Raw genomic sequence first — 144,179 nt, forward strand, 5'->3', positions numbered from 1 at the left:
AGAGCTGTTCTTCACATGGCCCTGGCTTTGCTAATAGGAAAGCCCTTTGGGCCTTGCTAATAGGAAACCCAGGCAGGACCTGGGTGAGAGAGGAAAGCCCTCCCAGAGGTGTCCCTGACGCTACTATTCGCTGGCAGTGGCCTCGGCGATCACAAATAAACTTCTCTTCTTCTGGCAATTGTGTGTCTTTCTAGGAATTTCTCCTATGTGTTTAGGTTATCTCAATTTAAAATCACAGTTACTGATAACATTCCCTTTGAACGTTCTTATTCCCGTGAAGAATACGACTACGCCCTCAGTTCACCCTGGATTTCAGGTCATTTGGGTCTGTCCACCCGCCACCCTCTGATTTTCGGGCATTATAGTAGGAAACTTCTGGGTTGTCTTGATCTTTTCAAATAAACCACCAGCTTCTATCATCATTGGTTTTTATCTATTGATTTTCTTTCATTTCCATTTCACTAACTTTTCTCTCAGATCATTATTTCCTTTCTTCTGCTTGCTTTGAATTTAGCTTCCTGTCATTTTTCTCCATTTCTTCTTAAAACCCAAAAAATTGGGTTATTGGTTTGGAATCCTGTTTTGAAAAGTAGAGACTCATAGCTATATATTCCATTCTCATTGTATCTTGTTAGTTTGGGTGTTTTGTGTTTTTGTTTTCATTTCTGTCAAAACGTTTTCTCTCTTTTGATTTGTCTTATCCATCTGTTACTAAGGAAGTTGTTCAGTTTTCACACTTGTGGATTTCCAAAATGCCATTCTGTTATTGATTTACAACTTTATTCCATTGTGGTCAGAAAACATAATTTGCATGATTTCAATACCATTGAAGTTGTTTATTTACGCTCATTAGCTGGGCAGGCATATGGCTCATTCTGTGCACACCCTGGAGGTGTGCGTACGCTCTGTGATTGGCAGCTTCTCAGATGCTCACGAGGCCCAGTGGGTGAACAGTGTTGCACATTTCTTCAGACTCCTCACTGATCTTTTATTTAATGGTTTAATCCATGACTACAAGTGAGATACTGCAATATTCATCTGTTTTTGCTAAGTTGTTTATTGCAGCCTTCATATATGTTGGATTTGGTTTCATGAATTGTGAAATCTCATATTATACACATATATATTTAAAACAGCATCTTAGATAAGGTGTTAAATTGCATTCATGATGAAATTCCCTCCTTACAACTTTACTTGAAAAGGTGTTTTCTGTCTCTTATTAATATAACCACACAGCCTTCTAGATCATTTTGTGACATTCTTTGTCATCTTAACTTTGACTTAACTCGTGCACAGAACTGAACTTTCAACGCATTCACATCTTTGAATTTGAAATGATTGCCTTATAATTAGCCTAAATTGAGATGCTTACTACATTGATTTTGCTAATCACTGACTTTTAACTGGAGAATTTAACCCATTTCTATTTAATGGAATGATCTTGCCAGTATGGCAGGATTTATGTTCACCTTGTTCTTTTCTTCTGCTTAACACTCCAACATGGCCTTCATTTGTATTCAGTAATAATTTCTGTCTACTGCATCACTCCTGTGCAGCTCTGTTCTCCAAACCTTCTCTTTCAGTCTTTCATTATTCCAGTCTCTCTTGAAATTATAACATAGATTTATAATCATTGCCTTATGAAATTGTGCTTTAAGGACAAAAAGGAAAGGAAAGCAAAACAAACATACTTGCACTGTGTTACATTTACTTAGCCACATACTATTGTGGATGATTTTTATTTCTGCCTGTGCTTTATTTTTTTCATGATTTGGTCAAGTAGTTTTTCACTTAGCTGGAGGGGACTTATGGGTGATACAGATACACTGCCAAGGAACTCTCTCAGGTTTTCTTAATCTGCTAATCTCTTGCCTTGTTCTTTACTTTTTGAAGGGTAATTCTGTCAGGTATGATGTCTTTATGTCTGCTTATTTTTCTCTAGGAACTTGACATTTGACATTCTGTTGCCTTCCAGCTTCCAGAGTGTCTGTAGAGAAACTCCAAATCCCTCCCGTGTGGTGCCGCTTCCTGGTTCAAGTCTTCCCCTCCCCCAGGATGGAGAAGGTTGAGTAACTGCTTCTCATTATTGCTAGTATCTTAGTGCTTTACAAATTATTCTCTGAAAATTTTGTTGGATAGGTTAATATTACTAATTTTGCCATGATCAAACAATATAATGATCAAATTCGATAGAACTCATGTGCTTAAAGTGTAAGCCAGGGTACTGGAGGCTAGAATAGTTCTATAAAGAGTTTCTATGCATTTTCTCTGACAAAGTAACATTCAATCTTGCTTTCTGATACTCCACTTAAACCCATTTGGCTTTAGAGAAAAGCCATATTAATTTTTCTTTACAAACTACTGGAGATTTTAAAAATAAAGCACACCAAAATTAAAAGAAGACAATATTTATATTTCTGTAGTTTCTGAGAAGAATATTTTCCTTATGTGAGAAGTCTAGAAACACTTGGGGAATGCTAATAATACGTCTTTTCCAAACTTCCTCAAGCTTTCAACCTTTGAGATGCAATGTTTTGATATTACATATTGTCTTATTGTTCTTAATTGAATGTCATTTATGCAAGAAAAACATTTTGTTTGAGGATTTAGGTTGGGTGGAATTAATTATTTTAAAGAGAGGGAGACTCCTAGGTAAACACACTTAAAAGGATTTTTAATTGTTATATTGTGCACAAAAGTTATTATCCAGTGGAACCCTCCTCTCATGGTGCAGAAGAGATACATAATAGCTAATTAAATAAATTATCTAAATAAAATAAATTAATTAAAAAATTAATTAAATTAAATAGCATTAATATTTATAATAATTTGTAATAACTTGAAGTAATTGCGAAGTTTTGGAACAAAAACTCCTGTTTTACCCCACTAGTGGCACTTGATTTTTCTTTATTTTTATTTTTATTCTTCTGTGTTTCCATCTTATGTGTGAACTGTGAGGCCACTTCCTTCGCACTGCCTTACTGTATCATAGCACTGGTTTTTCCTTTTGAAAATACAGATTTCCAGAAAGTTCCAAAAATAGTGAAATGAGGGTCTGTGTGCCTAGTCAACATTTTCTCAAATGTTTATATCTTATATAGTTATAGTTTACGCACTAGAAATTTTATATTGTTACAGTGTTCGCTTATGATTGCAAATGGTTTGTTATAGTGTAGATTTGTGTCTCTGCCACAGAGTTGATATTTGGATGGGTCTTTCACTATAAGCTCCTCCCCATAGCCCATTGCTTCCTTCCCCTTGTGTCTGTACCCCAGGAGTCAGCCCACCATCACCATCTGTATGCCGGGGCTCCGGTTCCTTTTGGATGTTGAGGGGAGGGCAGCCAGGAAGGGGTCAGAGATGAAGGGATGAGATACCAAGTCAGGGCGTGGAAAGGTGTTTTAAGGCATTATCCTTTGCATCCTGCAGCCCCTGGCTTTTACCTGTGATCCTAATTACTTAGAGTTGGAGACATAAGGATCATACTTGAAACCAGCCAGGGCAGGAAAGCCCTTGAGACTCCTGTTTCCAAGTACCAGCAAAACAACTAGAAGTGGAAGCTGTGACTCAAGTAGTAGAGTCCTATCCTTTAGCAGAAGAGCTAAGGGATTTGGGCCAGGACCTGAGTTCAAGAGCCAGGACTGTCCCTGACCCCGGCAAAAAAAGCTTTTCCCTTCTTCCTTCTAAAGAATTCTCTCTCTCTTTTTTTTTTAAATTGTGAGAATACCGTGCAGAGGGGTTACAATTACATGGGCAAGATAACGATTACGTTTCTTATCAAGCATTGTTGTCTCCTCTTTGTTTCCCCTTCCCATCCCTTCCCATAGTCCTCTCCTCCCCCCACCCGACCCTCCCCCCACCACCAAAGTTATAAAGTTCATTTTTCGACATAACGACTTGTATACATTGTTGTAATGGGTCTATGAAGGTGTCTCCCTAAGGCCTAAATAAAAGAGAACAAGAAACACAGACTAGAGATTCAAATAGGCCGAGAGCCTTGAGTAGAACTCCTCCAGCAGCAGTAGTACACCACACATTTACATTCATTTTTTTCCTTTATTCAATGCTAATGCATTTTGTCATGCCTGCTCACAATAGAACTTCTTGCAATTAAAAGATAAATATTTAGAAATGTCTAATGTTTTGAAATAGGGGAAGTATGCTTCCATATTAACTTTTCTGCTCTATAACATTTCTACAATATGAAATCTTGTTTTAATTATGGTACAAGGGGTTGATCCCAGAGCCTTGTTCATGCTAGACAACAGATCTGCATTTGAGCCACAAACCCAGCCCTTCTGTGTTTGAACCCTACGTAGGTTGGCTTTGGTCTCATGATCCAATACCCTGCTGAGTAACCAGGATTATATTATATTACATAGTATGTGCTACCAGTCCCCAACCTTGAGCGTTCCTTCCTACCTTTGTATATGCATTTAAGAGTGTCCTAGAAAGATTTAAATCCAGTATTTTATTCATATACATAGCATCAGATATCCACTATGTTTATAAAACCAGTTATTCTTCATTGAATGCACTTTAGAAATTCTTTTTGAGACTAATTGTCTTAGATGACTCCATTCGAAAATGCTACAGAAGTTCACCCTGTGTGTCTGCACACTCTGCGCACACATACTAGTACTTCTACAAGAATCTTTACCCAGATGTTAATACTGAGCACTTTTATAAAGACAATCAAACTGTTTTCCCAAAGTATGAGAAACAGTCATAAATAAATTTTGCCACCTTGCATGAAATCTATCTGATGAGTAAAATAAACATTTTTCAACATTCCATATTCTTGGTTATTGGTAAGTACTGACTTTATTTTGCTTTGTTATTGGCCAGCGTGATTTAGTGAATTACTTTTTAGTTTATATTAGACAGTTTTTCCTTTGTGATTTTTCTTTCTCTTTGATTATTTCTGTTCATATTTGGTGTGACTACTCTTTAATATGGATACCTAAATTTTCCATATCTCAAGAATTTTTAGAGATTTGATCGACTGCCATTTGTAATTTTATCTCCTTTTCTATTGAAAAAGTGTTTTTAATGTTATGTAAAGTTAGCTATCAATATGATGGTATGTGGAACCTGAACTATATTTTGAATATATATAATTATCCTTAAGTTGCAGATTAAGTCATAGTGTAACAAAATGTTTCTGTAAGAAAATACATTTTAAGTTATAAAGTACACATGTGAAATTAGACATAATTGCTATTCAAGACTCAAAGAGATTTATTCAAAATAAAATAAGCAATTCAGTTTCTCATTTAAAAATAACTTCATTGGCATTATTATTACTTTCAGTTCTAGGCTTTGAATTTAGAAACTCAGGTGTATTAGACATGCACTCTGTCTCTGAGCCATCTATCAGCACTGTGAAATTCCATTGGATTTCTACCTGTATAGGAATGGTTTTGTTTTGTTTGCTTGTATCAGTCATGGGGGTGGGACTCATTACTAAATCTTCACTTACCATACACCCGGCACCTTCCCTCTCCCAGCAGTCTTCCTTGTTTCCTTGATGCACATTTTGTATTGCTGAGAATAATCTATTTGGATGGTATTCAATCTTCTGTATCCTCCCCTGGCACAACCCCCTCCCCTCAGTTCCCACACACCCATGGGGTCTATTTTGCTTTCTTCCCCTATCCTTTTGATCACCAGCTTTTCTGGAGTTTCTCTGGGCTGCTTTCATAGACAAAATTACTTAGCAGGCTAAACATAGAACGTGAATCAAGCTATGAAACCACTCAGCAGGTGAGGGAGAGGGGAGAAGGGAAAAGGGAGGAGGAGGAATAAGTGTTACAACTTTTTATCACCATCTAGTGGCAGAGCATATACCTCTTAATGGGGACCGGGCAGAAGGAGACTGGGAACATTCAAAATAACCACGAAGGCAGGGTTTTCATGGTATTCTGATCTTTCATACTTGAAAAGAATTCCCAAACATCAGACGTACTTACCCTCCGAAGGTGTATTCAAAGATGTTTTATGCTTCTTCCTTGTTTGTTTGTGTTAGAACAGAGTCAAGAGTAGAGAATTATTAAAATGTGATCCTTTGAATGGGCTTTACAGTTATCATCCATGAAGACTTAAACTTCTACATTTTAATGACTTTGTTTATATAAATGTGTCCCAGTGAATAGCTTAAGACTTTGTACCTTCTGGTACTGTGGGATTCTTCTGACAATTATTTTTAAAAGCTTTGTCCCTCCTGAAGAAATCATGCTAATCCAGTGAAATTACCTTCAGCAATTCTTCTGGGAAAACACTAAGGTTACAAGAGTTGGTGAATAAATGCATTTTAAAGCAGGAGGTAAAAGAAAGAAAATGTGTTGTTATATTTATAAAGCAATTTCTAACATACTTTGTGAATGGTAAGAAAAATTAAGCTTTAAATATAGATTTTTCCCCATAAAACAGGAGCTATCTTAAAAGTAATGTGTTTGATGATTGCCTCCTATTTTTTAGGTAATATATGCCATCATTTTCTAATATTGTCTTCTCAGTAGTCTCTCATTAACGTTCCTTATGGTAAATAGGGAAGACTTGCTCAACCTTTTCTTTTGTGTGTGTGGTTTTGGGCTTAAAAAAATAGTCATGCTGTATAGCCCAGTTGATTTTCAACTTGAAACCTTTGAACCTTACTGTCTCCAACTCACAAGTGTCAGGATTACAGGCATGTACTACCACACTCAGAATTTTTTTTAATTTGGGAACTTTATGATAGAACCATTGTTTGTGTCATGGCTTATAGTCTCTTCATTTTGTGGCTCTAGAACATTCTGGTTGAGTGTTCGTGAGATAGCAGCCCAGGGCTGTGTTTTTCCTCAATGGGGCAGATAAATTGCTACCTCAGAACCATGCTGTGGACCACACCCTCTCCAACGCAGGGAGAGGTCTTCTTGATTGATAATCACGCAGTGTTCTAGAATTGGCTGCTAGCAGGGACACCTGTGAGGCTGCAGCACTGTAGCAGGAGACACTGGCAGGAGTGGGACCGAAGCTCCTCGCAATGGCGGAATTGAGGGCGTGGTGTGTGCAGCCATCTGCTGAGGGCTCTTCACTGCGGGACACCACAGGTGAAGCACAGACTGGCCTGCAAAGTGGAGTGGTATTCAGCAGACACAAGCAGCAGTTGTGCTAACATTACAATTATTTTAACTGCTAATTCATTTTCAAATGTAAATACAATATAGCCATCCATCAGAACTATCCCCATAAATCACAGGCCCAGCAGGATTCATAGACAAATGTGTACTTTAATAAGAAAAATGATGCCGTGATTGTAAAATAACCCTCATGGCACAGCCAGGAAAGACATTGCAGGCACATCTGAAGGAAGAGGCCAGTCAGGGGAAATTCATCCCATAGACCTAGGGAAGGATTTGGCATCGTGACTGTCTGATTTGCAAAGAAAATGCAAACATAACGCACAGTTATTGCTTGATTCCATGGAACCTACAGGGAGAACAAGGAAGCCAGACGACTCCCAGGGCACCTTGAACACGCCCCACCACCATGCTGGGATGCGTCAGCTCTCACTGAAGTACTGCATTATTCTACTCACATATCACATTTGAGGATGAGTTGGACAAATAGTATCTAAATATGGGCATAGATGTGTCATGGTATTCGTATGGTCATTGTTTACATGACCAATTCTAATTTTTATCTTTAAAAATAACATTTTCTGTTATTCCTTAAAATTAACACCAGCAACATAAGAATGCCACAGTAGGTGTAGGGTAAACGTATGTGCAGATACATAGGCATATGAATTAAGGTGCTATAAATCTATATGTGTATAAATAAATATATATGTATACCACGTATATATATATATATATCTAAGTATGTATGTATATATATATATATTTATATATATATATATAAGTTAACATGGGTCAGGCCTTTTCTAAGCATAAAATCCAAAACATCCCATACACCAATATTATCACACCAGAGAAAACTACCCCTGACCTCTGCAATGCTGAGTCATGGCACAAGTGCACAGATGCATTATAGATAGCAACCTTCACATTATGTGCACATGGGCTGTAAGAAAGAAATGAATTTCATCTGTAAAGCTCAGCAACGTCATGAAATGATCACAATACATGTGTATACAAATGTTCTCAATGTAAGAATTCCAAAACCTCAAATATTTCTAGCCCCAGCTATTCTGGAATGGTAAGGGGCACTGAACTTGCATGGAATTCCTTCAGATGTTCCTTGAAATCGTGAGGTTACATTTGAAAATGTTATTATCTATACAGAGACACAATCATATGGACTTAGAGCACAGCTACATCCAAGCACTTCACAAAGCTTTGTGTACTGGAAGACAAAGCTTGTTCTAACCAGCAGGGAGACAAAGCCAAAGAGAGCTGAGTTCCTTCCATGGAAGCAATTATGTCTTCCTGTAATTAAATAGATAACTTAGATGAAATAAATGATCCTCAAAATTAAACAGGAAAATGTGATTGCTGAGGGAGAAAAGGAAATATGAAAGAATTATGGACCAATTGTGAGTAACAAAGTGAATGAGCAAGAATGCTGAAGTCTGCACGGTGGCCAGTGTGTTAAGTACACAGCTTCACCAGGTTTATCTCCTTGTTTATTTTTCTGTCCTACATAGATGAATGAACCTAGGAAGAGGAAACTTCCTTTTGGAACTTAATCATGTACGTATAGAATTATAAAAGAAGAGGTGTTTTTACGACAGCCACATTTTTATTTGTATTTGCACATTACACCGAGGGATTTCATTGTGATCGGTCCACACATGCGCACGGTGTTCTGTGATAAAACCCTCACCCCGCTCTGATTGCACTTGCCCCTCCCCACCTTGCTCCCTTTTAAGTTTTGAGTGGAGTTCATTGTGGTACTTTTGTGCATCGTATGATGAGCGCACTCGAACATATTCCATCCCCTCACCCTCCTCTTTCCCCTCTTCCCCTCTAGTGATTCTTCTTCATTCACGTTCACATCGTATGATGCCTCACGCTACCACTATTCACAGCAATCGTGATTATCAATACTGTGTGACTTATTATAGTAATAGTAATGTCTAGATTTCACGTGTGAGAGAAAACATGAGATTTGTCCTGACTTATCTCATTTGATACCATGGCTGCTATTGTTTTCTGCAAACATGTAGCTTCTCTGCTCTTTATGAACAATTTTATATCTTGTAATGTTATGATTGAAAAATGATAGTTCATGTCAACCATAGGGAATAATTTTTTTTTTGGGGGGGGGAGGGAGGTCCTGTCATGGGGCCTGAACTCTGGGCCTGGGCGCTGTCCCTCAGCTCTTCAGCTCAAGGCTAGTGCTCTACCACTTGAGCCACAGCACCACTTCCGGCTTTTTTTCTTTTTGCTTATGTGGTGCTAGGGAATCAAACCCAGGGCCTCACTCATGCAAGGCAAGCGCTCTACCACTAAGCCACCTTCCCCGCCCAGGGAATAACTATTAATCCATTTCTATGAAGCATTCCATAGGAAGGTTGTCATAACTTGCATGGATTATTTTCCCATGGCTAGAGTAAGCTTATTTTGGAGATGAGCCTAACATGGCCATGTCAGGGAAAGCACCGTCACCATGGTGTGTCACCGCCAAGGTCACCGTTGGCAATGACCTTGACACATGGATGTGAACGGCCCTAGGTTTTTCTGCTGCACAGTTCCCTGTCTTATTGTTTTGCACACACCTGAAGATGAGATATATAAGTAAATTATTTGAGATTCTTCTACAAGAGAGATTTGCCACTCCTCTCATACGGCCGTTTATTCAATCATGTATCAATGTAGAGTCAGAAATACTAACTTTTTTAGTGTGGATGCAGATAGCAACACTTGCTTGCCGTGTTGCTCAAATTGTTCTACTTCTGTGGGTTTATTCATTCTTTTCTTCTTTCTCTCTTCCTTCCTCCCTCCCTCCTTTCCTTCCTTCCTTCCTTTCTTCCTTCCTTCCTTCCTTGCTTCCTTCCTTCCTTCCTTCCTTCCTTCCTTCCTTCTTTCCTAGTTTCCTTCCTTCCATTCTCTCTTTCTCTCCTTCTTTTTGGAAATGGGATGGTTCTCTGTTCCTTGAAGTTCCTTGCTTTCCAGGACTAATAAAATATTCCAGGCTCATGCTGTACATTTCCTCCCACTCTAATCAACCCTTTTTTGCATTAGCTTTGTTTGCTCATATTGACAGTGTGTCAGAAACTATGATCGAGCTCAAGACATACTTATTGCTGCTGGGAAATGGTTGTCTGTAGTCTGTTGGCTGAAAAAAGTCAGGAAAACCCCAAAGACATACCTAGCTATGCATATGCATAGCTGTCAGTATTTTATTTCTAACTATGTGTCTCTATGTGAAATGAGCCATATTACCATGTGTCTAGCCTTTCTAGCCTTGTCTGCAAATTAATCATCTAATATGAGAAATTCATCCCCTACCGGCAATAACCCTGCTTCAGACAAACATGCACTTCAGCTTCAGAACCATCAACCCAAACCCGGTCAGGCATAGCTTTATCAACCAGAACACAATGCTTAGGCGCAGTTCTCTTGGCTTTGGACTTACTCATTTCTGAAACAACACAGATCAGCAGCTTTCCCTCCACCTTCTTTGTGGGAAATGCTTTCATGCATGTATGGCACAATTATATGAATCATATCAGAATCTAAATTCCTTTGTGGTAGGCTTTTTAAAAATTGCTTCTGTTATGGTTTACTTTTTTATTGTGAAAATACTGTACAGAGGGGTTACAATTACATGGTAATAAGTACATTTCTTACCAAGCATTGTTGCCTCCTCCTTTGTTTCCCCTTCCCATCCCTTCCCATCTCCCCCCATCCCCCCACCCGCCCTGCTTCCCCCTTCCCCACCCCCCACCCTCCCAGCCAAAGTTGTAAAGTTCATTTTTCGACATAACACCTTGTACATATCATTGTTGCAATGGGTCCACCTGTATCCCTATTTAAACGATTTGTTTTTTCCTTCCCCTCCACAAAGTATACCAACATCAAATACAGTGAAAACAGGGGTTATGCTGTGTGGGAGGGACATATAAAGGAACAAAAAAATACCTTATAAATGTGTTAGAAACAATAGCAAGAAAAAAAAAAACATTTGAATCCTTATCTTGGGGTTCATTTCACCTGACATCAACTTATCTGAATGTTTCTGCTTGTCTCAGACATATACAAGCAATTGCAAATAAGGGAAACCATGGGACCTATGTTTCTTTGGGCCTGGCTTACTTCAGTTAATATGCAGGTTTCCTCAAAAGACTCTACATAGAGCTCCCCTATGACCCAGAAATCCCACTTTTGGGTGTTTACCCAAATGGTTCACTTTTTGTGCCCTGAACATCTATCAGATGATGTGATAATGTCACGTATCTCTAGGGAACACATCTAATTACTTAATTTCTTTGCACCAACACTTCATTTATGTGATTTCTTCGCGCTATGCTTCACCTCTTCTGAGTGCAACAAGCCAGCTACCAAGCCATTAGCACATAGCCTTTACTACAGCAATAAGTAATGTATTTTATTAATTATTGTGCAGTATTCACTCAAATGGATGTATAAGGGGTTTTTCCCCCCTTATTCACTCTAGGTCCCAGAAGAACATGTTGTTTATTTGAAGTTTTCTGAAACAGAGCTGCTAACAGTCTTCAGCTGCAGATTTTGTGTAAACCCAGAAGCCCTCTTCCAGAGTGGCTGGACCCCTGCTCCTTCCTAACGGGAGTGGGGAGTTCCTGTCTCCCGGCCACTGCACCATCCTCCCAACGACAGATTTCTCATCTCCCCGGCCCTCACAGCCATTCTGTACTGTTGGATTTTGTATTTAATTCATTCCACTAGATATATTGGCTTCACTGCATTTCACTTTACAATTTCCTGGTGAAACGTGAAGTTGAGTGCTTTTCCATATAGTTATCTATTTATTTATCTCTTACATTTCAGATGTGTATTGACTCTGCCAAGATTATCTTCATTCCTACTTTGCCAAAAGCTATTTCTAAAACACCATGCATGAATGTTGGATTTTTGTAACATGTCTTTATTTCTTACTGTGATGTTTTATTTACTGGGCTATTGACATCTTGGATGCCTGATTTTTAACATTGAGTCAGACCAGTGTACCATTGATTTGTCAAGTTTGATTTATTTTACAAATAAGGCTGCATTATTTTTTTCTATAAAATCCTTGAGGATTTCTGCATATGGTCCTGAGACATGGTGATTAGTAGTTTTGATTTCTTGTGCTATTATTTATCTAGTTTGGATAGAAAAATGATAATGGCCTCCTAGATGAGTTAGAAAATGTTCCCTTGCTCTTCTCTGTAATACATTGGTACCACTTCTTCCATAATTTATCAAATATGAGGGATTAAAAGTCTCAACATAGCTTACTAGCTCTTCATGCTTGTCACTGCAAAAAATCTCTCATTTCTGATATTCACTATATATATATATATATATATATATATATATATATATATATATACAATACAATACAATATATTGATCTTTTCACTTTTTTTGAGTAGCCTAGCTGCTGGTATTTTTATTTTTAAAAATAACCTTTTGTAATGTTTTTGTTTCCTCTCTTTGTTTAGTTTTAAATTGTTGTGCTTTTCATTCATGATGGAAGTCAAGACTGTTGATATTGGATTTTTTTCTACTCATCTTAAATGCATTTACTAGGGTGAATTCCCCTTCAAACACTGCTTTATCTCACAACTTTTGGTAACCTTTATGTCATTTGTTGGAAACTTTTAGGAATTTTTTTATTAGACACTTCATGGTCTATGTTTCATATATTAACGTCTATTTTACTCTAATGAATTTGTGATCTTTGGGGTAGCTCATGCCTTTTGTACTTCAATTGAATTGACACAATCTCACTGCAGGCTGCCCCCAGCTCTCCTTTATGCTGGAGAGTTTAGAGGTAAGAGTTTCATGGACCTTATTTGACTGCCTTCAAGCCATGATCCATAGGATCTCAGGCTTCTGAGTAGGTAAAATTGCCAGTTTGATCCACCAGTGCCCAGGTAAACATTGGTTTTATATGCTACTAATTTGTCAAAAGTGTTAATCAGGTCAAAGAGTATTTTGGTAGTTTTTAGATTTCTTGAAGAATAGGGCTTATAGCTTCTGCAATGAGGATACTGGATTTTTGTCCTTTCTTATGTGTAGTGTTCTTGTTTCTTTTCTTGCTTTATTGCTATGACTGAGAATTCTAGCCCTAGATAGTGTAGGAATGTGGAGAATGAAAGGGTCTCACTGTTGATTTAGAAATACAGTTTCAGTTTCACTTACTTTAGGAAATATCGCGTATGGATTTTCTGTATCGTTAATAGGTTCAGGTACCTCTACTCCTAGTTTCTTCAAGGGATTTTGAATTTGGTCAAAGGATTTTTCGGTATCTACTGGTCAATCAGATGATTTATTTTGTCCTTTAATCTAATGCATTATAGTAATTGATTTGTGGTGTTGATCATCCTTTCACAGGGAATGAACTTGAGTTGGCCTTTGACATTTAACCTTTTAAATTTTATGTTATACTCAGTTTCTGAGTTTTTAGTTGAAGATGCTTTTATCTATGTTCATCAGAGATATTGGCTATAGTTTTCTCTCTTTGTTTTGATGTGTCCCTACCACTGAACATGGTTTCATATGATGCGTTGTATATCCAGAAAGGCTGGAAGTATTGCTCAAGTGGTAGAGGACCACTTGTCAGCAAGAAAACTTAGTGAGAACACAGGGTCCTGAGTTCAAGCCCTGAGAGTGACATTAAATGAGTAGATAGATGATAGATAGATAGATAGATAGATAGATAGATAGATAGATAGATAGATAGACAGACAGACAGATAGGCAGAAGTGCCTGTGTTTAGTGTGGACTATCTCAGGCTTCAGAAAAAAATATTTCCATGAAAAAATATTTCCTCATGAACCAGTCATGAAGTTTGAAGGTTTCAGCATTGGCAGCTAATACATTCAGAAGAGAATGATCCCGCATCCTGATAATACCAAGAATAGAGTTTAGCAACTTGAAGAAATTGCTTTAAACTTCTTTCAAGTAAAATGAATTGTGAAAAGTTAAATTAGTTTTATTGTTCTTTTATTACCTCTAGTACGATACTTCCGTTGAAATCTTGATGATCATTCCTGGATTTTATTTCTGTGTAACAGACTATAATTATTGCCCACAGGACAAAAAGCTGGATTTTTGGAGGCATGGAAATTGTGTTCATTATTATTTTAAATCCTGTTCTCAACTGCATTATTTTTCCCTTCTCAATATTCACTCAAAATAAAGAGATACCACAATATTAAATCCCTGCTTCCTTGCAGACTTAATTTAATTTTATTTACTTGGCAGACACAGTTTATAAAGCTGATTTCAAATGAAATAATTTGTAAGTAATCAAGTTTGATTAAAATCTGCCTTGTGATTGTGTCTGGCTTCTAAACCAATACACTTATGAGAGCTTCACAAAGCAGTTGTTGTTTTAAATCTCTCCAGTGTCACTTTGTTGCCAATATGCCCCTCATGGAAAGTTGAGCTGCTAATGGCTTATAGCTAACTCATTGGTGCTTTGTAGATTTATCTCAGTGCTTCATCTTTTTTTGAATGGCTTACCTCATTTTAGTAATTTGTTAGACAAGATTTCAAAGACACTGAATGTGTTGGTTTGAGGTCTACCATGCAGGAAATAGTATTCTCTTTTTTACTTTTTTTTTTAGTAAATAGTAGCCACATCCTCTCTCAAGTCAAGACTCTTCTTGAGCTAAAGGTGATGGTGAGCATCTATAATCCCAGCACCCTTCTGTAGAGGGGAAAAGGCTACCAGAGCTATGCAGGTTAAGGCTATACAGCAAGACCCGGGAAAAAGAAGTTCCATGTACTCACCTTATATCGTGCCACAGTTCTTAGACACATGCCTTATATTTGCATGAGGCCAAACCCCACAGGGATGGGCACAAGAACAATGTTGGAATACCTATAGGACCAACCTTCGCCTTTGCCTTGCTGCCATTTGATCTCTGTTCAGTAATAGTACAAACATCAAAATACTATTCCTTTCTTGATTTTTCTCTGTGCCCCAGGCAAAGACATTAATTATTTTGATTTTTCCTTCCTCTGTAAGTTTTCTATGATAGTTGGAATCAATCAGCTAAAAATACGGCATTTGTAGGAAAATGAATGGAGCTGTAAGTTATCATGATAAGTGAAACCAGCCAGACATCAAATGACAAAAATCACATGTTGGCTCTCACAGGCAGAACTTGGACTTTATAAGTGAATGATGAGAATGTTCAAAATGGGGACTGCTTTGTGAGAACAAGGAGCAGGGAAGAGAGTGAAGGTGACAGTATATAATTCAAGTATTGGTACACAAGCATGAAAGCACATTAATAAATTTTCTTTTTTGGGGGGGGAGGTCCAGTTGTGGGGCCTGAACTCTGGGCCTGGGCACTGTCCCTCAGCTCTTCAGCTCAAGGCTAGCGCCCTACCACTTGAGCCACAGCGCCACTTCCGGCTTTTTTCATTTTACTTATGTGGTGCTGAGGAATCGAACCCAGGGCCCCAGGCATGCAAGGCAAGCAGCTCCACCACTGAGCAATCTTCCTAGCCCCCACATTAATAAATTTGTTGAAATTATTTATATAAGAGGAAGAGAATGAGAGAAGGTAACAGATGAGGTGAATTTGATCAAATTACAAAATATAGAACTATTACAATGAAACTCCTAATATATGCTAATAAAGCATTTGTATCTGTGTGTGTGTGTGTGTGAGAGAGAGAGAGAGAGAGAGAGAGAGAGAAGAAGGAGAAGAAGAGAGAGAGAGAGAGAGAGAGAGAGAGAGAGAGAGAGAGAGAGAGATGATAATCCAGTGATGAAAGTCCAGATTAAGTCAGTACCCTGCAGATGGGAAAGAACAGATAGATGGGATGATTTGGGAACACAGGAATTATCAGTAAGTTTGACTGTACACTACAGATGCTGCTCAGGAGTGAATCACAGGTGGTATAATCTCAGCATCAAGTTATACTCGGCAGGACTGTATCTGGCACTGAGTGAAAAGACATAAAAATGATTTCTGTCTTGAAAGTGTAGGAACAAGTTTCCTGTGGGAAAGCTAGGTAAAACTTGATTTGTATCTGTACCTGCCAGTGTGGACTGAGGAGGAAGTATTAGTACTACAGGTAGAGATGATTAGCATCAACACAGAAAATCAGCTCACTATAATGAGAAAATGGGACACATTATAGAGCTCTAATGTTATCAGTGAAATGGTAAGTGTCACTTCCTCTCTGTGTAGGTAAATTTACTGTAGATTGTCTTTTTGGTACAATATTGTTGTTTCAACATTTTAATCATAATAATGTATTTGTTGTTAAAAATAGGCTAACTGCATTCTTGTACTCTGCAGGAACTGGTGAGATATTTTAGATATGCTTCAATAAAAGACTTTTTTCCCACAAAGTACTTAATTTAAAACTCTTTTTAGTCAGAATTGCCAACAAAAATAAAAAACCTCTTTTTCTGTTAGTCCACAGCCTCATTTCGATCTCTATTAAACCACGAGGCGATGAGTATTCTTTCAAAACTAAAAGAACTATTGTGAAGAAGTAACAGAATTGATGTACACTTCCAACATGCAAAATTTATAGTAGGTAAAAGGCAGTATGATCATTTGCAGCAGGAAAGGTCCACCATTTCTAGTAAGTGCAGCTTGGTTATATTTTCAATTCACTTCAAAAGACCACCACTTCATTCTGCAAAGCCTGGGGGAAGAGGTGGGACACAAAAACAGTGGCAGGACTTCATCGAGGGGTAGTGTTCTCACAGCTGTGTTACTGGACCAGAAGCTCAAGAGAAAAGACAACTCAGCTTGGAGTTTACATTACAAAGGCTTCTATTGCTTTGCTTTGCCTATGCTCTAGTCATTATAACACTTTTTAATTGTCATCCAAATTCTGACATACCCTTGCAGTGGTCCCTCCCAAAGCAGCTATCCAAATAATTGTAACGTTTTTGTTTTGTTTTATTATCGAAGCAATATGGAATCAAAATCATTAGTGTTGCTAATGCAAACCAGATATTTGCATGAGCAATCCTAAGAGCATGATTTAATACGACCGTTCACTTCCATGTGGCCATCGTGAAGAAAATAGAATGCCAGATGGATAACTAGGCAGTAACAAATTAAATGTACAAGAATTTCACAATAGTGGAAAGCAAGAAGAAAGAAAAATACACTTATTCAGAATCTCAAAAAGGAATCTGACTTTTATGGTTTGTTAGACCAGCATTCACAGCCCCCAAAAAAATTTCATTTATTATCTGTGACACAATACATTTGTCATGAAGACAAACTTTACCACACTCTGCTCTGCAGGAAATGAGAACAGAGCTAAAATTAGTATATCAATTTTATTAAATATTTACTTTATGCCAAGGATTACCCCGCGATTTGTTCACATTATCTTGTTTAATGGTAATTTTGTGTATTCAATGCTCTGTTTGAATTCAAGCATGAGAACTGTGAAGCGTTGTCCCCGCAGGTGATACCGCGGACATGTAGTGTACCCAGAACTCAAACCCACAGCAGAACTGCCAAGCCGCACTCTCTGCCCAGATATTCCAATACCTTTACAAGCTTTCTTTCTGTCTTTATCATTATTTACTGAATGTAAAACACCATCACAGCTCTATAAGTATAAACCCTCATCTCCTAGCTAGGGCCTTCACCAGCCCCTCCAAATGGTTTTGATGGATTTGGTTTGTGCGTACAATGCATATGTTAACTCCAAAACAAATAATTTTACCAAAAACCTGTAGTCCTAGCTACTCAGTAGGCTGTGATCTGAGGATAACAGTTCAAAGTCAACTTAGGCAAGAAGAGCTGTGAGACTCTTACCTGCAGTCAACTGGCAGAAAGCCAGAAGTGGAACTCTGGCTCAAGTAGTAGAGCACTAAGCTTGGGCAAAGAAGCTTGGGCCTTGATTTAAAGCCAAGGTCTCTCTGTCTCTGTCTTTGTCTCTCTGTCTCTCACTGTGTTTCTCTCTTTCTCTATCTCTCTCTGTCTGTGTGTGTGTGTGTGTGTGTGTGTGTGTGTCTTTCACACCCACACAAATAGAACCTTAAATAAATGAAAGTGTAGAACTCTGTGGTATATAATAAAATTATAATCAGTTTTTAGCTATTTTGACAACTTAATTATTGTCTTGTTGGCAGCTGGCTTAGTGGGTAGGGTCAGTTGATCTGATACCCTCAATAATGCTTCAATATATTGATATACATTTATTCATCTACAAATAATGTGTTCTGTATGTATGTTTGATATGAAGCAAGATTTTATACTTAAGGGTTTTCTTAAGATTGCCTTTAAATAATAATAGAAAACACCAAAAGAACCCCCCGATAGGTCTAAACTGTAGGATATGTTTGTTTATTTGTTTGTTTTAATCACAAGCAAAATGTGACCTTAATAGACAATTATACTGTGTATTTAACTATCGCCTCAAAAATGCCTTCATATGAACAATCCTAAAACTGGAATTATTGTGCTTGGCAGAAAATTTATGAAGTGTAATTGGTTTCTGTCAAACAGTTCTGTGCAGTGTGCTGATTTTTGCAGGGGTCTATGGGGTACCATTTCCCCCTAAGATGGCATGGCAACTTTACTAGAGAACACATTGATCGTCATCAGCTGCTTCATGGGACAATTACTGAGGAATTTTACATCTGTTGTAATAATTTCCCAGGCTTAAGGCTACTCTGTCTTGCTCTATGGTACAAACAACAACATCAACAAACAACCTCCAGACACTTGGGTAAGCAGATGTTTCCTGTCGGAACATAGTCAAGGTTACTACTAAGTGAAGCTCCAGTTATTCCACAACTGGAATTCACACTCTCGGCTGCAAGTTTTTCTGCATTGTGCCATTTATGAAGAAAAATCAACTGACACCTGCATTGCCTACTACCAGTTTTCCCTCTCCTTTGTGATTTCTGTAACAGAAGGGAGCTGAAAAGAATATATGTTCCACCGACGGGCAGGCCTAAAGAGGAGAAAGGAGCGTGAAATTATTTATTATGAATTGCCTCAAACATACTCACCTGTTAGGTTATTCCAGAGGTATACAAAAGGCAGCATTCCTTACATGACAGTTTGTAAATATACATTTAAAGGTGTTTATTGTACCTGCATTTATGATGCTTGTATATTTCAAAATGGACCCTGAAAACATATATCAAAACTGAATATCAGTATTCAGATTCTCTCATAGGAAAAAAATTTCCTTTGAGTGTACTCATTAAATGATAAGCATCTAGAAAATGATTAAATTATAGGCATTAAGCATTTGAAAAATAATGCTTTTGAGTGTTCTCATGAATGATATCATGTATGTAAACATTTTGCTTGTGGGAGCAGGAATACTTAGAGGTCATTGTGTGTGTCAGAGACTGTGGTCAGAAAAGCTGTGAGGTCATGTGTGTCAAAGACTATGGTCAGAAGTGTCAGGGTCTGTGGTCAGAAGAACTGTGATCATTGCGAATGTCAGAGACGGTGGTCAGGAGAGCTGTGAGGTCATTGCGTGTGTCAGAGACTGTGGTCAGGACTGTGAGGTCACTGTGTGTGTCAGGGACAGTGGTCAGGACTATGAGGTCACTGCATGTGTCAGGGACTGTGGTCAGGAGAACTGTGAGGTCAGTGTGCGTGTCAGGGACAGTGGTCAGGACTGTGAGGTCACTGTGTGTGTCAGGGACTGTAGGGTGCTGCCTTCAGGCCTTTATTGTGTTTCAAAGTCTATTCAGGGCTCTCTCTGGAGACAGTTATCAGAGATAGAAAAGTACGAGACTGTTTTTTGTTTGTTTGTTTGTTTGTTTCATTTGTCTATGGGAGGATGCTGGATGAATGGCTACTTTTGTGGTATGATTTGGAGGCTCTTGATTTGTTTAAGGAGAAGCTATAGGATATAAAACATGGTGTTCATGAAGTCAAGGTAATGATACGCACCAAACTGATCCACAACCATTCTCAACAAATAGTACTGGGAGAACGGGTCGGTTTGGTGAGCACGTTTGAAATGGAAACCTACCCTTGCCAGACATGAGGATTAACTAGAAATGAACTGCAAAAATGAATTTAAGGACAAAAACATCATAAAAGTTATGTGGAAAAGTAAAGGCATGGATTCTTATCTCGGAAGATGGCAGAGGAGAAGCTGGAAGCTAAACAAGCTCTCGCATAGAAAGCAGTTTTAGAGTTCCAGTGAACAGTCCTAAGCCAGAGAATCACACCAAGTGTGCCATCACAGGACAGAGAGTTAGGCCAGAGAGGGAAAATCCAGGCAAGGAGACAGATCTGAGCACTTGCCAGCAGCTGCCACCACCGCGGTGGCAGAGGTGGCAGCGGTGGCCGAAGCCACCATACCTGCAAAACGAAGAGTCCAGGATGAAGGAGCCAGACGCGGCCGTGAGAGGATTCTATTCAACACTAGCAAGAACCGACAAGGAGTGGACATCTTCATCCTGCAGTTCGCAGACCAGAGAAGACCCAGGAACCAAGATTCGGCATGAGTAGTAGCCTAAGGTCCTCACTCCTTATCAGGTAGTAGAGGAGGGAAGGCCAACCGCCCCCTAGTACCGGAGATCTCCATCATGGATACTGACAAAGCTCGGCAGAGCTGCTAGCTCCAACTCAGGCCTTGGAAGAAAACTAGAGTCATTTAGCAGGTCACAAGAACCTAACCTAACCTGCCAGACTCAGCTCCACCCAGGGAAAAGTCACCCAGCTCGGGCAGCAACCCCAGGAGTGGCTTTCTTCACTGGGTAATCAGAGCGAGAGGCTGCTCCTCCCTTTAGCAGCCTTGACAATCAATTGAAATTCAGTAAACATAAACCTTGAGAGTGGCTCCAGGCTGGGCTCTGTGAGTTTCTCACAAACTAGTCCCCGAGAAAAGCTACTGTTTGCTGAAAGGCCTCAACTCTACCCAGAACCTAGCCTCATCACAGCATCTCCAAACTTGAGGAAAAAGCCATCTCCCTCTTTTGTGATACTCAAAGCAGATCTCCCTCCCATTGAACTAACCTGGGAAGAGGATCACAAAATCCTGGGTTAAGCAGAGCATTTTTCTGCCTGTTCAAACAAACTGACTTAAGAAACCAACCAAGACACAGGAAAATCAAACATCACAAGCAGGCTGGTTACGGGCACAAGGGAGATATAGGATTTTTCCCACCCCTCCCAAAAAAAGTCAAAAAACTTTTTTTTTCTTTTTTTGTACCTTTTATAAAAAAAAATTTCTTCTAAAACATTTTATTTTTAATTTTTACCTTTTTTGAAAAATACTGTTTTCTAGTAACTTTTTTTTCCTCTTATAATTCTTATTTTGGGGTATATGTGTGTGTGCGTTTTTCTTTCTTTTTTTTCCTTTTTCAAAAAAATTTTTTTTGTTTTTTGTTTAGCTCTACTGAAATTCTGATCTTTTTTTCTTTCTTTCTTATCCCTTTCACCTTTTCTTCACTTTCATTCTTCTTTATGTGACTTGTTTTTTTTTTGTTTTGTTTTGTTTTTCTAATTTTATTTTATTTTATTTGAGAACATACTGTACAGAGGGGTAACAATTACATGGGCAGGTAAATGCATACATTTCTTACCAAGCATTGCAGCCTCCTCCTTTGTTTACCCTTCACCTCCCTTCCCAGCCTCCCCCCTCCCCCCCACCCAATCATACCCCCCCTCCCCCCCCCCACCGACATTGTAAAGCTGGTTTTGACATGGCATTTTGTAATTCTCATTGTTGCAACAGGTCCACCTGAATCCTTAAACGACTTGTTTGTCCCCGTCTCCTCCACATGTTATACTGACATCAAATATAGTGAAAGCGGGGGTTACACTGTGGGGGAGGGACATACAAAGCAACAAAGAAATAATATTATAAATGCATTAGAAACACATGCATGAAAGAAACAAAAACATTAAAATACATATTTGAGGGTTCGTTTTCCTAACATCACATTCTCTGACTTTTTCCGCTTGACTCATACCTATACTAGATATTGCAAATAAGGGAAACCATGGGACCTATGTTTCTTTGGGCCTGGCTTACTTCACTTAATATAATTTTTTCCAAGCCTTTCCATTTCCTAACAAATGGGGCAATGTCATTCTTTCTGATGGAGGCATAGAATTCCATTGTGTATATATACCACATCTTCTTGATCCATTCATCTACTGAGGGGCATCTGGGTTGGTTCCATATCTTAGCTATGGTAAATAATGCTGCAATAAACATAGTTGTGCTGGTAGCTTTAGTGTGGCCTTGTTTGTGATCATTTGGGTAAATGCCCAAAAGTGGGATTGCTGGGTCATAGGGGAGCTCTATGTGGAGTCTTTTGAGGAACCTCCATACTGCTTTCCAAAGTGGTTGAACAAGTTTACATTCCCACCAACAATGAAGTAAGGTTCCTTTCTGTCCACATCCCCTCCAGCATCTGTTGTTGTTAGAGTTCTTGATTTTTGCTGTTCTAACTGGAGTGAGGTGATATCTCAATGTTGTTTTGATTTGCATTTCTTTTATGGCTAGGGATGTTGAACATTTCTTCATGTGTCTATTGGCCATCCTTCTTTCTTCTTCAGAGAAGCTTCTCTTTAAGTCTTTCACCCACTTATTTATTGGGCAGTTGTTTCTTTGAGGATTTGTTGTTGGGTGGTTTAATTTTTTGAGTTCCAAGTATATTTTAGATATGAGACCCTTGTCCGTTGTATGGCTAGTAAAGATCTTCTCCCAATCCGTGGGCTTTCTATTGATCTTGCTAGCTATGTCATTTGCCCTGCAGAAGCTCTGCAACCTTATACAATCCCATTTGTCCAACCTTTCTTTGATTTGTTGTGTTTCCGGGTCTCTATTCAGAAAATTTTGGCCTGAGCCGAGGAGATCCAGGGTTTCTCCTATTCCATCCTGTAATGTTTTCAGAGTGTCTGCTTTGAGTTCAAGGTCTTTGATCCATTTGGAGTTGATTCTGGTGCAGGGTGATATATAAGGATCTAGCTTTAGTTTTCTACATGTAGTTAACCAGTTTTGCCAGCACCATTTACTGAAGAGGCTGTCTGTCTTCCATTCTATTATTTTAGCTCCCTTATCGAAGATTAGATGGCTATAGGTCTGTAGGTTCATTTCTGGGTTTTCAATTCTATTCCATTGGTCCTGAGGTCTGTTCTAATGCCAATACCAAGCTGTTTTGATTACTATGGCTTTATAGTAGAGTTTGAAATTTGGTACTGATATTCCTCCAGCAGTGTTCTTTCCGCTGAGGAGCGTTTTTGCTATTCGGGGTCTTTTATTGTTCCATATGAATTTTTGGATTGCCTCTTCTATTTCCTTGAAGAATGAGGGTGGAATTTTGATAGGTATTGCGTTGAATTTGTAGATAGCCTTGGGAAGTATTGCCATTTTCACAATGTTAATCTTTCCAATCCAGGAGCATGGGAGGTTTTGCCATTTTTTAAGTTCTGTGTTGATTTCCTTTTTCAAGATTTTAAAGTTTTCATCATAGAGGTCCTTCACTTCTTTAGTTAAGTTAATTCCTAGGTATTTTATTTTTTGTGGGGCTATTACAAATGGAGTTGCTTTCCTAATTTCAGCCACACTTTTCTCATTGTTGGCATACAGAAAAGCCATGGATTTTTGGGGGTTAATTTTATAACCTGCTACTTTGCCAAAGTTTTAAATCAGCTTGAGTAATTTGGGAGTGGAGTCTATGGGATTCTTTAAATACAAGATCATGTCATCTGCAAAGAGGGAGAGTTTTATTTCTTCTTTCCCTATTTGGATCCCCTTTATGTTTGCATCTTGTCTTATTGCTGTAGCTAGGCATTCTAATACTAGATTGAAGAGAAGTGGAGAGAATGGGCATCCTTGTCTTGTTCCTGAGTTAAGAGGAAATGGCTTTAGTTTTTCACCATTGAGTATAATGCTGGCTGTAGGTTTGTCATATACAGCCTTTATTGTATTGAGGAATGTTCCATGGATTCCTAATTTTTCCAAAACCTTCATCAGGAAGGGGTGTTGGATCTTGTCGAATGCTTTTTCTGCATCTATTGAGATAACCATGTGGTTCTTATTCTTGCTCCTGTTGATGTGATGAATAATATTAATTGATTTGCGTATATTGAACCAGCTTTGCATCCCTGAAATGAATCCTGTTTGATCGTGGTTTATGATTTTTTGGATGAATTGTTGAAGTCAGTTGGCCAAAATTTTGTTGAGAAGTTTTGCATCAATGTTCATCAAAGAAATGGGTCTATAGTTCTCTTTCTTTGATGAGTCCCTGCCTGGTTTTGGGATGAGGGTTATGATGGCTTTATAGAATGTGTTCGGTAGTGAGCTTTCTCTTTCAATTTCATTGAAGAGTTGGAGGAGAATTGGTGTGAGCTCTGCTTTGAAGGCCTTGTAAAATTCCGCTGTAAAACCATCTGGTCCTGGACTTTTCTTAGCTGGGAGGTCTCTTATTGCTGTTTCTATTTCAATGCTTGAAATGGGCCTGTTAAGATAGTTTAACTCATCTTGGTTTAGTTTTGGCATGTCAATATTTGCTAGGAAGAGGTCCATTTCTGTCAAGTTCTCAAACTTATTAGCATACAGTTTTGAGAAGTATTCCCTTATAATGTTGTGAATCTTGGTTGTTTCCGTGGTGATGTTTCCATTCTCCTCTCTGAGTTTATTAATTTGGGTGTGTTCTCTTCTTTTTCTAATAAGATTTGCTAAGGGTCTGTCAATTTTGTTAAGTTTTTCGAAGAACCAACTCTTTGTTTTGTTGATTCTTTCTATAGTTTTTTTGGATTCTAATTCATTTAATTCTGATTTAATTTTGATTATTTCTTTCCATCTACTGGATTGGGGTTTATCTTGCTACTCTTTTTCAAGGAGGTTTAGATGCGTCATTAAATTGTTAGTTTCAGATCTCTCCAATTTGTTGATGTAGGAGCTCAGAGCTATAAACTTGCCTCTGAGTACTGCCTTTGCTGTGTCCCAGAGGAGCTGGTATTTTGTGTGTTCATTTTTGTTGAATAGCATGAACATTTGAATTTCCTTTCTAATCTCTTCCATGACCCACTCATGATTCAGCAGTGTGTTGTTCAGCCTCCATGTGATACCGGACTTTCTTTGGTGGCTTTTGGTGTTGAGTACTAATTTTATTCCCTGGTGGTCAGAGAGAATGCAAGATATAACTTCAATGTTTCTGAATTTAGACAAGTTTGCTTTGTGGCCTAAAATGTGGTCTATTTTAGAAAACGTTCCATGTGCTGCTGAGAAAAACATGTATTCTGATGCTGCTGGGTGAAATGTTCGGTAAATGTCTGTTAAGTCTAGTTGATCTATGCAGTTGTTTAGATCTGCGGTTTCTCTGTTGAGTTTTTGCCGAGTTGATCTATCTAGTGGGGAGAGTGGTGTGTTAAAATCCCCAACAATTAATGTCTTTGGATCTATATGGGATTTGAGGGAAAGTAGTGTTTCTTTGATAAATTTGGGTGCTCCATTGTTTGGTGAATAGATATTTAGAATTGTAATATCCTCCTGAAGGAGAGATCCTTTAATTAGTATGTAGTGACCTTCTTTATCTCTTTTCACGAATTTTAATTTGAAGTCTATTTTATCTGATATTAGGATTGCAACTCCCGCCTGTTTATGCGGTCCGTTTGCTTGGTAGATTTTGTGCCAGCCTTTAACATTGAAAATGTGTTTGTTTTTACGGGCAAGATGTGACTCCTGCAGGCAGCAGATAGAAGGGTCTTGTTTTTTAATCCAACTAGACAGTCTATGTCGCTTAATTGGAGAGTTCAGTCCGTTAACATTAAGAGATAGGACTGAGAGGTATTTGGGAGTTCCTGCCATGTTATCTACCTTCTTGGGGGCTGCGAAAACTGGGTTCTTCCTATGGTTCTTGGAGTCTCAGTTTGGGTGCAGTTTCTTGGCCTTTATTGCGGTCTTGTTGGTTTTCTATGTGTAGGACATCTTTAAGAATCTTTTGTAGGGCTGGTTTGGTGGAGATGTATTGTTTCAATTTTTCCTTGCTATGGAAGGTTTTTATTTGGCCTTCGGTTATGAAGGAGAGTTTAGCTGGGTACAGTATTCTTGGTTGATAGTTGTTTGTTTTTAGGGCATGGCATACATCATTCCAGGCTCTTCTTGCTTTGATTGTCTCTGCTGAGAAATCTGAGGTGATTCTAATTGGTTTCCCTTTATAAGTGATTACCCTTTTCTCTCTGACAGCTTTAAGGATCTTTTCCTTGTTCTGAGTTGATCCTGTGTGGATTATAATGTGGCGGTGGGATGTCCTATTCTGGTCTGGTCTATTTGGGGTTCTAAAGGCTTCTTGTATCTGGACAGGCCTATCTTTTTGCATGTTTGGGAAGGTCTCTGCTAGGATCCTGTTCAACAAATTTCCTAGACCATTAACTTCTGTTTCTAGGTGCTCCTCTACACCCATTATCCTTAGATTAGGCCTTCTGATGGTGTCTTCCAGGTGTTGGATAGATCTATCATATTTCTTGGACTTGTCTTGGATGTTTGTATGTTCTTTCTCTATAATATCTAGGCTGTCTTCAATCTCTGAGATTCGATCTTCTGCATGGTCTAACCTGCTGTCAAGACTCTCTACTTTGTTTTTTATCTCTTTTCCTTCTAGTTGGTCAGCTTTGATGGCTTCAAGTTCTTTGTTGAAGCTCTGTTTTAGGTCTTGTATGAATTTCTTTACTTCCTTAATTTGGTGTTCAGTGTTTGTCCTCAAATCACTTAGTTGATTGGTTATGGTTTCTTTGGGCTCCCATTCCTTCTGTTGGGTTCCATTCAGCATTCCCTTTGTGGTCTCCCTGACTTCCTTCAGCTCTTTGTTAATGGATTCCATGAATGCCTTTAGTGATCTTTGTGTGTTCTCTACCTGGTCTCTCAATTCCTGTATTACTCCTTGATTAGCTTCCTCCCGTTTGTGGGATTCCTGCAGATCTCTTTGAGTGTTCTCAGCCTGCTCACGCCATTCCTCCCTTTCTCTTTGAGTATTCTCAAGTTGTTCACGCAAATCTTGTATCAGTTTTTTAGTAGCTTCCTCACGCTTATGATATTCCTGTATAAACTTCTGGGATGCCTCCTCTCTCTCCCTGTCACGCTCATACAGAGTCCTTTGTACATTGTCAAACTTTTCATTTATCATGTTTGCCAGCAGTGTTTGTAGAGCTATTTGGGAACTCTCCTCTGGATTATTCATTATCTGTTCTAACCCCTGATTATCAAGATTGGGAATTGAGATACCCGAATTTGCCATTTTTCTTGTGTTTTTCCGGCTTACTCTGCCCATTTGAGATGAAGATAGCACCAGTTTTGTGCTAGAACACTATCTTAAGGCAACCATCAACCAAAGTTTGCATTTGTACAGTCAATAGTCTACAGATACAATCTAGTTCAACAGATACATCTATTCGACATCAAACAACTATATGTTAAAGGGCTTCGAACCACAGAGAAGAATTTGGAAAACCAGAAATTATTAGAGTTAGGGAGAGATGTGGGTAAAAAATAGGAATAGATTGGTGTGGGGAGGCACAGGGAGAGTTAACTATGTCCTAATCACAGTGCAGGAAATAGGTTGGGTAGGATGCAAGTAGAGAGAGAGAGAAAAAGAAGAAAGGGAAAGGGGAATGAAAAGAGACAAGAAAAAAAATAGAAACGTAAAAATTAATGTTATTTTAGAGATTAAAAGACCATCTATTTATAGAGGAATATGAATATGTTGAGAGAAAGGGAGGGACATAGAGGAGATGTGAAAAACTTTAAAAAATGCTTAAAATATTATATAGGTATAAAGAGGTAGTACTGCTATTAATGAATTTAAGTCTCAGAGGTTTTGAATTGAGTAATAAGTTTGTGGATTAAGTGTGTACACAATGGGGGGTAGGGTCTACTGGTTAACTACGGGTTTATCTGAGGATGTGCAGGACAAGAGTTAAGTCACATAAAGAACAAAGAGGAAAAGATGGAAAGGATAGGAAAGTGAGAAGAAAAGATCAGAAGTTCAGTAGAGCTAGACAAAAAACAAAAAGATAATTAAGAATGAAAGAAAAAGAGAAAGAAGACAAGAAAAAGAAAGGAAAACACACATTCACGTATTCCTAAAATAAAAATTATAAGAGGAGAAAAGAAAAAAAAAAGTTAATGGAAAACAATTATTTTTTCAGAAGAGGCAAAAATTAAAGGTTAGTAAAAGTTTTAGAAAAGCAAAAAAAATTTTTTTATATATATAAGGTAACAAAAAACGAAAAAAAAAAACAAAACAAAAAAAAAGAAAAAAAAAGAAGAAGAAGAAAAAGAAAAAAAAAAAAGTTCTTTGTTTTTTTTTGGGGGGGGGGAGGGGTGGGAAGAGTCCTGTATCTCCCTTTTGTCTGTAACCAGAGTCTGGTTGGAGTCTCTGGTCAGCTTGAGGTCCTGTGGCTTGATTGGTTTCTTAAGTCAGTTTGTTGGAACAGGCAGAAAAATGCTCTGCTTTACCCAAGATTTTGAGATCCCCCTCCCAGGTTAGTTTACTGGGAGGGTGATCTGCTTTGAGAATCACAAAAGAGGGGGATGCAGTGATGAGGCTAGGTTCTGGGTAGAGTTGAGGCCTTTCAACAAACAGAAGCTTTTCCCTGGGGCTATTTTGTGAAAAAAACTCACAGCACCCAGCCTGGAGCCATTCTCAGGGTTTCTGTTTTTCAATTGATTGTGGTGGCTGCTAGAGGGAGGGGCAGCCTCTGGCTCTGGTTACCCGGTGAGGAGAGCCACTCCAATGGCTGGCGCCTGAGCTGGGTGACTTTTCCCAGGATGGAACTGAGTCTGTGAGGTCACTTTGCCGTTAAGTTCTTGTGACCTGCTAAATGACTCGTTTTATTCCAAGGCCTGAGCTGGAGCTAGACGCTCCTCCGAGCTTTGTCGGTATCCAAGATGGAGATCACCGGTGCTGGGTGGGGGGAGGGGTGGCCTTCCCTCCTCTGCTCCCTGGGAAGGAGTGAGGAAGTGGGGCTTCTACTCACGCCGAGTCTTGGATCCTGGGTCGTCTCTGGTCTGCAAAGTGCAGGATGAAGTTGTCCGCTCCTTGTCGGTTCTTGCTGGTGTTGAGTAGAATCCGCTCGCCCGCTGCGTCTGGCTCCTTTGTCCCGGACTCTCTGTGTGAGCGCTCAGGTATGGCCGCGGCTGAGGTCGCCGCTGCGACCCTGCCGCCGCAGCAGCAGCTGCTGGCAGGCGCTCAGATATGTCTGCTTGACTTCCCCTCTCTTGACTAATTCTCTGTCCTGTGATGGCACACTTGGTGTGATTCTCTGGCTTGGGACTGTTCACTGGAACTCTGAAACTGTTTTCTATGCAAGAGCTTGTTCAGATTCCAGCTTCTCCTCCGCCATCTTCCCGGAACTCTATGTGACTTAATTGTTGTTCTGCACATCCTCAGATAAACCATAGTCGATTATTAGGCCTTATCCCCCATTGTGTACACACTTAATCCACAAATTTATTCCTCAGTTCAAAACCTCTTAGACTTAAATTCCTTAATAGTAGTACTACCTCTTTATACCTATATAATATTTTAAGTATTTTTATTTTTATTTTTAGGTTTTTCACATCTCCTCTATATCCCTCCCCTTCTCTCACTATATCCACTTTCTTCTCTGAATATTTTGTTTTAGATTCTGCATGATATTTTTAATTATTACTTTTCTATTTTTTCTGGTCATTTTTTCCCCTTTCTCTTCCTTCTTTTTTGCTCTCTCTCTACTTTCATCCTATCCAACCTATTTCCTGCTTTGAGATTAGGGCAAAGTTAACTCTCCCTGTGCCTTCCCACATCACTCAATTCCTATTTTTTACCCACATCTCTCCCTAAACCTAATAATTTCTGGTTTACCAGATTCTTCTTTGCAGTTTGTAGCCCATTAATAATAGTTGTTTGATGTTGAGTAAATGTATATGTTGAACTAGATTGTATCTGCAGACTATTGACTGTGCAAATACAGACTTTGGTTGATGTTTGCCTTAAGTTAGTATTCTAGCACAAAACTGGTGTTATTTTCATCCCAAATGGGCAGAGTAAGCCAGAAAAACACAAGAAAAATGGCAAGTCCAGGTATCTCAACTCCCACTCATGATAATCAGGGGACAGAACAGATAATGAACAATCCAGAGGAGAGTTCCCAAGTAGCTCTACAAACCTTGCTGGCAAACATGATAAATGAAAAGACTGAAAACATACAAAGGACTCTGTATGAGCGTGATAGGGAGAGAGAGGAGGCAATCCAAAGGTTTATACAGGAATATCATGAGTGTGAGGAAGCTACTCAAAAACTGATACAGGATTTGCATGAGCAGCTTGAGAATACTCAAAGAGAAAGGCAGGAATGGCGTGAGCAGGCTGAGAACACTCAAAGAGAACTACAGGAATGGCATGAACGTGAGGAAGCTAAGCAAAGAGTAATACAGGAATTGAGAGAGCAGGATGAGAATACACAAAGATCACTAAAGGCATTCATGGAATCCATTAACAAAGAGCTGAAGGAAGTCAGGGAGACCACAAAGGGAATGCTGAATGGAACCCAACAGAAGGAATGGGAGTCCAAGGAAACCATAACCAATCAACTAAGTGATTTGAGAATAAACACTGAACACCAAATTAAGGAAGTAAAGAAGTTCATACAAGATCTATCAACATAGAATTTGAAGCCATCAAAGCTGACCAATTAGAAGGAAATGAAATAAAAAACAAAGTAGAAAGTCTTGACAGCAGGTTAGACCATGCAGAAGATCGAATCTCGGGGACTGAAGACAGCCTAGATATTATAGAAAAGAACATACAACCATCCAAGACAAGTCCAAGAAATATGATAGATCTATCCAACACCTGGAAGACACCATCAGAAGGCCTAATCTAAGGATAATGGGTGTAGAGGAGCACCTAGAAACAGAAGTTAATGGTCTAGGAAATTTGTTGAACAGGATCCTAGCAGAGAACTTCCCAAACATGTAAAAACATAGGCCTATTCAGATACAAGAAGCTTTTAGAACTCCAAATAGACCAGACCAGATTAGGACATCCCACTGTCACATTATGATCCACATAGGATCAACTCAGACCAAGGAAAAAATCCTTAAAGCTGTCAAGGAGAAAAGATTAATCACCTATAAAGGCAAATCAATTAGAATCACCTCAGATTTCTCAGCAGAGACAATCAAAGCAGGAAGAGCCTGGAATGATGTATGCCATGCCCTAAAAACAAACAACTATCAACCAAGAATATTGTACCCAGCTAAACTCTCCTTCATAACTGAAGGCCAAATAAAAACCTTCCATAGCAAAGAAAAATTGAAACAATACATCTCCACCAAACCAGCCCTACAAAAGATTCTTAAAGATGTCCTACACATAGAAAACCAACAAGACCACAATAAAGGCCAAGAAACTGCACTCAAACTGAGAATCCAAGAACCATAGGAAGAACCCAGTGTTTGCAGCCCCCAAGAAGGTGGATAACATGGCAGGAACTCCCAAATACTTCTCAGTCCTATCTCTCAACATTAACGGACTTAATCTCCAATTAAGAGACACAGACTGTCTAGTTGGATTAAAAAACAAGATCTTTCTATCTGCTGCCTTCAGGAGTCATATCTTGCCCATGAAAATGAACACATTTTCAATGTTAAAGGCTGGCACAAAATCTACCAAGCAAACGGCCCCCATAAACAAGCAGGAGTTGCAATACTAATATCAGATAATATAGTCTTCAAATTAAAATTCGTGAGAAGAGATAAAGAAGGTCGCTACATACTAATTAAGGGATCTCTATTTCAGGAGGATATTACAATTCTAAATATCTATTCACCAAACAACGGAGCACAAAAATTTATCCAAGAAACACTACTTTCCCTCAAATCCCACATAGATCCAAAGACATTAATTGTTGGGGATTTTAACACACCACTCTCCCCACTAGATAGATCAACTCGGCAAAAACTCAACAAAGAAACCGCAGATCTAAACAGCTGCATAGATCAACTAGATTTAACAGACATCTACCGAATATTTCACCCAGCAGCATCAGAATACACGTTCTTCTCAGCAGCACATGGAACATTTTCTAAAATAGACCACATTTTAGGCCACAAAGCAAACTTGTCCAAATTCAGAAACATTCAAGTTATACCTTGCATTCTCTCTCATCACAAGGGAATAAAATTAGAACTCCACACCTAAAGCCACCAAAGAAAGTCCAGTAACACATGGAGGCTGAACAACACACTGTTGAATCACGAGTGGGTCATGGAAGAGATTAGAAAGGAAATTCAAATGTTCATGCTATTCAATAAAAATGAACACACAAATTACCAGCTCCTCTGGGACACAGCAAAGGTAGTGCTCAGAGGCAAGTTTATAGCTCTGAGTTCCTACATCAACAAATTGGAGAGATCTGAAATCAACAATTTAATGAAACATCTGAACCTCCTTGAAAAGAGCAGCAAGATAAACCCCAATCCAGTAGACAGAAAGAAATAATTAAAATTAAATCAGAATTAAATGAATTAGAATCCAAAAAAACTATAGAAAGAATCAACAAAACAAAGAGTTGGTTCTTCGAAAAAATTAGCAAAATTGACAGACCCTTAGCAAATCTTATCAGAAAAAGAAGAGAACACACCCACATAAATAGAGATGAGAATGGAAACATCACTACAGAAACAACCAAGATTCAGAACATTATAAGGGAATACTTCTCAAAACTTAATGCTAATAAGTTTGAGAACTTGGCAGAAATGGACCATTTCCTAGCAAATATTGACATGCCAAAACTAAACCAAGATGAGTTAAACCAGTTTAACAGGCCCATATCAAGCATTGAACTAGAAACAGCAATAAGAGACCTCCCAGCTAAGAAAAGTTCAGGACCAGATGGTTTTACAGCAGAATTCTACAAGACCTTCAAAGCAGAGCTCACACCAATACTCCTCCAACTCTTCAATGAAATTGAAAGAGAAAGTTCACTACCGAACACATTCTATGAAGCCATCATAACCCTCATCCCAAAACCAGGCAGGGACTCATCAAAGAAAGAAAACTATAGACCCATTTCTTTGATGAACATTAATGCAAAACTTCCCAACAAAATTTTGGCCAATCGACTTCAACAATTCATCCAAAAAATCATACACCACAATCAAACAGGATTCATTTCAGGGATGCAAAGCTGATTCAATATATGCAAATCAATTAATATTATTCATCATATTAACAGGAGCAAGGATAAGAACCACATGGTTATCTCAATAGATGCAGAAAAAGCATTGGACAAGATCCAACACCCCTTTATGATGAAGGTTCTAGAAAAATTAGGAATCCATGGAACATTCCTCAATACAATAAAGGCCGTATACAACAAACCTACAGCCAGCATTATACTTAATGGTGAAAAACTAAAGCCATTTCCTCTTAACTCAGGAACAAGACAAGGATGCCCACTCTCTCCACTTCTCTTCAATCTAGTATTAGAATGCCTAGCTACAGCAATAAGACAAGATGCAAACATAAAGGGGATCCAAATAGGGAAAGAAGAAATAAAACTCTCCCTCTTTTCAGATGACAGGATCTTGTATTTAAACAATCCCATAGACTCCACTCTCAAATTACTCAAGCTGATTCAAAACTTTGGCAAAGTAGCAGGGTATAAAATTAACCCACAAAAATCAATGGGTTTTTTGTATGCCAACAATGAGATAAGTGTGGCTGAAATTAGGAAAGCAACTCCATTTGGAATAGCCACACAAAAAATAAAATACCTAGGAATTAACTTAACCAAAGAAGTGAAGGACCTCTATGATGAAAACTTTAAAATCTTGAAAAAGGAAATCTAAACAGAACTTAGAAAATGGCAAAAACTCCCATGCTCCTGGATTGGAAAGATTAACATTGTGAAAATGGCAATACTTCCCAAGGCTATCTACAAATTCAACGCAATACCTATCAAAATTCCAACTTCATTCTTCACGGAAATAGAAGAGGCAATCCAAAAATTCATATGGAACAATAAAAGACCCTGAATAGCAAAAACACTCCTCAATGGAAAGAACACTGCTGGAGGAATATCAATACCAAATTTCAAACTCTACTATAAAGCCATAGTAATCAAATGAGCTTGGTACTGGCACAAGAACAGACCTCAGGACCAATGGAATAGAATTGAAAACCCAGAAATGAACCTACAGACCTATAGCCATTTAATCTTTGATAAGGGAGTTAAAAACAATAGAATGGAAGAAAGACAGCCTCTTCAGTAAATGGTGCTGACAAAATTGGTTAACTACTTGTAGAAAACTAAAGCTAGATCCTTATATATCACCCTGCACCAGAATCAACTCCAAATGGATCAAAGACCTCAGAGCCAAAGCAGACACTCTGAAAACATTACAGGATGGAATAGGCGAAACCCTAGGTCTCCTTGGTGCAGGCCGAAATTTTCTGAATAGAGACCCGGAAACACAACAAATCAAAGAAAGGTTGGACAAATGGGATTGCATGAAGTTGCAGAGCTTCTGCATGGCAAAGGACATAGCTAGCAAGATCAATAGAAAGCCTACGGATTGGGAGAAGAACTTCACTAGCCATACAACGGACAAGGGTCTCATATCTAAAATATACTTGGAACTCAAAAAATTAAATCCCCGACAACAAATCCTCAAAGAAACAACTGCCCAATAAATAAGTGAGCTAAAGACTTAAAGAGAAACTTCTCTGAAGAAGAAAGAAGGATGGCCAATAGACACATGAAGAAATGTTCAACCTCCCTAGCCATAAAAGAAATGCAAATCAAAACAACATTGAGATACCTCCTCACCCCAGTTAGAATGGCAAAAATCAAGAACTCTAACAACAACAGATGCTGGAGGGGATGTGGACAGAAGGGAACCTTACTTCATTGTTGGTGGGAGTGTAAACTTGTTCAACCACTTTGGAAAGTAGTATGGAGGTTCCACAAAAGACTCCACATAGAGCTCCCCTATGACCCAGCAATCCCACTTTTGGGCATTTACCCGAATGTTTACAAACAAGACTACACTAAAGCTACCAGCACAACTATGTTTATTGCAGCATTATTTACCATAGCTAAGATATGGAACCAACCCAGATGCCCCTCAGTAGATGAATGATCAAGAAAATGTGGTATATATACACAATGGAATTCTATGCCTCCATCAGAAAGAATGACACTGCCCCATTTGTTAGAAAATGGAAAGGCTTGGAAAAAATTATATTAAGTGAAGTAAGCCAAGCCCAAAGAAACATAGGTCCCATGGTTTCCCTTATTTGCAATATCTAGTATAAGTATGAGTCAAGTAGAAAAGGTCAGATAAGGTGATGTTAGGAAAATGAACCCTAAGATTTGTATTTAAATGTTTTTTTTCTTTCATGCATTCGTTTCTAATGCATTTATAAGATTATTTCTTTATTGCTTTGTATGTCCCTCCCCCACAGTATAACCCCTGCTTTCACTGTATTTGATGTCGGTATAATTTGTGGAGGGGAAGGGGAAAAACAAATCATTTAAATAAGGATACAGGTGGACCCGTTGCGACAATGAGAAGTACAAGTTGTCATGTCGAAAACGAACTTTACAACTTTGGGGTGGGGGGGTGAGGTTTGGGTAGCGGGGTGGGTGGGGAGGCTGGAAGGGATGTGAAGGGGAAACAAAGGAGGAAGCTACAATGCTTGATAAGAAATGTACTCATTATCTTGCCCATGTAATTGTAACCCCTTTGTACAGTATATTCACAATAAAAAAAGAAAAGTAAAAGCATAAACCTTCATGACTTCCTATAAATATGGCAACATATGTTTATCCACAATATTTATAATATATGGTATATGATGTATGCTGCATAATACATGATATATATCACATATATTATATATTGAATGTGAATATAATGAAGATATTGTGCAATGAGATTAAGCATGTTTGTGTTCCAAAAAATGTTTACAAAATAGGGATTCTCAAATGGCTAAACAGCACAATTATTATTCAGCAATTCCACATCTAGCTACATACTACACAAAAATAAAACCATAACCATGCAAAAATGTATATATCCATCTTGACAGCTATCCTTCATTTCTGACACCAAGAAATACTATCAAATTCCACCCCTCAACAAGTGGAATCTAGTACCTTCCCAAATACGAGTAAAAACACTGTAGTAAATGAATTCTGGTGAGAACACTAGAATTGAAAGCCTGCGTGTATAGTAAATGTACAGAAGGCAAACTTCCAGGAACACAAAGCAGATTTGTGGGTACCAAGGTTTTGGGGTAAAAGGAAAATGGGGAGTGATTATTCACTTACTGGAGCTTTTCTCTTACTTCCTTTTGCTTTTTTACGGGAATGAGAATTTTTAATGGTTACACAAGTCTGTGACTATATTAGAAAGCACCGTGTATAAACTCTATGTTTTGGTAAAATGTTACTAGAAGATCAGAGGCCTTGAGAAAGGAGAGAATGTGTTTCTGAAGATGGAGTAGTACAGGGTAACCAGGTCAACTGACACCCCCGCCCCCGTTCATTTGTGGAGCTCAACACCAATAGAAAATTTTCCAAGCCAGTCTCTTTTTCCACCCTATGTGTGAGTGTGCTGATCTTCAGCTTCACAGCCTCAGGCTGAGGAACAGCTGAGCTGCTACAGCCAGTGGATGCCAGTGTCTCAAACAGTACACACTAGACGCAGTGACACCTTTGTCCTCTGTGTGTCAAAGCCCCGGGTCTCCATTTGACATCAAAGTCATAGAAAATTGTGAGCATCCCTTTCCCCACTAGGAGGAATTAAAGGAAAAAACACCCTTCATTTTTTCCCTTAATGTAAATCTTGTGGGATTCAGATTTGCTATAATGTAATTATAACTTACTTGTAGCATGGGTTAACAACATTTAACTCACAAAATACAAATATTTTTGTTGCTGAATAACTATTAAACATAGAAAGACCATCAATCACCAATGCACAATACTTCTCGGTTTCTATGCAGAAAATAAAAATGGTTGAAAGCAGAGTGAGGTCTGTATCCTCTGATTTTTTTTCACCTGTTATTACCTTTGTCTCCAGCACCTGCATTTCCAGGGTGCACAGGGGTGGAGGAAAATGGCTGTTGAGAATGAAAGACATTTTTTTCCCCAGGGCTGAGGACCAAATGCAGGGCTTCCTCTGGGCTAAGCCCCCAGCCCATGAAGGACATTTTGAATGGGAAGTTCAATTATCATCCCCAGAGCGTGACCCGCCATTACTTTTTCCCAATTTGCTTTTCTAAATGCTTCATGATGATTCTTTGTCAATCAAAGTCATCAAACACAACCTATTATGATTTCCTCTCTTCTTGCAGATTTTTTCATAAAATAGAGAAAAAGACATTAATTTAAACAAATAACTTGTCAGAGCAATACATACTTAAAGTGTGAGTGTAATTTGGGGCGACTTATTCTCTCATTTTAAATAATTGTGATTAAAATCTATTTCTTAGTCAATTGGACTCATGATGAAGACTTCCTAATTAGAAAATGCTCTTGTAGAAGTGCCACCAGATTCCAAACTGTATCTCTCATCCAATATTAACACTATCATTTGACATTCGTGAATGTTCAGCTTGAGTTCTGTGCAGTCTGTGTTCTGCCATATCCACTATGGCATGGTTGCTGTTGTATTTGTAATTACTTATTAAAGTATTCTACTTTATCCTTGAATGTCCAGAAGAAACTGTTCAAGAAAAAGATGTTCCTTTATGAGAAGCTAATGGAACAAAAGTTTATAAGAACAAGTAACAACGTGTGAAAAAAAATAATGTGGAAGTAAAAGCCAAGAACGCAAAGGGAAGTTACTGGGGTACATGTGATGCTGGTGGAGTGACACGCTATGTTCACAGACCCAATCTGTGGACCAATCAGGGCCGCAGCAGGCTCTGCCCCACTCCTGCCGATCAGCACTGTTTATCCATGACCCCAGGTGGGTGATGTCACAAGTGCATCAATAGCAGTAAGAAGAGTCATGGGGGTAACCATGTGCTCGTTGTCTCCAAATTATTATTGATGGCAAAATAATTTACTTTTGTTTCATGAGAACATTAATATCTATAGAATATTTTCAGAAAAACACAACTGAGACTGAAGGGCATTACATCAACTATGCTTCCCGCAGCTGGAGCTGCCTCCGAAGGGCTTCGGGGCTGTAATAGTGCCCACACCTGCTCTGGTCCACCCACACAGATGAAACGTGATGCCGTCCCCCATGATCAACGGAGAACGTATCCGTTGCAGCCATCAAGCATGGAGGATGTTGTGGAGGATGTGGAAGTGTGGAAGATGCCTCACATCCATACCAGACCACATGTGTGCAAAGAAGCAGGGCAGGGTGTGGCGGAGGAACTGTATTCAAGACACGCAGAGAAGCCAGGCTGTGGGACACGCAGGGCTGTTGGAGGATATTGTGGAGACATGAGGGGAGACGGTTGCAAAGGCAACTGTAGATTCTTGTTTGAATTGCTTTTGCTTGTTCAGTGTGAGAGATTAGGTCTTTGTTCTTACTTATATTTGAACCAATAAAATCTTCAGTGTCATGGGGATTCATAGCTATTGAACTTCTATTTATAGTAGAATATATATATACATATATACATGTTATTTATATAAATACTAATATACCAAGTTTATATATGATTATATATTTTATATGTAGATAGTTTCATTTATTCCTTGCAACTCTAACTAAAGGTCTTTGTCATGATGTATGCATGATATAGAATGATAGTACTCTCAAGTGACATGTTGAAACATCATACAGATGATTACAAAAGATCGGTCAAAACCCAGCTTAGTAATAAAACAGGGTTTTTGTTAAGCCTGTTAAGGAAGAAACTAGATATAATAAAACTTATGTTTCCTTTTCTTCTAATTATTTTGTCTTGTGGACATAGGATCCTTTGAGTTCATAAATCAGCTACAATCATTCTATAATCTTCATTCTATGCCAAATTAAAGATGTAGACAGATTCACTAGCATTTATACTTTTCTGTGTAATTTTTATGAAACCCTTGTTTTGAAAATTCATCAGAATAATGACTTTCTTTTCTGTTTGTAAAACTTCTGGTGATTGAACTCTGGATTTCACACACATTGGCAAGGTTTTCTACCTCTGAGCTACATTAGCATCCTGTAAGTGAAAGCAAACATGAAGGTTTGCTTGCTTATGGAATGGGGTCTTACTACACTGCCCAAGCCAGCCCTGGACTCATTTTCCCTGGCCTCAACCCGTTACTAGCTGATATTACAAACTTGACCCACTTGGAGTGCCTCATATACTTATTTTTTTGAATTATGGTACAGCAAACCTTCAGGAAATACTAATAGCTATTTCACTTTAATATCTATTTCACAATATTGAAGTAGTATGAGGACAACTTGCACTTTTATGCAAAACTACATGCTGTAGCATTGAGAAGTTGTAAAGCATTAGCCCTCAATTTAGGATGTGGTCAGGAGAATATTTGTCGTCTTGATAGGTCTGGTGTAGATGTACAGCGCTTGACTATATGACGTAAGAAATGGCTTCCCTCCTGCAGGTGTGGATTTTGAGAAGACCTCTTCGTGCTTTCACTGTAAACACCGTGGCTATCATCGAATCTGTGGATGCATGGTCCAGTTCGGTGCAGCTGTATTGCCAACATTGACTTGAACTGGCCTTTCCCCTCCAAACCTCCAACAACAGGATAGTTTACTGGGTCAAGGCTGGTGTGGCTTGTACTATGTTGGGAATATATTCTTTCTGGAAGGTTGAACCTGGTACTTCAGCCCCTGGTCAACAGTTAAACCTCTCCCTCACCCCTGAAAGGTGTCCCCATGTGATATCTGGGGCACATTCCCCATAGACGGTGGTTCATCCAACTCTCTCCTGGTCACATGGCCGGGTGGCCTGCTGAGCACTTCTGGGCTGTAAGCTGAGAGAGGAAACCTCAGAAACATCCCTGATGTGGCAGAGGAAAGGAAGACTGGGCCTTCTCTCTTAACCGCAGCCAGCTTTGGAAATGGGTGGGGTAGATGGGCCCTCCGGGAGTTCAGAGGTCATTTTGTGGGAACACTTGAGGTTGATCAAGTGAATGAAGTAACCAGATGTGCTATTATTGTGTATGCTTCCGCTATTCTTACTTCTCTTGTTCCATCATAGGACTCAATTTATAGTTTCTCAGGTGAATTACACCAAAGATTTAAACAAAAAATAGCACAAATGGTTTTAAAAAAATCTCTTCTATCTAATAGAAAACACTTCCCAAGTCACCTTGTAATCACGATCTTGATGGTGAAAGGAGTGGCAGGGATCAAGATTAGGTTTACTCACAAACCGACATATTGAAATGGAAGTCTTTTGTACAACTACTTAAAGATAACAAAAAATGCATTGTCATGCATTGTAAAAGCCAGAAAACAGAAAACATGGTAACTAAGGAACCCAGAAAAAATATTCGGAGCAAATTACTTTTAACCTTATATAAAAGAAATTGCATCAAGACAGCCTTGAGTAGAATGTGTCCCAATGATGCTGTGTCTGGATATATACACTTGACTCGAGAAGGTTGGTGGTGGCATGTCCAAGACCTGCGAAAGCTGAAAGAACTTTGAAGAAAGAGAAGGAAGTTGGAATAATGAGTATATTTCTAAGTCTTTCTCTAATGCTACAGTCCTCAAGACAGCTTGATATTGGTAACTGTGGCAACACATAAATCACTAGAACAGTGGAAAGTACGGAGACAGATCCACACAAATAGAGCAGATTGGATTTTGACAAAGAATATGTAGTCAAATGGAGGGAGGAAAGAAAACAAGTCTTTCAACAAATTAATGGCACAGCTGAATGACACATGCAAAGCAAAAACAAAACTAGCATTCCAAAGTGATTACTTTGGAATTAACTTTTATACTTTCTTAGTCTGAGCAGGAATTGAGTCTGTATTGAACTAATCGTGATACTCTTTCCAAGGCTTTATTTCAACTGCAACTTCAAGACGGTTTGGTAGAATGACTTGATCAGTGGAGTCCCAGAGCTGGGGTGGGGGTGAGGATGACAAAATTGCTTTTACCCACAATGCTTTGCATCTCCCTCCAGGTCTCCTATTTCTTCCTACTGTGCTGTTTCCCTTCCCAGTGGACATGTGCTGTTCATCCACTCCACTGCATCTGCAGTGCACATCCATCAGTTTAGGAAAGCCCTGCCCCAATGTAGACTGGGATGAAAATTCTTCCTTCTTTCCCCACCCGGGTGCTGCTGTAGAATGCCTTGGATTTGGGAATCTGACAAGAAGGATGGAACAAGGGCACTTTGGCTCTAAACAGACACTGCCAAGGCAGCTTTCAAGAAAACCAACATGATTTGGAAGCTTTCCTGACATGTTTATGAATTCACAGGATCCTCAGAGGCCAAAGCCACTCTCAGTAAGCTCAACACTGGAGGCTGCCTTATAGGAGAACCCGTGACCAGCGGGTAGAGACTAGTACTGCTCAGCCCTGATAGAAGAAAGCCCTCCAAGGATTGAACAAGAACAAAACCCACGGCCTTCTAAGTCCAGGCTAAGTCCTAATGTGCTTCTCATGCCTAGCCCTGGGAATAATCCCAGGGTGAAGAAAACTCCTGAGGCCTGGCGTGGATGGCTGAAGAGGCGTTCCTTCCACTGTGGAGAAAGTGAGGACCTTCCCGTTTGCCCCACTGAATGCAAACCATCGCAGGGTCTTTTCCTTTCCTTATTTTGAAGTAAGGTTTTGTTCTAAAGCCTGTCACTAGGCCCTTGTAGAAAAGTTACTTGGGATGATGAAGCAGATTGGTTGACCACAGACTTCTGAACCTTGAAGAAAAAGACTCAACAAATGAAAAGGGAAATAATAAGAGTATGTGACTGGATATGTTTTCTAGTGCATGCAATGTTTGTTCCACTGGGTAAATTAACCACAGGTTGATGAGACACAGCTGTACTTGCTCTTGAACAGTAGCGCAAGGCTGGTGGATGAAGCAGATTGATAATATTTGCAGTGATAACTGCACTTGTGGCTCTCACTCCATCCACCAGGGTGGCCGTCCAGGTATAGGGTACACCCACCAGGCAAATGCACACTGCAATTGCGATTCTGGTGTTTTTTGAGCTGCCGACCTCACCCCCATCCGCAAAAGAGACAGAGACCCAATTTTACAAGAACCTTTGCTCCTTAAAAGGACTGGAAGCTGTGATCTTGGACCAGGAGTCTTCTTTCTTCTGCAGTGCAAATGAATTTTCTCCAGAAAATAAAAGAAAAAACTGCAGAGGAGTATCCCCAAGGCTCTTGAACAAACAGCTCCAGGTCTCCTACATTTAACAAGTGTGAAGCTTTCCCTTTCTCTGCTCAGAAATTCTTCGCTGCTCAGAAATTTGAAAATATTCCTTTTGTTTCTTATTATTGTATGGGTCCATCAACAATGGATCCAACTCATGGATTTCTGCATGTGTGGTTAATTCTACTGTGTTGGTTAATATTGATCATCAATTTGATTCAGTTAAGAGACACTGAAGAGATTAGCAATGCACACCTCTAGATGGGGATGTGGTCTTCTACCGCAAATGAATGTAACTCTGGATCCTTCCCTTGATGTGTGCTGCATTACCAAGGACACCAGAAAGCTCAAGGTCATGGGCCATGATCTGCTCCTCCACGATTAACCCTGTAATTCTGTGAAGAGGCCTAGGGTTGGTTATCCTCCAGGAAGGTGTGTGTTGGGAGAGTGAAGAAGGCCCACCCGCATGAGGGCTAAGGCCAGGAGGCCTCCACCCATGTGCATCTTTGTTCCTTCTTTACTAGAAGTTGTCACGGGCAAGGCAGAGACAAAAGACAGTCTCTCCCCACTGATGGCCCAAACTTTGAATGTATTTTGCCATTCCAGTTAGTAAGAGAACTGCCCTGCCCTGGGGAAAGACATTTTCTGGCTTACCTTTTAGTCAAATATAGAATGACTAAGATCTGCCCAGTGGGATTTTGATAGTAGTAGTGAGGGCATGTGTGTTTCTTTCTTTTGATGATTAAAGTATACATGCAATGGTTGGATCTAGAGCAGCCGTCTTGGTCCATGAGGTGACATTGGAATAGAAGTCACAAAAAGACTCGCACAGATAGGGAAGTTGAGTCCCATTATACCACACCAGCACAGCCTCACTCGGTCTCACAACCTTTATGGGAGAGAGGCAGACTTCTATCTTACTCACATCTCCTCTGTTTTAGTCACAGTTTCTGTTATATCCAGATAAGCCTAAACCTAATGTGATACATTATCATTACTTCTTAAAGAAAAACAAATATATACAATAATTTTGCTATTATACATACTATGCCCTATCTCATTGCATACAAATGATATATTGATGTTCAAATTGTATTATTATTATTAATGTATTTTGAAATTCTTCTGGTCAATTGCAGTAAATGTATAAAGCAATAGGCACTTTTCTTAACACTATAACAGATCTGGAACAAGTAGAAGTAACACCCTGTCTGGTAAAATAATCTCCAGTAGGCTCTTCCTACATTTTTTGTGTGTTTTGTTAAAATTATCTCTATGACAAGAAAAAATCTCTGAAATGCTGGGCACCAGTGGCTCACGCCTGTAATCCTAGCTACTCAGGAGGCTGAGATCTGAGGATTGCCATTCAAAGCCAGCCCAGGAAGGAAACTCCGTGAGACTCTTATCTCCAATAAACCACCAAAAACTGGAAGTGGCGCTGTAGCTCAAGTGGTAGAGTGCTCACCTTGAGCTGAAGAGCTGAGGGACAGAGCCCAGGCCCAGAGTTCAAGACCCACCACCAACAAAAAAAAAATCTCTGAAAGGTTTCATGTTGTCTATTTCTCAAATGTGAAAACTGAGGCCCCGGGATTCTAAGTAAATCATCCAGAACATTCATAGAGGTGCCTAAAACCACTAACATATGCTATTGCTATAGGCAATCTCTAAATAAGGCCAGTAAGGGGCTGTGGGGTAGCGCAATGCTGGAGCACCTGCCAGGCATCCTCAAGGCTCTGGTCCCTCTCAGCGATACCAGAACAAACATGCCATGCATAATACTAGAGAGCAGAAATAAATCAGTTTGTGCTGCAAGAAAAGCGGGAGTTGTGTTAGAATTCAAAACAATAAGAAAGATCTAGTTCCAAAAAGCAGCTATTAACGTCTTACCATTCTCTTATTAATTTTCTTCTTTGAAGAAGTTCGACTCATTTTTCACACACAAAGCACTTTCTAGATATTTTGGACTTGCGAAAAATCAATTGAATTACAAAATTTTTTTCTGACAGACAGTTCCCTATTCTTCCAAGAAGACATTTTTAATATTCAAACGTGAATAATAAATATTTTTGTCCTCCATACTAACATTGTATCAGAGGTTGATGTCTAGAAGTTATGGATAAAATATACATGATACATTTCTTAGCTAATTGCCAGTATATTACCAAATCACCATGCTTCATGCAAGGCTAGCCAAATGTCATTAAATCCTGAAATCCTTTACATAATTAATAACACAAGATTGAATGGTTTGTATCTGAGCAATTTCCCATTCCCATTCAAAAGAAGGAACATTAGTCATTGTCCTTTAAGAAACGAATTGCTGTTTGGGCACCTGCATAAGTGCCTGTCCTATTAACAGTGGCATGTAATATATTTGCCTGACTACAGAAAATGAGAAACTACAGTTTCCATTTATATCATGCTTAACAGGCCTAAAACTCCCCACCACCCCGACACGTACCTGAAGAAGTGAATTGCTTACTGCTCTGTGAGTTCCTGAACTCATCCCTGACAGCCACTTAGGGTAGGAAGGATCTCTTACAAGTCTACTGGCACCAAAGTAGTTTCTATTACTCTGGGAACTTTTGGACATGTTTCAACATGTGAATTATGTTTATTCTTCAGTACTCTCCCTTCTCTGAATGAGATTCAATTTTATTTCCTTGATGAGTTTTTAGAAAGTCAATTAAATCTGCGACTGAAACTACCAATCAAAAGAGAATTGGTTTATTTACAGCAGACATATTAACTCTCTTAGAGTACTGCTTGTTAAGTGTGCATTAAAATTATTCACCTTGACAACCAGCAGCAAGGAAACGATCAGTCAAGTCAATCTTAGATGTGGAAACAATGAGCCTAGGAACAGTATAATTGTGGGAATGAACTTTTAAATCTCCAGAGCAGTAGATTATCAAGAAATTGAATTCCACCTAGGAGTAAACACTCTTTCCATTGTAAACATGTTCACACACCCAGTTCTCTTGGATTCTTACAATGTTTCATTAAAAGTTTAAAATGATCAGTTCAACTGGTCACTGACTGGTCAGTAATAAATTGCTCTAAAATTATTAAGCACCAATAAACTATTCCTATTGGATATTTACAGCTATCAACAAAAATGCAGTAGACAGATGTTTAGTATTAGAAATAAGCATTTGAAGAAAAAGCAAACTGACTTTGTGAAAGTTGCTATAACTGGAGGTGTAGCTTAGAACAGAAAAACCACAAATCATAAAGGATTGAGAAAACTCTCTGAGGCTAAAGCGCAGTAAGTCGTGTTGTATATTTCATATCAGATACAATCTCTCTGTGCACTGAAACTTTCTCAGAGCGTGGAGAGGGGAGAGGATTGAACTCAGGACATTGCATTTAGGATGGTGCTCTACCACTGAAGCTATCACTCCAGTCATTTTTGTCTTCGAGTTTTTCAGATAGAATCTCACTGTTTTTCTGGGTGTCTTCGGACAGAAATGCCCATCCTGGGGCTTTAAATCAGGGCCTCTGGCTCCAGGCTGGTCATGTTTTTTTTTGTTTTTATTTTGTTTTGTTTTGTTTTTATTGTTGGTCATGGGGCTTGCACTCAGGGCCTGGGAGCAATCCCTGAGTTCTTTTACTCAAGGCTAGTGCTCTACCACTTTGAGCTACAGCTCCACTTCTGACATAATGATTCTTTTTGTAAGCTCTGGGGCTACTCGAGGCTTCCTCATAGTTTCCATTGCTAAAAGTGACACAAAATTCCCTCTTTTTTTTTTGTTAAACCAACCTCTGCCCTCAAACCACAGAATACAATTTCAGTAAGTGCTCAGCTTCATTATTTTGTGATCACTTAAAAGCTTTACGATTTCCTTGAATCATCCTACCATTATCTGTCTCCATTATCTGTTGCTTTCTAGAAAATTTATTTCTCAAAATACACACTTGATTTCTGGGTTCAATTACTAAATAAGCTGCATATGAACTTTTATACCTTCCACTTTTATACCTTCTGTTGATGAAAAAAAATAGGTTTGTTGACTTGGATAGCAAAACCACTAGAGCAGCAACATGTGCTAGACCTAGGCCGTGCTCAGTGAATGTAATCAATGCCCACTTGATGCTTGTTATAGTGAGATGCCGGTAAGCACAGTGGGACCAATAAGCACGTTTAACTTTAAAGGTAGGCCATGGGGGTGAGCTGCTCAAACCCCACTGGATGAAACATTCTCCTCCAACCAGGGTCAGATATAACCAAAGGGGCAGCACGGCTACAACTGCTGTAATGATGATAGAGCTTACGGAGGTGAGCAAATGCAGTCATTGCATTCCTTTATCTCATGTTAAAATTGAACCCTAGAACTTAAAGGTAGAGATGAGAGGAGGGAAAGAAGGGAGAAGGCTGGAAGAGATGAAATGGTCACAATGCATTGCACTCAGAGCCTGATTGAGGGAATTGAAACATCTGTGCACGCTACTTAACATTAAAATAATAAACAATATGAAGCTTATGGGAATAGATTTCATTGAAGGTTCATAGTTACAAATCTGAAATAAATATGAAACAAATTTGCAAAGTTTAGAAGAGTTTCTTCAATAAACCAGACTTCGATGATTTAGACTTCAATTTGTGCAACGAACAAAACTTACATTGTCAATTGATGTTCAATGATCACGTTGATATTCCATTGCTCTATTTTTTGTCTTGGTCTTTGCTGTCTTATCTTTCTGATGTCTTGATATAGGTGTCTGTCCACGTCTTATCCCAGGAAAAAAGGCAGCAAATGAATCCATGTATTTATTAACTAATCCATGAACTGTTTGGAGTGCCTATCCTATGGTACTTCTTGATTATACAAAAGGGAAATACAATGCAATCTGCCCTTTATTCCTGTCTTATAATGGGGAGTGAGAACTAAGTAACAATCACACTGTACTGCATCAAGTACTTGTATGTCTGATTAAAGATAGTAGAAAGGAAGGAATTTGGATTTATTGTTGTCAAGTTCCTCTTTGAAGTTGCATGGATGTAAGGTTCTTTAAGTAGGTGATACCAATTTTCACAATGAAGTAGGAAAATTATTCACATGCCTTTAAAATCAAAATACTTTGAATTTTTTCTAGCAAAGACTAATGGAGCCATTAAGAACTGAGAAGTATCAAGGCAACTCTTCATAAATAATGATCAGAGCTATTTTTAGAAGTTTGATTAATAAATGGAACAAATGAAGTTAAATAACGTGTTTTCCTGATAAATACAATAAAACGATGTGTATTTCTTTTTCATTTTTGTAAATACTTATACTCCTTTAATTAAGTTGACCTAGGTTTTTGTTTTGTTGTGTTTTTTGTTTGTTTTTTGTTTTGTTGGTCGTGGGCCTTGAACTCTGGGCCTGAGTATTGTCCCTCAGCTCTTCAGCTCCAGGCCAGTACTCTACTATCTCAGACACGAGGCCCCTCCTGATTTTCTAGTGGTTTATTGGAAATAAGAGTCTCACTGGGATTTTCCCGCCCCGCCTGGCTTTGAACCACCATCCTCAGATCTCAGCCTCCTGAGTAGCTAGGATTACAACATGAGCCACCGGCACCCAGCAGGGTTGACCTGTTTTGTAAGGTTAATAGTCACATATAACTAAAAACAAATCGAAGATAACTTTTTAAAGACAACTTCAAGCTAATGAACTTGCCAGGAAATGAAAACTCCTGACGCATTCTGTCTGTTAGCTACTTTCCATACATGGGAAAACAGTTTCCATTTTTTTCTATGTAGTATGATGCTGCTGAGTCTTTCGTTTGCTTTCATCTTTTACTTTTTTAATTTTATTATTAGTTTTTTAATTTTATTGTATTGTAAGGATGCTGTACAGCGGGCTTACAGTTACATGAGTAAGGCAATGAGTGCATTTCTTGTCCGGCACTGTTATTGTGCAAAGGGTTTTCAGCTTAAAGTGCTCATGTGTGTGTCCAGTACTACTTGTTCAGTGTCGCCACGGCCATCATTTTCTCTCTCTCTCTTCTCATCTGTTCCACGCCGGCCATGGCGAGAGGCCCTGAGTGAGGTTGAGGATGTTATCAAATGGAGTCACATGCGTTTGGCTTTTCAAGAATAACTAGAGCTGAGAAGTTAGGCAAAATAGTTCTCAAGCCTGTCTACCTGAGGCTCGCACCTTCCAGCCAGGCAGAGCGTGCACTCCTGCCTATCTGCCTACTTGAGGCCAGCACCTTCCAGCCAGACAGAGCCTGCACTCCTGTCTTGCTTTCCCCCTCAAGTCTATAGATCCGGGTTCTTCCTGACTGGAGTTTGCATGGTTAATGCTTCAACCCAGTTTGCTTCCTTTCATTGGAATGCTTCGAGCTTCAGAGGGTCATAGAAATGGGCCCTTCAGTTTCTGTGCCTTTGACTCCAGTGGAGGCCTTCTGCCAGGTCCTGGAACGGGTTCTGGGATGAGCTCCTCTACCAATGCTTCTAAATCGGCAGCACCTGTGGGAGTGGCCATCATGCCGCCTCCTTGTCCCTGGCACGCTGACCTCTTCAGAGGTCAGGATTATGACACCAATTAGCAGGAAAGTAGCCAGTTAGGAAATTGCAGCCTATACAGGAAGGAAGAACTGATATAACAAAACCTGCCTGGCAATGAAATCAGAGCAGGCAGATACAAAGCAATGAAGAAATAAGAGCAAAAGTGTGAGGAAATAAGAACAGGATACTACCTCTGTGGTTCAATGACCTGACAGGAATTAGAAGGAGACTCCACTATCAGGAAGCCCTCTTCAGCAACCCCAGTTCTCTGTGCTTAAACCAAAGCCAATCTCTGTAACCCTGAAGACTACGCAAGATGGCTGCAGTGGGCTGGAGGGCTGCCTTTCTCCGTCGTATTTCTTTTATAATAAACTTTACAACTAGAAAAGCTCATGCTACACAAAGTAAGCCAGGTTCAGAAGATGGGGTCCTGTATTTTCTCTCAAATGAAGATACTGTACCTAAAACACAACACATCTGTGCAAACGCATACAGAAATACCTGTATAGAATTCTGTAACACTGTCATGTTCAGACCGTAAGGAGGGGTGGAAACATGAAATGTTAGAGAATGAACAGCACTGAGCTACACTGTGTCAATGAAGGAAGGTAGCGAGCAACCTCACTAAAAACTGCTGACTGAGAGGGAGTGGAGGAGAGGAGAAAGAAGAGTAAATGTGAAATTCCTTTAACAATGACCATTTAAAGGAAATGAAAACAGGATTCCTACGCCAGTTACATCCTGGCTGAAACTACTCGGAAGAAGGGCTAAAAAAGAGGGTGGAGGAGGGTGAGCAAAAGACTTCATGTAGATGTGAGAAAAAGGAACCCGTGAGGCTCTTTCTGATTGTTTCAAGAAGAGAGGCGAGGCGGTGAGGGATGGAGAAAAGGGATAATCAAAGTTATTGCGTGCGTGTGTGTGGAGCTAGGTCACAAGAAACATTTTTTGTACAACTAACCCATGCTCATGGGAAAAATGGGATGAAAAGAAGTGACCAACCGGTCTGCCTAATGTCCAGCGTCTGAGCACAGTCCTGAGTTTTCATGGTAACGCCTTACCCTGAATCTCTGCCTGCATTTAGTCGCATGCAATAGGAACACGGCCCTTTGGGCTTCACTAAACACTGGCTGTCTTCTATAATAAGCCAAGGATGGCTTTTGCGGTGACAATCGAGTGTCTCAATGTCAGCACGGCCTCAGGCTCTTTCTCTCATTTTGCTTCTCTCTCCTCAGTTAAAAGCTTTTATCATGCTGTTGGCTTTGCAAAATATTTTCCAGGCCTCTAGCTCTAGACACATCACAGGCAGGCCAAGATGAAGGGGAAGGAAGACAGGCACGAAGGAAGTGTAAAGGAAATGGTGGCTGTGATTGCTTGGCTGCCGTTTGAAACTCCTTTCATATTTTTATGTTAATCAGCGATATGACGCTTCATTTACATATGTATGTTGTACAAAGAGGAAAATTTATCGCACCCTAAAAGGTTCCCATATTAAATATTAGTTCCCAAACAAAATGATGTAAGTGTTTGCCATTCCCCATTTTCTCTCTGTAGAAGCGTATGAAGTGATGTCTAAGTTCGGCTCACTGGAGTGTGGTAAAGGATTTAGTAATGTCTGAAAAATGATGAAAAGATAATTTATGGTACCATTGCAACTGCCAGCATGCTCAGGAAAGTAAATATGAAGATTTTTCAACAAGTACTTCTTAGTTGTGTTAAAAATCATTTTCCATGTGCACTTTGCTTGAATTTAGCTCCAGTTGTTCATGGGCTGTGGAAACTGTACAACTCATCATCATTACATTGTTCTCAGGTCTGTAATCATCATACCCTCTGTTTTGCAGCGAGTGCTGACACATGCTTGCTTATTCAAGGCTGGCCTCAGCTGAAGAAATGAGCAAAAATAATTGACTAATATAAACATTGGCACAGCCTGTCTCAATAACAATTGGATGCGGATGTTTCACCTGAGAAGTATATGAAGTTCTTCTTAATACTCAGAAAACTTTCTGCCTGGAAGTTAAATATAGGAAAATCTCTTAGACATTTGAGGGAAAAATGACAATTTAGTGGTATGTTTGTGATGTGCCTTAATATTCTTGAGAGCATTTTGCATTAGTAAATTCTTAAATAGTGATCTACATCTCAATTAGCTCTTGTATCCTTACATGCTTATTTGAGTATCTTTGGGAAGATGGAATAAAACCTATAATCTCAACATACATGACCTTTGTATAATTCAAGTTTCTGGGCTTGATGTGTTAGCATATTCTTTTGTTGCCCACCCCAAAAAAAATACCTTCCAGGAAATAGTCTATATTCTAGGTGGGAATATTCTTAGTTAGGAAGCTACCAAAATATAAATCAGCATTAAGAGCTGTTATATTCTATACTATCTATAAAATTTGTATTAAATATAGTAGAAATACCTTTAGTTTCTGGATTAAAAAAATACTCATTGACATAGTTAAGCAACTCACCCCTGTTCAAATTTTCTGTAAATGAACATGTCTCAGGCTGCTCTCAGGAAGGAAGGAAAGAAGGAAGGAAGGAAGGAAAAAGGAAGGAAGGAAGAAGGAAGGAAAAAGGAAGGAAGAAGGAAGGAAGGTGAAAATCTATGTATCTTTGATGGATGACAATTTTTAGTGTTTTCAAAGGGTCTAGAAACATCCCACCTTCTTCATGAATTCTTCCTGGTTAATTTAAGTTTATGATCATGTCTTCTTCAAGTCCTTCGTCGCAGAGATCACATTCACAGAGATTTTAGCACTTAATTACACTCTCTGTTGTATTCTTTTAAAAATATTTTACAGGCATTAATTCTGTCTCATTAAACACATAATAAGCTTTCCAGAGAGAAAGATCATTTTTTTAAATTTCTTTCCTGTATTAGCCATGGTGGAGGTGGAGGTAGTAAAAATTTCTGACAGACTAATTGTTCTTTACAAAGAACAGCAATTAAGAAATAATTTAAGAGGGTATGTATGTATTTGCAATGCTTATTACTTCATGGATTTTTTCTTTAGAAAGAGGGTTGTGATCTTTCATTAGAAGGAATATTAATCCTTGTGCCTCATCAAGTGGATATTCCGCACAGAGCACTGGATTTCTCGGCAGGGCCTACGTGACTGGTAACTGCGGTTCTGGCTCTGGGAACTTTGTTAGCCACATAATTATGTCCTGTAATGAAGGCACGCATTTATGAGCAAGTTAAATGTTCAGAAGAATATTGAAGGCTGATTTTCATCCAGAATAATTTAAAACAAATACTGCATTAATTTTTTCCCAACATAAGATTGTTTCAGTTCTACCCCAAAGCTGCCCACTGCCCAGGAAACAGAGAGGCACCGACCCTGGTGCACAGCTCCCTTCCATGTCCACCTGTAGACAGACACAGTCCTTGGTGTCCAAGGAGAGGAGGAGGATGAGAGGTGGGTGAATTTGGAAAGAAGGTTCTGTTCTTAAAATGACTTTCCTATTATTGTAACTCCTGCCTCACACAAGTGCACAAGTAAACTTTATTCCCATTTAACGTCTTTCAGAAGCACCCTGCCTGACATGGACACAGACTCCTTCGATTGCTGCTCAAGGCCCTTCATAAACACCACCGTGCCCTCTCCTCCCGCCTCTGTCCTCCGCACCCCCAGCCCCAAGCCTACAGCACTGCTTAGCAGACTTTCTCTACATTCATACTACCATCTCCATCCTTTTGCTCTGATACCTTGCACATATTTCTGCCTTGCACAGAAAGGCGATTTAATCACACTTTGTACCTTTAATCATCTGTTGCCACTTCCTGTTGGAATCTGAGCCCAGTAATATTTCCTCTAATAAAACGATGGCAAGTTCTTCCAAACAAAACTCTCTAGCACGCACGCACACACACACACACACACACACACTTCATAGTGCACTCCACCAATACCTACAGTCTATCAGAATAGCAATTAAACTATGTTGTTAGCATTTGTTGCCCACACATCCTATGCTGACCTCCTTTCAACAGAAAGTCTTTTCTTTCATAACTTAATTTGCAAGGTCCCACCTCTCTGTCAGACACAGTGACCGTTGAGTGCAGGCTCTCCCAGACTCAGTTAAATAGCTTTGCATACAAGTGTTGGCTTTTGTGGAGTATGAAGAGATTATTGGATAATGCAGTGTGCTTTTGTCCCCTTGTTTTACCCCAAACTGTTAACAAAACAAAACAAAACACATTTCAATAGAGGACATAGTACACTGGCCTTTGGACCCTTAACAAAAAGGAATAAGTGCCTAAGGTCATGTCAGTAAGAAATGGACACCCACAGGAGCTCCACTAGAGCAACTGGCCTCTGTGTGTCTGTGATACTCAGATTTCTTAAATACCAATATCCTGCTTCAGTATATTTATCAATAATTTCTGAAGGTAAATGCAGAAAGTGTATAAAACTACATGAGTTTTGTGCACCAAACCCACTGAAAAAAGTATAAGCAGTCCTATGTTAAATACCCCAAACCTACAAAAGGATAGACAAGATACAATTTTATCACCACACTATTGCTGTCTGCTGATAATAATTTCTAACATTAGTCAATAGTACATCTGAGTTTCTTAACTCAGATAGATAGATATACATGAGAGATATAGTCTGACCTAAGATATAGGTATATATATGTATATATATATATATATATATATATACACACGTGTACATATGTATATATACATGTGTGTAATTTTACTTTTGAGAACTTGTAACTTATACCGTGCATTTAAAATTACCATACATTCTAGTAATTTTTTCTGTGCTTTTGTGACTTTCAATACTCTTTTATATTCTGTTCTTTACATAGGTACTGAGTTTCGATGACAATTTCTGTGTCAGGAGAGATGAAGAAAGTAATGTTTATCTAAGGTAAAGTATGTAGCAATCAGAAGAGTAATGGCTAGAGGAAAAGGATGATGGGAAGCTCAATACTTCAATCATCAAAGGGGATTTGTACCCTCAGTTACTTTTCCTCCATAATAATCTGTACAATTTTCACCGGATTGTCTCTTTGTGCCAGAACAGATTGTCTGCTGTGCGTTTTCTTATAGGAATAATACAGCCAGAAACACAGCACACCTTCAGAGCCACTCATACGATCTTAAAAATGGATAAGACGTTATTATCTGGAATGTGGATTTACATGCAGACTATGATATTAACATCTTGTTGGTTTTTTATCTTCTTGAATGAGTGCTGCTCAATCATGGTTTCTGTTCATTCTGTGTCAGAACATGAGCACTTCTGACAGAAAGGGTCATGGGCTGTGGGGAAGGGGACCACATTGCTCAGTTCTGGTGTCTAGGTAATGCAGCCATTGTCTTTGTTGTGGTGAGCATCGATATAAAGGAATTTTGTATTAAAATATATTTCTGCAAGAATGGCATGTTTATTTTTCATATAAAATATCCTTCAGTCTTTTTCTGACAAGATCTATGATGCATAAATATTATTTTTCTTAATTTTTTTCATAAATATATGAGACTTCTCTGTCTTCTACACTAATATTTTTTTTACAGAATGCTTCTGCACATAAAATAACTGCCATGTGGAGCACCGAAGGCTCCAAATGTAAGGCTTGAACCCCCAAATAGGTACTTATAAATGGTAGAAATGGCAGCATAAGAGACCAGCATGCCTTTAAAATGTCAAACAACATATACCTTAGCATAGCACTGGTAGACAGGAGATTTGACAATTGCACTAAATATTAAGTCAGAATTAAAAATTTGAATTTTATGATGCACAAGGGTCTTCATATATGGTTGAGGAAATGTAAAAACAATAACTTAAGGAGAACAGATTCTCATAGACAAGTAAAATGCGAAGCGTAGAGAATTTGTTCTCAGTACAAAATATTTTGACCTGTACTAAAGAAAATATTTTCCTGTCATCTTATTCTTTTGTGACTTCATCCAATGATATATATTTATCTACTATATTTTATTTAAACTGAATATCACTTCCCTTTCTCTCTGAAAGTTATCATCTGTTGACTGCAGCATATTTTGAAGGATATAAAACCATGTAGCCACCATCTGGCTATTTGAATTTTTCAGCACAGATATTTTGGGCTATGAATTATTTTACTGTTGAGATTGTCCCGGTTCATGAATAAATATCACCAAGGATTTTTGTCTGCTGAGAAAAGTGACCTCTGTCTATTATATGATGTCAATGACAGAGTTTGACCTTCCTAAATCCTTCACATCAAACACAGGATGGATGTAAATGAGTCTGGGATTTCCAAAATAACTTCCTGCCAGGACACCCTCTGTCACATTTCTAAAATCCAGCTAAAGAGAAGCAATTCAAAATATTCCATATAGTGAATTGAATTCCATTCCATCTCCAGCTGAGCACAAATTCAGGGGCTAAATAGAACAGTTCAGAAGCAGAAGGGTGAGGCAGGAACAGTGGGGAAGGAGAAAGGGCAGGGGCGGGGGAGAGAGGGAGATGTAACTGAGGAATAGGCATGGACATATGGTCAGACTGTGAAGACAAACTCTGCACATGAGCATGCCTTGCTTTCTGAGACATGAAAACGGGGTTTAAGGCCCTCAGCAATACTAAAATGAGTCAAATGTAGACTCAAAATAATGCAAATACGTCTTTGCAATAGCCAGTACATGGCCAATAAGCACATGGATTGTGTGAATCTTTGAAGCACAGAGGCAAAAATTTTAAATGTCCCCTGTTTAGATGGAGATTATGGAGACTGATAGGGTTCCGGCTGCAAAGTCTTCGTGAAGGTGTAGATTCTGCCTCTGAGGAACAAGCATGACTGAAGGTATCTGGAGAACCATCCGAAGAAACATTGTCATTTTTCTAGGAAGCCATTGTGAAATGCTAGTAAGCAGAACCTCCGCTACACTAGAAATTAAAAACAGCCAGCATTCAAGGAAGCATAGGTGAAAGAGATAAAGGAAGTTAAACAGGACATGCAGTCTTCACGACTTACACCAAATCGAGCTTGTGTTTCCTTTACTAAAGCAAATCTCTATGGATACAGGTGGACCTGTTGCAACAATGAGAAGTACAAGTTGTCATGCCGAAAACGAGCTTTACAATGTTGGTGGGGGGGGGGGGGAGGAGAAGGCGGGGAGGATTGGGGGTGGGGAGGCTGGGAAGGGATGTGAAGGGTAAACAAAGGAGGAGGCTGCAATGCTTGGTAAGAAATGTACGCATTAACCTGCCCATGTAATTGTAACCTCTCTGTACAGTGTGTTCACAAAAAATAAAAAAATTTAAAAAAGGAAAAAAAAATAAAGCAAATCTCTGAAACACCCCGTGGGCTGACAGAGCCACAGCGTTTCCCTCATCTCCGCTGCACTGAGTCTGTGTGACAAGCTCTCCAGGGCCCTCACACCCCATGTTACCCATGTCAAAAGCGCCTGACTAGATCGCTAGACAACAGGGCAAGATTCTTTGGGTTAAGAGGTATTTTTAAGCTAATGGATGTTTGCAACATAAATTATTTTCATCGTTTTAGGAAAAAATGGAATTTTATTACACCATTTTATTTACTCTTATTGTTAATGCTCTTTAGAGTCAACTTCCTTTTTTCAGTATTACTATTAGAACCCATTGTCTTACATGAGGTAGGCTGCACACCACCACCGGACCGCACCCTCAGCCTGTTGTTTGTTTTCTTTCTTTGTAGGGAGACTCTTGATAACTTTGTCTGAGCCCTCATTCAACTCACCATCTCCCCGACTCAGTCTCTCACGTAGTTACAATTACAAGTCTTTGCCACCACACCAAGCTGAAAACTCCTTAGTAACTTAGTCTGCAATGAACTCTCTTGACATTATTATAAAAATACAGGGAGATATTATTTTCTTTGAAAGAAAGGCGGAGAAGCACCCATTAAAGGCAGTTGTATTTGTCTCGAAAGTAATCAGAACACATCACACCATAGGAAACATAGGACTGTCAGTATTATCCTTAAAAGAAAAAAAATATAGGCTTATTTTCTTAATTACCCGTAATACTGAAAGGGCGCAGTTCATCCAATAAAACAGCAATCACCAAATAACTTTAGTATACTTACATCTAATGATTTGTGAAGGTCATGTTGTAAAGAAAAATGATATAGTTGTACTATCAATATTAACTCAAGAGGAACCAGAAAACCATTTATCTTGATCACATTATTTGGCATTTTTAAGTGTCTCCCTGTTAACGGCAGCTCAGCATGCATGGACACGGTGTCTATCACAGCTTCTACCCCATTGGATCTATCCTGGAGCTGGAAAATTGAAAAAGCTTTGCAATTAATGGGCTTGTCACCAAACCCAAGACCCTCACACAGGCTTTCTCCTTGCTGTTCTGTTCCTCCCCTCCTTTCACCCTACTCCTGGATACCATAATTAAGCACAGAAGACAAAATCTTGGTATCACAGATTATGGCCAATAGGCAAGATTCTGGTAGGAGCAGAATGATGAAACAAATCTCAACAAACATGCTTCTAGTCTCTAAGTTAGGTCATCTTGTATCAGTTAGAACCCATCTGTGCAATCAGTTTTACTTCTGCTGATTAACATTACACTCTACTGGATTTTTTACCCTAGTAGGCAGAGCAAAGGCCTCTCCAAATGCCCAAGGTTTAATTTCCATGTGCTGGGATGGACTGGAATGCAGTGATAAAAGTAAAAGAGCCGAACCTCCTCCCTGTGCTAGAGGGAGGGACAAACGGGAGAAACTAAAGCATTGGATCACTGAAAATCATTGCATATGTAGAGCACGTACTACAAAATTCTGATACAAAGTAGCTCAGGTCAGAAGAGCACTTCAAGGAATGGGATTTAGACAGACAGATGACAGAGAGAAAGAGACGGAGGGAGGAAGGGAGATAGAAAAAGAAAGGTATATATTGAAGTAGATAACCATAAATCTAAAATCTGTAAGTTTTTATTAAATAAATTTGCTGTATTTCAAGTGAAAATGTTTAAATAGTATGTTTTACTTTTATTTTCTGGAATTAGTATGTCAGCATAAATAACTCACACAAATTCCTTCAAAAGTTTTCCTTTTATTACAGGTTTACATTGCCATTGATGTCTCCACGGCCCACCAGTTGCTGATCTATGCAGACATTTTATTCATAATGGTACCATGTCAACAGATACTTTAGGCATTCCAGATGTGCATACTTAGTGTGCTGTGCAAACTGTGCTCACATACACACATGCACACATGAGCATGTGAAAACATTATAACGAACTAGAGTATTCACCAAGAAAAATGTTACCAATGTATTGCATTGGTCAGACATTTGCAAACCACAGGAGTACAGTCATCAACAAAAACTTTCTTGGGATAAAATAATAGCTTTCCAAATTATGTGTGAAGCTGAAGCTGGAAACACTGATGTATTGCTATGAATTTGAAACTCCCTTCAAGAGTGAAATAATACTCTTTCTTCCCACTTCCTTCCTTCCCTCCTTCCCTCCCTCCCTTCCTCTCTTTTCCTCTCCCCCTCCCCCCACCTCTCTCTCTCTCTGTCTCTGTCTCATCTTCCTCTTCCTCCTCCTCCTTCCTCTTTCTCAAACAAAAATCTTACTCTGGATCCCAGACTGGCCTGAAACTCATCATGTTCTTTCAATTCCAGCTTTCCAGATTCTGGGGTTACAATTATGGGCTACCAACGTCAGTGTCAGGTCCTTTTGACTCTGTTAGTGATATTAAGGTACATCATAGTAGGAGAAAGATAAATGATGAATATTTTGCAAAATAAAACCTCTATGAAGGCTCTAGGATTCCAGTTGATCAAGTTGGGTTGACTTAACTGTCTATATGCTGCGCAGGCATAGTCACATAAAAGCTTTCTGGAGACATCTCTTTCTAGGGATTTAAGAGACATTATTGCAGCAGAGATACTTTTAGTTACTGTTGTCTGAAGGTGAGCGTATGAAGATATTTGGCTACTGTGGCCCTGGGTTCCCTGGGCTTACAGTCCAATTTATGGTAAAAGATGCGGAAGCTGTCCTTTTCACCACAGTGCTGCTGGACAGTCACAGTATTTGCTCATGGTTCTTTCACATTCTCTGCTCTGTTACTCACAACTGCATCATGAAAAATCCAGTGTCCTGTTTTGACCTAGGACACGAATGAGAGCTAATTGAACAATCAAGATTTGTCAGATGGACCACATCAAGTACTTGACAGAATCAAGTATGTGAAAGAGAAAATTCACTGAAATAAGCTAAGTCTTCACAGGGAAGCATGTAGCTATCAGCAAAAATCATTGAAGTAGAAATGTGAACAAAAGAATTCTTAGGTATAACTAATTCTGGAGAAAGGAATTACATTTCTTAGCACATCATTTGTGATAAAGGCTGATGATTATGCTCAAGATAGTAGAATAGTTAATATGAATTATAAAACATAAAGTCTATTCTAAACTTGGGACAAAAATAATCTGATTACTGCTCTACTGAGTCACTAAAACTCCTGTCCAATGAGCAAGCGTTGTTGATTTGCCCCTTAATAATTCAACCCAAAGTTAGACAAAAGCTTACTGTATATTTCCAAATAATGGTAAACTGAAGACAACTGAAAAACAGAGAAGATGTTTAAAAAGTGAAATGATTGAAGGCCTCAAGGAGATCATGACATCATTGGAGTCACTGGGCGATGATGCAGAAGGCACAGGACATGCAGATGAGAAGCCTTTTGAGGGAGAGAAGTTTTCTACTAATAGCACTTTCCAATGTGGAAAGATGACTGTGAAGTCCTTTAGCATACTTCCACGCCTACATGCAGGTAAAGGCTGGGCCCTGGAGCATCACACTGTGCTTCCTTAGCTCAAAAGAGGGAGCAGAACAGACACAGGACCCCTCTGCTGTCAGCCTCAGTCCATTCGTGTGGCCCTACTCACTTCATTGACCTCCTTGTCTTCAAATTGCCTCTTGAATTGAGTAGTTTGTGCATGCCGATCCTGGACAAACAGGTATCACATAGATAAGGCTGAAACTGGATTCCTGTTTCTGGCTCTACATTAGAACCAATCCAATGTGGATCAACGATCCACAGGTCGGGACACTACTGTAGGAAAGAAAAGGGGAAACGCTAGAACATATCGGCATAGTCAATAATTTGTTGACTAGAACTCCAATAGCTCAGCAACAAGAGCAGGAATTCACAAATATGACTGCATGAAATTAAAAATCTACAAAGCATAGGAAACAGACACTGGGCAAGAGAGAGAGAGGAAAGAGAGAGACAGAGGAAAGAGAGAAAGAGAGAGAGAGCGAGAGAAAGGATGTACAGAATGGGAAAAATGCAATGTTTATGTGTGACTGGGGATTAATACTCAGAATACCAAGGGAGCTCAAAAATCGAAGCATGTTTTCTAGCTCAGAAATTTCTTTTCCTGTATGTTGAAAAATAATGTTGGGGACATTTCCAGTGGGGTGGAACTGATTTAACTACCAGCAGTTGTGCATAATAGTCACTTTCGCTCACTTAAAATACCCGTGGGGATTACCCCTATACTTATTTTAACACACAGCATTTGGGTTAATAGAAGGCTGCTGGCTTCTCCTTCTGCGGCACTGTGACCTGCGGGGGCACAGAGCTGCCCCCTTGTCCCACCTGGTGAGCTATCATTACCACTGTTAGATGAGGAACATTACCACCCACCCTGGACCAGAGACCATCATTACTCACAGAGATAAGTGCTCCTTACCCAGTAATTACAACTTAGTCCCTTTACTAACCCCAGCACCCATCAGATGGAAAATGCACATAAAATATATTTTTAAGATAATAGTCTTTTCCACTTCTGGGGGGAACAAAGCTACATCTCGGTCTTCATTGTGTGACATTCATAAATACATTATCATCAGTCGACAATACAGTTGGTCAAAGCTACATAAAAACAGAGGTCAGAAAGATCCATAGACATGATCAGAATCTTTGGTTTATTTCTGAGGATCTCTATTCCGCTAAAAGTTTTATTAGGATTACTTGAAGGTGACTTGAGGAAGACAGGAACGAATCCTACACTTTCTTAGTAAAATTCCAACATACCCACCACAACTTCCACTATGCAAAGGAGATGTCTATTCAGATAAGCACTATGCATATGTGAAACCAGCTAGGTGTATATATGCACAGGATGGCGTCTCCATCCTCTCTTGATCCCTTCACACTTGTCAGCCTATTACTCAACACTGTCACTTGAGCTCCACAGTTTCAGTCCCCTGCACTTCTCCTCACAGCCCCCTCCTTGGTCAAAGCAGTCATCTATCCGGCAAGTGTCACAAAGACGCCTTTGGCCTGTGCACTGCTTGCAATGCAGTCAGAGTAACCACGGTTAGTCTGTCCATCATCGCCTACCTGCCCGCAGTAGCTCCTGTCTCACTGGGGTCCCAGGGCCTCCATGGCCTGGTGTCTAACCATCTGACCTTTGCTCTGTGAACTCCATGCAACCTTCTGCTATGTTACAACAAAGTTCATGCGCTCCATTACACCCACAGTCATTCCTCCCTGTGTTTAAGATGTTCTTACAATTACCATTCACCAAGTCATTACTGACATTTTAGTCCTCCTGACATTTCACTGGATGCCACCTTCTAAAAGAGTCTCTCCTGCCTTCCTGTCTTGTTATTCACCCAGCCACTGGCTGAGCACGCCTTTCCGTCCTACTCCACACAGCACGAACTACCCTCTCATGTCTGCTTGTTTGCTATCACTTTTACAGAACACATGCTCTGGAGCCGGGCGCCGGTGGCTCATGCCTGTAATCCTAGCTACTCAGGAGGCTGAGATCTGAGGATCGCGGTTCAAAGCCAGCCCGGGCAGGAGAGACCGTGAGACTCCTATCTCCAAAAAACCACCAGAAAACCGAAAGTGGCGCTGTAGCTCAAGTGGTAGAGCGCTCACCTTGAGCTGAAGAGCTGAGGGACAGCGCCCAGGCCCAGAGTTCAAGCCCCACGACCGACAAAAAAAAACAAACACATGCTCTGGAATGTGGGGATTGCTTGCACCCTGCTGACCTTTGTCTTTGTAGTGCCTGTAACTCCCTCCCTAGCTTAGGGACAACTCAACTGACCTGGTGAAAATCAGAGTGCAAGAATATTTGAATGGATGGAATGTCTCAGACATTCAGTCATAAAGACAATAAAGTCATCCTATTTCTTTTTTTCCTATTGAAAAAGAAGTATTGAGGGAAGAGAGGAATTTGAAGGCTGCCATTCAGAGACTCCCCTGAAATTTGGTTAAAATTAGCATCATAAAATTCTTCAGCATTAATATCTGAAACTAAAGTTTCAAACTTGGCCTTTCAAAGGTGTTAGCATTGTTTTTTCTTCTTATTTAAAGATGATCCTAAACAACATTATATAAAATTCAAATTTTAGTAGCTCTTCGTACATTGTTTCTGCATACTTCATCAATTGATCTGAACAGAGAAAACAATCCAAATGGAGACACTGCTGTTTCTTGGCACATTTTGTTGAGCCGAGGGTTCCAAACTTGCTCAGTGGTATTACAGGGACATTTGATAGGCACTCCATGAGCCTGACATTAGGCAAATAGGTGGCCAGTGAATTTTCCAGAACGTGAGGGAGGAAGCATTGAGGAAGTACAGTTTTAGAGGTGACCTTGTGGAAAGCTACTGAGAGGTTGCGTTGAGGGTTGGAAGGTGGCTGTGTCCTCTTACTCAGACCCAAGAGCAGCCTGTGTTCACATGTGCCAGGGAGCAGCATGGGCAATGCGCACCGTGGGCACAGCTTTAAGTCTTTCCAGAATTGTTACCCTCGAAATTATCTTCTGCCTGAGGTACCACAGGATTTATTTACACAGCATATTTCAAAGTTAAAAGTTATTCGATTATTGCAAGGAAAATCTAGGACAAATTCAATTTAATATTGACCAATTCCAGTACTTTTCCTGATCCGCTAGCCTCCTTTGCTGTCATCATTGTTAAAGAAACCACAGTATTCACTATAGTTTTGAAGAAGAAGGCCCTGAGGTACTGGAGCATATGATTTACAACTCTTCACATTTTAAAATACCCAAGGGAGCAACTTAAAGACAGGAAAAGTGTATTTCTCTCATGTTATTTTATTCTTAAATATATATTTTTTTATTGGAAAGATCCTGTACAGAGAGGTTACAGTTACATGAGTAAGGTAATGAGTACATTTCCTAACGAGCATTGTTACCCCCTCCTTTGTTTTTCCCCTACCAACCCTTCCATCACCACCTCCTCACCTCCTCCCTCCCATCCTCCACAAGTTGTAAAGTTCATTTTCAGCGTAGTGTCTTATGCATTTCATTACAATGGGTCAGCTTGTATCCTTATTTCAGCATTTTGTTATTTCCCTTCCCTTCCCCAATTTAGAAAAATGTATTTACAAGATGCAGGGCACTAGAATCAAATACACTGAAAACAGGGGTCCTACCATGGGGGAAGAACATATAAAAGAAACAAAAAAAAGATCACATACTAGATTATAAGTACATTTACAAACAACAACATAAAAGATAAAACCTCCTGTGTCCCTAATGTTTCAGTCCAGGATCCTGTGAGCAATTTAGTGTGGTTTGACTACATGGCATGCTGGGTAAGACTCCAGAAGAGCCCTCATTTGTCTCAAGACATCTCTCAGGATCCCTTAAAAAGGGCAGGAAACATGGCCATGCTTTGATGGAGCTGTCCTTGCTGCAGGCTCCAGCTGGAAGTCCTCCTCAGACAGCCATGTTTTGCACACGTACTGGCACACATTACCTGCCGTCAACCACACAGCAGGCACAGGGAATGCATCCCGTGAATGCATCCAGGGAAAGCCCTGCCCACAATTTTCACTGCATAAGGCTTGAGCCTTGGTAAGTAGAAAATATCATCTCAAGATCATAGCACTACCTGGCTTTCCTGATAAATAATGAATCCTCTTACACACATTAATCCGTCTCTCATGGAAGCCTGAGAGAATGGCGTCACCCATCCCTACAAGTGATTGATTCATTCAACCACTTACTTCCTACCTTTTGTATTCTGGGGTCATGGCTCTGTGTTAAAGGTATAGCAGTGGCCAAACTTAAAATAAATCCTCCTTTCTTGTGGTCCACTATGGGAGCCTACCCAGAGGGAAGACAATAAACATTTGTGAGTAAAGTGCTAAAAAGGAAGACAGAGCAGGAGAGTTAGAAAGTAGAAAGGAAGACGTGTTTAACAGTCAAGTGAAGTAATTCCTCACTAGGAAGTGTCAACTGGATAAAATTCTAAACAAAAGAACTTATTCATTTGCAGGTACTGGAAAGAACATTTCAACCATTTGAGCATCTCAAAATAGAGAAGCTGTGAGACAAAGAACTCCCTGTGATGTTCAGGAAAACAACAGAACCAGCAGGGTGGAGTCAAGAGCACAGAAGGCAAGAACAACACACAACGTGGCACTAACGGGAGAGGCGAGGGTGAGACCACGCCTCTGGGCTAGGGCTGCTGTACCGGGGTCCTGGCCAGGGACTGAGCGATCTTACATTAATTTAAAGCATTTACCTGGCTGTTCTCAGCAGAACCACAAGCACCTCACACGTAGGGGGGAAACAATTATTCAACTAGCTAGCATGGTAATAAGAGTTCTGTTCAGATCCCGGCTATGATGCTGGACTAGTGACTTCACATCTGCCACACTCAGCATCCACAAGTAAAGCTGTGGCACGAGTCTGCATTGTTACAGGTTCAAAATGATTCCATGACATTGTACTGATATACAGGCGATTTCCAATGTAATTATACAGGCTTGCAGTAGACACAAAAAGGTGAATGAATAAAAGTAAGAGTAGCAATGGAGAAATGCTGAAGGAAAGCTACTAGGAACCAAAAAGAAAAGAAAAAAACCATATCATGTTAACTTTATCTTATGAAATAGTCTAAAACCAAAACATGATAGCTCATTCTTTTTTCATTCAAAGAGAAAAGCTCAGCAGAGAGAGGGAAAGAGGCTGAGGCAGAGAGAGAAGAGAGAGGCAGATACAGGGAGAGAAAACAGAACATAAAGAGAATGACACTGTGGGCAGAAATGTGTGATATGGACACCGGTAAACAGCACTGAGGATCTATGCATGGCTAATGTATATTCAATAGGTTTTAGCATATTAGATGCTAAAATTGTGCAATAAAATAAAGGAGACATTAGCAAGCAAAATGGGTAGGCTAGCCCTCTTCAATTTTAGAGAAATTCTGTTCATGGGACAGCCTTTGATGAAAGTCACAGCACCGGACTGCACTCAGTGAAGACATGCTTAGGATCTTCTAGGTGACTTGAGGTCTGAGCATGACATCTGAACTGTATGTGCAGCGACACTGTAGAGACTGGACAGCCACGGTGTTGGTATGTCCAGGATCTGTCAGTGTGGCTCCATGCTCAGTCCCTGGGTTGGGACACGGTCTGTATTTAGAGGAAGTACACTGTGCACTGTCTGTATTTATAGGGAGTGAGTTGTGCACTGTGTGTAGTTATAGGAAAAGGGTGGTGTGCACTGTCGGTAGTTAGAGGAAAAGGGTGGTGTGCACTGTCTGTATGTATAGGAAAAGGGTGGTGTGCACTGTCTGTATGTATAGGAAGGGCACTTTGTGCACTGACTGAGATTGTCCAGTGACAGCACATTTCCATCCTCCCCCCCTTGATTTTCTTGTAATCTTTAAGCAATCACATCTTGAAGATTATTAGTCTGTTTGAAAAAATATTGAAGTTTTATAACCATAAACAGAAATAATCTATAGTCAACGGTTTAGATTACTGTATCTATTAACATCCAAGTGTGGACTGACGCATGGAGCACAATATAATAAGTCTATCAGGAAAAACTCCCTGGACCCCCTCATTTCATGGTTCCTTCTGGAGAGGACCAGAAAATTCTAAAGCTCTGTTGATCTAGTATCCCTGGCAGGCTTAATAAAGGCACGTTCAACCCTGCTCTTACTCTGCAATGTCTCCCTTTGCTGATGTAGAAGTCATCCAGACAGGCTTCCTTGGAGGCTACTTGACAGCTTGTTCAAGGTGTGACATTTCTCTGACCTTGGCGTTTATTTTTCCACTTTGGACTCACGGGGGAGGCCACCGTGCGACATTTTAATTTGGGCTCTAAGTGCTCTCATTCTGTCTCGACCCCACCCCCTTGCACAGCCATACTGCTGGATGACCTCACTTCCAGGGCAATCTTCTTAAGGAGAAGTCGAAAGGCTTGCGTTCGCAGCTAATCTGTCTGTCAATAACAGAGAAGTCACATTATATTTCTTAAATTATATTTTCAGCAAAACTCCAACCGGTATTTATTTTATTTTTTCATCTGATTGAAGTTGTGAGTCTAGATGAGTGAATTGCTTTGCTGTGTGGCAATCTAACAATATTATGAATGTCAGTCTCCTTAGAAGAAGGACTTCATCTTGTTCACAGCTCGAACCCTGACCCATCAATAGTGCTCTCATGCCCACACGCCAGCTCAGTGCTCCTTGCCTGGGTGAATTGTCTGTCCTTCATCACGAAAGCCGGGATTGTAAAATGCCACATGGAACCATAAGTCAGAAGATAACTCAATAAGAGATCATGTACATTAAACTACTTTGTAAACTCCATTACTAAGATTATGTTTTAGCAAACATAAACATCCAATAAAGCTCAGCATTTCAAACTACCAACTACCGTGGTCTGCTAAAGAATTCTGGTGAACACACTATATTCTGTTAAATATCTCCCTTCTTTTTATTGTTTTTTTTTCACTCATCAGTGCTATCTTTCATTTTGTTTTGAGAGAGTGTCTTGTTATTCGGCCCAGGTTGGCTGATTTAGATCTGGAGACTCCCCTGCCTCAACTCCCAAGTCATGGGCCTACAGACACACGACACACACTGGGTAAACCGAGTTAAGTTCATCTGCACTACTGCAATGGAGGGGAATGGTTGCCTGACAGTCCCAGCAGCTTCCCAGAACAAGGAAAGCGGAGAGGAGTCCTTACAGTGGGGTGAGAGATTTCCCACAGAGGCTTGAGTATGGAGTTACGGCTCCCGGCTCTGGAACCAGAGCCAACAGCTGGTCCGGAGGGAAATCTTGATGAATAAACTCATGGACTCAGGATGTTGTCATTGTTCACAGTCTTAGGAGAAATATTTCTTTTTTTGGGGGGGGGAGGGTCCGGTCGTGGGGCCTGAACTCTGGGCCTGGGCTCTGTCCCTCAGCTCTTCAGCTCAAGGCTAGCGCTCTACCATTTGAGCCACAGCGCCACTTCCGGCTTTTTTCTTATGTGGTGCTGAGGAATCAAACCCAGGGCCTCAGGCATGCAAGGCAAGTGCTCTACCACTGAGCCACCTTCCCAGCCTGCCTTAACAGAAATATTTCTGAGGAGAGTAGCTAATGCTCTTAAGTTTATTTTATCTTCTTTTGCATATGCCTTAAGACATGTAGAAACATACTTTAATAATTCAATCAGAAGCACCTTAGCTTTGAGTCTTGCTTGGTAGCACAGGACTGTAACCCCAGAACTCAGGAAGCTGAGGTAGAAAGATCAAGAATTACAAACCGTCCTGTGCCACAGAGCCAATCCCTTGCAGAACTTGAACAAGGCAACAAAACATAGACAATTTAGCTTTGAATTTTTGTCTTAAACAGTCAACTGTCATAGCGTATTAAGTAGATGCGAGTCCAGTTGAGTTTATGACTTTAATACACTTGTGACAATTTCCTTAGAAAAACAACCATTTTAATTTCCTGAAGTCCACATTCATGGTGAAAGACTGCTGGATCGAATATTGTTTTGACAATTTTCATGTTCATTCACCTTAGCAAAAGCTAAAAAGAAACCTTACATTTTTACAAGTTTCCTATTTAAGAACAAAGGATGGAAAAATGCTTCATTCAAGAAGCCTTCTGCATTTTCTAATGAGAACACAAGGTTTCATTCACCTTTCAAAGATTTAAGATAGGATTGTTTTGGCAGACAAAAGTGATTTGACTTTGGCATTCAAACAACCCCATATCTCACTTCAGCATGGTGCAAATGCAATGTTAGCCCAACATGAAAAATGTTGATTTTCTTTTTTTTTAAGTACAGCTTCTTGCTTGTCCTGTAGACACACAGGTTTGAAGGCATTTGGCTAAGGAGGCCCATGCTGAACACAATGGAAGCAGCAGTTGGTGGTGGTGAGGATACAGCCAAAGAGCAGTCACTACCAAGGAGGGAGAAAGATGTCTTTGCACAGATTGAACTAGGAATGTCTCCCTTTGTCCTCAGTGACACGAAGAGAAGAGGGCTTTTCCGGCCCTGAAAGGTGGCACCAGCTAAGTGTTTCCTGAGAAGAAGACAGGTGAGCATGAGCTTCTGGAGTCGCCAGCCCTTTGCTCGAGTGTGGAGAACACTCAGTGTGTTCACGCGCATCTCCACAGCCCCTCTCTTGTGACCCTGCTGAACTTCAGCTGAAGTGCTGCACTGTGTGCCTAGCGTAGGCAAACCCAGTCCCAGTACTGCAAAAATACACATGTGGCTACAGCAGTAAAAGAACATATAGCTACGGGCTGTGGAATGGCTGAGGTAGAAGCAGCATTCTTAAAATTATTGAAAAATCAAACTATAAGCAGAAATATACTTCATATAAAAAGTCACTGTTGTCAGGCATCGGTGCTCACACCTGCAACCCTGGCTACGCAGGAGGCTGATATCTGAGGATCAGGATCCAACATCAGCCTAAGAAGGAAATGTCGATGAGACTTTTATGTCCAATTATCCACCAAAAAGTTGGAAATCCATCTGTGGACCAAGTGGTAGAGTGCCAGCTTTCATTCAGCAAAAATCCTGAGGGACACTGTCCAAACCCTGAGTTCAAGCCCAGGTACTGGCACACACAGAGACACATGCACACACAAAGACACTACTGGATGCAGAAAGTACCACAGACAAAGCCAGAGGCCCACTGACAGTGAGAGGAAAGGATGTATAGAGAGCAAACAACAGCCACGGGACAGAAGTACAGCAGGTGAATCCGGGTAGATGTATATGAAATTTTTGTGGTATTGTTGCACTTTTGTGTTCACGAGGAATGCCAAAGCAAAAGGTAAATAAAAGTGTTTGGCCATGCAAATATCCAGTTCTCATAATAAGACTGCATATATAGACTCCCAGAATCCACAGGGAGATCCTAATGATCTATTTGATGACTGAGTATTAAGAATTTATTCTCTTAAAATAATGCTTTGGTGGGGGGATTATGCTGTTGTTTTCTCCTCTGTTCAGACTATTGAAATACTAATGAGGCAAAAAAGAAAATTCCCTTTGAAGATGGAAATGAGAGGACTCTTTATGTTTTTTAATATTCCCAGTCAAATATCTTAATGAAAAATGTTTTAATCACCGCTATTTTGTGTGCCCAAAAGTAGACATGAATGCCACTAGACACTGGGACAGAGACGGAAGGAAAAAGGGAAGAACAGAGAGGAGACAATCAAGTGTGAACACTACCCAAGAAGAAGTTGTACCGGGATGTTCAAACAAGCTTGGAGACCATTGTCATGGAGGGAAATAGACTAGTCTCCATCTGAGCTCAGTTTTGTGACATTTACCGGATTTACTACTTCACTTCCTCCTTAGGAAGGAAAAAATATTTTTACAATATTACATTGCAACTTGCTAGTGTTATTTTCAAAGTGAAAACTACAATTCAATTCTATAAGGCTAAAGATACTAAGATGTCCTCTATGGAATAAAATATATATTCTGTGTGTCCGTGATCTAAAAGTATTTATATGTTCAAAGATAAGTTATTTCAAAGACAATAATGAAATCAGAAGTGTTAATAACTTCGTTGTAATGCATTTTTAGATAGTTGTTACATTCTTGACATGTAAATTTCCCATTAGGAATAACTGTATTTAATTTGATAAATGTCAAGGTGAATCTTTTTTAAAAAAAATTTTAAATGCACTTTCTAATGAGTAGATAAGCTTTTATGTAATTCATTTTACTTTGCAAAATAGCTGTTGCCTGCAGAACTAGCTAGGATAAACTGTTGTGGCATGTGATCGTATTTTTTTCTGTGAAATAAATAATAGATTTCAAAAATGAAACAGAAAAGGAGCAGTACATTTTCCCCTCATTACTTAGGAAATGTAAAGAGCTCAAAATACAATGCAAAGACAGACTCAATGTATTTTGAACAGCTTCTATACTGTAGAAAATATATCATAATTTTATAAATTACCTACAGAAATGTTTAAATGGTGAAAATTATACAATAAAATTGAAAATATTCTAGAACATATTAAGTTCAATCATCTGATAGGTATGAGATTTTGTATCTTCAAAGTAAAAAATAGAATTAATACAAATAAAATGTTGAATGTGTATATATGAATATATGTATTAGTATATATGTATATATATGTGTGTGTATATATATATATATATATATAGAGAGAGAGAGAGAGAGAGGAAGGAGAAGGTACTGGGGTTTTGGGGTTTGAACTTATGACACACTTGATAGATGCTCTACCACTTGATGCATGCTTCTAAATTTTTTCTCGCTGTAGTTATAATTTACAAAAGATCTCCTGCATTGCTGGAAGCTACTCTCAGATGGCAATCTTCCTACATACACCTTCAATACAGCTGGAATTACAGACAGGTAATCTTGTTTGCTAAGAAAAAGTCACACCTGTCTTAGTAAGGATTCAATCAATATTAGCCATTATTTACAACATGATCATTAGCAATTAAAATCTGAACTTGCCATGGTATTTACAGTTGAAGAAATTCAGTAACGTCATGATCATCTGACTGTAAGTCCACGACATAGAAAGTGTCTCATGTAACTTTTCGTGTGGCTTGCTCCCGTTCCCTGATCCATGCACACGGTTCAGTTGCTAGAGACCCGTGTTTACAACAGTAACACTAGCACAGCTAAGCAAAGCCTGCAGCCAGCTGGACCACTCCTTCCTTTTACAGTCAAGGTAAGTCACTCTGTGACAAGACATTTTATAGTTTTTTTGTTTTTGTTTCTGTCATTTGTGGGGCTTGAACTGTAGGCCTGGGTGCTGTCCCTCAGCTCTTCAGCTCAAGGCTAGGGCTCTACCACTTGAGCCACAGCGCCACTTCCAGCTTATTTTGCTTATGTGGTGCTGAGGAATCGAACCCAAGGCCTCATGCATGCAAGGCAAGCACTCTACATTTTAAGAGACATGCATGGCTGTGGAAATTCCCCACTCCTTTCTGAAGTACATAACATCCAATCCCCTATGTTCTACTCCATTTTAACCAAGCAGAAGCCCTGTGTATGTTGTGTTCCAGTAAGAGTCATGTGCTGCGTGCGTGTGTTTCATGCGCTCATTTCCACAAGACAACAACAGGCGATCACTTTGGCCATGTGATCACCATGACCCTTTTCAGCATGCAGGATGCCTCTGCCACTGTACCTCCCACAGTGCCTGTCTCTGAAATACAACTGACTTTCAACACAGGTATCTCGACGAAGAGAAGTAAATCAGCCATTAATGAAGTTCCGTTGTCACACCTATGTGCGGTGTTGCCACTTGGGCTGGGCTTCCTAAGTCGGAGGAAGGATAAAGTAGCTTTTGGATACTGGATATAGGAAGTTGTTATCAACACCAGGCCATAAAGGATGTGCACGAAGTGGACACTTAAGGAAGGTGTGCACAGGAAAGTGGAGATAAATGTTACAATCCACTTGTGCACTCAGTTGGAAAATGTGCTCCAAATTCTGGCAGTCTTTCTGAGGCACTTTATTGTTTTTGTTCTCATTAAACTTTGTTCAGAGAATCTTAAGTAAAAGCATGGCTGAGAAAGAAACAAAAGCTATTTTTACATGGAACCCTTCTGAAGCTGACAAAGGTAGAATGAGTCATTCTGAGGGAACTTAGAAAAGACAAGGTACTAACTTGCCTTTCAGAAGGAGACGTGAAACCGCTCTGAGGGGGACAGCCACCCTTGCCCCCACCCCAACCCCCCCACCCCCACCCCTCCACCACTGAGCCTCCCTGAGGACCACTGCAGTCATGTGTCTCCTATTCCAAGGCCCCTGGACCTGGGACCGCACTCCCCCCACGCTCCCAGGCTGAACCAGTCATCCCAGAAAGTGCATCGGACATCGGCATGAGACATGGCATCCTGGAGAGAGGAGAACTGGAGCAGAGGATTCTGGAACTGCTAGTTTGTAAGGGATGCTTTATCGATTGTTGGCTGCTCAGGGAGAAACATATAGAACCACAAACGCCAATGGGCAGCTTTACATCACTCTGAGGGATCTGGAAGACAATAAATCCAGTCATTAGGAGTGGGGAGAGGGAGAGGGAGAGGGAGAGGGAGAGGGAGAGGGAGAGGGAGAGAAACACACTGAGAGAAACAAAGAAAAACAGGGAGAAAGAAAAAAACAGGAGAAAGAAACAGAGAAAGTGAAACACACAGAAAAAAACAGACACAGACAGAGAGGGAGAGATGATAGGATAGACAGATGAGAGATGGATAGGTAGATAGATGATAGATATACAGATAGATGATAAGTAGATAGATAGGGTAGATAGATGATAGATGGGACAGGCAGACAGACGGACAATATACTGACCTGTGGCCAGGCAAAAAGAAGGAAGGAATGTGGGAGGTGGGAGAGAACAAGATGTATCTTTCAAATCAAGCTAACGTGATCCACGTCCTCCATAGATCCCCCTTTGGAATAGCAGAGTGTGAGCTCAGTGTTGCTGCTCACCATTGATGAAGTTACCGCTCTGTGGTCTCCTCACCTCCCTAGAAGCCACCTGCTGGGCGCTAAGCCCAGCACAAGAGGCTTTTCACAGGCCTTCCTGTCCAGACCACTGTACATCTGACCCTGTTTTATTGGACTTTTCTCCCACTCACTGGCTGTAGTCCCTGTAGATAATTGAATCACACTATTTCCTCCCACACTGACTGCAGAAGCACACATTCACACACTTTATTCACGAGTCCATGTTAAACTGTTAGAGGAATGAATACTAATTCCTCTATTTTCCTTCATATTAATGACTCGACCCACACTCTATAGAATATGAACACAAAAGCACAAACACAGTTTTAAAATAAATCATAGCTAGAAAATGTACTGTGAACCTCATCAGAGAAGAATAAATGCAATCAATTGTTAAAAGACTAGAAGGAACAGATTAGAGATGGCCAGAAAGTATCCAATGGAAAAGCAGTGAGAAGAGAATTTATGTGTGTGTGTGTGAGAGAGAGAGACAGACAGACAGATGGAGACAGAGACAGAGAGACAGAATACAAGAAGAAAGAAACTGCAGTCAACCTACTGTGATTTACAAAATGAGCAGAAAATAAGGTTATGTAGTCATAAGTTACAGAGCATCTGTGGATCACTTTGTGTGTCAAAATACTGGGAACATTTGAAATTTATGAAATTAAAGGTAACATGGAATGTATGAGAAAAGGAAACCACACTAAGACCTCTCAGGACTTTTGAAACATTCAGCACTGGACATGACACCAAATGACACTGTGTGGCACACTAAGGCTAGAACGTCTCAGAAAAGTCTCACAAGTCTTCTTGTCTTGAAAGCACTCTTTCCAAGGTTTATACACGGTTTGAAATTTGAATTAAAAAAATTATACTGACTTTAGGCTTACTAAGAATTTCATGTTAGAAGGACATGAGTGGTTTTCATTGACAATACAGATATTGAGGGAAAAGCAAGATGTTAGTTTTCCAGTGGCAGATTTTTCTCAACACCTGCACAAAGATAATCATTAGAGAAGAGGCACAGGAAATCAGAAAATGGAAAGAGAGCCACGTGGAGAAGCCAGTAAGGAGGAAGATGAGGCCCTGGTCACTCTGTTGTCAGAGTCAAGTTGTATATGATGAGAAAATTATTGAGCCAGCAGGGACGCAGTCTTCACAGCCCATGGGTGAACGAATCCCACAATTGGATACCACAGCAGATCACTCGTCAATCAGCTAACTCCAGGAAGTGTGAGAAATGAAGCCCACACGTCTGAACAGGGGAAACAGCGCTACAAATGAAGCTCTGGGATCGAGAACCCTTCAGAGGGAGGAGAAAAAAAAGACGTAATCAGTGTGCAATTTTCAAGGGTGAAGAGACTCTACTTTCACTGGGGTGAAAATTGTAATTGGACATCGGTATGCTTTTCACGACATGCTAGAGACCAAGGAGCAGCCAATAATCCTTTAAGGAATTGATAACGTGACACTTTGGGCATACGAAGTATTACAGCCACGCTGCCTTTTCGATAGGAGGTATTCACCCGCCAATCTGGAGCCATCTTACAAGGCAATTGCCTGTCTGGAGATATTTCTTATATAGTAGCACGGTGACGCAGTCATCACTCAAAAATGCATAACTGCTGACAGCTCAGCGAGCATCTGGATTTTAATATTTGCATCTCAAATCAGTGATACACTGTTGATACAAATGTCTTGAGTTTATCTTAAACATTACTTATGCCAACATGGCCAGTGTGGGACCTACAAATCCTTCTAAGCTACAGCACAGTTAATAAAAATAGATAGTATCCAAATAAACATTTAACCTGTCATTCAAAAGCATTTCTGCACTTTATATGGATATGACTCAAGAGAATACACTTGAAACTCATATCACAAATTTTAAGAAATGAGTAGCTTTCACTGCCTTTTTTGCATTTGTAATATTTATAACATAGTGATTACAAACCATTATTAAATGAGGCACCTCAGTCACTTTGATAATTAAATCAACATCTCCTGCCTTTAGAAAAAGTAATTGAGACGGTCAAAATATAGAAACAGAAGTACAATAAAAAATTCTTGAGCACTTTACCAGCCATTATCTATAACCAGGAAACAAAAAGTGATAATTAAGACATAGGTGATAAGATGGCCAAATTGTAATTAAATTTTGTGCATTTCCTAACCTCGGCTGTAGCTATCTGCATAGAGAAAGAAAATTGGTAGTATAACGGAAGGAAACCTGAGATAAGCTAGCGCTGATAGTATCAGATAAGCCCAGATGTTCCAGCAAAAAACACACCCCTCAATATTAGTGATATTGACTTAGATATCCATTACAGAAAGCAATCACTTTAAATAAAACATCCCTGTAAATATCTCTCTCCCCATCAGTGAGCAGACACATTACTCCTTGTGCCGTGTTCTCTAGCAGCCAAGAGAATTCAATTGACTGTGTCACAAGAGAGCATAAGCAAGGTCTGGTCATAATCATATCCTTAGGATTTTATTATTTAGAATTTTGCCTAGATATTTTATCACTTTCAAAGATATTATGAATGGAATTATTCTTCTGATTGTTTCTCCATCTGCTTATTGTTCTTGCATACTGATTTCTGTATTGTATTGATATTTTTGTCCTGATACATTACTGAAAGTGTTTATTACCTCTCTGTGATTTGTAAGTATAGGATCATATCTACAAAGAGGGATAATTTGACTTCTTCCTTCTCTGGACAAGTTCCTTTGTTTCTTTCTCTTGACTTATTCCAAAATAATGATTAAGAAAGAGAGATAGAGAGGGAAGGAAGGAAGGAAGGAAGGAAGGAAGGAAGGAAGGAAGGAAGGAAGGAAGGAAGGAAGGAAGGAAGGGAGGGAGGGAGGGAGGGAGGGAGGGAGGGAGGGAGGGAGGAAGGAAGGAAGGAAGGAAGGAAGGAAGGAAGGAAGGAAGGAAGGAAGGAAGGAAGGAAAGAAGGAAGGAAGGAAAGAAGGAAGGAAGGAAGTCTACCTGCAGTCTAGACATTGTGCTGCTTGCCATTTATTCCATATTTTTTTAATGTAAGGTTCAGACACAGTGAAATTATTCAACAAAATATTTAGTGGCCCAGTACTGTATAGATGTAGTCAAGACTCAGAAGAACGTATTGCACCTGATATGAAATCTGCAAATCATTTCACAGAAGTAACTCAGATGTAAAATACAACATTAAGTTACAAGTGACTTATCAGACATAACATTTTATGCCTTGTTGAAGAATTGTCTTTGCTGTGTCCATGTCTGGAAGCATCTAGTGTCTTCAGAATCGTTACAAGATGACTTTAAATGAAGACTTGCATGCAACAGGAAGATTTCAATTATGAACGTACCTTGCAAGTTGTCCACCATAATAAAAGCTCAATCAGCAAACTAACATGAACACAAACTGGGAGTAAAGCATTTAGGTGCTCTCAGTCCCTTAAGTGAAACAAAAATGTATATAATGGCAGCTCATAGCTAATATTGACAACCACTTACCCTATGTCAGTCACTGGGTTGTGTACAGATACCATATTCATGAGGCTTACTCCAATGTGATAGCTAGTGACCAGTTGGGATTTGAAAGTCAAGTTACACAGTCAGCATTATCATACACACACATGCATCCATGTGTACATGCATCTCTCTATATGAAGATGATGATAACTTCTTTACCATGCTTAGCAGCCTGCCAATGCTGCTATCCGAAGCAGTGTCACCACGTGCTCAGTTTCTTCTCTTAAGTGAGCTTCGCCTGCCATCAGTGACACGGCCACAGGCTGGAAAACGGAAGACACTTTTCAAAAAATCAAGAGGAAAAAGTTCCCACAACTGTTTTAGCCAAACCAGCAAAATTTACACACACACACACACACACACACACACACACACACACAGTGTTTTAGTATTCTTTACTATGTTTTTACAACCACAGACCTATGAGGAATAGTCTAGCCGGGTGCTGGTGGCTCACATCCCTAATCTTAGCTACTCAGCTGCTGAAATCTGAGGGTCGTTAAAGTCACCCTGGGCAGGAAAGTCTGTGAGACTCTTATCTTCAAGTAATCACAGTAAAAGCCAGAAGTGGCACTGTGGCTCAAGTGGTTGAACACTCTAGCCTTGAGCAAAAGAAGCTCAGGGAGAGTGACCAGGCCCAGAGTTCAAGCCCCAGGACCCCAAGAATAGTCTAAAATTTTCCAAAATAAAAAGAGAATGCAAAGAGGTAAGAGGCAACCAGTCATACAATTAATTAGCAAAATGTAATAGTAAAAAAGAAAACAACATTCTGAAAACATAATGGAATAAAGTAGACCACTGGCAGCCGTGGAAGAACTGTTACTGCCTCAAGAATAGCAAAAGAAAGTCACCAACTATGATAAAATGTTAATTTATTGAGTATTCTTATTGGCAGGAAACAGTCTATAGTAAAACAACCTACAAAACCATAAAACAATCCGTTTAAATAAAAAGTAAATGGTAAACAAACTTTAAAGCAGAACTTCTACTTGGAACTCCTAGAATGATTCTAGCAATGATCTCTTAATGGTTTTTAGCACTCCGTGAGATAACAATTTCCAAAATGTGGGCTTTCTTTGGCTAGGGAGTATCCAGTTAATTTGTTTTTTGTGGAAGAAAAAAGTAAATAACAAAGGACAAAATATCCAAGATACTTTTAGCAATATGGAGAAATTTTTTTCCCTATGGCATTTTATTTGGGAAAAAAAAAAGGTCATTTTAAAAGACTAATTTCTACAAAGGGGTAACATGTAGCTCAGTGAGACAGCAGAATGACTGAAGTTAAAAAAGATCACATACAGAAATCATCCCACTAGCTATCACCACAGAACACACTATTTCAAAATTCAAAATGGCAGAAATGGGCCTCAGACTCAGGGGTTCCGGCAGGAAGGATTCAAGCCTAGGATTTTCTCCAGGAGCTCTAACCTGTCTGTTCCCTGGAATGAGAGAACTCGAGCTTATTTGTGTGCTGTGGAACCCCTCAGTCTTCTCAGCATTTCTTAATTCATTTGTAACCTCGCCTGCTTTATTCTCTGTGCACCTATCTGAACTTGTCTGTCTAGAACACGGCCAGGCAGGCTGAAGAGTCAGCCAAGGCAGAAAGAAGCTCCACAGTTGCTATGGCCCTGCTGAAGAAATCACAGCCCCTCAATTCTGCTGCTGCCACATGAAGGAGCCACACTGGAGGCAAAGGTTGGTCCAAGGTCAAAGTCACAGAGAAGGAGGTTCACAGAGCAGGGGCATACACTGACATGCGAGGTCTTCAAATACCTTTTCCCCAATCTGTCCTGTTCTATTCGACTGTTCATACTTGTATAGAAAATATGGCTAACTATAATAAATAACAGTGAATTTAATTGGTATTTTGTGTTAAATTTTTACAACTGTCATTAGCATCTGAGGTAAATCAATGCAATAAGAACAAATGTTTAAATTGGCTCCTGGTTCCAGAGTCTTTGGTTCATGGAAGGCTGTTCCTGCTGATTTGGAGCCTGAGGTAATGTTTACATCCAAAATAAATGTGGCTGATGAAATGGACTTGTTGATTAATTTAAACATTTGGATGTATAGAAACATCAAACTGTGCTCCATAAATACATGCAATTACTGACAATTAAAACATGCTTTTGAATAAATGAAAATAGAAGTCTTAGATGAAAATAAAGAAAAGTGAGTATTCAATTGATGATTCTGGTCACATGATAAAACAAAAGTCTTCATTTATTTAAAAAAAGATAAACAAGATAACACAAATTAAATCAGAATAATAGTGATATCATGGAAATATTTAAAACAAAATAAAATGAACCTCTTAAAATGCCAGAAGAAACTTGGATAAATTAATTTTAGTGACTGGAATATCAATGAATTCTCCAGAAAAAAATATAACATTATCTCCATAGAAGTTAAATCTTATGTAGAAAAACACTTACAATAACACAAAATAAAAGAAGACTTAGGGAAGTCTGACAAATCTAAGACAAGGAATTTATACACTTTATATTATTTGTGAAGAAATCATATAAAGTAAGTATGAAAGCATATTTAATAAAGAAATAAATATGGTGAGCAATAACTTTATGGACAATAGGAAATGGAAATTTCTCAAAAGTTTAGGGAAAGTATAAACATTTATTTTAAAATACATATCAAAATCAGGCTGTATTTTTTTTCCAGGGACATTTTCTGAATATATTCACCTATTATTTAAAGAGTAGAAACAATTTGATGCCTAATATCTGTGGTCTTATTTGTATTTTATTTCATATTTTGTCTCAGTTAATTTTTATGTCACAGTGAAAGGAAACTGAATACTGACATGGTATTAATGTACACATACAAGGCTTATTTCACTACACAAAAAGGCAATTATTAATATGGATGAAGTATAACGAAATTAAACAATTATGGTGTCAATCTAAGCAGTATTTGTGTATCTCAGTGCAAAGTGTTCAGACCAATTAGAGTTGAGTTGCTTTGGAAAACCAAGACTCTGATGAGACCAGATGAAAGTTTTACTTCCTGTGGCAATATGTGAAAAAGAGAAGAGCAATAAAGTTTCTCCCTAGGTTAAATATCAATAGCATACCTGGAATAATGGGAAGATCAGATTCTACTTTCTCCCTTTTAAATAAGTTTAACAGCATTCATTATATTATTAATTGCCCCAACAGATGGCAAAATGTAAGTCTTATTATTCATCTCTGGTGTTTATGCTATTAGGCTTAATAACAAAGAAAAGTGCTAGGTCATGTGTAGATGGATGAATACATGGGTGAATGGCCATATGCATGGATACATGCATGCATGCATGCATAGTTACAATGCAGGTTGCATGGCTCACTAAGTGGATGCATGGATATATTCCTGTATGTATGGACAGAAGGGAGCAAGCATCCTTGCTGGATGAATGGGTGCAGAGATATATGCACGGACAGTTGCATGGATGATGGATGGAAGCAGGTATGAAAGCAAAGATGGATGGATTCTTGGGTGAATGTTGGAAAATACGGAAATACAAAACACAGCGCAGGCTTACACATCCCTATGACAGCCAAAGCAATCGGGAACCATAATTGGGCCAGTTCTTCCTACTCTCCAACCAGGAAAAAACACCATGTAGACCAAAAATATAATGATTAATAAGCGATCAGCCATGTTTCACCATTGTGAATTAGCCTAATGAAAAAGAGGAAAATTTTCAAAGAGGAAGACATATCATTTCCTGCTCCTTTTCTGCCAGTGGAACTGACGATATGGCAAGAAGTTCAACTGAGTCTTCCATCTTAGTCATGCAAAAATCAATTAAGCTATCTAACAGGTCCCAGAGTCGAGCTCGCTGTGTTCAGTGCCTTCTTAGCAGCTGTACTTTTCATTTATGATTTACTTATCAATCCATAAACATAAAATTCTCTACTTTAAAAATATTTATTATTTCCACAATGACAGTTAAGCCTGCGTTTATCAATTATTATGCATCTAGAGTAATAAACATCCTTAATAGGAAATTTTAAAAGCATTACTGGTTTTGTGGTATTGTTATGGCTTTTTGGCTCTAATTTGTGAGAAAAAAAAAGAACTTGAGCTCCTTATCTCGTACATGAGTAGAAAAAATATTTCCATGTGAATCTCAATTAATCCAAGTCACTCAAATCACAGAAATCCAGGGCACAGGTAAAGCTCATCTATTAAAACGCTTTAATGCAATTTCAGATCAAATGCCTTCTGTCAAATGTGCACTCCCCGGAAGGTTCCTGGAAAACACATTAATCAAGCAAAACTGAGTCTATTAGATTTAGTGCAGTAACTGAGAACACTGCCTTCGCAGAATCTTAATTGTGTATCACGTTGGGGAAAATTCACAAGCATTTAGAACCAGTCTGGGCAAATTTAAGGCAAGTCTTTCAAGCCTGGCATCTGTTGGAGTTTAGACAGTTTGCTGCACATCTTGAATTTCCATCTTATTTCCAACTTGACCCATGAAAGATTTGAAAGAGTGGTTTCCTTCGGCTGTTCCATTGCTGTCTTTTACTAGTTGTATGGTGATAGAATCACTGATCTGAATGATACTCATTCTTTAAAGTTTGTTCATACTTACTATGATCTCTTAGGTGTGCAATTTTTAAAATTTCCTGTTTTAGAGTAACTTATGTTTCCTAATTGGTCAATAAACATTTCTATATATGTTTACTCAGTGCAATAATTGTATGTTATTTAAATTGCTTTAAGTTAAAAAAAAGTTTTGTACATTTAAAAATCTCCTTTTGGGGTTGGTATGATGTCCATGTCTGTAATGCCCGACGCTTAGGATGCAGGAATCTGGAGGATGGTCGCTGCAGCCATTCCAGGCAAACAGTGACACCTCCATCTCCACAGAAAGAAAATATGGGGCTAACCATAGCTACGGAGCAGTCTGAGAGCAGGAGGATCACAGTTAAGGCTGGCCCTGGGAAATGCTCATGAGTCTACAGAGACTACGAAGGATGTGGCAGGACTCAGAGGGGTCACGAGCAAACATGAGCTCCTGAGCTCAAATCCCAGAGTTACAAACACAATCCACAATTCAGCACATCTGTCATGACAAAGTTGCAATGTAACATTGAAAGGATAATTCTAGGTCATCTCATTATTAATATCTTTCTTTTAAAATTTTTTTTGTTTCATTCTGGCATTTGGGGCATTTTTTGGTTTGGATAAGTTTACAATTTTTTTCCTATTACATTTCCATGCAGTTTTTACCTTTAAAATTCCACCTTCTTAGTTCCTCTTGAAATTAGTATGCATCCTTAGGCTACTAAAAATTACATTTAATCATCTTAAACTACTGGAGATGAAAAGCAATCATCATTCTATCTCTAAATAATAAAAGTTTATTAGAAGTATCTTACTCTGCTTTCTCCAGACCTCTCATATTATTATTTTTGAGACACTGTCAAAATTAGGCATTTGTATTGGTGTTCATTCAAATTCAGTCATTGCTATCAGTGTTTATTTGTTTCAAATTCTTTGCCCACCATCCTCAAAGTGAGTATTTTACTGATTTTTGCTTGAGGGCAGCAGTAACTGCTTTTTGTATTTATTAAACCAGCAAAATGCCTGGCTCAAGTGAAATGCACAAGGCATGAGCAAGAGAGCTGAGTGAGATTACAAAGCCCTGAATTCAAGCTCTGGCATCAATGTGTGTGTGTGTGTGTGTGTGTGTGTGTGTGTGTGTGTGTGTAAGCAAGCAAGAAAAAAAATCTACCAGTTGAGTTGTAGCTAGGTAAGATTTGCTTAGAAGATCAAGAATATGCTCTACTTTGGTTTATGGAACTGAGAATTTCAGCCTGATCTATCAAAGCTGGTGAGGAGGAAAGGGGTCTCTACTGTGGTGCAGGTTCTCAGCTCCAGGGAGACAGAGCATGTTAAGTAACTTAATTCATTTTTCCAGGACTATCTCTTTCTCTGCAAATGACAGGTTCCTCTTCTTGGTGGTTGAGTAAAATTATCTATCTATCTATATAAATAGATATATAATTTAAGTAAAATTATGCATACATATGTGTATACATGTATACATAATTTTACATAATACAATATAATACCATAGACACACCACATTTTCTTGATCCTCCTGGTCTGTTTGTATAACTTGGCTACAGTGAACGATGCAGCAATGAACATGTGCAAACGGCTTTATTCATTCTGATTTGAAATCTTTTCTATCAATGCTGCTGCCTATCTAACGATTTTATTTTTTTTCTAATAATCATTAACTTTACAAATTTCTGCACTTACGATTTAGAAAATCATTTGATATCCTGTTATAAACTTTTGGCATCACATACTACAAATTAATAAAACTTTTCACATGGGTTAAATAGAAACACTTTGAAAAAAATTGAAAGCCTGAAAGGTTCTTTATCAACATGTGGACTAAGAATGTCTATTGGTGACAGAACCTGACAGCCATTGACATTGATTGCTCATGAGTAGCTTAGATAGTTTCGCTTCACACGGCAGTGAACTCAAGGGCATGTGTTATTTGGTGGGAGAAAACAGTAAAACCTTTATAATACATTAGTGGTGGAAAATAGAAGTGGAACATAATGTTTTCAAAATATCTTTATAAGCAATTAACAGTCCACTAGGGTCTTCCAAACATGGTTATCAGGGTGTCTATTAAATGACTTTATAAAATACTTCCTCTTAAAGTATCTCACCCAATGCGCAGTCTTTACATGCACTTAGGAAAGAAGTCTCGATTTTACAAGGGTGCATATTTAAGTGATTTCAGATGTATAGAGTAGAGCTTGACTCATTACGCCAACCCTGGCCTTATGAAGCCCTTAGAAAATGTGCTATCAGAGAGGTGCCCTGGGCAGTTTGAGGGTGGCCCACAGGAGGGGGTCTTGTTGAGGTTGCTCATGTTGCTGTGTCCACATATTTCTATTTTCTTGCTTGGCTGTATCAGAGTTTGAACTCAGCACCTCACACTTGGCTCACACTAGACTGCACTCTACCACAGGAGCCATGTCTCCAGGCCTCCCTGTGGCTGGTTATTTTAGCGATGCTGTCCGGTGGAGCTTTCTGTCTGCCAGGCTGGTCTCAGATCATCGCTTTCTGGGTCTCACTGTCTGGCACCAGCAGGACGCCATCACCCCAGCAGCACCCATGAGTTTCTTGTAGACTAAAATCAAGCTATTTGTGGAACTCTTATTTTGAAACCAACCTAAATTGACCATAATAACAGCCATGCGACCACTAGTGAGATGATGTTTACTAAGTGATTGTCCTATCATATCTACGTGTTTATCCATTTAATGGCTGTGCTTATCTGTTGGATAAATACAAATATTTATCTAGGTAATAGACTTATCCTTTTTACATCTGTTTGTCCACTTATTCTTCTAATATACTACGAGGTAGGGGATACATTTTTCCTGCTTTATAGATGAAGGGAATATAAAGGGCAAGTTGGTCCCTGAGACCCACAAGAGCCTGTGCTATGTGGTGCCACTCAGAGTGGCACTGGGGGATTTTTTCCATTTGTGTCCTCGTCACTAGCCATCACTTTCAAGCAGCTGTCCCTGAGCTTCATTAAAGTTCTATAGCACTTAATACCACTGATAAAGAGCCAGAGGACAAGCCAGTTGGAGCTTCTTCCATTGAAGGACATTGTCAGCCCAGGCATATATGGAATTGGACTGCACGGGAGCATGTGCAGCGTGGACATGGGGCAAAGAGAAGGGAATCTGATGGCGCTAACAGGAGAGGGCCACCTACGGAGAGGCTCAGCTCCGACTTCTCCAGGTTTATACAAATTCCCTTAGTGTATTTATGAGTACTATTCTCTTATGATCTAGGGGCTGGGAAGACTTCACAAAATCCTTTCATCTGTGAATTGCATTCCCATGTTCTCTCCCTTGTGAGTCTCCTGATGGCTGAGGAAGTCTCTTACAACACTGGTTGCTCACACCGGAGCTCATGTCTGCATGGGTTCTTCGATGTTCAGTGAGGTTTGCCTTCTACCCTCAGCACATTCCACATCCTGTGCAGGTATAAAGTGTCTCTGCATTAAAGAGGGAAGCTTTTCTTCTGAGAGAAGGATTTCCCACACGCCTCACAAGCATAGGCTTTCCCTCTGTAGAAGGCAGCCAGTGGATGGGCAGCTTTGCCTCCTGGTGCAAGGACTTGCAGGTTCACTGCAGAGTACATGAAGCTGGCCCTGCACAGCTCCTCTCGAGTGGAGAGAGGGATGGGCTCTGGCAGGAGGACTTCCCACAAGCACGGCTCTCCTGTGCATTCTTGCCCATGTGAGTTCTCTGATGAAGAATGAGGTGTGATTTCCAGGTGCAGGTGTCTCTCACTGCAGCAATTCAGAGGCTGCCGACTCCCCTGGATGATGATGCAGGAAAGAGGCCTCCGGAGGAAGGGCTTCCCACATGAATACACACCAAATGTTTCCTGGTGAGTTCTCTGATGGTCAGTGAGCACTGATTCTTTTCCTAAATGCATTTCCCCCCTCGACTGTGGTGGAGCTTTCCTGCTGTGTGAATTCCCTGATGCAGCATCAATACTGACTTCTCACAGAAGGACTTCCTACACTCCACACACGAATTCTTTCCTTCGAAGTTGGTTGCCTTTCTTTTGTATTGTATACCGAGGGGCTTTCCCCTCTGTAAACTCTCTGAGGTGTGCTTAACAGTAATGTTCATTCTGTTTAAATATAATCACCAAGTTTCCTTTGTAAAAATCCTTTGTAAAAATAAGAATTTCTTTTCCCACTTCAACAGGTTGTACCAGGGGATTACAATTTAATATGTCCATCTAGTGTCCAGAGCTGCCAGTACAGCCTGGTCCCACCTTCTGTTACTCTCCTCCCCCACCTGCTCCCTCCCTCTTTCCCCCCCCCCCCCCGCCCCAGGCCAGGTGCATCCACATTTCCCACTTCCTTTCCTTTATTACATACGTTGACTGAATATTCTGGGTCTATTTTTCCACTGGTCCTTTTCTTCTTTACTTTATCCCCTACCACTTTCCCATGCCATTACAATCTTGTTTCAGCTTCTGGTTTTCCTTTTGTTAAGCTGAAGATTGATTATTTGAAAGGTTTACTCCTTGGAGACTCCCTCCCTCAATATTACACACAAGCCAATGGAATCCAAGATGTAAGAATCTGTCTCTATGTGTGTAGAGAGGTCTATGATTCATATATGAGAGAAAATATCTGTTTTATTTTTAGTGTTTCTGGGTCTGATTTATTTCACTCAGTGTGGTGTTTTCTAGATCAATCCATTTCCCTGAACATGACATAATTCAGTCTTCCTCTAGTTGCATAAAATTCAATTTCACACACACACATACATACACACAAATACACACATTTTTAACCCACCCTTCCAGTGTTCCCACAAATGGGCTATTGTGCCCTGTGCTGCAGTGAAAACGGTGGAGTCACTCAAGGTTTGTTTTCTGGATATCATTTTTTAATTGCTTTTACCTCAAGATGAAGCCCTTATTTGTTTCCATAATTAGGTTCACCTACTATGTTGGCTAAGGTCAGTTTTCAGATGAACCTTTCTCTTCCATTGCCAGGCACTCTTCTTTCTATTGCCTCCATTGGGCAGAACACTGCCAAGGCTGACCTTGCCGACCCAGTTAATGGCCCCCAGATCTTTCCATCACTAGGCACGTGAACAGTGAGTACTGAATGTAGAATGTCAGGGTGCAAACAAAACACGCTGCAAATATTACTCAGCTTCTTAATAACTCCCACCCGAATCAATTATTTTGTTGTTGGCTACAAATTCTGAGTTTTCTATTTGATCATTGCTTCTGAATTTAACAATAGAAATCAGTTCATAAATAGTTGACTTCCTTTTAATTCTTCATTGATTCTGATATTTGTGCCTAATCTAAATTATATTCTACCCCATGAAAATACATTTTATTTTTTCTGGGTAAACAATAAGGCTTTATAATACCTATGATTTTAATAGTAATGATCCAGCTAGAGTAATCATGTGGCATTTGCTGTGTGACTCACAAGAATAAATTAACAATTACTAATTATATATAATCATTGAAGAAAAATTTTTTGAGCAAACTTGGAAAAATGGATCTTTTAAAGTAATTGTGAATCATGAAATCTTAAAATAGGAACAATGTTCCTTGAACATCTCAAAATGTTCATTTAATGTTCAATCTTTAAGTATAATTATCAACACTTCATCCACCGAGCTATTTCCGTTGTTTCTAACAACACTTTTTGAATTTTAGTTTTCAAACTTAATGGTGCATATCACAGAATGTTTCCGAAATGTGTCAAATGGAGCAGAAAATATATATAGTAAAAGAGATTAAATACAAAATATAGAAAACAAAATTGGAGCCATTTATTATAATCATGAATTGATATTTTTACTTTTACAATAATGTTTAAATCCAAATCTTATTAATTTTGATGAAATAATGCATTCTAGAGATAGAAAACACTATAGGAAATTTCCCTTAGCCCCCTCACCACATTTCAGGTGTGCAATAGCTCTGCAGTGGTGAGCTCTCCCAGGTTTTTCTAGGTCCCATTTACACATGGATCTAAGAGTAATTGTATTACTGCTTGTATGCACACACACATGCCTATAGACACATGCACACAAACCTGTCATGGTTCACAAGTTAATCACAACCTGTACTTCAGTTTTGCTTTGCTGATTCAACTGTCAGTATATTTTGGAGATTCTTTGAGAGTATCAGCACTCAGTTCTCTCATGGCTTCTGAACAGGTAGGTGCATGATAGTCCATCATGCCAAAAAGCACAATTCACTTGCCAAATGCTTTTGTCTTGGAGCTCTACCATGTTCCCATGCTGTCCTCTGGGGCCATCCACTGACTGTTTTCCTTCAAGCAGTTATTGCATTATTATAGTGATGTGTATTCATAGACTAGACAATATTTGAGTATCTACTTAGTGCCTGATCCTCTGAAGTCCTGGAGAAAGCACTGATTGCTGCCTTCGCCAAACATGTCCCACTTCTGGATGAGAATAGAGTGTCTGCTCTGATTGATCCCAGTTAGAATTCACTGCTGTCCAGGTGATGATGGGATGGGGAGGGAGCAGAGTCCACGCACCAGCCCTTCCTAATAGAAGTGCTCGTTTCCCTGGGTGAAATGGATGGGGCTCACATTCTCCTATATCAATTTTCCTCCCCACCCAAGAGAATAGAAGGGCCAGGTTTGTTTTCCCTGTTCTTTTGTGACCCCCTGGAAAGATCCCCTGGGAAATCAGGCTAACCTTCCTGAAAGCCTCAAAATGAATCTCTGCCACTACTGGCAAATTTCCTGTGCAAACAAAAAAACTCTCTGCTCCCAGAGGCTCACCCTACCATTTAATACCAATGCTTTCATTTCTGTGGCTGAGTGCCTGCCAGCTGAGCTTACAACAGGTCTACATGGCTTTAAACTCATCAGAATATGTCGTGATGCAGGCCAGCTTGACACTGAGCAAACACTCTATTTTTAATCGCCGAACAGCCTCTCAGAAATAATGCGTAACATCGAATTTTACTAGGCTTGCACATAATCTGCATTCACAGTTAATTAAAAAATTGTCAGAAGACATAACAAATGAATTGTCATCACTGTCACCAACAGTCAGCCTCATCCCTCAGCAAGTACTGTGGTCATTCTAGTGGACTTGTGACTCAAAAGTGAGGAGAATGTCTTTGATATCACTCTACCAGCAAGCATGTGAACCATCTACCACAGGACCGGATATCCGCTGAATGGTGCTAGCATCATCTAGTTTAAGAATGTGCACAGCATCAGGCAATCAGACCCAAGTAGATTCCTGCCCGATTGTAAATCCATAAATGGAAAACAACCGACCTGAGGAACACTTTCTTCATCCTGGAACTTCCAATATCACTTGGTTCATAATTTTAAAAAAAAAAAACCTTCTGGCCCTATTTTGATGTTTAATTTTTTTACCCGATCTCAATGGATCATTTATACTGATGAATATAAAGCAAAACCTCATTACTAGCAGTTGCTTTTATTGTGGGTCACTTAAAATAAACAACTTTAAACGGAGCAACAAGAACGTGTAATCATTCATAAACCTTTGAGGCGCTACTTGTTGTGGCTCTATTTGGTTTATCTTTTGCTCTAAAATCATGACAGAAAATTGAAGGCTCGGCATCAGATGTCGCAGGGCAACAGCAAGGCTCTGCTTCTCAAATTCCTCTCGATCACACAGAAGTTCTGTGCAGGATCACTTTACTTCCCTTGAGTGAGAAACACTGTGTGCAGAGATTTGTGTATTTTTATCAGGAAGTCCCTCCCCCAGCCTCCCTAGTGAGAAATCTGGGACTGAGATTCAATGCTAACAGATTAGGATAAAGATTAAAGCATTAGAGGATTAAAAGTCACACTGGGTTTGTTCCTTGACCGAAGACTGCTGGAAGGGAGGTCTCATCCAGGAAGCAGGCTGCGTATGGATGGATGACGAGCTCACACTGAACTTCATGCCTAACAACCATCCCTTCACGTGTCTAACACGAGTAACAAGCTTTACAGTGTGCCGTTGCCTCTTATTCCTGAATCTGTGAGATTTTTTTTACTGATGTAGATCAACATTTGCTTTCATCTTCTTTTTACTTTGTCAAACCTATATAAGCCAACAACAGTATTTTTTTTAAAAATAGACCTTATTCAGATGAAGTTTTATGTAAAAGGAAAAATTTGTGAAAGAAGGAGGTGCACTGAAGAAGAAGGGACAGCAAGCAAAGGTGTTGTAGCTTTAGAAGCTCATTCGGAGAACACAGTGGTCTCTTCCACTTGATATCCTTGTCAGAATGCCATTTGACAGTTTCACTCCTAAGTCTCACCAACACCATTTTCTCTATGAAGTTCAAGTGCTACCATCTCAGAACATTGCTTTGCAAGGATGAGAATTCACCAGCTTGGCTCCCTCGGTTCCCTGATCTTCAGCAACAAAAAAATTTCTCACCCCCATGCTTACTCTGATTGTATTTTCTGGGATCTTTGAGCAACTATTGGCAAAGAGGAAACCATGAAGTTTTCCTGCCTCCTGCCTGGCCCGTGGACAGCTGGGTCCGCTGGTCTCCTAAGGCAGTGCGGGGCTTGGAGTTGTGCATCACTGTTTGATTGGCATCGGCAGTCAATTGGCTCCAAGATGGGGACAACAGTGTGAGCTCCCCCGATGCCTCTCACACTGGGAGCAGAGAACGCAGCCAAGGCAGAAGATGAGGAAGAGCACTGTGCTCACGCTGGTCCTTAGAGCTGATAAACTGATTCTAGTAAGCCAGGGACTTAACTGGCATCTGCCAAAGAGACAATGTCACTCAGTGTGTTTAGGTGATCACACATCTTTAGAGGGCAGAAAGGGTTGATTATCATGCAAACAAAAATTATAGAATGCTCACATCATTGAAATGCGGTGGACAGATAATTACAGAGCACTAAAAGGCTGCATAATGCGGCCTAATTAAATTGTAAGAAAATCACTAGCAAGTATCATACGCAAGGACATACGAATTGAAAGGATAAGATTTTAAAAGTGTGAACTACTGGGGAGGATAATTAGGAAACATGGAAAGTAAAATTAAAATAATACAATATCTGAATGGGGAGTCTTGAGGGAATTACGTAAGAGAAAGGGGCATGTTTCCCCTTCAGTTTCAGAACTGAATGTCTCTGCCTCATGTCATCTTCAGGTGTTCTCATCCCTTCTGGGCATGGAAGAAGACAGGACAAAAGGTCTAGTGTTAGACGTGATCTTGTGTCTTACCAAGTGTTGTGGGCCCAGCATGGCTGCATTTTAGTGGAAACCATTTTGTGCAGGTGATTTTAGCAAAATCCTTTCTTCTTATTTGCTAACAGGAGATCTGAGCACAGAAACAGGCAGCAGATGATGCCCCTTTGCAGCTGGATGTTTTGTGGGGCGTAGAACTACCACCTTTTGCTGCAAGTCTCTCTCTATGTGTGGTATAATTCCTCCTCAGTGCAGGGCTTTTATTTTCTTGAACCACTGGACTTCACATTTGACTGGTTCTAAAGTTTAAGCCTTGGCCACAGACCTATACTTTACTGGGGAAGTTAGTCATCTAAGGTCAAAGCATCCAGGCTGCAGACACAGCACTTACACTGTGCAGTGTGACAAGTACACAGCTACCACAGTGGGGGAGGAAGGCCAAGGGAAGGCCAGCCCAGGCTCAGGTCTGACATTTGCAGTCAGTTTTCTCAGTGAATTGTGCTGAGACATCATGGATTTACTGTGTGCCTTCTATCTGCCCCAGGGAAGTAGGGAGAGACGCTGGGACAGCACCTGACCACAAGCCCATGACACCATGGATTAACCCATGGTCTCTCACGAAATATGGCATTATCAATTATATGCCAGGAGTTCCTTCTGCTTTCAAATGAAAAGAAAGTAATCATGTGCCAATTAGAATCCCTGCCACATTAACATCAAAACCTGTATGAGAGTTGCTAATTTAAAAGTAGGAACAAAGTGAAGCAAATTCAGGGTTAAAAACAATCTGAGGGCTGGGAAGGTGGCTCAGTGGTAGAGTGCTTGCCTTGCATGTGTGAGGCCCTGGGTTCGATTCCTCAGCACCACATGCACAGAAATTTTTGTTTAAAAAGCCGGAAGTGGCGCTGTGGCTCAAGTGGTAGAGCACTAGCCTTGAGCTGAAGAGCTGAGGGACAGCGCCCAGGCCCAGAGTTCAGGCCCCACAACCGGACCAAAAAAAAAAAAATCTGAATTTTTTTGTGTATTGGGTCATCTGCTGATGCCCATAATCTCAGTTGTTCGAGAGCCAGGGCTTGGAAGGATTATGGTTCTAGGCCAACATGATCCCCCATCCTGAGTGGTTGTTGAGCAGGGTAGCATGCACCTGTCATTTCAGCTACAGAATCATACTTAGGATTTGATTTGATTTGATATTTTTAGCCCTGAGGCTGAGCCCTGAGTCTCACACATGCCAGGCAAGCACTGCACGCCATCAGCTTTTCAAAACTGGTGGATGCAAACCCTTTAACTTAGGGACATGATTATAATGTTTACCATGACAAATACTAGGAAGATAGTTGAAGTTCATGTACACTCTTTTGAGAAAAATAAACATGTCAGACATTGTGTTTTACTCATGTAATCGAATAAGAATGAATAATATAACTAGAATGTGTTGGGAAATATTACAACCAGAGATTAGAACTATTGCAGTTGAGTGTCTTAAACCTTCTTCCCACAAGTGTTTGTTTTCTTTGTGTCCAGACTTGCATAGAAAATTGGAAAACTTTTACAGAAATTTAGAAACAATTTGGAAATAGCTCCGTCTGAAGACCTAGGTGGAAAAGACTCAGTATTTGATACTTCCATGAAGGTGGTTTATTACAGAAATAGGTCCTGCAGTGGCTAGTTCTGAAGGGATTAGATAGGGAAGCCCCTGCCTATTGGGGGCGTCCCACATCACATTCATATAATATTTACAGCTCTGCACTACAATCATATTCTAGCTCACTGTGTGCACTGTGGTTAGTCTCTCATGGTACCTAACCAAAAACTAACTTCACTTATGCATGCATAAACTACAACTGAGAAACCGGGGCTGAGTACGAGCTGTGGTCCCAGTTGTTCATGAGAGTGTGTGAAGGCAGCCCTCCCAGGTCAGGTCACAGGTCAGGTCAAAGGTCAGGGAGGCCCTGGGACCCTCCCAGGTCAGGGCATGGGGCAGCTCCCTCTGTGAGGAGCATGGGTGCTCCCCTTCCCCACCTGGCTCCATCCCTGGGTGCAATGTGTGGCTGCACGGCTCGTGGCGAGGCCAAGGCCAGGTACCTCTCCCCCTGCCTTTCCAGCCAGGCGTTGGGCAGGGACGGCAGCTCCTGGTTTTCCCTCCTGGCTCCTCTGCTGCACACACTGGACCAGGGCCATTGGGGCTGACCTGTTGTGCTGCTGCAGGTGTGATTGGCTTGGGAGACTGGGGAGACAAGCCGCCGTGGGCAGGCCATGCTTACCTGCTTACCTGTTCTACCCTCCTGAGAGACACCTGCCTGCCAGCGGGAAGGCTCCATGCCCCCGGAAGATGCTTCAGCCAAGACCTGCTGTAGATAACTCTACATCAGGAAACCACATGCAATCCTGCAGGATAAGTCCACATCAGAAAAGCACACGCAATCCTGCAGGAGCTGCATTCGCAGACAGACTCAATAGATTTATGTCTTTCACTGGCTATCGAATCCAGCCATGGAAGACTTCCAGAAAGGAAATTTACTGTGGTCATGACTTGAGATAGAGAACTATGTCTCCAGAGATCACTGCACCCTCGGCTCTGGCCAGGCCATCTGTATTATTTATGCAGCACTGGATGCTTTCACTCTAAGTCCCCCCTGACCATTGGCACGGCTCACTCAAAGCACAGGAGGAGGGCGGGGGGCCTTTGTCAAGAGGGGGTGCCATTGCCGTTGCCCACGAGGGCAGGAGGAGAAACCAAGGATGAAAGGCCATGGAGGCTCTGTGTTCCACAGACACTCGTTGACACGACATGGTGAGCAGCTGCGGCACCTTCTTTCCTGCAACACAGCGGGGTGGGTTGTATTTGTCATTTCCAATGGCAGATGACAGCCCCTGTGTGTGGAGACCCTCGTGTGATGTAGTTACATCTGAACATGGCCTGGAAACCACTGCAAGGCCGGTGACACCTACTAATTGCATATTCAACTTTTATAACGACTGGACATTTTTAGCTTGCAAACAATAACACAACCCTGCAAGGGGGAGCAGACCAAAGTGGACCACCATGTTTTCTCTCCTCTTATTTACTTTTCTGAACAGATCTTCCAAGCTTTCGTAAAGTACAAAATCTGGTAGCCATATTCATTTGTAAATCTCCAGGAGAGAATCATGGTTCTACTGCACTGCCAACCAGCCGTGTTTCCATGACCGCCCAGCTCCAATTACCTGGAATAAATGCAAATCCAAGGGGAATGGGTCCCTCGTAGGTAATTACAGGAAAGCCGCCAACCCATATCGCAACCCACCTCCAGCACTGACTAGCAATGAAAATCCTGCTGATCATGCCTTCTTCTTGCACACAATGGAAATAACGGTAGCATTTTAGCAGTATGGATAATGTATATGAGCCACTGAGGACATACAGTGGACACTCACGGGATACTATGGAACCGTTTTGAAAGAAATCTTCCAGACTTAGTAGTTTATATAAATATTTTAAGTGCTAGATACCTGCAATGTTGATGAATGAGGAATTGAGTAAATCAGTTTTAAAAAAACACTTTTCTCTGCTGTGCCACGTGTTATCTAATGCTAGAACAGAAGCTGAGATATATAAATGTATTATCAGGTTATGTTGATTCTGATATAAAATTAAGCCTGATCTAGATCACTATCTTATGACTTTTTAATTTCATCCTATCCAAATTTCCCTACTTCTACCAGTCTGCAGGCTGGGTTCCTCTTCACCCATCTTTTTCTGAGCTCTAAGGGGGAGACCCTGGGGTCTTTCCAAAGGTAACCTTAGGTAACTTTGGCCAATGGAAATGGCCAGCATCTCCGGCAACTTTCTCTGTGATCGCCGGCCAGCGTCTCTCATGCTGGACAGGCTCAGAGAGGTCACAGGAAGTCATCTTCCTATTTCTGCGCTCACTGAGCTCTAGTCACAAAATTCACCACTTCTTGGTTCTGTGAATCTCATATGATCAGCACCTATCAGGAAGCACTAATTTCCTTCATATTTTTTGCAAACATTAAAAACAAAAACCTGTGAGCTGTGGTAGGAAATCATTATTTCAAAGGCTTCGCTGGATGGGGCTGCCCTGTCCTTTCCTGAAAGCATACTTCCCTTCCTCTCCTCCATTTCCTTCTCTTTCTTCCAATTCCATATTCCTTGCTCCTAGTAACACATTTCCATAAATCATTGTAACACAGATATTTATCTCAGTCTCCGCTCTTGGAAAAGCTGTGCTAAGTCAATCTTAAAATACACACTTCTGCATTTTCTCCCCAGGAGACATCTTCACTGTCTGCCCAAAGACCAGTTAGTTGTTTGAGAACATGTTTAATGAAACCAGACAGGATACTAGGATGGTCACAAAGATTAGAATAAAAAATGTAATTGTGTAAAACTAATACAAAAAAATTGGCTATTAAAATGTCACTCATCTAATGGCTCAATGACTATGAAACCATTATTATTCGCTTTGGAAGACAAAAATTATAATAGATAAACATCTAAAGATAACTTGCAAATAATTCTTTTCTATGCAATATTTTTGTATTTGGTAGTTAACCAAAAGATTTTCTTATTTTCCTAGTTTCACATTTTCTTATCGGGGGTTTAAAGTTCTATAATGACCATGGTAGGTAAAGTAATTAAACAAATCCAATTATGTAGCCTCTGTCTGGAATCACTCCTGTGCATAAACCCCATGTCATCGCTCCTGACAGAGTATGTGAGAGAACTATTTTCTAACTATTGAACAGGACCTGGGAGGGAAAACCTTGGAGAAAAGAAGGGAAGAATTAACACTGTTGAAAAAGAAATGTATTCATTACCTGACCTGCAACCATAAGCGTCCTGGCATCACATTTACAATAATGATAAAGACATCTCAATAAATTAGACTGTGAAACTTAAAACAGATATCAGAAAGAAATGAACTCATTACCTGACCTGCAACCATAACCGTCCCGGGCATCACCTTTACAATAATGATAAAGACATCTCAATAAATTAGACTGTGAAACTTAAAACTGATATCAGAAAGAAATGTAGTATATTGGAGACAAGAGTCTCAAGGACTTTTTATGCCCGGGCTGCCTTCCAACCATGATCCTCAGATCTCGTCCTCCTGAGTAGCTAGGATTACTGGTGTGAGCCACTGGCACCTGGCTCATTTTCAACACTTTGACCAATTATGTTTATTTTTATCTCAGACTTTCCTATATTCATACATAATAATTTGAGACAGGATGTAAACACTATTTAGTCTCTCCATTTATGTTTTATAATAAGAAAATAGTCAATTAAACATCTCCATAATGAGCATAAGATGAATAAGATTGAAGTGTGTATTAAAAGCTATAATATTTAATGTTATATAAAGGGCTAAATTCTTGCAAATAAGTTCACATTTTCTTACTTAAGGTTGAAATGATCTTTTCAAGAAAGGTTGTTGTATTTGCCTCCTGAGGAAACTCTCTTTCTAAAGTTAACAGGCTGAGAAGGACAGAACAAGGCAATGCTCCAGTGTAAACATTTAGATCCCACATTCAATTCTCTTTTTCTGCTATTCCTAAGTGAAGTTTGAATTATTTATTCAGAAGGACTTCTAGCTCAAAATAATATGTTCCATAAATTCCAAGGAAATTAAGATTACATAACAAAATAAAGCTATATTTGTATAGAAAATCAGAAATGGTCCACAAGAAGGAGAGGTATGTCAGCACAGATCTTCATCTGGAAGGAAGAAACATGAAAATGTGAAATGAATGAATTCTAATGCAGACAGCTTGGTGTCAGATCTTTCATAGAGAGAGATGTCTGCAGAGCCACTCCTTGAGACCCACCTCAGGTCCAACTCTCGACAGAAATGAGCCCAATTTTGTTAGACTGAGGGCAATAGATAAAAGTTCATCTGTAGACATGGTCTTCACCAAGTGTACATCATCCCAAAGTGTTTAACATGAATGTGAATGTAAAATAAAGACACCAAAATTGAAGCAACAACCGTGATTTCTGTCCAGGACTAGCAGAGTATAGTGGAAAATCAAGAGGTAGTGTTAATGTCATCTACCAGTGAATTTGAGTGTTAAGGAAAAATTCCAATTCAAAGATAAGAAATAATGTAACTGGCCAAGATTAAAGGGAAAAAGACACTAGAAGAAGAGATGAAAAAAGAAAATTTTGCCTCAAAGAAGAGAAGTATTAAGTACTTTTAAGAGTTATTATGTCAACATTGATTGAATTGGCTCATATGCACATATTTTAAGTTTTTAAAACAGCAACCAAAGAAATGAGAAGGAACCATGAGAAGCTATGACCTCTGCTAATCAGATAGAGCAAAAGAGCAGAGAGAGCCAGAGACCACTGCTTGTTATGTAAATACACAGTTCCTATAAGAAGATACCATGGTCAGCATGTTTTTCCTGGACACAGAAATGGTGGGACAAAGGGTGAACCAATTCAACAGTGATACTCACTAGACACTATTTCAGAATGAACTTTACAACTTGCAGGGGGGGATGGGGGGGAGAAAATGAGGGAGGGGTAACATTGTTCAAAAAGAAATGTACTTGTTACTTTTCTTATGTAACTGTAACCCCTGTGTATATCAGCTTTACAATAAAATTTAAATGTAAAAAGCTACATATTTAAAGAAGAAATCACCATTATTCAAATGTGCAACTGCCCTGTTAAAATATTAAAGAAAATTGTTACAAAAAATGAAAATAAAAAATAAAAATCAGCCAAGCTTCGAAAAAAGACATTTTCTTCTGAAAGCCAGAGACCATTTTGTGATATATATATATATAGTTTATGCATTTTTTACAACGTTTGTTACTTTCTACGTTAAACGATACATATTTCATTGAAATCAAATACAACTTGCAAAATATCAGAGTTTTCATCTCTTTGAGATGAAATAGTCTGATTTTTAGACTGATTTTCTTTGCTAAATAACGTTCATACAGGGTAGTCATATTTGACCTCATTGCATTTCATAATGCACTTTGCATTGTTTACCTTATGTTCTTCTCCTGGAAAATTCAAGAGAAGCCAAGGTAATTAAAATAAGCAGAAAGGGAAAGGCAAACAAAAGCAGCAGCTGAGACTCCAGGGCTATAGAGGTTGGAAGGATATTTTTACCAAAAGGAGACTGGTCCAGTGCCAGTACTCTGAGCTCAGTGAGCAGTGAGTTTTCATGCAGACAATTGGCGGTCAGAAAATGATCAGAGTAGATCCATCACAAACTGTATTTAGTCTGGGAACTTGTCATTTACCTCCTCAATTCTTATTAGAGTAGGAGATAGTTCCTTTGGAATAAGAGGGATGATATAATACATAAACATACATGTTTACTAAGCAAACAAGCACTTTATATCTCTTCTAGGCAACTGGCATATCTCAATGAAAATAAGTAAAATAAATCAGATAAAAATCCTGCCTAGGTAATGAATCAGAAAAGATTGTTAACAAATCTGTTGAATCTGAAGCCAAATGATTAAATTCAAATGGTGTCTTCATTGGATTTAGCATAAATATTTACTCACAGTCATTATACTATGCAAACATGAAACAAAGCAAAAAGAATTGAGTTTGCTTAAAAGGAATAAACCACGTTTGCAGAGAAGTGCTGTCAGAGCACGAAGCAAGAAGGTAACACGCATAGGCCGGTGATCACACACTATGGCCATTCTGGAGAACAATGCAGTGCTTTTCTTCAAAATGAAAACCAGTACTACCACCTTCAGACTGAGAAAACGCACTGCTGTAAATATACCCGAAGGACTGAAGTCAAAAGCTTTCAAGAGGTCTCCACTTCACCGCTGCCAAGTAGTAAAAATAACTCAAATACAAGTCAGAGAATAAAAAGATAAATAAGATGATTGAACTCAGAGCTCAAAGCTTGCTAGGAAGGTGCTCTAGTGCTTGAGTCACACCTCCACTCCTTTTTTTGGTTTTAATATTGAGATAGAGTACCATCTCTTCTTGCCCTCACCAGACTGGATTTGGTCTTCCTATTTACATTCCCTACTGTACTCTATCACTTGAGCCACAGAGCCACTTCCAGTTTTCAGGTGGTTAATTGGAGATAAGAGTCTTCATGGACCTACCTGCCCTGGCTGCCTTTGAACTGTGATCCTCAGATCTCAGCCTCCTGAGTAGCGAGGATTATAAGCGTGCACCACCAGCACCCAGTAAGTATATTGGTTTTGAGAGATAAATAAGTGAGACTATCTGGAAAGGTGTCACAGATTTAATTCTTGATTTATTATCCATATCTGCATTCCACATTATGATGGATTAAGTTATATATTTTATTATTGAAAACTAACTGGCACACAATATAATGAAAGTGAACATCTAAATGGGATGATATATTCTGAAGCACTACAAATATGTTATTTGTAAGAACTGATGATTAAACTAGGTGATTAAATTAAGCATCAATAATAACAATTTTAAGTGAAATATAATGATCTGATTTATTCGAGAGACTGGATGTTTCTGAAAAGCATTTTCTGAAATACATAGCTATTTTGGTATAGATCAGAATTACGTTAATTTGCAAACAAATCTTTAATTTCTTGTTTGGCCTGTTATCCTCTATAATAAAATGTAGTTTAAAACTCCCAAGATAATACAGCTATCAAGTTGTCGCATTTGTCCACATAAAGATCGGCCAGGAGGCTGCTGAACTATTAAATAAATGTGCTGCAACATGGCGAAAACACAAGTTGGGCAGAAATCTAGCTTGAGTTTTCTACACTGAGCAGACTTGATTCTAGTGTAATGAATGGCATGGGCCGCCTTGCAGAATGGGCAGGTACACCTTGTGAATCAATGTTTCCACACAATCTAGTGAAAGACCCCAGACCCACTGGGATGCTTTCTTCAACGGGAGGGCACCCCAAGAACCAAGACTCCAAACCAGCAGATGCAATAAGCAAGAGGAGTTTATTAGGCGTTTGCGCAAACGGGCTCCCTGTCCAAGGCAGACTGGAAGCCCCTGAGCAGTGGTTACAGGCACTTTTAAAGACAAAAACCACAAGATTAGCATAAGACCCCAGGCTCCCCAGGATTGGCTCAGGTTAAAAATTATCATATACTCCAGCAATCATTTTGTTGTGTGGGAAGTCTTGTAACACTAGTCATAAACTGGTTGGCTCTCTAGGGGAAGGCTTCCTTGGGGGGGAGTCCACATAGTTACAGGCTCGTGATTGGTTGACATTTGACCTAGTTTGCTGGGCTCCCAGATGGTCCTTGTCTTGAGCCCCCTGCAGTGAGTTTTTACACAGGAATTCAGGAGAACATACTCTTTTGTTCTTTATCTATGTTTGCAGACCTTGTCCCTGGGCCTGCATCTGGACTTTATAACTTTTTACTTATTTCTGGGAGGGGAAGAGTCAGTGTTAGCGCAAGCAGGTTTACAGAAGCAGAATTAAGCAGTTAGCATATTGTGAAATGGACATAGCCCCAATTTCAATCTTTCACTAGGAATCCAGCTTCCACCTGTTTTATCTTTCTTTTTTCTTTCTACCTGGTTATCTTTAAGAGTTTTGGCAAACTAACTTCCAAGTTCTAATGTTGCTTGCTGATCGATGTGTGGAACAAAACTTAATGGAATAATGTTGAAGGCCCTTACTTTAATCCACAGGTTAAATGGGGATGGCTCAATGATGAAATGAGGATATGAAGCTGTTTTTTCATAAAGTAGAAAAGGAGTTGTTCTCGACTTCACTGGCTGCGTAAGTTTCCATGATTTTCAGGGGAAAATGTTAAAAACCTTGGGGTATCCAGGTGGGCTCCAGTGAGCCCTGACTTTATCACTTATTAATAGAGTATTAACCAAACTAAATTGGTGTATTCTTGTCTATAAATTGGTATAATAGCATTATCAGTTCTTGGAATTTCAGTGAGGAGGGATGGAGGTACTTTGTGCAAAGCTGGGCACAAGCAGGGACTGAAAGAGTATTGCTCACTTGATCACCTCCTCTCTCTCTCCCCTGCTTCTCTTCCTTTTCCTCTCTCTCCCTCCCTCTTATTCTCATCCTCTCCTTTTTTTTTTTATTGTGAACATACTGTACAGAGGGGTTACAATTACATGGGCAAGATAATGAGTACATTTCTTATCAAGCATTGTAGCCTCCTCCTTTGTTTCCCCTTCCCATCCCTTCTCCTCCTCCCCCCACTGCCCCACCCAATCCTCCTCCCCCCCCCCACCAAAGTTGTAAAGTTCGTTTTCGACATAACAACTTGTACATCTCATTGTTGCAATGGGTCCACTTGTATCCTTATTTAAACGATTTGTTTTTCCCCTTCCCCTCCACAAATTATACCGACATCAAATACAGTGAAAGCAGGGGTTATACTGTGGGGGAGGGACATTCAAAGCAACAAAGAAATAATCTTATAAATGTGTTAGAAACAATTGCATGAAAGAAAAAAACATTTGAATACATATCTTAGGGTTCATTTCCCTAACATCACCTTATCTGACCTTTTCTGCTTGACTCAGATATATCCTACTTATTACAAATAAGCGAAACCATGGGACCTATGTTTCTTTGAGCCTGGCTTACTTTGCTTTCTCCTCCCTCTTCTACTCCTTCTTATGGACAGCCTCCAGAATCACCATAAAATCGGTGGAGACCCACTCACACAGGAGAAACTTCTGGGAGTTCTTCACCCACATAAAGGACATGGTGGCGGCTATGTTGCCTTTTTTGGTGTCAGGAATACAAAATGTAGACCATGCAGGGGCAGATATTGAGTCTATATAGCAAACGGCCCTGACAAGGTGAACTAGGGATGGGGCCCCTGGTGCACAGCAGGAAGAGTGTTCCATCACTCAACGTCAGATCCATCTGTCCTGTCTTCAGCAGGACTTTTCACACCACCACTCTGAGATGGAAAAGAGAATCCTGAGAATGGCAGTCAAGCTTCGGCTTCCCTGTTGTGGTTCTCCTCCCATTTTACAGAATGAAACTTTCTAGGGTATTTGTATGGGTGTCTATGTTACTTGTGATAAATAGAAGACAGCTGTCCCTACTAAAGAGAAAAGTGTCTCTATGTGGCTTCATATTGGATTAGAAATCCCAGCACACCCTTATTCCCTAGGTGTTAAATGGCAGAAGCATCGTTCAGGCCTCCATGGAGTAATTTCATTTCTGAAGTGGTCAGACTTTAAGCAAAGCAGTCATTATGTCTAAATAGAACAATAGTAGCGAAACAAAGACAGTTTAGAAGAGACAAACGGAAGGGACGACCTTCTTTACTAACTCTAAAGCAGGGCTTGTGTGCTGCAGAGGAGGCCCTGGTTCTCAGGAAGCCTTCACGCAGGCCCAGATGCATCACTGACCTCAGGGCCCCGCCTCCCGGTCTCCCAGCTTGCTGTCTGGTCAAGAGATGACAGCGTAGGGCACAGGTTGACAGCAGACTGAAGCGTATTTATTTATATGAAGCAGATAATAAATAAAACGAGCAGTCAGCAACTGGGAGTAGGAAACCCTGCACTACAGGTACATAAAAATAAAAGGAAAAAGAAAACATTAGAAACAGACAGATAAGGTATCTGACACAGCTATAGGATGGCTAAGAGAAATTGTCTGCTGCCAAAGTCCATACTTTCTAACCTCTGTTTGAACTGTGTTTTGGCTGTACGACTACTAGCAAAGCTTTCATTGCAGATATAAGCACCATATATTTTAAAATTCTTACCCTTTTAGCTTACAAAGTGTGCATATCACAGCATAGCACAATGTACACCCCAAAATATCTGTATTTATTGAATAAGTGGTAGTTAATATCAATCTTATATACTTATATGTCTTATATATATATATATATATATATATATATATATATAACCTTATATCATATTCTATCTTTATCTGAACGTGAATGAATGTGTTTCCTTAGGTATTTCTCACTTAGCTATAAGAATTTTGAAACAGGTCAAATGATCTTTCTTTGAAATTATCATTATCTCAGCTATTAATAGTCTCATAATGCTTCATATTCAACAAAAACTTGAGGTTGCATTTCAATTTCACTCACATTCCTAACCATATAGTTAATAACTACTTATCTTAAATCAATCAGTAGTTATTTTCCTATTATGTATGCAGCTGTCGGAGGGTGCAGAGAGAGGTACCATCAATTATTCACAGCATGGGAGTTGAGTAGGTTGGAAATCTACTTTCAATTCATGAGAAATAAGAATGAATTCTGAATTATGCTGAGTGGGTCAGTGCTCACACACAATACATCATTATCACCTGCTTTCTTCCCGTTGATATTTCTTTCTTTTCATTTTGAATTCCTCTCACTCACAACTCTCTCTTAAGTTTTTTTGAGATCTCATCATAAAGTAGCCATACATTAAGACTCTTCACAGTCTTTATAGATGCTTTTTAGTATCTAATTTAAGCGTCCTAAAATGGTCAAGCTATTAGCTTGAATGCTTGGTTTGAATAAAGAATTAATAAGAAAAGAAGTACAAATCTGCATCCTCTTGCTAGTTTTCTTCCTTTGCCAAAAAGAAAAATTACACCATGTGTAATCATGAAGCATTTAAGAACATAACATCATGTAAATAACATAAACTTTGCATTTCTAAAATTTCCACTCAAACTACCACTGATTGTGGGCAAAACTGTGGGCAAAACTCGGTCATTTCTACCTGTAAGATATTGCTTATGCAATTATTCTTAAATAAAATGCTTTTTCTTTAGTGCGATTCATGTTTTATGTTTAAAATTTTACTCAATGACTCCATTAAGAATCCCAGGAATCAATAACTACTTATTAAAAGAGTAACTAGAAGATCTCATGGGGACTTGTTTGAAAATAATTATAGCCTCCCTTGCTTTTCAATAAATAGGGTGATTCCCTACCTTGTTATTCTCAATGTAATCGTGCTTACAATAAGTTCGAAAGCCACATGGCTTTTTTGGGGGGACCAAACAGTAAAGCTCCCCTCTTCCCTCCTTCTAGATGCTTCCCAGAGCCACTGTTGTTCACAGACACTGCAGGACCTAAACTCTGCCAAACTGTGATGTCCAGGAAGAGGATCTCAATTTGGTACACTATCGAGAGTAGACAGATTGCAGGTCAAGGTTGAGTTAACCTATAGCTTCACTTAATCAATCCCTGCAAGCCAGGCTTTGTAGTTCTATTGAAACCTCTGACATGAGGATAGCTGTGTCTGACTAGCTCTTAGGCTTGTTATATAATATTTTCCAACATTCAAAGATGATTTTGAAGGCTTAAAGAAACTTAACTGCTATTCTCAGGTTACCTTCTCAGAAACATTTGCCACCTTTCTTTGTGGAAACTGAAGTTAATTATGAAGCCTGCCTTTAAATGACTTACAAAATGGTACTTGTGACTCACATAGAAATTAACCTAAATGATCAAGATGCCAGCAATGGACCACTTACAGGAAATCCGTCCTCATTTTCCTTTGCTAGAATCTTCCTTACCTTAAAATGTCAACTGTTCTGCATCTCTAGGGCACAGCAACAAGACACTTGAGCATAATCGTTTAAATCCTGTTTGAAACAATTCCCCAGTTGGCATATTATTGCAGAAATACTGAGGGCTAATAACCCTAAAGATGATATTGCAAAGAGAAATTTGATCCAGAGACCAATCTTGAAGGCTGTCACAAATAGAAGCCATTTTTTAGTGCTGACTAATGAAAAAGAAAGTAAAAGATGAATTAACTGCTGAATTCATTGATTTTTATCTCACATGACCACAAATATAAACATTTTTGACTGATTAAACAACTTTCCCATGAGATAGCAAATACAGAAGGAGAGTCTCCTCAGAGAAGACTCACTTATATTTTTATTTCATATTATCTGCTTAAGGGTAATACCTGGAAGAAATGTATAATTTGAGGTTAAATTTTTCAATGAATTATAGATATGAACACAATTGCTGGAAATACAAGGTAATAAGCCAATAAAATCTAACATGATTCTTCTATCTATACTCCTTCTCTTGGGCCACCTACACAGCTTCATATTTATGTGAATATAATTGCCCTAACTTTTACCTCCAGTTGTATTATTGATTCATTCATTCATTGATTTGTCAGTTGTGGGGCCTGGGCACTGTTCATGAGCTCTTTTGTTCAAGGCTAGTGCTCTGTCACTTTGAACCACAGCTCCACTTCTGGTTTTTGAGTGGTTAATTAGATATAAGAGTCTTATGGGAGCTTCTTTGCTCACCTGGCTTCGAACTACAATCCTCAGATCTCAGTAGTTAGGATCACAGGCATGAGGCACCAACACCCAGCTCTGGTTGTATTTTAAATTCTGGTGTTATATTTCTATCTGTTTAGTCAGTGTCTCCTGTCTTGTGTTTCCACTGAAATCTGAACACCAGCACATCCCTAACCTCTCATTCTTCACAGCCTGCATTCATTTCAATGTAAGCACTGATTTGTAATGTGGTAGCTATTTAGTTCATGCATAGTCCATATAGTTAAAATGCTTCTTTCTTCCTTGAAGACAAAGTGCAGGTGGGTCTAACTTAGCTGGAGGATCTCTTGGTAAGCTTGGAAGAGTTAATTAAACCTTGGCAGAAAACATCTTGCTCTCTTTATCCAGAGAGTGCCAACAGGTTAGACAGTTCAGCAAAAAGCAGCCATAGAAGATACACGACCTTACTTCTACACTCCTTTTAAGATTAGAAGGGACTAAAGTTCTTTAGGATAGAAAATGAGACCAAATAGACAGGTGAGGAGACAGGAAAATTATGCTATTTTTTAACAAAAACCAAAAGGGCTAGAACTCAGAAGTTAAGACCAAGAATAAAGCTGAAAAAAAAGATAGCAGATAATCTTCCACCCCAGCACATCTCCCTTTGTTAAACTATAAGATTAGGAGACCTATGAGTGGGTAATAACAATCTAGGAGTTTGTCTTCTTCTTTAAAATACAGGAAGGCCAATATGTCTGTCTACTCTTTTGTTTCGTTTTGTTTGAAATGTTAAAAAAAAAAAAAAAGAAAAACTAAGAACAATAGAAATGGGTAGAGACAAAGTGACAGTAAAAATGTGTTGAGAAAGGAAGGAAGTTCCAAAGGTTAGTGGTCTTTCAGCATAGGTCTCACTCATCTTACCTATCCAAACCTACTGTCTAAGAGCTGGGAGTCTCTAGGTTAATGTCTCCTTGCGGTGCCTAGCTCAGAACGAATGAAGACAGCAGCTCACCGTGGGAGCCCTCAGCGTCACCACCACCAGGTACGGGGTGATTGGGTGGCGAGTGCATGCAGAATGCAAGTGGAGCACTGCAGGGTGTGCTTGATCTGTGCGTGAGTAAAGATGCAGCCCTCACAGCTGCAGGCTCGAACCCTAACAGGTCACCCTCATTTCCTTCCCAACCCTGGATTTTTATTCCTCCCAATTAGGAAATACATAATCTGTTGAGGTGCCGAGACTTCTTCAGTGAGTGTGACTTCTGCTCTCCTTCCAATCCGTAGGAAAGCAGTGACGTTAACAGATTACCGACACCATGTTGACATTTCCTTCCACTTCTCTTTACTATTTTTTCTCATCAACCACCTGAGCAATTCTTTCCGGCTCAGCCTTCCTCGTTTCCTGTTTCCTTATCATTCCCTGTTCCCTGTTGGACACTGCCTTGTTTTAAATGTCATTGGTTTCATGTTCCATCATCAAATCCTGTGTTTGACAGACACAATGCCAAGTTTTGGTTTTCTGTACTCCCAATGCAGTGTTTTCCAATATGAGCCTACGAAGAGGCTCCTATATTAACCTGTCTGTGATCATTTGTATCTGAGTGTATCCTTTTAGTTCTGCAGCATTCAATAAATTACAGAGGTCTTTCATATGTCCAAAGGTAAGGAGGCTTTCCGGCTTAACTGATTCTTGTGCATCTTCATTATTCCTCAAAACAACAACTTGGCTCCAGTCAGGGCTTAATTTTGGAATGTCGCCTATTTTAAAGATGGTATTTCGCCCAAACATTCCACGGCATTCATCTACGTTTGTCCTTAAATTATTAACCTAACCCTTTAACTAAACAGTCTAGGATGGGAAAGATTCACTGAGAAATGTAGCTGCCCCTTTTCAATCACAATACTGATTAGTCAATAAAGGGTTTAGAAATAAGGTCAATGCCAGGTGCCTTGTGGCTCACATCTTATAATCCTAGCTATTTAGGAGGTTTAGAACTGAAGAATGTGGTTCAAAACCAGCCCAGGAAGGAAAGTTCAGAAGACCTATGTCAAATAAACCACAAAAAAAGAATGGAAAGCGGGGCTATGGTTCAAGAATAGAGTGCTAACCATGATTTTGGGGGGTTTTATTTGTTTGTGTGTTTTTTACAAAAGCTCAGAGACAGCCCAAGCACCAAATTCTAGCCCTAGGATTGGTACAAAAAGAAAAAATATTAGATTAGGATACATGGCTGCTATATCACAATATTCAGTAAAGTATTTTTTTTATTCTTGGCCTAATTATTACTCTGTGTTTGGTATGGAAGGAAAATTTCACAAAGCTCCAGTGGGCAAAGAGGCCAGCAACCCTGAAAGTAAATTAAAGACAAAGCAAAACAATCAGGCGTAGACTTTTTAACCCTTTATTTCTAGAAAAGAGCTTCTAATGAACTAAAGTGATCTGCTAAAGTAGTAAGACAAGAGAAAGAAAAGTACTTAAAGACTGAAACAAAAAATTTAAACTTACTTATGTGCTTTCAAATCCCCTTAGAAACCATTCACTTATTATAATTAAGAAAAAAAGCAAAAATATCCAACATTAATTATATTTCAGCATACAAAAACAAAAGTTTGAGAAAGCAAAGTACATTATTTGTAATAACATTGCACTTGAAATGCTACATAGGAAATGAGTGAAATGAGAGTATATTAGGAAAGACAATCAGCATACAAATGCACATCATTTGAACATTTTATTTATTCGTGAAGTTTTCAACTGGCCCAAATTAATTTCAATATATTTCTCAAAAAGATTCCAACACAGTTTTTAATAGAATTTGAAAAGGGACCATAAAACCTGTACAGAGGGTAGGTGTCAAGAATGGGCAGAAGGACTTCTGAAGAATAGTTTCATGTCTACGGGAGAGGATTGCCCTGATGGATAGCACATTGACTAGAAATCATATTTTAAAAAATAAAAGCTATGCCAGGAATTGTCTCTGCATCGGTGGTTCAGAGTCAGAAAAATAAATTAACAGAAGAGGATAGAAGCTAAAAACAGATCCATACCTGAATAGAATTTAATACATGAGAACCTGCTATAATATATCACTGGAGACATGATGTATTATTCAGTAAGTAATGATCAGATAATTCATTACCCAAAATAAAAAACAAAAATGAAATCAGATAACCATCTCACACCATGCTCAGAAACAAATGCAGGGAAAATGTTACTAATAGGAAAAATAAGAATACTGTTGTTCTTAAAGATAGAGTTGAATGACCAGGAGAATTAGAATAAGTTCCTAAATAAGCTTCAAGAACAAAAACAATAAAATAACTAATAAAGATGTTCTGATTATCGTGGCAAATCATACTTTTTAAATATAAAAGATATCTATCATGGGATAAGAAAAAGCAACTCCAAAACAGAAAGAGATTATATAAGAAGTGTGATGGCTTGACTGCACATACTTTTGAAGAATGCAAAAATATAACAAGAAAATGGCATAAACTCTTATGGAACACATAAAATGCAAAAGATAATTTCTAGGAGTGAAAAATAACTAATTAGGCATGGAAACTGTTCATCTTAAACTAATTAAAACCACATTTAAACATAATCCTAGTCCCTTGAAAGGGACCAAAATAACAATATGTAACAAGATTGTGCATACAGTTATGCAACTTCAGTTTAGAAATGTAACAAAATTACTAAGCAATTTATCACTGTTAAGTACACCAAACTTTGGTGTATAAATTTTACCTCTGTATATAAGAAACTATCACAAGAATAGAGTTTTCCACACCATTTTATTATGAAATACTGGATTTTTATTTTAAATGTGTCCATAAAGATTATGTGTGAATACATTGTGGTATTTATAAAATAGACAATAGTCACCTATATGCAATAATGCACATGAACTTTAAATGTATAACAGCAGCCTAAATCAAATCACACATGTTCATTTAGATATAATAATTTTTGCATACTGTATAAACATAGAATATGCTAATGTATTCATGAGTGCATATTTACAAAGTAAATACTTAAAACTTGCACTGAAATTACATGTGTCCCATTTATGAAAGCTGTTACTTCTTGGTAAAAGGAGACCATACATAGATTAGAAATATTTCATGTGAAAAATTCACAAAAAATATGAGAAACAATAAAATACTGTTAATTAAACATACAGGAAATTAATGTAAAATGATACGAAAATTTATAAATGTATACATAAAACATATGCATATATAATGAAATATGTGCATGTGAAATATAATACAATGAAAAAAGAAGGTATATAAATTATTTCAGGATGAAGATAAACAATGAGTAAAAGTATCAAAGTAGGTCTAACCAGAAAAGTAAAAATAAATAAATAAAATGTACAAACAATAATGTCAAATAATAACAAGAATGTGGCAAAATGGGCATTCTACATGGATTCTTTTTTTTTGGGGGGGGGGTCCGGTTATGGGGCCTGAACTCTGGGCTTGGGCACTGTCCCTCAGCTCTTCAGCTCAAGACTAGCACTCTACCACTTGAGCCACAGCGCCACTTCCGGCTTTTTTCTTTTTGCTTATGTGGTGCTGAGGAATCGAACCCAGGGCCTCGAGCAAGGCAAGCACTCCACTACTGAGCCATCTTCCCAGCCCTCTACATGGATTCTTGAACTCCCGCAGCACAGGCATGCATGGCTTAAAGCGATTTAAGAGTATTTGTCACTGAACAAAGGCTAAATAAATGGTAGCACATCGTGTCAAAAATACAAGGAGTGAGTACAAAGAATGCTAAGGTACATGAAGGAACACATCTGTGGCAAATCTTTGTAATAGAGTTGCCGGAATAAAATGAAATACATGAACACATAGTCACTGAATCACACGCATGCGCCTGAGTGGATGGGGGGTGGGAATGGATTTTGGAGTCATTCACACTTTTCTTCTAACGGTGGGAGGAGCTGCAGCTTGGGAGAGACCTTGGCCAGGGTGGGTGGTGGCAGGGACTTCTATTTTTGTAACACCTTCTTTTATAGCTGACATGCACTAAAATACAGTGTCTTCAATAAAACCACTTCCTACTGTTGTTTACATAAAATTTTAGCTAGGTCAGTGTATTTGTGCTATTTCAAAAATGTTAACAGAAGCACTGTTCTTTCCTTCCATCTGTTAGCAAATTATATTAGTCACTGAAAGATGTTGCTCCCTGGAAAGTATTAAATTCCATGATCTTCCTTAATGAGAAAGTGAGAAAAAAAAAACAGCTCAGTACTAGTTCCTGAATTGTTGCTCCTCTGTGTAATCTAGGTGGCTTCCGTGTTAATGGCTATGCAAAACTCAGTCAAAATGAATATTGTTCACCATGATTTCTGTGTCACAGTTTATGATCATGCACCCTCCTGGAACGACTTTTGCTATTGTATCAGATAAAAATAACCTAGGTATTACAGTAAAACAAAATCGTACATCTCTACCTTTGCCTCAACTTAGAAGTTTATTTTTTATGAGAAAGTATATTCTTGTTGACTGCAAGGAATCTTACCATCAGATCAGTTAGTAATTCATACACAGTCTCTGACCATCCACAATGCCTGACTCTCTTCTCCCTAAGCACTGCGAGTACAGCTCCACAAATAGTGAATGTACTCAACAGTCTGAGAAGCAAAAGAGAAGAAAAAAATATCCTGCTAGACTAGAATTTTGATGAATTCTATAATGCATGACTATTGATGTTACACAGAATAAATCAGTGAACTATATATATGAGGGGGTATGGGTGTGTGCACGCATGCATGCATGCATGTATGTATATATGTATGTATGTATATATGTGTGTACTGTATTATAGGTTCACAGAAAGTCTGTAGTTAAAGGAAGACAATGTAAATTTGCATGATGACCAAAAGTCAGCCGGTTCTCAGTGGCTTTAGATACACAATTCTGCTAAGATTTCCTGCTTAACTGTCATAAGGCACTGGGACCCGAACGAGCTGGGTATGGTGGAGGGGGAGCGCTTGAACTCGGCAAGTAGAGAGCAATGGAAAGACATGTGGAGGATGCAGGGTAACAATCAAAGGCCTGTTAAAGCGAGGCCCAATGCCGGGAGGGTCCATGAAGTAGCTAGGAGCATTCAACGCCTAGACAAGCCCGTGTTTTCACCTGGTATCTACAGAGCCATACTCCTGGGTGCCATCCTGGAAGTCAGGAAGGATCTCATAGCAGACTGGATCACCTGCTAGGTAAGTGCAAAGCCTCCTGCTGTCTGAGACAATGGAGACAGGATCACCTCTGATGTCACCACTGGCCACCCCTGACCACCTCCCAGCATGCCTGTGAGCTGGGACTGACACTGCTGCGCACATCTTCTCACCCCTGGCCTCAGTTCTCTCTACTCTCTGTACTGAGAAGATGACGGAAGGCACACCACACTCCCTTCCCACGGCATAGCCATGCCCTATGACACATCCGCACACCACGCCGCTCCCTTCCCACGGCATAGCCGTGCCCTATGACACACCCTCTCTTTGCCCTTCACCAGGCCCCTATGTCTGGTGTAGAGTCTGAGTCCCACTCCCCAACTTCCACATCTCCTTTCTCATATGTCATACGCTTCAAATGTTGATTATAACCCAGTGACACTTCAGAAAAGGATTGAACTTTGGGCTTCTCTCTTAGTGTAAAATACAAGCAAAATCTAATATTTAAGATTGAATTGGTGATTGAATGAAGAATGGATTGATATTATTAAGAAATGATTACCCCATACGAGATATTTTTAGAATATTTTGTATGAGCAATACAAATTTCATCTGTTGGTAAGTTATACCTGATAGCTAAACCCTGGTTAATTTGAGAAGACATCTTTCTAAGCTTAGATAGTGCATACATCAGTTTTAAAATAAAGGAGTATAGGTGGTTATATATCTGAAGTAGAACTGTTCAATCCATTCTGGATTATGTAGAGAGGGGAAGTGAGATTGTAATTAATTGCAGAAGACATGCAATTATCAGACATGGTCAGCATAGCATTGAAATTGCCCTTTTAAGTCACCATGTTCTGAAGAGTTTATGCTGGTTATTTTGGTATATATAGAAATAAACATCTGCTTAAGCTTTTGACATTAACATCCTACCTGACTTTTGTCTTGTATGTTAATATTCCAGTCAAATTGAGACTCTGAATCATTTCCTAGGGAAAAAAAAAAAACAACAGAGGATTATTTATTTTCTTTTGTCTCATTGATATAACATATGCACCTACGTTATTGACTAATGATGCTATTAATAGATCAGACTCTGCTAACCCCCTACAAAGAACCTGCCCTGCCATTGGCTTGTTAGAAGATTACTAGTTTTATTGAGATGCCTATATAGATATCTAAAACATTCAGCTTCCTCCATTCCCATGCACAAGATGTGGCCATGAGACAGTGCTGGCCAAGAAAATGCACCACAGCAGGCTTTGCTGTCTCTAGAAACACTTGAGGATCAGCAGGCCTGGACCTCAGTACAATAGATGTGGTCACACTTCTCTTTAGTCTTTCCTCTGCAAGCCTCCTTCTTATATGTAATACATATTATAAATGTTGCACATACCAACACGTATATAGAGCATCTATATATAACATTTCTCTCTGACTTTAGGGTTAGAAGTTGCTGTGCTTCTCCTGACTAAACCAGGCCTTATTGCTGCTTCATGACTTTGCAAATAATTAGGTAACCGAGGAATTATTTAATCACTTCCTTGGCTTCTAGGAAACAATGCCACTCTGGATACTAAACTTATCAATTTTGCTCACTATTACATTGGGAAATAAATGTTTCCATGGACCTTCTTTGCAACAAAGCTATTAAAAAATAGACATATTGTAAAGGGAAGATAATTACAAACCCAAAGGAATAATTCTAGCTATTATATTTTCATTATAGAATAATAGGATAAGAGAAATGTTGGTCCTCAAGTCCCATAAACCCAGAGGTCACTAATCGACTTGTAAATAATACTAAACCTAGCCTCTCCCGCAGCCACAGTCTGAAGTCTGGCAACACAACATTCTGCGAAAGGCTGATAGAAATGAAGAAGCCTCGACTCCACGCATCCTGGGACCGAAGACTCTGAATCGTAACCGGCACCACACACCTCCCATGTGCACCTTGTTCTCATAATCTACAGTTTACTTAATAAATAAACAAACCACCTAAATGTTTTCTAGTGGTTCGTACATATGGCCAAAACAGAGCCAATGGATAAACACAGGACACCTATTTCAGACATAAGAAATTGGCTATTTTGAATGCTACATAGAGCCCACCAAAAAAAGCCAAAGTTGGCATCAAACGAAAACAAAACTTTCAATAGTTAATAACTACTTTCAGTCTGAAACTATATGTGTTTTATGAATGTATTTCAAAGAATTCTTACAGGGAATGATATAATCATAAATATGTGCCATTTTTACAGAAGGGAAAAGAAAAGGAATGTTTGGGGTTGCTTGTCTAGATATTACAGAATTTATGGAAATTTGGATTAGGAAGTGCTAAAGACTTTGCCAGGATACATTTAAAAACAAAACAAAACACCACCAACAAAAACCCTTACTGTCTTCTGCTGACAATGGTAATTGAATTTTTGTCACTTACAGCTGGGATGGACAAAATCTTAACAGTAAGTACCATATTAGTTGGTTTTTTTTCTTTCCTTCTTTTTTTTGGAGGGGGTGGTTGTGGGACTTGAACTCTGGGCCTGGGTGCTCTCCCTGAGCTATTCAGCTCAAGGCGAGAGCTCTACCACTTGAGCCCAGCACCACTTCAGTTTTCTGGTGGTTAATTGGGGGTAAGAGTCTCATAGGCTTTTCTGCCCTGGCTGGCTTTGAACCACATTCCTCAGATCTCAGGCTCCTGAGTAGCTAGGATTACAGGTGTGAGCCACCGCTGCCTGGCCACCAGGTTATTTTTGAAATATGCACATTTAAAGAACTAAAAACAGAGCTTTTGCGTATTTTGAGGTAAAGAAATCAAAATCTAGGACATAATTATATTATAAATTTCCTTTACACTGTATGGACTTCTGTTTAACAATTTATCTCATATTCAACTAGTTATTATCTAAGAAGCATTCTGCTCTTGAGAACCAATTCTCTACACAGTGCTATCTCAATGAAAGCTTTATGCTTTAAATACTCAGTGTATTATTTGGTCTTCTTGGTAATTAGGACATTTCTTATGGAATGAATTCCAAATCCTCCTGCATTATAAATTTAAAATGAACTTCAGTTTTTTGGGAGGTGGGAGAACATTCCAACGATTCAAGATACTCAGGTTACTATAATGTATCCGAAAGTGCACTCAAGCCTTCCTCTTATCCAATGACTTCAAAATAAACTTTGAAAAGAACATAGATATTAATGTGTCAGAATGAACCAAATATGTATGAATCAATTAGATAACAGCAACATTTGGACAGTTTTTGTTTTCATTTCACACATTAGATAGATTCAAAGCCTTTATTACATACCCAAACATAAAGTTTATACCCTTTGTTTTCCACTTAGCTTATCATAATCATAAGAAATTTATGATCTCAAAATTTAGTTCTCATCTTTCTTTGTATTCTTGTAATTGATTTCTCCAAGTGAAATTGTTATTTAAATGATATGTAAATGTCTAAATCATTTAATTCCTTACCAAATAACCTTCCAGAAATGTTGTATAAAATGTCAACCTGACTGTGGTGAATTTCAGAGATGCCTCTCTCTCCCTTGACCGGCATGGTAGGTGTTACTGTTTTTCTGTTTTCAAAAATTGATGGAAAAGAATCTTTTCAATTTTTCATTCTATATTTCCTAAGGAGACTAGCTTTGTAATCATACTTACATAATTTTTATGTTTCCTCTCCTTAATTCTCTGCTGGGTATACAAAAACGTATCATTTTCACTGATACACAATTTAATTGATATGTATGTATGCATTCAGAGCCCGTTAATCACAGCGACCTTCCAGACTGATATTTGCCATCATATTTTATTCGATGAATTCATGTTCTTTCTGCTGATATACAGCATAAGTACAACAGTTAACTGATATAAATAAATGCTTACCAAAAAATGCATATCCCAAATAACACACTAATGTATTGATCTATTAACTGTTTGTGGAACTAGAGTAATATCAGCAGTGCTGGAACTTCTTCATCATCCCCCAACTCTACCCCAGACAACATTTATTTGCTCTCCTCATTTCAATCACTGTGACTAATGCACATTTAAATTTTTATATATAATTAAAATCACACAGCAATTGGTCAATTGTGTTCATACCTTATGTTCAACGTTGTGTCTGGGAAATACCAGTGCTTTGCATGTAGCAATCGTGGCAGTTAATCCAGGAATGAAAAAAAAAAAAAAATACCTTTGACTTCTAGAAAGCTGTCGACTACTGGCAGATGGGTATGCATTTCCCTTAATTCTGACTTTCTTGTGAAAGAAATTGTGCTATTGTTGGTAACAAATGCCCTTTAAAGATGTGCTCACTTGGTCCACATCATATGGAAAACTTAGAAGTTGAGCTGTCACATGTTCAAGTATCATCTGTCACAAATTACTTGTGGGTTAACAGATTCAGGACTCTTTGTTGAATAGGATGTGTTTCCCCATTGAATTATGTGGGCTCATCTTATAAATCATTTGATTTATATGTACATAATTATGGGTCTGTTTGCTTGCCCCCAACCTATATTCTTACTTTTACTCTCTGGCATTTCTTAAAATCTAGAAGAGTTATCTTCCAAGTATGTCATTCTTCAGTAAGATCTTGGCAATCCAGCCCCACTAGACTGCTAAACATGAGCTACTGTAAATGCTTGAAACAATGAAATGGGATGAATCATAAGGTAATTGATTAAGGGGGAATTTTCTGATAGAATGCTAAAAATGATACTTAACCTTGGTCATTTTCATTATCTTTTTAAATAAATATATACATATGTATATACATATTAGTAAGCATGTGTTACATTTGAATTAGCTCTGAATTAAAATGAAAAATCCACTATATTTCACCTTTAAGAAAAATGCCCAAATACTCCAGCCGGCTGTGGATGGCCGTCTGTTGGCATCTCCTCGCTCCTGGCGTTCACGTTCGGTGCAAGTGGAAAGGCCTACATGCTAGTGTGCAGAAATACCTGCCGGCCACTCTGCGGTGGAGGTCGGTATGGAAACACGCCATTGGACGTTCTGGCGGGAGACGTGGAGAATACTCATCACCATATCCAGCCTGCCAGGCAGAGAGATGGAAGCAGAAAAACGCTTCCCTATCAGCGACTCTGGGCCACGGCCACGGCGTCCCCTGTAGCGCGGTGAAGTGAGCGCAGCCAGCGCATGGTTCCTCCGCCAAGGTTTGTTCATTTGTTGGTTGGTTCTCTGGCAAGTCAGTAAGGCAATTGGCATAAAAATGAGGACACAGAGATAAATATTCCACTCTGAGTCTCTTGCATGCCTAATGAAATGGAAACACCTGGAAGGAAAGACTGAAGGGGAGAATGGAGGGAAACACTGGCCGGGCTCCATGAGCGCAGAGCCTGCCAGGGTCCCCGCGAGCAGGCGGATGACTGGTGACTTGTCCATAGCACCGTGTCTTCTGTCCTCAGTGCCCACCCGGCTGTTGGGGGAGGCCCGCAGTGGCCTCCACCTCCCATGAAAGGCGCTGACCTTTGGCATTAGGCCAAGGTCATCCAGAATGGAGCCAACGAAAGGATGCCCAACTATTTCTAGTTGTTGGTGGGTGTGATCTTCCAATGGACTAGAATCTTCACGATTGGGTTGAAAAATCCATAAAACAACTAGAAGAGAATGCTCAAATGCTGCCATTAGTCATCTGAAGGCGTGGATCAGAGAAGAGAAGCCGGAAGAGATGCTCATCTTCCCGCAAGTCCTGTACTTCACCAGGACGAGATTCAGCTGGGGAGCTCTGTGGTAAAGGAATAATGAGAGCAAGGACTCCACTCCGTCAGTGCCCATACCATCCTTTGCCAGGATGCAGGAAGCTTTGAACAACAGAATTGGGAATCCTATGGGAGAGAGGTTGTAGACTGTGAAACCCTGTAACAGTCTGAATTTCGGCTTCAAAGGCATTGTACGCTGAGCAGCAGAGCAACTACGGAATCCAGCAGACCAGGGTCACAGACCAACTCTAGGTGCCATCACAGCCCTCAAGCGAAGGGAGGGAGGGAGGGACGGGGAGGGACGGCGTGCTCAGAGAATGGCTCAAAGTATGACACAAACAGAGAGTCTCCTCTTGCCTCTGAGATTATCCTCCTAGACAGCCAGAATTCTAAGCAAAGAACATAATCCAATAACTAAAATAATACACATAGTATAATTTTTTAGCTTGTTAAGAGTAAGATTCTTTTTGTACATGCAGTGAATTAAATTTTTATTTTTTTATTTTAATTAATTTTTTATTGTGAAAATACTGTACAGATGGAGTACAATTACATGGGCAAGATAATGAGTACATTTCTTTTTTTTTTTTTGGGGGGGGGGTCCGGTCGTAGGGCCTGAACTCTGGGCTTGGGCGCTGTCCCTCAGCTCTTCAGCTCAAGGCTAGCACAAGTACATTTCTTATCAAGCATTGTTGCCTCTTCCTTTGTTTTCCCTTCCCATCCCTTCCCATACTTCCCCCCTCACCCCCCTACACAATCCCCCCCCAACCAAAGTTGTAAAGTTCGTTTTGGACATAATGACATCTCATTGTTGCAATGGGTCCACCTGTATCCCTATTTAAATGATTTGTTTCTTCCCTTCTCCTCCACAAACTATAGCAACATCAAATACAGAGAAAGCAGGGGTTATACCGTGGGGGAGGGACATACAAAGCAACAAAGAAATCATCTTATAAATATGTTAGAAACAATTGCATGTAAGAAAAAAACATTTGAATACTTATCTTGGGTTCATTTCCCTAACATCAACTTATCTGAGCTTTTCTGCTTGACTCAGACATACACTGGTTATTGCAAATAAGGGAAACCATGGGACCTATGTTTCTTTGGGCCTGGCTTTCTTCACTTAATATAATTTTTCCAAGTCTTTCCATTTCCTAACAAATGGGGCAATGTCATTCTTTCTGATGGACACATAGAATTCCATTGTGTATATATACCACATCTAAAATATACCTGGAACTCAAAAAATTAAATCCCCCAACAACAAATCTTCAAAGATACAATTGCCCAATAAATAAGTGGGCTAAAGACTTAAAGAGAAACTTCTCTGAAGAAGAAAGAAGGATGGCCTCTAGACACATGAAGAAATGCTCAACCTCTCTAGCCATAAAAGAAATGCAAATCAAAACAACAGTGAGATACCACCTCAACCCAGTTAGAATGGCTATAATCAAGAACTCTAATAACAACAGATGCTGGAGGGGATGTGGACAGAAGGGAACCTTACTACATTGTTGGTGGGAGTGTAAAATTATTCAACCACTTTGGAAATCAGTATGGAGGTTCCTCAAAAGACTCCACATAGAGCTCCCCTATGACCCAGCAATCCCACTTTTGGGCATTTACCCAAATGTTTACAAACAACACCACACTAAAGCTACCAGCACAACTATGTTTATTGCAGCATTATTTACCATACCCAGATGCCCCTCAGTAGATGAATGGATCAGAAAATGTAGTATAATCGTTCATAAAATGTTATATTATTTAATATTATTAAATGGATTATAAAATAATCCATAAATAAAAACACTCAAGAAATAATAGATCCTGTCTCAAACTTTTACAAGTCTACTTCCATAGATTGCTGCAGGAAATGGTGTAGATAACAAATTGATGGAACACAAAGTCCAAAGTTTGCTTTAAAAATAAATAGGAAATAGTGCTGTAGTTCAAGTGGTAGAGCACTAGCCTTGAGTACAAAGAGGCTCAGGGACAGCCTAAGCCCTGAGTTCAAGCCCTAGGACCAGTATAAAACAAACAAGCAAACAAATAAATAAAAAAATCTTACCATTGTCTATGAGCTTTTAGAATCAGGCTTAATATTGTCTTTTTTAACTAGGTTAATGCAGGTGATGTCTTGTGTATGGAATCTTTCATGCCATCTCCCCCAAGATTATGAAACACTATTCATACTTCTTTACCCTCACCCCAAAATTGGTACTTTCAGACACACAGTACTCTCTCAATAAATACAACTTCAAATTCAAAGATAATTCTTATGAACTATTTTGACACAAACTAAGCTTGAACTAAAAAATCCTTTTGCAGTAAGATTCTAAAACGCTATTTCTGGTTAGTTGGGGCAGTCAGGTGGTAGAGAAATAGAAGAAAGGTCCTGGGTAAGAAACATGGTGAAAATGTTTCCCTTGGTAATTCTGCCTTCCTTCTAGCATCAGTGAACCTTCCTAGCATGTGCAGGGTCCTTGTGTTGGTTCCCAGAAGAGCAAATAAACAGTAAAAAACAAAATCAAAGTCAACCAGAAGAAAAAGTGATGACACAATGAGTATCAGTATAAATCATAAATAAGGAAACTATATTCAGAGAGAGAATCTATTAAAGTTGAATGCAGTGGTTTAAAAATAAAACCCATCTATAGGGAAAATACCATGGTTGGAGGTGATAAAAGACAATGATATACAGTGCTAACAAACCCCACTGAGCACAACGATAAAAAGAAAACTAGGATTCAAATTAGAATACACTGTTAAGAATTAAAATAATTTGGGGGGCTGGGAAGATGGCTCAGTGGTAGAGAGCTAGCCTTGCATGCCTGAGGCCCTGGGTTCGATTCCTCAGCACCACATAAGCAAAAAGAAAAAAGCCGGACGTGGTGCTGTGGCTCAAGAGGTAGAGCGCTAGCCTTGAGCTGAAGAGCTGAGGGACAGCGCTCAGGCCCAGAGTTCAGGCCCCACGACCGGACCCAAAAAACAAAAAAAAAAAAGAATTAAAATAATTTGTAAAGAAAATGATGAGAGAATCATTTTTAAATGAGCACATCATGGAAAGAGTACAGTGGGAAAAATTAAAAAAAAGTATAAAATAGTGCTAAGACTTGTAAGATGGACAAAAATAATTGAGGCCTTGCAAATAAATTCAGTGATGTTATTTTTAAATCTTGAAATTTGTCATTAAGCTATATGTCTACAAATTAGAAAGAGAAATTTCGTTTTTCTTTTAAACTGAAACACTTGTATAAATTTAGAGCAACTCTTTCTTTCCCCCAAACACTGTATGCATCACAGAATGTGATCATAACCACATATATGTAGACAACACCCTGGTGTGGGAAGGGACTGGGAAGTAGGCTTAGAAGCAAGTTGAGGGAACAGAGAGACACAACCAAAAGATGAAAATATGTCTTTAGTGGGCACATGGCATAATTTGCTATCAATAGAAAGATATGAATGTCGCAGTGTTCCCCAGAATAAAATGAGTTAAGCTTAAACTTGTTCTTTTGCATTAAGATGTATGAATTACTTTTTTTTTAAAAATGGAGTTGAGAGGCAAGTTTATCTTGTAGAATATGATTTACCATGTGCATGATACATTCATGCCTCCTGTCCTGGTTTAAGAATTACTAATGTAAAATGTAAGTTTCTTTTCTTGTAAGGTGTATGACAACAGAAGACTATTATTTAAATGGCATGATCATTTTATTAAGTGATTATATTTCTTACCAAACATTCCCCATGAATTTATGAGCCACTTGTAAGTCTCCATCATTCATTAGTCTCACGCTCTGCCCAACTTTTTCAGAAAACTGGATCTGGTGTCTAACACAAATCCTCCCAGTGACCTAGAACTGCAGCTGAAGTGGCAGTCAGGGGCAGACAGCACAACCTACTTTCTGTCTACCGCACAGGTAGACACAGTCTGTAGCTGCTTTATTATAAATTAAAGGTTATATTTTTGGTAGTACGAGAAGGGCTCAATTTTAATTCATCGAAGAGTCCCTTTAATGAAACCTAATTAGGACATCTGTACAAGGTTCACGAGATTACATTCTTCATTTGATTTTTCCCTTTAAATTAGCACTATGATTATTTCACTCTATCATTAGCAGTTCATTACTAATAGGAATATATGTATACATATATATTCTAAGTAACTTTTTTATCATGTTAGAATATGCTTACTAAGTAGGTTGACTGAATTTCCTCTTTTTAAGTTAATAATTGGATTAATCTTATTAAGAATTTACAATCTCTTATTTCCCAATCTCAGAACATCTCTATATTGGTGTATTCTACATTACTGGCAACACACTAGTCATTAAACATAAAGTGGTGCTCTCTCTGTGATCAAATTGATGAGGTGATAGAGACTCGAAGATAGGATGTCTTTTTTTAAGAATTCTGTTCTTTATAAATATTATAGTGCATTGCCTTTGAGATATCATCTAAGGAGAAAGTAAGAACTAGGCTTTTTATAGAGTTGCAAGTTTCTTTATTAAACATGGGCAGTAATTATTTTTCTAGGTAACATACATTCTTCAGGTTTACTGTGATTTTTCTATAGCCTTTCAAATGATCAAACATAGATTCAAATTACAGTTTCTTTCTCTTTTCTTTCCATGCTGGCCTTGAACTTAGTATTTCCTGATTGCTTGGCACGAGCTCTAGCAGTTGAGTCAGAATTCCCTCTCGTCCCCATGGCTTTTTATTTTAAGATTTCATATTTTGACCAGGGTCAGCCCTGGATCTCATTGCTTCCCATCTATCTGGAGTTACTAGTCTTCACTATCATGCCCAACATGACATCCATTTTGCTCTTTTTTCTTTTTTCTTTATCTGTTGTGAGGCTTGAACTCAGGAGCTGGGTACTATCCTTGAGCTGTTTTGCTCAAAGCTAGCACTCTACCACTTTGGACCACACCTCCACTTCCAGTTTTTGAGTGGTTAATTGGAGATAAGAGTCTCATAGGGACTTTTGTGTCCCAGCTGACTTTGAATCATGATCCTCAGATCTCAGCCTCCTGAGTGCTAGGATTATAGGCATGAACCATCCACAGCACCTGGCTAAAGTCCAATGTTTTTAATCACACAAATTATCATATTAATATTTACATTTCTAATGTCATTTCAATATGGATCAGTGTTTATCATGGAACTATGATTAAAAGTTCAACTTTAAATCGTTTACAAATGTATTTAATTTAACCAGCTATTTCAGTACACCTTCAGAATTATTATAGTAATTAATTACCCAATCCGGTACATTAAATTCTTAGGATAATAATTTAATTCATTCAGGATGCTGACTTATGATCTAAAAGTAAATATTGTACAAATACCACATGGTCCTATGTCACTACCATCTGGGTTAATCTATAAAACACAGCAAAATCATACAATGTGTCCGTGAGAACAAAGAAAAAATATTTGTTGAATTATCTGTCTAGTACTTCTTTGTGTGATGTGATAAATTTGTGTAATTATTTGCAAATTCTCAAAGATTCAACACACTGAAACTCCTTAGGGGGGAAACCATACAGGTCACATTTGAATTGTTGATGATACAAAATGTGAGTGATAATTTAGAAGAAATTATTATTTTTCCAAAATAATAGTTTTAGACACATCAGGGCATAGTAATCACGTACTAACACTCCGGTTAATATGTGTTTGGAGGAAATACTTTCAAATCATGTGGAAATGCAAAGGGATATATTAACTGCCATTAGTAGTTTTTGTAATAATAAAGATGATGTATGGGAATGCAACCTCTCTGATTTTAGGTTTTAAATCATCTGGTTGGCTGTTTGAAGCCTAAGAATAGATAGACTGAGGATTAAATATAGGAAGCACATCAAATCAGAGGCTGACAAAGATGACACATGCTTTAACTAGAAGATCTATTTCTGCTTCCTTTGAACGAGGCCTGGCCCGGGACTTCTCTGATGTTCAAAGTACAGCTGAGAGGGTGTAGGACGTTTTTACATTTTTGGGAAGAGTGAATGCTGAGCGCGCACCTTGGTCCCAAGCACACAGAAGACATGCGGGAAGGCTGACTGCCATTGGGGGAAACCTTAATGTGCGCAGAGCCGGGCCACTGGAATGGTGTACTACACCACCCCAACAGCAGACAGGGCGTGGCCCACACTCAGCAAGCTGTCCCAGCTTCTGTGGTCAACTGAGTGCCTTTGACACCAGAGGGGGCGTGGGAAATGCTAGGACCTGCCTGAAGGAGATTTCAAGGGAGTTGGGTTGTTGTTTTAGTGCCCTAAATTGAGGATGCAGTGCTAGGCGGCCATAGACAGCTAACTCAGCAGCCTTTGTAAATGTAACCCTTTTGTCTTAAAATGAAGTCATGCATATTACCAATTTTCCTCCAAATTGCTGCCCTGGAATGATTAGCTGGGATTTTATTGTGCAGGTGATCTTTGAACCACCTATTGAACAACACTGCCCCAGAAAATGCTGGATCTCCTTAAGTGGATATTGTTACTGAGAGAGCAATCTAATAAGTATAATAAGACCCAAAGAGGAACATTTCAATAATGTGTAGTTACAGGGAAGATTTATCCATGTACCCTTGCCATTTCTACTGTGTAAGTTGGTATTTTTTTCCCTGAAAAAAATAATCTCTTTCTGAGAAGTGTAAAAGCAATTTCTCCTAACAATAAGTGATTGAAAATGTATAACTGAGTAAAAGCGGTCCATAAGGAGGGAATAATCCTTTTATTCCAGAGTAATAAAAAATGTTTTTAATCAGAGTATAATTTATTATACCTAAAATACTTAAGAATCTACAGTAAATGAAATACTTCAAAAGATCAGTTGAATTTGATAAATTTAGAAGATATTCCAAGAACCAGAATTCTTTCAGGTCGACAAGATGCTGCTCACAAGGCAGACAAGCTAGCAAACTTCTCACCAGAGCCAGGCCTCCGAAAGTCTCCTGGGGAGGATGACAAGAAGGCTTATTTTTATGGTGGCAATCATGGTAATTTCTTCCTAAGCTGAAAATGATCATCATTATTAATGTGATACAAGGAGTTATAACTCAAAATACTCCCATTAATACGCTTTGGGGGACTAAGGCAAAGATAAGTAGCAGCAGAGGAGATAAAAGCCGCTTAAAGCTTTAAGTAGCCTTATGGTTGCTGAGTCTATACAATTAGAATGCCTGGTTCCCCAGTGCACACAGCCCTGACAGTGAGGAGCCCAGGGATACAAGCGAGGTAAAGAATGCCCATGTCTAGTGCCCCTGGTCCCTTGTCTTTCCTGCAAACCCCTCCGGGCCTTAAAGCTGAGAGTCCTAGTGTGAATCAGAAGCGATCAGGATGTTCCCTAGGCTGCTAGTGCCTAGGAGCACAAGGTAAAAGGGTGTACAGGCAAGGGGCCAGACCCAACAGAACAAGGACAATACAAAGAAGAGGAACATGACCCCCGCTTGGGAGAATTTCAGAGTTCAGGAAGGTCTGCAGTGAGAACATGGAGAAAACTTTCTGAAGGGATCATAATTCGTACTTGTTTTTCTAAAATTGGTGAACAGGCCCCAGATACGATAAATGCCACAAACTAACTCTAGGTCAGCAGGAGGTAGGTAGGTCGGGGTTAGCATGGGGACTGACTACAAATGATGGATTTATTTGAGGTAATAATATCCTAAAACTAAACGGTGATAATGGTTGTATAACTGAATCATTTTTTTCTAAAAATAATTTAAATGCATGCTTTAACCAGCAAATTTTATGATATACAAATTATACCTTGAAAAACTTGCAAAAACTAAACAGAAGTGAGATAAACAGGAAGAAACCACACCTAGAAATGTAAGATGAGGGGCTGGGAAGGTGGCTGGGAAGGTGGCTCAGTGGCAGAGCACTCGCCTTACATGCATGAGGCCCTGGGTTCGATTCCTCAGCACCACATAAGCAGAAAAAAAAAAAAGGCCGGAAGTGGCGCTGTGGCTCAAGTGGTAGAGTGCTAACCTTAAGCTGAAGAGCTGAGGGACAGCGCCCAGGCCCAGAGTTCAGGCCCCACGACCGGACCACCCCCCCCAAAAAAAAAGAAATATAAGATGAGAGTGCTAAATAACAAAGAAAAGGAACAAGTATTAGAAGCACTCAGAAAAGGAGCCTCATACTTTCAATATTTTCAGAAAGGATTACCAGCATTTTGGGGGTTTTGTTTTGTTTTGTTTGTTGTTTTTGCTGTTGAGATGCAACTCAAGGATAATGAAAAAATTAAAGAAAATAGATTTTCATTAAAAAATAAGCTGGGTTCAAAATGAGTATGAAATAAAAGCACTGAAAATAAAGGACAAATAGTAGATTTAAACCCACTATCTGTTATTACATTAACTATCAAAGGGTTAATTACCTCCATTAAAAGACAAGTTTTCAAGGTGCACTTGGCTTTGGGAAACAGACCAAATTTTAACCAGTTGTATATGTCCTTACCAAATATATTGTTTCTTACCTTTGCAAGAAATCATAGAGACCACAAACTTGGCCTTACAATGTGGGTATTTTTTAAACTGGAAAGTAATCTACTCCGCTTCACACACAAAAAAGGAAAAGCTAAGGTGTGCAGATACCTTGAACTCTGCTCTCCAGGCTGAAGTGTTTCCTGAAAATCAGAGACAGAGAATGGATGCTTAGCTATCTTTACACTGACTGGCCCAAATTTAGTAGCTTTCCAAACTGTAAACTAATCAAATGCCTGGTTTTAAATGCTTTGAGAATGTTAGAACCCACGATTGTAAAACTTACTTTAGGCTACCTCAATCCAGGGATACACCCCACATTAAACCTAAATGAAGGGTGTGAATCTGAAATTATGAGGAAATTGTGTGTGTGCTACACGTGATATTGTGTGAACATGCATTTTTAGCTGTACAGATATTATCACACAAATAGAGGGAACTGAAGACATTCACAAATAAAAGATGTGCCCACAAATTTTTGAGAATGCCAAAAGCTGAGTAGAATATTAAGTGTTTGGCCACTGTCTAGGGCAACAATATATTATCCTAATAATTTTTTATGAAAATTTTGAGACAAAGAGTACAAAATGAACTTCCATTCCTGTCTAGAAGTACTGGTAGCTGTGTGTCAATCTTGTTTACTAAATCACCTTGCTTAAGTTTTATTAGATTTTACTTGTTATGTATTTATTTCTATTGTAAAATTTAAAGGCAAATTTGAGACACGTATATGCATTTTTATATATGCATTTTTATATAAACAATATTACAATGTTACATAAAGAAATGCAATTAACCTAACCATTTGACCTTAACTTAGTATTACTTGAATACGATATGCAAATGCTTTCAATTGGTTCAAACTATTTTTCTTGGCGTATGCATCCTTAGCTCAGAATTCCAGTAAGACTCATGCATCATCTTGGTTGTTATGACTAATGGCTTCTAAATTTATTTTATTCTATGTTTCCCTACATCTTCTTACTCTTTAACCTTTGGTGAGTTATAAACCAGGATCGCATTTTGTATTTGGCTGATTGCTTCAGTGTGGGTCTACCATGTAGGCATTTGATCTACTCATCTTTGCATATCATGGTCAATTCTTCTCCTAAAGAATTTAGGATGCATTATGGCATTATTGTGTATAGCCAAAATAAATTGTTATAATAGATATAGCAGTATGACAGTATTCTCACTCTATCTCTTTGTCTTTGTGAACAATTAGAAGGCCACTCTGAAATAGAAATCATAGGTACATGGCTTTGTGCATATGACTTATTTTATTTTTCAAGCTCATAAATTGGTATCTTAGCAAACTCCAGTAAAATGAGGTGGTGTTTTTAGAAATCTTCATCAACTCGAGGATTTTATGCATGTGTACACACAATGCTTGTTCCATTCTTTTATATTTGTTCTTGCTCAGATTATCTCTAAATTGGTACTTACAGAACATTTCCATACTTTTTCTGTATTTTTCTTTACTTAATAGGCTATTTTTTTCAGCGCTGAAAATTGAGTCCAGGGCTTTATACATTCTAAGCAAACACTACCACTGATCTATGTCATCAGTTTTAATGAAATTTAGTATTTAAAGTACTTTTAAGATGACAGCAAAATTGAGCAGAAACTACAGTTTCCATGTCTCCCGGCCCTTAAACACATAATCTCCCTGATTAACAAAACACCGTGAGCTATATTTGTTAAATTGATGAAGCTATGTTGACTCACTATTTTTACCGTAAGTTCATCATTTACTTTAGACTTTTCTCTTGGTAGTGAACCATCTGTATGCATAAGCATACAGATCTATACTGTGTGTCTTGCAGAGGGCTTTACTACCCTCCAACCTTCCCACTGTGCTCCAGCCCCATGATGCTGTACGTGGCCATTTTTCCTCTCCCTCTCAACCCTGGACTTTTTACTGTCTGCATCGTTTTCCTTTTGCCATAATATTATATGGCTGAAACTCTACAGTGTGTATCCAGACACAATGGTAATTTTTGATCAGTCAGTAGTGTTCTTCCCTGTCCTGTTCATGGCTTGATAACTCCTCTCTTTTCACACTTGCTGCTCTGGTTGGATGAACTTCTTTGCAGTTCTTCAAGTTGGCCATGCTTATACACAATTGCTCACTACCACACTCACTCACTACCACAAACTCTACATCACCTGCCTTCATTTCAGAATTTCTATAACCACTGGAAATCTCCAATGATTCATGAAGATTACATTATTTTCTTATTTCCAGCAATGCTCTTATTTTTCATCTGCATCTTATTGGGAGTAATAAGGTGTGAGCGCAGTGAAAACACTTCAGAACCATTCAGATGTCTTTGGTCTGTGTGACTACATACAAGAGAAAGAACATAAATCAATAACACTCAATGTTCACAAATTGTATTTCTGGGTCAACTTTTCTTGAGTGTATTTTATTTGTAGAGCTCTGTCTGTCACACATATTTTAATTATTTGAAGCTATTTTCAAATATTTTGCCATCTGAATTATTAAATTCATGCTCTTGCTTGTCTATTACAATATGCTGCCTTTGGATATGAAATGTATAGCTTGATCAGAACTCATTCATCATGCAGAGTTAGTTGTCAATAAACATTTTGAATAATCTTGAATAAACTGCACATGCAAAGAGCTAGAAACTTCATAGAAGTGAAGAATATCATATTTTGTTTTGTAGATCATACTTAATTTTCTTTCTTTTTTTTTTTGGTCGGTCATGGGGCTTGAACTCTGGGCCTGGGCACTATCCCTCAGCTCTCCAGCTCAAGGCGAGTGCTCTACCACTTGAGACACAGCACCACTTCTGGCTTTCTAATGGTTTTATTAGAGATAAGAGTCTCATAGACTTTCCTGCCCAGGCTGGCTTTGAACCGTGATCCTCAGATCTCAGCCTCCTAAGTAGCTAGGATTACAGGCGTGAAATTAGCATTCAATGATATCTTTTAAGGGGAGAAGAAAGCAGAGCTAGAACCAGAGTGAGAGGAGATGTGGACACCTAGAACAGGATGTGCATCCAGTTCTATCGGTGTGCATCTGATAATAACGGTGATAGGATGGAAACTGTTTTGGCTCCTGATAGCGTCTCCTCTGTCTTAAGGGTTATGAAAGCCAGAGAAGATGTTACATCCATCAGCAAGCTTTTGTTTTGTCTTTGGGTATTTCTAAACCCAGGTCCTCACGCGTGCAAGGCAGGCTCTCCAGTCGCTTTCTTGTGCTGGTGAATCTTTGGTATAGGGTCTCACTTGCTTCCCAGGCGTGTGATCATATCTCGGATGACAGGAACCTACCCATCCTCTTTCCACTGAGACGAAGTCACCCACAGCCTTGTCCCAGCCTCCCACGCTGTGGAGGTGACGGGCAAACACCACTGCCACCAACTATTGATTGAGAAGAAGTCTCGCGTACATCAGGCTGGCCTCAAACCATACTCCCTCTGATCCCCGCAGCTCAGGCAACTAAGATTCTAGACCTGAGTCAAGGGTGCTTGGACTTAACTCCAGCAGGGGCTGTAGCCGCAGAAGGAACCCACGAAGCCTTGGAAAGCAGTTTCTGCGGGTACTTAGGATTCAGGAATCCCACAGAGTGGGTATGCTACGTCAGTCTCCATAAAGAAGGGATCTGGCTGGAGGTGAGAGGGAAGCAAGTAAGAGCGCTGTCTGTGGTACTATTTCTCAATGCTTAAGAAACAGACTAATAATGCATTTGAACATTTGAGCAAAGTTTGTCAGATGACAACACAAGTGCGAACTACACAAACACACAGATGTACACCAGAATAACAAGAAATTTCTAATCATACTCATGATTTTATTTCTGTGGTGAGCAACTCCCGACCTGTAGAATTCAAGCAGAATATTTATGCACACAAATTAGACCAACTATTTACTTACAAATTAAAGCAAATATATACTTTCAAAATCTTCCATCTTTTATTCAAACAAAGCAAATTGATTAGATCAGAGTCTCCTAAAAGTATACAAATATGGTGTGTGTGTTGCCCAGGGTAAATCTAGGTTCCAGGGCTCACCTCTGACGTTTACAGCTTATTTAATAGGAAGCAATAAATAGGAATCGGTATTTGTCTGTCAATGCAGGTTAAATCTGATGGATGTTTTTGCAGACACGGTCCAGTAATAACATTGTCTCCTCTCCAGCTCCAGCTCACAGGGCAGAATCAGGCACAGTCCAGCGTGTCACGAGGCATGGTCTAGCGCTGTCTAGGGGTTTGGTCACATTCATGGAATACAGAACCGGTTTAGTTGGGGGCAGACACGGTGATTACAACTCCCATTGGCTGCTGTTATTTGATCAAGCTGAAAGTTATCTCGGAAGGGGCTGGGAAGGTGGCTCAGTGGTAGAGCGCTTGTCTTGCATGCATGAGGCCTGGGTTCAATTCCTCAGCACCCACATAAGCAAAAAGAAAAAAGCTGGAAGTGGTGCTGTGGCTCAAGTGGTAGAGAGCTAGCCTTGAGCTGAAGAGCTGAGGGACAGCGCCCAGGCCCAGAGGTCAGGCCCATGACCGGACCTCCCCCCCCCCCAAAAAAAAGCTGTCTAGGAAGAATGGCTTGAAGTCTCACACAAAGTTCTTCTATACTCTAAATGTTGGTAAAAACGCTTAGTAAATTAGGGCCGCTGCAAGGTATTAAGCCATAATTTAAAGCAAGACATTTCTGTCCCCTAGCTAACAGGAGAGCAGAGCATACTTACGTAGATGTATTTAGCAAAGCGTCTGCCACTCATATCCTGAGAACATGGTGCCAAACCCACGGTTCCTACACAAAGCCTATATGGTTTCTTGTGAGATGAACATGTCAGTCCAAATAGTATACTTTCAACCTTTCTTAAATCCCTACATTTTCTTCTGCCGTCGACTTCTGAAATTGCTTAACAAGTAATCTCCTATAGTACACATCTGAATTAATTTTTTTGAAAATTTTGAAATAAAAATAAAAACCATCTTGTCAAAGTATACATAATTTTAAAGAGCTTCTTTAAAGAAACGATGTCAGAGCAAGAACAAATGCAAAATTACTTTCCAAATAAAAAAAAGTAACACTAGGAAACAAATCAGAACTTCCAAAGCGAACAAAATTTACATAATTTTGTAAAGTTCAAAATTGCCATAACTTCATCATTTTTCCTATGTTTGTAAAAACGTATTGTACTCTTGGTTTCCTATTTGTTGACTGACTATATATGGTATGCAATCATGTTACTAGAAATTACAATATTGCACTGAGCTTAATACACTGGCCTCCCTCAAGGGTAAAAGAGGAGTAAACAAGAGCATGACCGTGATTACTGTTTATTCTATGAGGAATACAAGTTGAATTTGAACAATGTTATTACAATCACCAGACACATATCACCAGACACAGAATAGAAATGGAGACAAAAAGGAGAGTTTAGATGTCTTCTAGAAGTTCCTAACATCAAGGTACATTCTGTACCAAAAAACCTGCTATGACTATTATAAAAGCATCATTTTGACATCAAATGCAATTTGAGAGCAACAGGATAAAAAGGTTGCTGATGACTTTGTGAACTGCAGTAAGATCCCAACATGTCTACATCTATCACTACTGTGTTTTTATTATACACTTGTTTATATATTACACTGTTAAAGCGAGTCACTCCATCTGTGAAAATACAATACTTATTAATGGGGAAATAAAGGGAATGGGAGAAACAGAGAACATCTCTCAAAGAAAATGCCTTTCTTAGTGGAAAATAAGAAACAAGGTGTTCCTATTTCCTCAAAGAGTGTGAAAATTCAGAAGTTCTAAGGAAACAGCTGATAATTAAACACAATTTTTAATTCTCCTTTCATCTTGGTGACAGTCTAAAGATGACAGAGTTTAAGTCTAAAGATGACAGGGTATTTCTAACCTGATCTCAATGAGTTTTGCTTAGAATAATTGTGGAGGGATCTGCGAAGGGAAAAGATTCTATTTTTGTATGCAAAATATTCATGTAATATTTATGGGTGTCATTGTGGTAAGATATTCATGAATTATTTTACAACATAGTCAAGGGGCAGACTAATAAATTCAGAAGTACTCAAGGGTTTTCTATAATGATGGAAAAGTCCAAAATCTCCACCATCCAGCACATCACTGGCCAGGCTTGTCTCCTGTGTCCAGTGTCAGAAATGTGGCTGGTGCAGAAGAAAAGCTGAATTTTTAATTATATTTAATTTAAATCCCCACATGCGAAAGTATCCACACTTTGAGCAGCACAATTTGGACACATCACTTCGATTGCCAAAATGACAGGCTGAAGTGCTGAGGAAAACTACTTAGGAAAATCAGACTCTCTTCTTCAATGTTGTAAATAATTTCACATTTAATCAAATACAGGTTAGAGTGTTTTCTTACCCTTTCTTGTGATGTGCTTTAAATCCTTTTTTCTGTTCCAAACGGTTGCTTTCTTTCTGTAAAGATAGTAATATATTCATCATGTCTACAAAAATGTCTCCCAACTTAAGTATACTGTCCTTGTTGGCTTGTTTGTTTGTTTTAACTTTGTTGTCTTTTTTTCTTGGGTGTCCTTGGGGTTCCTTGGACAGAGGTGGCATCAAAAGAAAATGGAATGAACTGGAAGGAGGTGTGCATATGTCAGCTGGGTCTACAACTCATTAAAAGGGCAAGATACCTGAAACAAGCAGAAACGGTCCGAGAAGTTGATGTTAGGCAAAATGAACCTCAAGATAAAGACTCAAATGTTTTTTTTCTTTCTTGTGATTGTTTCTAACATATTTATAAGATGATTTCTTTGTTGCTTTGTATGTCCCTCCCCCAAAGTATAACCCCTGTTCTCATGGTATTTGATGTTGGTATAATTTGTGGAAGGGAAGGGAAAAAACCAATTGTTTAAATAGGGATACAGGTGGACCCATTGCAACAATGAGATGTACAAGACGTTATGTCTAAAAATGAACTTTACAACTTTGGCATAGGGTGTGTGGGGGGAGGAGATGGAAAGAGATGGGAAGGGGAAACAAAGGAGGAGGCAACAATGCTTCATAAGAAATGAACTCATTACCTTGTTCATGTAATTGTAACCCCTCTACAGTATTTTCACAATAAAAAAGAGCAAGATACCACTTAAAATGCATTACAAACATGAAATTGTACCTCATATTTAACATACTACAGAGGCACCGGAAAAGGTCTTCTGAGACATGATGTACTTGGCACCCAGAGGACTCGCGTGTGGACCTGCGATTATGATGAGAGCTGAGCCGTGGCCTAAGACTCGGTGGAGCACAGGCAAAAACGAAGACGTCCCGCAGAGCACTGGCTTCAACTTTATCCATCACCAACATTCCAAGAGGAGAAGAAGATTTACAAAACTAAAGCAAAGAACACCTCAGGCTTTTTCAGTGCTGTCGGTGATTTCATATTCGGTCAGTGACACAGGGGGATCTTTTTCTCAGCCCTGTATTACTCTACAGAACTGAGGTCAGAAGGATTTTGATTCCCAAACACTTTTGCCACTTCACATAACCTCCTGGTGCTCAGACCCAGCCTCAGCCCTCCCTTGACCCCACCCTGAACTTGTCTTTATCCTCCTTTTTATTTCTGGATAAAAAGAAATCTGTTGTATTATAAAAGTAGTTCATATTCATTATTAAAAAAAAAACAGAAAAAGCAAACATATGCAAAAGACTTTCACCATTACCATGTGTATATATTTTTTCAAGATATCTATGTATATTGAATACATATATTTTCAAGATATATGCATATATATACATATATACACATTTTTTAATTGACTTTTAAATGCCAGTTTGTTATGAAGGCCCCTTGTGGGTATTCCCTATGAAATTTCTTTCATGGCTTTTTATTAGATAGCTGACTGCACTTTGGAGCTTCCAATGCTTCTTACGTCAAGGACAGGTGACTCAGAAAGCACTTTAAAAAAGAAACAGAGGACTGGAGGAAAACGGTCCTTGCTAGGGTACTTAGTTGAGTTTTATTTTCTTTCTTGTCTTTTTCAATATGAGACGCTGATCCCGGGGTTTTGTGCCCTGCTCCTTGAGCACCGTCAGGCTTGAAGTTGCTGCCCTAAAGAAAGGAGCAGTGTATGATACAAAGTTAGGCTATTGGGACTGATCTTCATCTTTGAAGAAATGGTTAAAACTTGATATTGTGTGATAGATTTTCAAAAAAACTCCAAGCCCTGTATTGCATACAAAATATTGATGGCCTGATGTGAATGAATCCAAGAAAACTATAACTTAAAACTCTCAAACTGCAACAACGCTATCAGGGGCAAGGAAATGGGAAGGCAAGTCTAGAGAGAGGGGGAGATTCGGGATTCAAATGCATGCATGTGGTGCCATCCAGGCCACCAAAAATATGCAAGGAGACACTCCACTACTCCAGCTCCAGAGGTCCTGTGTTTGATTAAATTATCTTCACTTTCCAGAACTGTGACAGCTGTAACTCTTTTCATTTTATTATATTATTATTATTGATGATCAATTTGTTTATCATTAGGAGTAGTGTGTCTATTTTATATACACTTATGGGCTATAAAATTTCTCTCAGTTTAAGGAAATCATGCATTTTCTCAATTTCTTCATCATTTTCCTAATCCTTCTGTGACCTCCAATACTTTGTGACCCTATTTTTCCCATGGTATTATTACCAATATTAGCATTATCTCTGGATTTCACTTTGAATTATTCTTTTTTTTGAGGGGGTCCAGTGGTGGGGCCTGAACTCTGGGCCTGAGCGCTGTCCCTCAGCTCTTCAGCTCAAGGCTAGTGCTCTACCACTTGAGCCACAGCACCACTTCCAGCTTTTTTCTTTTTGCTTATGTGGTGCTGAGGAATCGAACCCAGGACCTCATGCATGCAAGGCAAGCGCTCTACCACTGAGCCACCTTCCCAGCCCAGAATTATTCTTCTGTAGAGCATATTCTAATTCTTTCAGCCTGTTGATCATTCTAGTTGGATTAGAAAGTCTTAGAAGGCGTACACCTGAGATATTCATTCATATATATTTTCCTTATTCTCATATGCTTGTAAAACACTGTATGTTATTTGCATATTGAAGATGATTAAATATTTTGTTAAGTAAGATACAAACGTGAATCATAATTTTAATCAACTTCTTGATGCCAACATCTACCTATGAAATAGTAGTATCTCAGTGTAGACTTAGTAGAAAACTGAAATTTTAGTGATCTTAGACATTTTAAACAAAAGGCTAATACATAGGCCGACAAAGCAAGCGCCAGATGACCAGTACACATGTTGGGAAACAGGGTCAAGCAGAGGGGTGTAGAAAATGAAAAAAAGAAGGAGGGGAAAGAACACTCATTATATCCAGTGCATATTCTACAAAATTAAGAAAACTGAACAAAGGAGCAGGGTTGGGAAGGATGGAGGAGAATGAAGAAAGGGGTGACTTTGATCAAGATGCACTATATTCATCAACTGCTTTGTTGACTGGCAAAGACTTTGTACAACTACTTAAATGTAATTTTTAAATAAACACTTTAAGTAGGAATTTAATGTGTAAATAGGAACATTTAGTAACACTCATGAGGATTGCAAAATAAGCTTTATTTTATTAATATGTACACTGTTTTTAAAGTGGAATCATGTTTCTCTATTTTTATTCCTGTTTAAGGATAGTCTATTCTTTTCATTTAATGTTTTCACTCCTCTTCACAATTATCTATATTTTCTTAACAAATATAAGCATACAAGTTACTGAACAGCATACCAAACACTTACTTGCTCTGTCTGTTAAATGTATCTCTTTTGCAAAATAGGATCTAAAACTGAGAAACTGTAGCTAATGTCTACAATTATCCAATTACTCAATCTTGAGTTGAGAGTTTAAATGACTTGAAGAACTTGGAGGTAGGTAATAATGGTCAAACTTAACCTAAATTTCTCCTTATAGCACTGAAAATATTAAAGAGAACCAAAACAGAAAAAAATAGAAAGAATTAAAAGTCATGCCTTTAAGAACAATGATGCTTCAGAGAATGCTTTAGACGTTGAATAAATCTAAGTATTGATTGTGTTAAAAGTATCATTGAAGTTGCAGAAAAATACACATCAATATTCCCCATTGCTGCATGTCAACGTTTCCCTACATTTGAGACTAGGAATGGGGTAGAGATATGGAATCTGCACAAAGAGAAAGGGAAATATGGGGTACGTTTAGGCTAAAAGTTCAGAAATTTTCACTTAGATAAGATCACCATGGACCAAGGAACGGATGGAAGAAGATATAGGCAACTCTCCTAGGAAATTCAAATTACAAGGATACTCAGGGGAGAAAAGTATCACAAGGTTCCTGATGTACACAAAGAACCACAGAAAGAAAACAAGATGCTGTTCACAAAATGGCAGAGTCAGCCACCCAAGGCACTCTTGCTGCTCTCTCTCTCTCTCTCTCTCTCTCTCTCTCTCTCTCACACACACACACACACACACACACACACACACACACACACACACAGAGCCAGGAAACCTCAGGAAAAGCAATATAAAAGCAGGAACCAACTTCATCAAAACTCTAAAAAACAGTTACAGGTTTATAGTGGCTAAGCAACACTGAACTGAGAACAAAGGTAATATGAAAACACTCCAGGAAGGCGTGGCTATCCTGTTCTCTAGAATTAAGTGTGGTGATGATGTGGAAAAAGACAGATAAATCAGCAAAATAGAATTGAAAGTCAAGAGGTAATAGAGTATATTTGAAGCTAAAACATTACATTTCAAGTCATTCAGGGAAATATAGACTACACCTTAAGACAATCTCCAAATGTCAGATTCTTAAATATACAAAAATAAATGAAATCATTAAACTGCTAGAAATAAAGTATGAATGATTCCTCAATAACCTGTTGAGAAAATTTCTTCCTGAGTATGCCTCAAATCTAGATGCAATTGGAAAATTGCCATTAGAAAACATGCTACCTAAGTATTTTAAATATATGGTAGATTATATAAAAAACAAATTACAAATATAGAGGAAATGTTTACACAATATACAACAGACAGCATATTCAACCCCTAGTAGATAAAGATCTCTTCTCTCTATTTCAAATAAACATGGCTTACTTGTGGTCAACTAAAATATATTTAACATGCACATGTGTTTTGAAGAATACATACCCTGTGGAATGATTGAAATTATATAATACAGTTATCACTTGGTGGTGAGCACATTAAAATGTACTCTAACGAGTACAAGAGTGATAGTATGTACTCCTTAAATACAAACACCATTTCTACAAATAAGTTCTCTTGAGCTTATTCCTCCTGTCTAGCTGTAGTTCTGCATTCTTTGACCAACATTTTCCAACCATTCTCCTCCCCCTCTGCCTGTGGTAATCACCGTCATACTCTTAATTTCCAGAAGATCACTCTTTAAGTTTCCACATATAAGAAGAACATGAAGCACTTGTCTCTCGGCCTGATTCCCCTAATCAAACACCCTTTGCTTCATTCAGGCTCTTAACATGATATGATTTCCTTCTTTTTATGGCCAGATTGTATTCCAATAAACACACTTATTTGATGATGGACCCTTAGAGTAATTTCATATATCAATAAATTAATGACTTAAAAATGGATATGACAAAAAGCAAAAGCTCCAATAAAATTATGTATTAAATAAAAATTATTTATAAGCATATAAAGTTAAACTATTCACATTAAAGAAAACTTTAACTTTAACCTCAAACATGACTCTGTGTGTGTGTGAAAGAGAAAAAGAGAAAGAGAGATTCTAGTGAGAGTATGGATTTATCGAAACTTATCTTCTGAGTATATTAAGTAATTGATATTTCAGAAGTCTGGAACAAAGAAAAATGAGTCTTTTTGCTTCTAAGTCAGTAGTTTGAAATCAACTCAGTTCAATACTGGCTCTAAGTATAAAATATATGCTGTTCGGGATGGTCTAGAATAAGAATAAAATGTCCTCTGTATTCAGAGCTGAAAGCCATCCACACACATTAGTAGCAGCAAACTGGCTTCAGAGAGCATCTTTCCCTTGCAAGGTGAAAGTAGACAAAAAACTTTGTACTCAACCAGGAAATACATCGACATATTCTATTTTGTACTCACCTCAATAGTGGAATGAGTTAGTCTATAGCTTACTAATACTAGAAATTGAGGTCAAGACCTTCTTTAGATTATACAAGTATGTTATTAAGTAGGAAGGATTGTTTCTAGAGATGAGAACACAATAATAATCCAATGACTATTTTCTTACTTTCCCTTTCTATAATTATATTTTACTGTGATATAATGCCTTAGTTCTAGTAGACACTCGATCGTATCTTTGTAATTAATGGGTAGATGGATGGAAGGGAGGAAGATGGCTGGCTGAATAAATCATGACAATTTGTGAGTGAAAAATGATGCCAAAAAACCATAATATTTCCAGCTACTTTTATACATCTTGAAAATACATCAAAAAGAACTCAGACTTAATTAGGCACATTCATCTTGGAAATAGCCTGGAAGGGAAAGCACAAAATAGAAGAAGAGAATGCCACGTCCTTCGCCCTCTCATTCCTTGGAAGTGTCCATGTCCTCCTTCTACTTGCTTTGCTTTCTGTACATGCAATACCTTGTGCCAAGCCAGATTTGATACCACTTTCTTCTTTTCTCTATCTCATTTATCAACACCCTCATTTAAATCACTGGTTGCTTCTGGGCCATGTGATGATTCATGTTTTATTTTCAATATGGTGACCTTAAGAGACAGGAACAAAATGGGTAGAGCATACTCTGGGTGTTTTTGAGAAAGTTTATAGAGAAAATTAGACCTGAGGACTCTGGCCTATAACTTACAGTTTAATCCACTGATGGATTCAAATTTTGAGTAGGCATTCTGTATGGGGCTGGTGTTAGGTAGTGGGGTGGAGCTTTGGAAGAAGCAGGTCGCAGAGCCTATGCCTTTAAAATGCTCCTCTTAATTCTAGACGCTGTTGCTCCATTTTGTTTTCTTGTAGCCATGAGGTGAGCAGCCTGCCTGTACCACATACTCTGTTACTAGCATATTCTGCTGTATCTTAGGTGCAAAGCAATGGATCTAGTTGAGCATCAGACTAGACCCTTTGAACCATGAGCCAAATTTCACCTTTCCTCTTCAAGTTGTTTCTCTTAGGTATTTTCCACAGCAAGGGGGAAAAAATGACTAATTCCAGAACATACTGAGAGTTTGCCTGGGCAGTAGAGAAGTGTGGACACTTGATCAATGTTTATTGAACTAAATTAAATAGATGGACGCTACTTTCTTTTTACTTATTCCAGGAATACTTCGGAGTCTAGGATGTACTGATCGCAATTCTGAATGTCAGAGATAGAGCAGCGCCCCACCAGGGCAGAACAAGTTCCTGCCTTTGCTGTGGCCTAGACAACTATTAACCAAGATAAACTAGGCAGATGTAGGATATGGTCCGGAAGCTTTGTTGTGAAGATGAGGGTTGGAGAGGAAGCCATTGCCATTTAGATTAAAAAGGTCAGAAAGGGATTCACTGAAACGGGAGTCGGGAGGTAACTGTGCAGACAAATCCTGCAAGGAAATAAGATTCTCACAGAGGCTGCTCCTCACTGGGGATGTCCTGCCCGAGGGACAGAGACAAGGCATTGAACTGTAACCACTCAGTCTCTGGTGCTTTGTTAAGGCAGCCCAGGCAGGCAAACACATGACTCGAAGAGAAGCTAGAGAAATATTTTAAACCATAGACTCATGTGAAATCTCGAACTTACTATAAACTACATTGATCGACCTTTCGTTCTGTATAAAATGAACAACCCCTAATTGAAACATTCTGTAGCAGAGGATCAATGAAATCACTTCCTCCCATTACCTTGCATTCAGGAGCGTGTGTAATATTTAACATCATGGATTTGCGATGCAACCTTTACTGCTTCATTCTGACGGCTAAATGGGTGAGGCAGTGAAAGAACTGAAATAATGCTAGCTTTAGAGTTATTGTTCAATAGGTATTAACAAAACATACTTGACAGATACATTTACGAACCCATCCAACTTTTAAAATAAATGCTTGTCGCTGGTTTTTACACATGTGTAAATGAATCTGCAACCTATTCCTTGATTGTTTTGATTTTATCTAGTTTCTAAACACCTGAGGCACAGGAATCAATGGTTAATTTCAAGAATATTATCAGACCATAAGAGAATCCATTCATATCATCCCACCAAAGCCAAATGCTAGGCTCAAACCAGAAATGAATAGGACAGTTGAATATCGGTGATCAAATGAGAATTTGAGAAAATTGTCATTTCAGTAGTTGGGATGGAAGAAAGCTCCAATGGACAGGAAGAGATCTGTGAAAAGTTCTCACTATGAAAAGATTATCACAGCCAGATGCCTCAATAATGCAGCTGCAAAAAGCTGGGGAAAGGAATACCATTTTTTTGCTTGCTGTGAAGTACTGAGGTCAGAAAAGACATTTGGAAGGACTTGTAAATTGCAGATTAGGAGGGGGTAAACCACTTTATCAGTTTCTCTTTGACGAATCCTTTGCTACCAGCTTTTATGTCCTATTGCATTTAGCATGTCTGTTAAAACTAAAAATAATAATGTGGCTCCTGATTGCCACAGAAAACGTTGAGGAAAATGCATGGCAATCATCGACTCCAGTTTTATCACTCGGCAAAATGGGCATTCAGTGTACAGCGGTCTCGTCTTGTGCTGTGAGGACTCAGTGTGTTCCCACACTCAGTGACTAATACGGATTAAGGCAAAGCTTAAGGTCAGACTCTATTCCATTGCAAGCTGAGAGGTCGATCTGCTACACTTTCACCAGTGTGGAAGATGATATAAAATCTCTGGGATGGGGTAAAAGGACTCCACTACTCACCTCCAGTGTCAGTGCCTGTACATTAAGCATTCATTGTGACTGTGCCCTGTGCTTCATCCCCTGTGTAAAGAAGGTGCTGAAGGAGTCTGGATGTGGTGATTCACACCTGTAATCCCAGCTACTAGAGAGGCAGAGACTGGGAGGATACAAATGTGAGACTAACCTAGCCAAATTTAGTGAGACTCCATTCTCACATACAAGCCAGGCATGGTGGTACCTACCGTAATCCCAGTTACGTGCGAAGTGAAGGGAGGAGGGTCTGAGCCCAGCCCAGCCCACACCAAGAGAACTCACCAGAATGGAAATAGCGAGAGCAGTGATGAGCAGAGGCACGGCCCAGGGGCACAGCACCTGCTGGCCAGGCACCGGCCCCTGAGTTATTTTAGATTTAAACATAGGAAATAAGGCCCCATGACACCTTGAGGCCCAGCGGCAGGCCTGATGGAGGAGAGCCAGAGCCTGGGTGCCGCGGGCTGCTGGGGGACGCGCGTGGCATCTCCCCAGACTCTTTCTATGCGAAAATCTTGGGGGCGGGGAGTGTCCCGGGGCCCGGGAGCCCAGTGCCCCGTGCGGGAGCGCAGGGTGCCCCTGGCTGCGCTGTCCTGGTTCTGGGTCCGCAGGTGCCCTGCGCCCGAGCGCACGAGAGGAAGGGGCGCACAGGCCACGCGCGAGTCCGGCGTGGGCTGAGCGCAGACCCGGCCCGGGCAGGACCCACGGACCCCGGGGCCGCTGCCTGAGATGCAGTCTGGACCCGCGGGACGAGAAGCTGAGGGTCCGCGCTTGGTCTGTGCATGGCGCCCGCCTCCCCTGCCCAGACAGACGCGAGGGCCAGAGCCACGGGCGCCTGCAGCACGCGGTCAGTGAGCGGCCCCAGCCTGGCCTCGAACCCCTGACGTTCCAGCACCAGCCTAGGCCACACCGGGAGAACGAGAGAGCAGCTGCCGGGAAGCTCAACCTACACTACACTGGTACGACATTGTTCAGACTCTTTCAACGCCATGACACCAAAGGGACTGCTTATTTCGAGAAAACCTGAACTACCTGAGAACCGTTTAAGAAGCAGAAAGCAGCACACTGTCCGTGCAGAGCCTGAACCTTCGAACCAGAAACGCAGGAACAGCAGAAGGTAAGGAGGAGACCCTCCCCGAACAGCCTTGCTTTACGTTCTTTCCATCGAGACAGAGCCAGGGGAAGACTGGATTCGAGTAGCAAAGAATCAACTGCGTGTCCATAGGCAAATACATTGGACGTGGGTGCCAGAAACTTTAAAAAAAATCCTATCTAATCTATAAAGACTGGAGGATAATTCACAAGAATGTGATTGCTGAAGCCTCAGGAATAGAAGACTCCTCTGAGATTCATTGCAGAAAGATATTTTAGGTTAATATGAGGAAGAAAGAATGAATAATTAGAACTTACACTACTTCAGGAAATAAGGCAAGCCTAATATAGAGATAAATTATAGGAAAGTAGATGTGCATTCAATTTTAATAATTAACAGAAGGCAGATGAGGCTGAATGATGTAAGGGAGTAATTCTCAACAGGTGCCCAAAATGCACACCTCGGGCTACCCAAAGCAGATTCCTGAGTGTGGGATACAAGACAGCAGTCTATGATTTATTAGGTCCCTTTGTGTTTCTGTCACATTAAAGTTGCATTTTTGGAAGTTCCTGTGTTTGTACACAGGGCTACATGCTTACTACAATGGTGTTCTACCATATGAGCCAAGTCTCCAGTCCTGCTTTTTGTTGGTCACTTCAGAGATGGATAGCAGGGAACTATTCCACCCAGGCTGGCCTAGAACTGAGACTCTCTGCCTCCCGACTAGCTAAGGATCACAGGAATAAGCCACAGGTGCTCGGCTAGCTATTTCTCTTTTTTAAAAAGTTCTGTGGCAGGCATGCAATTTCTTTGCTCAAGATGCACTAACAGGTTTCCTCAAAGAAAAGATGTGTTCAACCATTATAGTTACATCTGAAGACACAACATATTGGTGTTGTTTCCATTCTAATAATAAAATAGGGTTCAGTAATATGTCAAAAGAGAGAGAGAGTGTGTCTTACCTCACAGTTCTGGAATCCCAAGAGTACAAGACTCAAGGTCACATGGTGAGATCACATGGAAACACACAGAGCCAGAGAGCAAGCCAGGACCCGGGGGCCAGCCTTGCTCTTCTGAAGCAACACATTCTCTCTTTTTATAAATGTTATTTTATTGTAAAGATGCTGCACAGAGGGGCTACAGTCACATGAGTAGGGCAGTGAGTGCATTTCTTGTCTCTTGAGAATTAATCCATCCCGGATGCCAGCCGTCATTCCTGTAGGGGGTGGCACCAGAGGGCCTTGGCCATCTCCCATGAGCCCCATTCCTAAAGGCTCCACTTCCTGTCAACATCACCACACAGGAGAGCAGGGGCCCAGTACCAAAGCCTTGGGGAACATACCCAAGCTGCATTTGAGCCCCAGCACCACCTAAGATCCAACTTCGTAGACATACGAGAAAACACAGCAGAACAAAACAAATTGGAGAGATGCAGTGCATATTCTCAAAAGGATTATATTTTAATCATGGAACTTTCCCTGATGAGAAACGTAAATTTCAAATAAATGACTGCAAAAGAAATAATAATAAATTTTAACACTAATTTAGGATCGACAATCCCTATATATACTCATTAATTTTGTAAATATATTAGTAGTCCTAATGGATATGCTATGATGGGACTTGTCTAGTGCATGCTTTTACATGTCTAATTGCTCAGAAAACTATAAAGAAATCAATGCTGTTTCTTTTCTGATTGGATTCGTAGCTGGTGGTTGAGTTTGACCTTTATAATGTCTTCATAAATTTTATATATTTGATTGTTATTGCAAGCGTTGTTATATTGCAAGCATTTGGCTCTCACTCGTCTCCAGTAAATTAATTTTTCAGAAGTTAATCTCAAACACAATTGCAAGCAAGATTCTTTCCTTGGTTCAGTAGTTTGCTAGCACAAAATATTAACAATAAGCCTAGGGAATTCTTCTTAATCTAAAACAAAACAAACAAAAAGAAGTGGCCTGAGAAAAACAGACTGTTAGGTTGTGATAGTTGCTATGGATACTAAACTTCTTCACAGATTTGAGTCCTGCGTATGAGCATAAAATATTAGCCATTTGATGAACTTGTGATTTTATTCAGAAAGGCCATAATTTTTACAGTTTGCATGTGCTAGCATAGATTGATTTATTTACCTTCACAGATGAGACAGTTTGGGTGTGTGTGTGGGAACACAGTCTCTGATTTCCAATTTCTTTGGAAGTTTGATATGAAATATATCAAGAATATCTGGAACTTTGAGCAATAAATCACATTCATGAAAAGTTGCATAGCCATCTTTTTAAAAAAAACTGTGTTGAAGAAATAAAGAACAACTCTAAAGAAAGTTTACAATATACCCTAGGGAAAAGTTGGATAAGAGTTTTAGTAAGGCCTGTGAATAAGAACATTATCAGCAGAATTTTGTAGAATCCAGTTTAACCTTAAATGACATTGTATTTCACCACTTCCAATCACACTACTAGTCAATGTTTACATTTTATCTGACCTCGAGGAATATTTCCTCTCGTCCCTCATTTGTTTAACAATACAGCAGAATGTATGAGGGGATCTTGATGCTGATGGACTACTCTTGGCTTCACTACCCCAATGACAAGGAACAAAATGAGGTGGCTCAGAGGCCACTCGTGTGTCATGGCTGTCCAGTGCTCTGTGCTTGCTCACCTTCCTGTTCACACCTGGAGAGAGCTCGTCCATCTGACAAAGAGACTGGTATTACCTGAGATCCGTCCATCTTTAAACAGATTCATACCAAATGTAAATCTCTCCCTGCAACCCATCCTAAACCTGGATTACATGGACACTATGGAAACGTTTATCATGTGCTCAGTTCGATCCTGGAGCTCAGCCTTGCCTGGTCAGACACCTGTGGTCTCCATAATCTGTTTTTGTTTTTTTCTTTTTGCCACTCCTAGCGCTTTGAACTCAGGGCCTGGGCACTGTCCCTGAGCCTCTTTGTTCTCAAGGCTAGCACTTTATCACTTCAGCCACAGCTCTGGATTTTTCTGGGTAGTTTATTGGAGATGGCTTCGAACTATGATCCTCAGATCTCAGCCTCCTGAGTAGCTAGGTTTACAGGCATGAGCCACCCATGCCCAATTCCATCACGTATAAAGTTTCAAATTTTCCTTAATTTAACCTTTAAATTTTGTCTCTCTCTCAGAAAAAAAAAACCACATTATCCATCTCTCTTCAGAAACTGATTATTTTTGCACAGTTTGGTGTTTAAAGAATTGCTGAATAAAGGAATATTCTTTGCATTATTATTTTTATTTTACTTGCTACCTTGTCTATATACTTTTCAATGCTAAAAATCAGAATATTTGTAAAATGTTTAATTTATACTCAGTATATATAAACCTATTGAAAATAGGCTTAGTTATTAGGAAATAGCTAAGATACACTGGGAAATAATTAGCTAGAAAAATATAATAGAGAGTGCCTATCTTGTTTTAGTTTTCAATAATTGTATACATTTTGAATACATTAAATGAACTTTTTGAAATGTGCTTTTCTCTTGTTTTGATATATTTGGGTGTCTTATTAGGAAATACAAGTGTTGCATTGAGTCTCAATACACGTGCTAGT

The sequence above is a fragment of the Dipodomys spectabilis genome, unplaced genomic scaffold (assembly GCF_019054845.1).
Source record: "Dipodomys spectabilis isolate Male_0828 unplaced genomic scaffold, ASM1905484v1 ptg000169l, whole genome shotgun sequence".
In the NCBI taxonomy this organism is placed as follows: domain Eukaryota; kingdom Metazoa; phylum Chordata; class Mammalia; order Rodentia; family Heteromyidae; genus Dipodomys; species Dipodomys spectabilis.